Consider the following 144179-nt stretch of genomic DNA (forward strand, 5'->3'; position numbering starts at 1 on the left):
TTCCACACATGCGCTGTGAAGCTCTGCTCTTCGGAGCAGACCTCAAAACGAACACATACAGTAATTTACGTCGGCCTGAGCTGGCATACAATACTGTGAACAAGTTTATGTGCGCCCATGCACTGGTAATACATTTCAATGATTCTTACATTTGCATCTGTTCGTTTTCGCTGAATTTTCATGAATAAAAGGATCCATACATAGGCCCCATAGGCTTAAAACATTTTCATAAATAGACCCCCCTTGTACATACTGCTGCAGGGTCTGACTGGCCCAGCGGACTACCAGTAAAACACCCGGTAGGCCGCGCTACCTTACGACCACACCCCCTTTTAGTAGTGGGTGGAGCTTACCTGGAGGCCTGTTGACGTCATCCAGGGTGACCGCAGTCCTCTCCGCAGTCCCCGCTGCTGCAGATGACTGGCTGTCAGTGACAGCCAGTCATCTTTCAAATACGATCGTAGCTGCGATCATGTGACCCGCCCCCTCCTCCTGTGATGATGTTCCTGCCGCCGCTGAAGGGAGAAGAAGCAGAGAGGCTGCAGCATTCAACATATGGGTAAGTAGACTTTAAACCACTTGTTTATATTGTTTGTGCTACCACTATGTATATATACATACACACACCATATATGTATATATACATGTGTGTGTGTATATATATATGTATATATACATTTATATATATACACACATGTATATATACATATATGGTGTATGTGTGTGTGTGTGTGTATATATATATATATATATATATATATCTCTAATATATAAATGTCTAGTGGCGTGTGTTAGTCTGTCTGTCTGTGGAAAAAATAAAACCGAGCTGCAGCGCCACCTGCTGGGCAGAGTTATACACTGACCTACTAAATTCTTAGTGTGTGTGTAAAAAAAAAATTCAGAAAGGGCTGGTATTTGGTATACTAAGATGTTTTTAATTTGTTAATTGTTAAAAGTGTTTATAAAGATTTAAAAAAAATATATATATATTTCTTGAAGGAGAAGTGACAGTTGGGAGTGGTTGGTGGTTGCCGGGGGTGACAGTTGGGAGTGGTTGGTGGTTGCCGGGGGTGACAGTTGGGAGTGGTTGGTGGTTGCCAGGGGTGACAGAGCGAGAGGAATGTGATACTCAGGACCGCTGAGAGAGATCCCTGTGTCTGGATAGACATCTGGATAGATGTGGCGATGAAAATGAAGGATGAGGTGATGACATGTGGACAAAACCACGTTAAAAAAGGGCGCTTGCATCGGGAAGTAACGCTCTTCCCCTGAGGAGGCCTGGGCTAGGCCCAAATGCATGACAAGAACCTTTTTAACACCTTAAGTAGCTTGATTTGACTAGAATGCATGAGTATCATGCACAGGTTAACTTGTGTGTGTGTGTGTGTGTATATATATATATATATATATATATAAGTGTGTGTGGGATTTGAGAGCACTATTGCATGGCATACGTGAATTGGGGCACTATTGCATATGGAATATGTGATTTGGGGGGCACTACTGTGGGCATAATATCAATTGGGGACACAATAGCATGGCATATGTGAATTTTGGTTATTACTGTGTGGCATAACATTGGGGCACAACATTGTTTGGGGACACTACTGTGTGGTATAACGTTGTTTGGGGGCACTACTGTGTGGCATAACGTTGCTTGGGGGCACTACTGTGTGGCATAATGTTGTAAGGGGGCACTACTATGTGGCATAGGGGGACTGCTTATCTATACAAAACTATAGGGGGGCTAACTATGCTAAACTATAGTGAGGGAGGGGCTGCACAGAGAACATTAATGTTGGGGTTGGTTGGAGGGAAATAGATCTATTTATCAAATGTGAGCACTATTACTTTAATGTTGAGGCTGGAGAGAGGCCTAATTATTAAATGTGGGTGCAGTTGATTTAATGGCAGGGATGGTTGGCGTTTCTAAATGTACCCATTATTTTTTTCAAATAGGGCCCTCAACATTCCAGGATCCAGACATGCCACAACTAAAGAAACGAGCAGCTACAGGTGGTAAAAGTAACAAGAACAGGTAGGACAGTCAGTCAAATGTTCTGAGTCTAATGCAGGCTTAGCTAACCTGTGGTACTCCAGGTGTTGTGAAACTACAAGTCCCAGCATACCCTTACAGCAATAAGCTGCTATATATTGGCAAAGCATGCTGGGGCTTGTAGTTTCACAACACCAGGAGTGCCACAGGTTAGCCAAGCCTGGTCTAGTGGGACAATCCGGATTTTTGGTGACTGTTCTGCCCAATCTAAGGGACAGGTCAACACTGTGTACTCATTATACACACACTGCATTCTGTACATACTACACTATGGTGCTAGCTGTCCTTCATGGGCTGACCACTCCCCCTCTAGTGTTTGGTCACGCCTCTATGATGGCTGGCCACACCCCCCTCTGGTGGGCCCCTAGCATTGCAGTCCCCCGGTGGGCCCTTCATGCCCCAGTCCGACACTGTACTGCTGTCACACTTGTCAACATCAGGATATTGTACATTATTGAACATTACAAGATGTCTACGCTCCATGTGTGGTGGTCGAAACGGATGGGAAATCCTTCCCTTACCTTGTCCTCCAGACACGAGTCAGGTTCTTTTCTGTTCAGATATCCGGTGGTCAGGAGATAGGTACTTCAATGAAAGGGACAAGGATTGGTCAAACAACTTGGGTTTATTATATATGCGGTAAGGATAGTTTTGGTAAGCCACCGTGCCACTGACCCCTTCAGCTCAATGGTAATGACAAAATAATCGTTTGATCAGCATAGAGTACAATAGCATTTAACATATAACATTTTCAATATCAACAAATCAATTCTGTGCACAGGAATTTTGTAGTGTTTAAATGTCCTGTAGAGGTTTCCAGAAGGGTTAACAATCCCGATTAAGTCCCTGTACTTTCTCTCTAAAGGGTAGATGTTAAACTGTAGGCAGTGTTAAAGATTATAACAAAACACAGGACTGTTGCTCAATTCAGTCACAAGATGGCGCTGTTCTCTCATCACTCTTCCCTCTGACGCTGGGCTGTGTGTAGTACACTGCAGGCTAGGATTTTACCTTGAAAAGGTTCTGCAGTTTGTGGAGACTCTCTTGGACGCCCCACTGTGTGTCCCCAGCCGTTCTCCAGCCGTGTCTGCTGGCAATGTCACCAGTTCCAGCAGCAGATCAGACTCTCATGTCAGCTTCCCCTTTCTTGTTGCTATATCACACACTCCTCCTTCCTGCACATCCTCCTGGGTACGTACTTTTCAGTTCAACTGTCAACTGTCATTCCCACTGTGTCTTTCTCAGCCTCTAGTAACACCTTGTAGCCCTGCATTTTAAAAGCGTTTATGCACTTCCTCTGTGCTGTTCAACAGAGCTTTGGGGCACCACACATGCAAATTATAAAGGGTTCTTACTCAGTTCAGCTTTTCTTTTCTAAACAAAACAAATGATATTAACAGCTCAATAGGAATTAATGTAATGTGATAACAAGCAACAAGTGCATTGGCAGGGCTGTCAGTAGCAGATTGCTTACCTTCAAGTCGCATCCAGCTCTACCTGTACAGAAACTGATGTCCTATGCGCGGTCCTTGCAGTAATTAGGACTACAGGTCCCTGATGCTGTTGTAGGTCAGCTGCAGTGTAAGAGAAGATTTGGAACAGGCAATATATGAATTTCACGCACATCTTTACGCAGAGTGGTGAATTCCTAATGGGAGCCCATAGCTGTAATTTGGCCCCATGGTTTCCCATTTAAACTTAGGCGCTGATTTATCAATGGGTGAAAAGCCTTATCGCCAGCTAAAATTGGAGTTTCTCCCAATACATGACGGGGTTTCTGTCAACGTTAATCCCTGCTTCCAGCGTGGTCACTGGAGATGGCTTCCCCATGTGGCAGCCTATTTATCAAGTATCCTGGCGTGCCTATGTCTGCAGAGATCGGGCCGGCGAAGTGGTATTAACCCTTAGCTCTCGGAGCTGCTATCGCCAACATTGCCGTTTGCTACAAGATACATTGAGCTCTATGTATTAAGGTAAATCTGGAGCATTTCCTCCTCCCTGTGCCAAAATCCTCCGTCACCCCTGTGGTCAGCTCTGCTGTGTTGTTTGAGCAGCATAGCTTTATGTGTAAGAACTCTATTACATGTGGCGGAGTGCTGGGGCCCTATTGATGCATATTAGGAGTTCCCTGGGGTTCTATTAATGCATAATGTGTATCGGATTTACACAGTCTGTGTCTTCTCCAGCTATGGTAGAACTCCAGTACCCCAGCATAAGAGGCCCATTCAGTTGTCGGCCTTGAATAATGTTCCCAGGTATCGTAGTGCCTGAAACAACATCCCTGTGATGTCCGGCGGTACATTGACACATGTGGTCCCAGCACTGGTCTAAACTGTACTACAGTCGTTAAGAATCTGATTGGTTGCTATGGGCAACACGTATTCTACACAGTCACCTGTGCATATAGGATCAAGTAAACCCTAGTTTAAATCAAGGACATTAGATATCATCCAGAAATGTTGCTGCAGCCACATTAAGCCACAAAGCCACAGACTAAGGAGTATATTTACAAAAGTGCGGGTTTGAAAAAGTGGAGATGTTGCCTATAGCAATTAATCAGATTCTAGCTATCATTTATTTAGTGCACTCTACAAAATGATAGCTAGAATCTGATTGGTTGCTATAGGCAACACCTCCACTTTTTCAAACCCGCACTTTAGTAAATATACCCCCTAACTGTTTTTCTACAGGACACCAATACTTATATACTTATAGTCTACTTAAAATAAAGGTGTTCATAAAAAAAAAATTATATATACATATATATAATTATTTTTTTACTGTATATATAGTAAGACAGATATATAATGTCCCACAATATAATATGGTGGGATACTAAATATGAATATATAATAAATACAGTGACTTATTCCTGCTGTTAATGTAATATGTGGTAAGCCACTGTGTATTCAGTTACACCTGATATAAGACTGAGGTGAAGATGTGCTTTTCTAATGTGAGATTAGTAAGAATAATGTCTCTCTCGTATCCCTTCTTTGTCTTCTAATATAATCAGTAGGTTCTGAGTAAGTGAATTATCCCTGGACACACAAAGTGATTTACTGCCAGGAAATACCGGGAATATTACTTATAGTTTCAACCACTTCTCTGAGCTAGGAATTATGGGCAGGGGCTGTCTGTGGTAAACCCTAACCGATGGGCTGGATATTTACATTATATCTGCCACGTTAACTCCATAAACAACCTGAGGTGGGATCCGTACTATATCTTCAGAGGCCTAACATTTCTTCATAACTGTTCATCGTCAGTGACCGGTTAATTTGCGTTTATGATGCTTTGGAAAAGCGCACGAGACACGAGAATCAATGCAAATCCACTGAGAGGTAATAAAAGATTAGATTAAATAACCATATGAGTTAGGAAGTATAGATCGGATGCGGAGCGCGATGCAGGGAAAGTGGAATCCTATCTGGAGAGCTGTGTTTAATAAATAGAACAATTTGTCTCAGAAATTATAATAGCCAGTGGCAGGCTGGGGGCAGGGGGGAATCTGCCCTCCTCCCCATCTGGCCAGTCCTATAGTGTTTGGGCTGGGTCACTTGGCGATCTAAGTCATTGTTTTTCCATTAAAATGTTCCTAATAGGCTGCAGAGACGAGTTTTGCCCCAAACCCCTAGACCCCTCCCCCCCCACCTGGCGAAAATTAGCCAGCCAGCCCCTGATAATGGTGGTTAAGAATTGTCTTGAGAAGGGTGAGATTGTGTGATATCAGAGTACTGTATACAGTCGCTATAATAACCCATTGTTTGCCGGAAATCTGTTGCCGATCTCAGTCAGGGACTCCCACAGTTTTTAGGGAGATTAACCCCCAGCAGAACAGAAACGTCTTCTTTGTTCCATTGTTGACAACCAGAAATTGTTGCTTCTATTACAAGCGCTGATTGGACGGAGCAGAGGCTGTGTTTAGTTAGCATCAGTGTTAGTTACTGAAGACCCTCTTCTTCTCCGAGGTTGTCAACGAGGGGATTGTAAGCTTGCAAGCAGGGTTCTCTTACCTCTCTGTCTGTATGTATTACCCAGTATTGTTTTATTATTGTTTGTTCCCAATTGTAAAGCGCTACGGAATTTGCTGGCGCTATATGACTAAATGTTGATGATGATGATGATGAAGAAACATTGGATAGTTGGTGGTAGTGAGTCTTAAAGTGCTCCTGCTCTACCACAGTTGACTGAAGGGGGGATATGCGCTAAAAAATATTAAAATAGAATGGAGTTATCCTTTAAAAACTAAACTTAAGTCACAAAAATATATAGATTTTTTTTTTTTTTAGAGAGAGAAAGGTGAAATATACTGCCGTGGCTTTCCTTCAAGTTCGTAACATCACCATTTATGCCAAAAATCATTTGGAATTTGTCCAGTACATGCTACCATATCATACCTACCTCCCAACTTCTAAACTGATAAGTTGATCAGGTGTACATGTGCCACATCCCCCAGGGGGCTTTCAATAGTGCTGGGTTACTCCCCCCCCAAAGCCCTTTCCCTCCCCTTACATGACTCTTTCAATGCATGAAAGTCTTACTGTGCGAGAGAGGGAATTCCACAAAGTGGGTGCAGCCCGAAAAAAATCCTGTAACCGAGAATGGGAGGATGTGATGAGAGTGGAGGAGAGACGCAGATCTTGTGCAGAACGGAGGTGTCGAGTCGGGAGATATTTTGAGACAAGGGAGGAGATGTATGTCGGTGCAATTTTGTTGATGGCCTTGTATATTAGTAGAAGAATTTTATATTGGATTCGTTGAAATACAGGCAGCCAATGTAGAGACTGACAGAGTGACTCAGCAGACAGGGCTGGTGCTAGGGTCCTTGGCGCCCTAGGCACACTTTCAAAATCCCCCCCAGGCTCCCTTTCAAAATCCCTGCCCCCCCCGGCACTTTTTCAAAATCCGCGCCCCTCCCCTGTCTTTCCTTACCTTAACTTGCCTCCATAAAGCTGCTCCTCTGTGCTCCGTCTCCTCCCCTCCACTCACTGACACTGTCGGGCCGTGATGATGATGTCACGCCCGACAGTCAGTGAGTGGAGGGGAGGAGACGCAGCGCCCCATCAGCTGTTGGAGGGGAGGATGGCGGTGGTAATCCATAGCCCCTCTCCGTGGATTTATCTGAAGCTGTGCGGCGCCCGTGGAAGGTATGGTCAGCGATCGCTGCACAGTTTTAAAGTAATTTTAATTCTGTGGCGCCCTCCAGAGCCCGACGCCCTAGGCAACTGCCTAACCTCCTAACTTTCTGAACACTCCCTCCTTGATCCTCTCCAGTCTGGTTTCCGCCCCCTTCACTCCACTGAAACTGCCCTGGCTAAAGTCACCAATGACCTCCTCTCTGCTAAAGCCAGGGGCCACTTTTCCCTTCTCATCCTCCTTGATCTCTCTGCAGCCTTCGACACCGTTGACCACCCCCTCCTCCTCCACACCCTCCAGTCTCTCGGCCTCTCTGGCCCTGTCCTGTCCTGGTTCACCTCTTACCTCGCTTACCGATCCTTCTCTGTCACCACCACTGAGTCTCTCTCCCCCCGTCCACCCTTCCAGTCGGGGTCCCCCAGGGCTCTGTTCTGGGCCCCTTACTCTTCTCTCTATACACCTCCTCCCTGGGTGAACTCATCAGCTCCTTCGGCTTCAACTACCACCTTTACGCTGACGACACTCAACTATACCTCTCCTCTCCTTATCTCTCTCCCTCCCTCCTCTCTAGGGTGTCCGCCTGCCTCTCTGCCATCTCCTCCTGGATGTCCTCTCGATTCCTCAAACTCAACCTCGCCAAAACCGAGCTGATAGTTTTTCCTCCCCCCCATACCTCATCCCCTGTCGACCTCTTCATCACTGTCGACAACACCTCTATCTCCTCTGTCCCCCAACTTCGCTGCCTTGGTGTCACCCTCAACTTCTCTCTCTCCTTTGGCCCCCATATCCTCTCTCTTGCTAAATCCTGCCGCTTCCAGCTGCGTAACATCGTTCGCATCCGCCCCTTCCTCTCCCAAGATGCCACTAAATGCCTTATTCACTCTCTGATCATCTCCCGCTTGGACTACTGCAACCTCCTCCTTACTGGCCTCCCCCTCTCTCATCTCGCTCCCCTTTGATCTGTACTTAACGCAGCCGCTAGGCTTATCTTCCTTTCTCGCTGCTCCTCTTCTGTCTCCCCTCTCTACCAATCCCTCCACTGGCTCCCCTTCCCCTACAGAACTCTGTTCAAGCTCCTCACTTTTACAAGGCCCTCGCCAACTCCACTGCACCCTACATCTCCTCCCTCCTCTCTACTCATGCTCCATCCCGTCCTCTCCGATCTGCCAATGACCGTTGCCTATCTTCCTCCCTCATCACCTCCTCCCACGCGCGTATCCAAGACTTTGCCCGCGCTACCCCCCTCCACTGGAACAAGCTCCCTCCCTCCATCAGGACTTCCCCTAACCTGTCCAATTTCAAACGGGCTTTAAAAACCCACCTTTTTCTTAAAGCCTTCCAGTCTCCCACTTAACTACCTACCGTATCCTCTGCCTCTCCCCCTTCTTTCCCCTTCCCTGCCGCCGTCCCTCTACTCTCCCTCTCTCCCCTGTGTTTCTCCGTCTGTCCACACCTCCCCTTAGATTGTACGCTCCTCTGAGCAGGGCCATCTCTCCTCCTGTTTCCACCACTTCTAACTCTGCTCTCCAGCTACTTTGCCCTCCTCCTCGAGGGCCCTCCTCCCCCCTCTGGGGGTCTCCCTGTCTTCCACGCCCTCCTTTTGGGCCCCGTCATATGCGGATACTCCCCCCGCCCTCACTAGCTGTGCATTGAGCTTACTGAGTTACTGTGCTTTATGTTTACTGTACTGTGCTGTTCTACCTTGTATTGTAATTTGTTTTTGTCCCTGTACGGCGCCACGGACACCTTGTGGCGCCCTATAAATAAAAATTAATAATAATAATAATAATAACTTTGCCTAATGGGAGCGCCGGGCCTGGCCGCAGAGGAAGAGCGGTTTGCAAGGAAAATCAATCTAGCCGTTGCTTGCAAAATAGATTATAGAGGTTCAAGTCTGACTTTGGGAAGACCAGTAAGGAGGGAATTGCAATAGTCAATGCGGGAGATGATGAGTGCATGAATTAAGGTTTTTGCAGTGTCTTGTGTGAGATATGTGTGTATTCTGGAAATGTTCTTTAGATGTATATAACATAATTTAGATATAGAGTCGATGTGGGGAATAAACAACAGTTGTGAGTCAAGGATTACACCGAGGCAACGAGCTTGTGGGGTGGGATTTATGGTCATGTTATCAAAAGAAATATAAATGTCACATGTCACTCCCAGAAGACTGAGTGGTCAGGGGCATCATGGCGTGACTCATGCCATCATAGGTATGGACCCGCACACTTGATGACACTAAGGGGTCTATTTATGACCCTTCGTTTTTTTCACTTGATACTTTTCAATCCTTATCTCCTTGATAAGGATTGAAAAGTAACGGCTATGTATTAAAAAACTTCTCAGGGACAGCAGTGCCGACAGACTGCTGTCCCTGAGAAGTGACTCACCTGATCATCGCAGTCTTTTCTCAAGTTTAAAGGCTGCGGTGATCTTCTCTTTTTCTCTTTTTTTTTTCCTTTTTTGTTAGTGCGCATGTACCGACTGAAAAGTTGGTGCATGCGAAGTAACATCCTGGCCGGCAAACTGCAGGATGATTGACAGGGAGGGATCACATGATCCCTCCACACATGCGCTGTCCAGCTCTGCTCTTCAGAGCAGAGCTGGACAGCGCGAAAGTTTTCAAATATGTTAATGTACGCCAGCTTCAGATGGCGCCAGCTTCAGATGGCGTACATTAACATGTAAAGAAAGAAAAAAGTTTCTCTAAATAGACTGTCATACATAGCGGTTCTGAGCACTTCCCATACACTGTTATGGGGAGTGCTCAGAAAAACGATAGCAAATGCAAAGCAGCAGATATCTGAGATATCTGCTGCGATGCTTCAATAATACATAGCAATTTCACGGTAAACACCCGAAAACTGTTGTTTTCGGGTGTTTAACACAGGAAAAATCCTTCATAAATAGACCATTATAAGCGTTGTTAAGCCCCTCGCACCTCTTCTTTTGGTGCCTCCCCCCACGTCTCCCGCAAGCATTAGAAGTAGCCCAGCATAGCTATGACACTGGCCCAATCCAACCCAACCATGATTTCCTTACATGAGCTTTTACTGTGGGCAGAAGTTCCTCTGACTCTGATCTCATATCATCATTCAGAGCCTACTGTACTCTAATATCCTAAATAAAACCCATTCTTCAAAGATTACTGGGATCTGGCATCCATGCTCCCTGGCGCTCCCTGCTGGCTGGGACTTTTATTCCACAAACAGCTTGGCCTGGGGTTAGAGCCATCACAAACAGCCCAGTAGATAGCTTATCTCGTGCAGACATGTAAAAAGTGGATACAGGAGAAGCTACATGGCTATAACACACAGTAAATGTTTAAATGTATGTGTATATATATATATATATATATATATATAAAGAAGTTCATTTGTTTCATAAAGCATAAAGTGTTCCTTATAATTCCACTTTCCTACAATGTATAAATGATTGCACACAAACCTTTAATTATTTGGGGTGCATCAATTTGCTAAGTTCTCACATTACTAGGGATGTCAGTGTTTGTTTCCCAAAATAATATACCCCTGCTTAATTGTTTGTGTCTTGCACTGTGTTCATTGCTATGACAGATAACATTCTACAGTTTATTTCTTTTTTTTTTAAACTTGTGTTCTGTATTTCTACAGCTCTGTGCTCTTTGCTGGTACCTTCTAAATTACCCAAATGACATAAAAGTATTCAGGTGGATGGCCCAATATAAAGACTTCTGAAGACTTAGGGATGATTTTGATTAAACAGGAGAGGTTGGAGTTTTGGGGGGATGTAATGCGGACTGGCAGTGAAGGAGTTAGTGGAAGGGAGGGAGGGCTCCCCCTCTGGGTGTGCTGGATGAATTGCAGGCTGTGTGAGATTCTCTGGGATACACAGCCAGATAGCGAGCAGGCTGCTCCGCACAGATCAGCTCTCTGTGGCCATCACAGCAATTCAGCAGAGGAGACAGAGTATCATTGGAGTCAGCAGGTGAGAACAAATACAAACTGGGGCACTTCTGCAGCCATGTATCTGATATTGTGGGGGCTGGGGGGTGCTTGGAAGATGTTGTGGCATTTGAGGTTTAAAGACCTCACAAGTCTCTTTTTTGCTGAAGACAAGAAGAAGAAACAGGAAATTTAAGCCTTTTAAGATTGAGGAGTAAAAAAACCACCTAAGGCAGAAGAGTCAGTGCCTGAGATAGTTCAGCTTTGCATGAATTTGGGTACAAAGTATCAAATGAACACAGGAGATGTGAGGATGTTCTGGGTGGGGACTCGCAGGATGTTGTGTTGGGGTTACAAAGTATTGTGTAGAGAGGATGTAATTGAGGAGTGGGGTGGAGGAGACATTGTAAGAGATGGGGAGCGTGGTGAAATACTGGAGATATTATATTTCATGGGGGAGGGAAACATTTGGAGTTGACATAGGGGTGTAAAGTGAATCCAAAGGATTTGGGGTGCGGGGGAGTGCAGAGTTGAGGGGTGGTATTGCATATGGTGATTGGTGAGAAGCTTATGAGTGGACACTCAATGGGATGAGAGGTGCAACATAGAAATGTATAATTGAGGATACGCTGAATGAGATTAGGGGTGTGATAGTTGGGGTACAGGATGAGCTGAGGTTAAGGAGATGATAAATTGGGGGCAGCATGAACTAAGGGGGGGATGAGAAGGGTCTAAGGAGATACAGCTTAATATCGGGCGTTCAGTGTGTGGTTGGGGTACAACATGAAGTGAGCACAGTCTGCCGATAAGGGATCAGCGTAGTAAGTATAAGAAAACAGCATGAGAATGAGCAACAAAAAAGAGACAGGTGTGGTATGATAATGAGGTATATAATGTCCTTATTAGAAATGTAACTAATTAAAATGTATTTGGTGGGGGTACAGGGTGAGAATAGAGGGACAATGTATTTGGTGGGGGTACAGGATGAGAATAGAGGGACAATGTATTTGGTGGGAGTACAGGATGAGAATAGAGGGACAATGTATTTGGTGGGGGTACAGGATGAGAATAGAGGGACAATGTATTTGGTGGGGGTACAGGATGAGAATAGAGGGACAATGTATTTGGTGGGGGTACAGGATGAGAATAGAGGGACAATGTATTTGGTGGGGGTACAACATGAGAATAGAGGGACAATGTATTTGGTGGGGGTACAGGATGAGAATAGAGGGACAATGTATTTGGTGGGAGTACAGGATGAGAATAGAGGGACAATGTATTAAGTGGGGCTGCAGGATGAGAATAGAGGGACAATGTATTTGGTGGGAGTACAGGATGAGAATAGAGGGACAATGTATTTGGTGGGGTGCAGGATGAGAATAGAGGGACAATGTATTTGGTGGGGGTGCAGGATGAGAATAGAGGGACAATGTATTTGGTGGGGTACAGGATGAGAATAGAGGGACAATGTATTTGGTGGGGGTACGGGATGAGAATAGAGGGACAATGTATTTAGTGGGGGTACAGGATGAGAATAGAGGGACAATGTATTTGGTGGGAGTACAGGATGAGAATAGAGGGACAATGTATTTGGTGGGGTACAGGATGAGAATAGAGGGACAATGTATTTGGTGGGGTACAGGATGAGAATAGAGGGACAATGTATTTGGTGGGGGTACAACATGAGAATAGAGGGACAATGTATTTGGTGGGGGTACAGGATGAGAATAGAGGGACAATGTATTTGGTGGGGGTACAACATGAGAATAGAGGGACAATGTATTTGGTGGAGTACAGGATGAGAATAGAGGGACAATGTATTTGGTGGGGTACAGGATGAGAATAGAGGGACAATGTATTTGGTGGGGTACAGGATGAGAATAGAGGGACAATGTATTTGGTGGGGGTACAACATGAGAATAGAGGGACAATGTATTTGGTGGGGTACAGGATAAGAATAGAGGGACAATGTATTTGGTGGGGTACAGGATGAGAATAGAGGGACAATGTATTTGGTGGGGGTACGGGATGAGAATAGAGGGACAATGTATTTAGTGGGGGTACAGGATGAGAATAGAGGGACAATGTATTTAGTGGGGGTACAGGATGAGAATAGAGGGACAATGTATTTGGTGGGAGTACGGGATGAGAATAGAGGGACAATGTATTTGGTGGGAGTACGGGATGAGAATAGAGGGACAATGTATTTGGTGGGGTACAGGATGAGAATAGAGGGACAATGTATTTGGTGGGGGTGCAGGATGAGAATAGAGGGACAATGTATTTGGTGGAGTACAGGATGAGAATAGAGGGACAATGTATTTGGTGGGGGTGCAGGATGAGAATAGAGGGACAATGTATTTGGTGGGGGTACGGGATGAGAATAGAGGGACAATGTATTTGGTGGGGTACAGGATGAGAATAGAGGGGCAATGTATTTAGTGGGGGTACAGGATATGAATAGAGGGGCAATGTATTTGGTGGGGTACAGGATGAGAATAGAGGGACAATGTATTTGGTGGGGTACAGGATGAGAATAGAGGGACAATGTATTTTGTGGGGGTGCAGGATGAGAATAGAGCAACAATGTATTTGGTGGGGGTTCAGAATGAGAATAGAGGGACAATGTATTTGATGGGGGTTCAGGATGAGAATAGAGGGACAATGTATTTGGTGGGGGTTCAGGATGAGAATAGAGGGACAATGTATTTGATGGGGGTACAGGATGAGAATAGAGGGACAATGTAGTGGGTTGGAGTATAGTGAGGGAGTGGGGTACATATTAGCATATATGTAGAATGTAATTAATAAGGGTACAGCATGAGAATAGAGGAACAATGTATTTGGTGGGGGTACAGCATGAGAATAGAGGGACAATGTATTTGGTGGGGGAACAGGATGAGAATAGAGGGACAATGTATTTGGTGGGGGGAACAGGATGAGAATAGAGGGACAATGTATTTGGTGAGGTACATGATGAGAATAGAGGGACAATGTATTTGGTGGGGTACATGATGAGAATAGAGGGACAATGTATTTGGTGGGGTACATGATGAGAATAGAGGGACAATGTATTTGGTGGGGTACAGGATGAGAATAGAGGGACAATGTATTTGGTGGGGGTGCAGCATGAGAATAGAGGGACAATGTAGTGGGTTGGAGTATAGTGAGGGAGTGGGGTACATATTAGCATATATGTAGAATGTAATTAATAGGGGTACAGCGTGAGAACAGGGGTAACATTTAATGACTGGTGGCAGAAGATAAGAATGAAAGTACAAGGAGTATGATTGGAGGTAATGAATGAGAATTAGGTGGAGGAACAGCAGGAATTATGGGGTGAAGAAAGGGATGGGGGTACATATAAATTGAGACAAAAGATAATTTGGGTAAAATAGTTGAGTACAGCTGTTACATGATTTGGGAGAGTGCAATGATTTAAATAATATTGGATAGAATGAGAGGATGTTATATAAAGTGTGCATGAGACTATACTATATTATATACTATATTGTATAAATATCACATGTACAGGGTGCATATGCAATGGTCACTGTGTATACAAATACAATTTGTATCATTGTGCTAAAGTGGAATTTATTATGTGTGTTTAGGGTCTGTAGTAGCCTTCTTACATGATACATACGTGGCACATACTCCACTACCGCAGATACACACATTTCTGTTGTAAGTTGTAGATTGAGTAAGGAGGGAATTGTCATATTTTATTTATTCATTACCATTTATATAGCACCACCATCTCATGCAGTGCTGTACAGAGAACTCAGTCACATCAGTCTCTGCCCCAGTTGAGCTTACAATCTAAATTCCCGACCACACACAAACACGGAGAGAGCATACAAATCCCACACAGAAAGGGCAGTGGTTGGAATTGAATCCTTGGCCCCAGCGCTGTGAAGCAACGCTCTCCACTGTGCCACCGTGCTGTCATATGGCAGGGGGGCAGGGGGTAATGACGAAGGAGGGCTCTGCCTGGAGAGAATGTGATCTTAAGTTGAATTTTCCGAGCTGTCAGTGACTCACGGCTACTTTGTTCTAACTGTGCTTATGACTCAGAGTGGATGATAAATGGATGTAGTGTTATACTATAAAGTCAGATTTCTATGTAAAACATGTGTCTGCTTGTACGATCTGTTACACTGCAGAACGCACCTTTCTTACACACTCACTTCGGACTGTATGTTCCACTCTGATCCTCATCCTTCCTTTCATCTGCCCTCGGCTTATATGTCCCTCCTGCCTCCGGTCAGCACGTCACAATCCTTCTCGCTGTGTTTCCCAATGAGCGTAATGTGCCTCAGACGAGGATGAGACTAGGAGGAAGATGGGAGGAATAAGTGACTGATACAGTAAATATGTTATCACCTCTCAAGTGATAATTATATAGGAAGGGCAGGGGCAAGCACTTCTAGCTTTACCTCTCTCCAAAATGTTTATGTTCAATAGACATAACTGTAGGTGTGGGTTACAGCAGTCAAATATTATAGATATATAATATAGTGACATTATGTTCTAGTCTGTTGAAGTCTATAATCACACTGCTCATAACAAGGAGTCTGTGAATATATCTGCGTGAAGCTATAATGGCAGAGCGAGTTATTCTTCATATATTTATCAGTAAATGTGATCTAAATGGGGGACACCGGGCAACTGTAATCCACCTGTGCTTGTCTTTGGAGGGTGTGTATATGTGTGTGTTACACCTCTCAGGTGAGGGTTACAGGTGTGGATATGTGTGTGTTACACCTCTCAGGTGAGGGTTACAGGTGTGGATATGTGTGTGTTACACCTCTCAGGTGAGGGTTACAGATGGGGATATGTGTGTGTTACACCTCTCATGTGAGGGTTACAGATGGGGATATGTGTGTGTTACACCTCTCAGGTGAGGGTTACAGGTGTGGATATGTGTGTGTTACACCTCTCAGGTGAGGGTTACAGATGGGGATATGTGTGTGTTACACCTCTCAGGTGAGGGTTACAGATGGGGATATGTGTGTGTCCCTCACCTCTCAGGTGAGGGTTACAGATGGGGATATGTGTGTGTTACACCTCTCAGGTGAGGGTTACAGATGGGGATATGTGTGTATTACACCTCTCAGGTGAGGGTTACAGATGGGGATATGTGTGTGTCCCTCACCTCTCAGGTGAGGGTTACAGATGGGGATATGTGTGTGTTACACCTCTCAGGTGAGGGTTACAGATGGGGATATGTGTGTGTTACACCTCTCAGGTGAGGGTTACTGATGGGGATATGTGTGTGTTACACCTCTCAGGTGAGGGTTACTGATGGGTATATGTGTGTGTTACACCTCTCAGGTGAGGGTTACAGGTGTGGATATGTGTGTGTTACACCTCTCAGGTGAGGGTTACAGATGGGGATATGTGTGTGTTACACCTCTCAGGTGAGGGTTACAGGTGTGGATATGTGTGTGTTACACCTCTCAGGTGAGGGTTACAGATGGGGATATGTGTGTGTTACACCTCTCAGGTGAGGGTTACAGGTGTGGATATGTGTGTGTTACACCTCTCAGGTGAGGGTTACAGATGGGGATATGTGTGTGTTACACCTCTCAGGTGAGGGTTACAGATGGGGATATGTGTGTGTTACACCTCTCAGGTGAGGGTTACAGGTGTGGATATGTGTGTGTTACACCTCTCATGTGAGGGTTACAGATGGGGATATGTGTGTGTTACACCTCTCATGTGAGGGTTACAGATGGGGATATGTGTGTGTTACACCTCTCAGGTGAGGGTTACAGATGGGGATATGTGTGTGTTACACCTCTCAGGTGAGGGTTACTGATGGGGATATGTGTGTGTTACACCTCTCATGTGAGGGTTACAGATGAGGATATGTGTGTTACACCTCTCAGGTGAGGGTTACTGATGGGGATATGTGTGTGTTACACCTCTCAGGTGAGGGTTACTGATGGGGATATGTGTGTGTTACACCTCTCATGTGAGGGTTACAGATGGGGATATGTGTGTTACACCTCTCAGGTGAGGGTTACAGATGAGGATATGTGTGTTACACCTCTCAGGTGAGGGTTACAGGTGGAGATATGTGTGTTACACCTCTCAGGTGAGGGTTACAGATGAGGATATGTGTGTGTTACACCTCTCAGGTGAGGGTTACAGATGGGGATATGTGTGTGTTACACCTCTCATGTGAGGGTTACAGATGGGGATATGTGTGTGTTACACCTCTCAGGTGAGGGTTACAGATGGGGATATGTGTGTGTTACACCTCTCATGTGAGGGTTACTGATGGGGATATGTGTGTGTTACACCTCTCAGGTGAGGGTTACTGATGGGGATATGTGTGTGTTACACCTCTCAGGTGAGGGTTACTGATGGGGATATGTGTGTGTTACACCTCTCATGTGAGGGTTACAGATGAGGATATGTGTGTGTTACACCTCTCAGGTGAGGGTTACTGATGGGGATATGTGTGTGTTACACCTCTCAGGTGAGGATTCCTGATTATTACTCTGTCCCTGCTTCATTCCTACCATATTCCTTCTCTTTCCTCCCAGAGCTTTGCTATTACATTTTCATCACACTCTTGCTTCTTACTCGGTACATAATCCTTATAACAATCCTGCTTATTTCTTTGTCCCTGATTTATTTTTATCACATATTACTGACCTTGGTTTTCTTATATTCTTTTGTATTACTCGGTCTGTGTTTCATTCACATTACATTATTACATATTACCAGTGCTGCTTGACTAACATATTCCTGACCTTGCGTCACTCCCCTCTGTTACTGTAAGTACTTGTTCTCTTATTCCAATCCTCTCTCCATGTTCTCTGTGTGCCCCCCAATCTATTCATTTTTATTTACTGCTTCTCATCTTGTTCCTCCTGTGCTCTGTCCCTGTTCTGTTTTTTTTATTCCACTCTCTATTCTCTCCTCGGATAACCGTCTGTTCCGTGACTTTAATCCTCTTCTGCTCCTAACCAATCCCTTGCTGCCGTGTGCCTTACCCATCAATGTTTGGGTCTTATTTTGCATCTTAAGCCACGCGTTCACAGTTCCCCGCTAGTTGCTGCTTCCTTAGCATTTCCCCAATTCCTACACCCTGTTAATCACCCACTTCCCACCATCTGTCTTCTATCCTGCCCCCCTACATTGCTCACATCATCTTGCCTTATTCCAGTTGTTACGTAAGATCAGTCTTATTTTTGTTTCTCTATCCACAAGTCTGGATATTTACAGATATCATGTGCATTAAGGCTCATAATATTATCCTGTGTTGGGGATGGCTGTGGGATTCTCCCTGACCTCACTGCAGGAGTGTGCAGTCCCTGCGGGGGGTATTCCTCAGTGCAGCGGGGGACTGTTAGCATCACAGGTATCTTCTGGTATACAGAATTTAATGCATGTTAATTTGGCCGCACAAATGCAGTCGGGCAGTTTGGTAGTTTGTAACCAGATTTGGCCAATCGTTGCACAGTGTGTGTTTTCACCCTGAGCAATTATATTGTGCAGCACGGTGGCTCAGTGGTTAGCACTTCTGCCTCACAGCACTAGGGTCATGAGTTCAATTCCTTACCATGGCCTTATCTGTGTGGAGTTTGTATGTTCTCCCCCTGTTTGCGTGGGTTTCCTCCCACATTCCAGAAACATACTAGTAGGTTAATTAGCTGCTACCAAATTGACCCTAGTCTGTGTGTGTGTGTCTGTGTGTCTGTGTGTGTGTGTGTGTGTGTGTGTGTGTGTGTGTGTGTGTGTGTGTGTGTTAGGGAATTTAGACTGTAAGCTCCAATGGGGCAGGGACTGATGTGAGCGAGTTCTCTGTACAGCGCTGCGGAATTAGTAACACAGGGACGCACACAGGATTTTTAAGGGGGGTTCCCCCCCCCCCCCCCCCAAAAAAAAAACCCGTATAGACAGAGCTGCTGTGCATGCGCAGCTCCATTTCGGCGGCACTGCACTGAACAGTAGTCATGGCGCTGTCAAAGAAGGGATGCTGTACCGCCGCGGACACTTCTTTGACAGCGCCGCGGCTGCTGTATAGTACATTGCCGCTATGTAGGGACACTGTTCTTCGCGGAGGGGAGGGGTTTCTGGAGAACCAGAAACCCCCCCTGTGTGCGCCACTGTAACACTATATAAATAGTGAAATACTGTAATTGCTCCTCTACGAGATACTATACTTAATGATTATTATGTTCATCAAATATGCCAGTGACCTTAAAGGAACATTACATTGAAATATCACTTGCAATATGGTATATGCTCGTACAGTTAGCAATATGTATTGCAATAGGTTTTGTGAGCCAGTACAAAAATGTTTCTATGGGAAAAGAGAATCAGGGCAAGAATATGATAAATACAACAGGATTACATTTAGAGGAAATGTATTATGATTTTCGAGCATGTTGTGAATAAATTTTAATTTGTTTCATTCTAAAATAGTGCATGACTTTTATTATATTAGTTTTTACTCCTGCATAATATGATTTGTTTAATAGAATGTAGTACCAGTTTTGGACTATAGATGTCACTGCTGCAATTGCTGTCTATAGAAGGTACCTGGCTGATGGTTTACTCCAGGCCTGTCCAACCTGCGGCCTCCAGGTGTTGTGAAACTACAAGTCCCAGCATGCCCTTCCAGCTATCAACTGGTTGTCTACTGGCAAAACATGCTGGGGCTTGTAGTTGCACAACACCTGGAGGGCCGCAGGTTGGACAGGCCTGGTTTACTCTGTATTTAGCACTGGTAGTGATGCCTGAAGACGATAAAATGCTTCTGTTATGCTTCTGCCTTATACCAGCTACACTTGTTATTCCCTTATGTATCAAGTGTACCCCACAACACTTAGATTGCAAACTCATTAGGGCAGTGTCATCTTTACCTTCCGTTTCACGTCATTGACTGTCATTTGTTTGTTTCACGATCCCCTCAATGTACGACGCTGCGTAATTTGTTGGCGCTTTATAAATAAAACCTAATAATAATATAATTCCTGCTTACACGCAAAGAGGGAAATGTTGCTCAACATTTTTCAGAGTATACAGAGTATGCATATCCCCACAGAGATAACGTAAAATGGGACCCCCATGGCTATATTTACTAAACTGCGGGTTTGAAAAAGTGGAGATGTTGCCTATAGCAACCAATCAGATTCTAGTTATCATTTATTTAGTACATTCTACAAAATGACAGCTAGAATCTGATTGGTTGCTATAGTCAACATTTCCACTTTTTCAAACCCGCAGTTTAGTAAATATACCCCCCCTCCAAAGTGTTATTACCCGAAAACAGCCCTATATCATTCCCATGGGGCTATCTATACATAAAAAGATTCGGAAACGGATAAAAAGATATACAGTAAACATCTTTTGAACTAAGTTCCCCTACCAATATATAAATGGGCTTGTGTTGTCTACTAGATGGGGGGTGACCATTCATTCATTCTTTCTCTCTTCATTGGGCTGCCTACGACTAGGGTCTGAGCACCTTATTGTATTCAATCCTCATCTCCTGCTTGCTTAGGATATCCTTTGTTTTTAAATGGGCGTGGATAGAACAACCTGTAGCCAATCAAACGCACCTCTATATGACCATACTTACAACTTTATAATCTTCCCCTCCGGGAAGAGAGTTTAATTGTAAGTGTTGAGGGGGGGGCGGGCAGCATTGAATCCCGTCATGTAGCCCCCCCAGTGCATCAAAATTACACAATTGAGTCATTTTCCAATGCAGGAGAGGGCCAAAGTGGCACAATTTGCAGCGTATAGCGCCATTGAGGCCCCCATCCCGCCCACTACGGGAGAGTGGCCTGCTACCAGGAGTCTGGGAGACCAACCCGGAATATGGGTGTGTCCCGGACATCCAGAGAGAGGGTAAGTGTGCTTTATGACACAACGTTCACACGTCCGAATTATTCTTTCTTCTTTATTAGAAAATATATTATTCCTGCTGGTTAATAGACAAGCACTTATGGAAATGTCACTCAACACTTACTGCAAATACAATGCTGCAAAGGTGTATTGTCATTGCGCTAAAAATTAATGAAAATACAAATATCCTTCAGAAAAGAAAAGACTTAATAAATTCATCTAATGGAAACGAGTTACCTAGAAAAGTAAAATATAACAAAGGATAGGGAAAAATGTTGAAATAAAAAGGGGAAGATACTGTATCAGTCATAGGGGGGATTCAATTAGCCGTGAAGTGTCTCCTGAACGTCCGTGAGACACTTTGGGTGAAAAATAAACTGGATCAAACTCTAAATCGGTGCTGCGCTCAGTCAGGGTAGCATGGCAGATAATGGGGAAGATCGTGTGACTGTCACACATGCAGCCTTATGACAGCGCTGTGGTACGATCAGGGCCGGATTAAGGGAATGGAGGCCCCTGGGCTAAGGGGGCCTCCATTCCCCCGTGAGGGCCCCCCCCCCCCCCCCCCGTGATCCGAGCCACCCCTCACCCACCCGGTGATCCGAGCCGCCCCTCCTCCCCCCGATGATCCGAGCCGTCCCTTCCCCCGGCACTTACCTCCTTCCCCAGTGCGCTGTACACTCTTTACTGAGGAGATCTCATGAGAGTGAGACTCACGAGATCTCCTCAGTAAGGAGACTACAGCGCGCCGGGGAAGTACTGCAGTGAAAGTGCTCAATACTGCTGCTGAGCACTTTCAAGGGCCCCCTGGATGCCATAGGCCCCTGGGCTGTAGCCCAGTTAGCCCTATGGTTAATCCGGCCCTGGGTACGATGGGAGCAGCGTTCACTGTTCACTCTTCACGGTACTCTGACTGAGCGTGTCGCTGGTTTAAAACATAGTGGCTCTTGGTTCTGAAACACCCGTCTCAGGGGCAAATGCAGGATTTGTAGAGGGGGGGTTTCCACACTGCGACGCCAGTGGGCGTGACCAGCATGCATGGGGGCTATAATTTTAGACAGCGCTTGGCTGCTCTCCAACTCTTCCTATCCCCATAATATACACGGGCAATGCTGCGTGCACTACTGTTAGGTGCTCTCCCTTTTCAAGCAGAGCCGTGTGAAGCGGGGGCAGGGTCCAGCCAGCTCAATTATACAGTGCCCCAGGCTTGGAGGGGGGTTTCCAGGCACTGGGAAACCCCCCTGGGTTTGCCTATGCATCTAACATTGCCCTCTCTGTCTCACTACAGTTTGTTATCGATGCTTTATTCTAACACTGCCAATCAGTCAGCTGTCACCTGCCGCTGAGTTTAGAACATGCTAAAATTCTGAAAAGGTTTTTTGAATAGTTTATGCCTTTATGTTTTGCTGAACAGTTTTAGAAAAATAACATCAACATAAATTATACTTATTTAAATAGTGTATATATGCTGCATATCATTCAATATTCCCCAGCCAAATAAGAAAAAAAAAATCTCTCTTAAACAAGATAATTCTGTTACAACCTTGTTGTTTAGAGTTGTGATATCATGTATTGTAGAGATACACGATACCTGTTATGAGGTCTTACTCTCAGCAGATGTAGTTCAGTGACTGCGACTATATAGATTGTGATCACAGAAATGTTACAAGACCACTGTGCTTCACTTTTTACTGCAGGGCCTGATTATCCAATAGGCTAACTAGGCAGCAGCCTAGGGAGCAAAGCCTTTGGGGGTGTGGGAAATTTTTAGGGGGTCCAAAATTGTGACAGAGAGGTGTATAAATTGAAACTTATTTTAAAATATTAGACAATAGTTGTGAAAGTAAACACGAAAGGAAAATGTAGTAAGGTTTTAATTTTGACATATTCCCATGGTAAAGGCTGAAGACCATGAGTCATTCTTGATCGGGTGCTTGAGGATAAGAGAGTAGGAGAGTCAAGGATGGAGACCAGTAGAGGGGTGACGGCCCCCCTTCCTCTCCGCATCCTCACCCTCAGTAGCGCTCGTTCATGGCACCGTTCTGCTATACAGTACTGATTATAATAAAAATGAAATCAATGACCAAGATTGCTGTGACCCTGTTAAAAAGCCAAATGGAGCCTAGATTTTAAAAAATAGGAATGCAAATAATGTGGGGGGGCTGATTTGAAAGGACGAGCTTGTTTTTAACTACAGCGTATTAACCTGGTGTGGAAGTTGAGGGAGGCAATACAAATGTATTGGCCCATATTTACCAACTTTGGAAACCTCGCCTCCGGGAGGGGAGATCTCGCTGCCGCGTCTTGGGGGCGTGGCCACGTGAATCATGTCTTTAGATGGCCAGGATGTCACGTATATCCCATACTTACCAACTTTTTTAAGTTGGTTTCCGGGAGACTCTCTGTAGCAGGTGGGCATGCGGGGGCGGGGCGCCGAAATCGCGTCATTTTGCCCCCGCCCCCGCGACGCAATGATGCAAATTGCGTCATTTGACAGCGGGGGTGGGGCTAAACGCCGCGATTCACCGGGAATCGCAGCGCTTGGGATCTAATTCTGCCCACTTCACTAGGAAGTGGGGCACTTCCTAGTGAAGTGGGCAGAATTCGGGAGATTGCCACACTCGCCCGGGAGTCTGGGAGACTCTCGCAAAATGCGGGAGTCTCCCGGACATTCCGGGAGAGTTGGCAAGTATGGTATATCCCTGGCCCCACCCACTTCACCAACTATGTATGCAGAATGCGGGCGATTGCTCTGTTCTCTTGGGAGTCGAGAGAATTCCCCAAAATTCTGGAGTCTCCTGGACATTCCCGGGAGAGTAGGCAGCTATGTATTAGCCTAGGGCAGACTGAACCATTAATCAAGCCCTAGACATCTGATATGTTTAGTACTGTCATACAGACAGCATGTAGTATTCTAGAGCGGGGGCCAGATGAGAAAGAGAGAGAGAGAGAGCGAGGGAGAGAACATGGTGTCACATAGCATTATAGATCAGTATAGTAATGCATAATATGATAGGGCAGTACAGTACATCTTATGACAGAGCTGTACGGTATAGGGTCGTGTGTGGCCCTCCGAGCCTTCATCTGCGGCCCCCAGCTCCTATTTGTTATAACTTGTAACACTTGTTTAAAATGACTGCTGATAAGTTATTACAGATCGGTGTCTTTTTCGTTGATTAAATGTCTTGTTGAAACTTATTACTGAGATTAAAGGTAATGTGTGGCTCTGGCGAAGGATAGAGGGCCGCACTATGTGGCCCCCGAAGTGCCCGTCACTGGTGTACCGGTGTCTCTGGGCACCGATTGGCCCCATCCCTGGCAGTGGCGATATTTCCACTACTACATAGCAGAGCATCATAAATACATCATATAGCCTCACAATACCAATCAGCACATTGAGCCGGGTATCTATTCCTGATTGCAGAACCAGCGTAGTTTCAGGTTAATAAAAGGACAAAGAACTTCTCGGATTTAAAACATAAATAAAAGTGAGATCTATTGAACAAGAGCTGAAGTATGCGGCATAATTATTGTACATTTCTGTCATCTCCATTCTGACATTGAACTTAATAACTCCTGCAGCTTATTGATTGAAATAAGATGACACATTATTACTATGTTACAGACGTGATTGTGAGCAAGGCTGTGTTCTTTCCGCATTTAGAGGCAGTACGCGTTGAAGCGTTATATAATCCAAGCCCTGCAGATACATAACAGATATATGTTTTTTTATGCCTTGCAGGAACAAAACCGTCTCACGTGCCATCTCCCCGTTTCATCTTCTTAGAAAGGTTTGTCTCCTGTCTTGTACTGCTGGGATTCACGTCATCCGAGTCTCAGAAAGGATAGTGATAGTTTTTCCAAGTCACCTGCAAGGACTTCCCCCAAATACCTTCAGTCATTGGGATTGACGCCGAATTTGTGGGGCTACCTGCTAATATTTTGTGGACATAATCTGAGCATCGTTCTGCACATGTGGAACGTTGCGTGGTCTACAGAACAGATCTGGATTGCCCCTCGGAATTGAGTTGACCTTCGAACATTAGACAAGCCTAGGTCATCAGTGATGGAGTGACAGGTGGGTGCAACTGAAGATCTCACCTACAGGACATTCAATTCTTTATATGACCTCACGTGGCATGACACACAAATTTGTACTTGCATTGTGCCTCCTTTAGTAGGTCAGTCAATGTACTTAAGGTGCCACACGGCTTGATATTTTAAGAAGATAAAAGGTCACATAGGGATTAATCGGTGCATTGACCAATGATTCCTCACATACTGGCCACAGTGCCTCCTGGTCCCTGATTTGTAATAGGTGGACATCATTTCAAGTAGAAAACTTGTATCCAACATCCTAAAGATCTTCAGATAACGTCCATCACCCGACTACTCCTTAGACTAGGTATCATATGGAGGAGGACACCTTCTGCTGACTATCACCTGGAGATCTTATCATTATCTCATCACCTTTTACTGGGTTGTCTAATTCCATCCTCTCTCTAAGGAAACTTCTCTTTTTGTGTCAAGATGATGGTGAATGAGATTTCGGATTTGGCATCTCCGTCCTCCTTGGGGGTGGTGACAGCCACTTGTGTGTCTAAGGTGGAGCTCCGAGTGTGCTGCAAGAACCTGTTGGACAGAGATACGCTCAACAAGTCTGATCCTTGTGTCCTGCTGCTCATGCAGTCTCAGGGTCAATGGATGGAGGTAAGAGGATGCTCAAGGTGTCGTTGTGCCAAATGTAGTGATAGGAATCCTCGTTAATGGTTTGTTGTTCATGTTACTGCATACATGTCACTGGGCAGCACGGTGGCTCAGTGGTTAGAACTTCTGCCTCACAGCCCTGCAGTTAAGAGTTTGATTCCCAATCATGGCCTTATCTGTGTGGAGTTTGTATGTTCTCCCTGTGTTTGCATGGGTTTCCTCCGGGTGCTCCGGTTTCCTCCCACATTCCTAAAACATACTAGTAGGTTAATTGGCTGCTATCAAATTGGCCCTAGTCTGTCTCTATCTGTGTGTGTGTGTGTGTGTTAGGGGATTTAGACTGTAAGCTCCAATGGGGCAGGGACTGATGTGAGTGAGTTCTCTGTACAGCGCTGCGGAATTAGTGGCGCTATATAAATAAATGATGATGATACAATGCAGTTATTCACGGCATTTTAGTGCAGGGCATATATTGGCATCTGCTTGTGTGTCTACCTCATTCACTTTTGTTGCATGCCCACTTATGCAGCCACCTAGGGATCAGGTACAGTTAGGGGCAACTATTGCCTGTCTGCAGGATTTGCAGCCGATCTAACCATGTTGCACTGCACATACTGGATGGCTATATTTTTACACCACATTTTAGAGTTGGGTTTGGCCGTGCCAACCACACAACTCGAAATCATGTTTCCCCCAGCAGTACAAAGTTTTTTTTTTGTGGTACAAAATCAGCCCCCTGCTTGTAATCCCGTCAGATAAAGGAGGTCTCGCTAAACATGTTAAAGGTCAGCACTAGTTGGGTGTGTCATTTCCAGTAGATCTCCACACTAGTATAAAATATCAATAGTATATAAAAGCATACATACCGACTTTTATTTCTCACCCAGGAGATCCAGGGGAGAAGTCATGTGACAGGGGGTAGCAGGGGGCGTGGTGACTTCACCATAAACCCACCCCCTCTGTAAAATGCCCAAAATCACGGCATTGAATAGCAGGGGCGGGGCTTAATCACATGATTAAGCCCCGCCCCTGCCATTGAATGCCGTGAATTTCAGCAAAAACGGGAGGTTTGCCTACTCTTCTGGGAGTCCGGGAGGACTCCCCGAATTACGGGAGCCTCCTGGGAATTCCGTGAGAGTAGGCAAGTATGTATAAAAGGAAGAAACAGCATCAAGGCTTGGATGTTTGTATTATTGGTACACAAGTTGTTTCAGGCATGTAGGATGTGAAAATGGATTTGTTTATTCATTAAAAGTCAGTTTATTTTGCTTTATTCTCTTCAGACAGGATCATTTCTACTTTTTTTTATTACGGAGCTCCTATTCAGCTGGAAAAAAATATTTAAAAACAACATTACATGGTATTCTATAAAAGTAACATTTTATCGTGGACTCCTAAAGATACGTTAGGCCAAAATGTCCATTTCCAAAACTTTATAGAATATCTTCCATGGTGACATTGTCCACCTGGAACATTGTAGCAGGGAAATAGTGGCTGTATTTGCACGTAGCACCCATAGACCGGACAGTTTTATTTTTACACTGCAAGTTAGAGTTGAGCTAGGACACGCCCTAAATCTGCCCACACATTTTAAATTTGCTCTCCTGCAGTGTAACATGGTTTTGCCACGGTGCAAATTTGCTCCTTCCCCCCCCATTTTTTGTCCTAATTCTAAAAGAACCAGAGTGATATCGCTGGTTCCTGGTGCTTTAACAAACGACATTCTTAGGAATATTGCTAAAGTCCACTAATTGGGCTGCTTCACCTAATTCACCAAAACCGCAGGTTTTCCTGCGATTCTACGTGCGGTTTGTAAACCTTATGATTTAATAACGGGAAAAAACGCACAGCAAGTCACATGGAACGAAACCACCAGGCCTCAAACCGGTTGCAGTTTAGGACGCTTTATATGCCAGCTGCAACCGGTTTGAAGCCTCAAACCAGTTGCAGCAGTTTGACGCCATAAAGCGCCGCTTAGTAAATTCTCCCCAGGTTATTTAGAACAAAGCTAGCAACCTCCCTGATATGTTCATTGTACAGCGAAATTTGGTTAGTGTATTCAAAAATGCTCCCCATTATAATTGAATCCACAGTGTACTTTGTCTAAACACATTACATTATGCTATATAAGCATGAAGTATTATATTAATATTACCTTTCTTGCCTGGCTGTAATGTTTGCAGGGTAATTGCACATGTCCATGAGCCTAAATAAAAATAAATGAAAGAAAGATGGTAATTAGCACACGGACAGGCTGAGGCTACCTCGCTAATGTTCCAAAGCCGCCGACGAACAGAGAGAAATCTGCTGTTCTCCTGATGCTAATAACACAGACTGTTCCATCCCGTGTTATGGTTATAGCAATAACACACGCATCCTGTAAAGACTTATCACTCTTGTCTCTTCTAATGTTCCAGAACAAATAACATGAATATAAATACTGCGGCCTCTCCTGCTCCGGAGCTGCGACTCAGAAAAATTGCTGTAATTACTGCTATTGTAATACTCAAGCTAATAAGAAACAGACACGGGGGGTTTATTCAGTGTAGAGATGGTCACTGACCCCCGTGTTTTGTTTTTGTTTTTGGATCTGGATTACCTTCGTGTTTTGGTTTTGATTTTGTTTGGTTTTGTTTTGCTATTTTTGAAAAAAATACAATTTTTTTGGTCTAAAATAACCTAATTTAGTGCCCCACCAGTTTCTTAGATAAGTGAGGTAATTCTAAAGCTAATAAATTATGAAAAAAACAGTTTAATCCCTGGTAGGCCATCCTTAATTCGAACACTTGTCTGCAAATTATACAGACAAACCTGGTTGTCTACCTCCTCCATCTTTGATTATTGGCAATGTAGCCATCGTCTTTGGGTGTATATTACACCCTACACTTGTAGTTGAATATAAAAAAAGCAGCCTGCACAGACTGTGGAGCTAGAAAGTAAAATTAAATGGACCACGGTAGTTTGGTGGCTATCTAAGCCCCCCACCCCGCCATCCACTTGTAGTAAAATAGAAAAAAAAGCAGCCTGCATAGACTGAAGAACTAGAAATTCGAATAAACAAAGAAATGGACAAAGGCAGTTTGGTATCTGTCTGCATCAGATCCCCTCTCCACTAGGAGTAAAATAGAAAACTATTCAGCCGTTATATAATCTAGAATAGAAATAGAAATTGAGAAAGGCAATTTGGTATCTGTCTGCATCATAATCATCAACATCCTCATTAGCGTCCTCGTCAACCTCCATAAATCTCCCACTCATTCTCTTCTATTTCCAAAGTGGCATCCTCAATTGGTGTATCACCGGCTACACTCGGGCTGTTCAGGTACACATCAGCAGAACTGCTGAAAGGGCCCTTCTTTATGGGTACACTGTCACTAACAGAATGCTCACGATTAGACATCCCACTGTTGAATGGACTCTCCACAGGGATTGGTGTCATTTGTGAATCAGAGCAAACATTATCCTCTAATGCCTTAATGTTATTTTGCAGCTCGGCTTTGACGCGTAACAGTAGTTGTGCACCAATTGTAGGCTCGGTAACTTTTTGGGATCTGCCACTAATAGCCAAAGGTGAAGGCCTCATTCTCTCTTTGCCACTATGTGTGTAGAATGGCATGTTGGCAATTTTTTTTCTATCGGCACTTAACTTTTGCTCGGGAACACTTCTTTTTCGCTTCAACACAGTAAAAAAAAAAAATTGTTTTTGTTTTTTTGGACTGATTTCGAAACACTGTGTAGTTTGACATCGCCTTGCCCAGATGACGTACTGGGAACACTAACATCAGGACTGGTGACAGAACCTGGTTGCTCATTCTGCTCATATGTGGACTGCTTTGAATCCATTCTTAGCCCAAAGCACTTCTAGTGCTAAAAATTATTTGGTAGATACTGCTGACAGATAGTAATTTTGACAGCCAGAAATATTTATGCACAATTAGGGGGGACACCCCAAAAGCACTGGGGAGTGCCAAATATTGAAAAGAAAAAAACCTCTATCCTCCTTTCTTCTCTAGCGATTTTTGTTACAACAATTGGAATAAGAATATTGGATTCTCTGTCCCTGCTCTAATCAGCCTGTGACTACACCCTGCTCTCTCCCTCTGTCAAATGGCGATGGATTGCTGTGGAGGCGTCTATTTATAATCTTGAAGTATCGCGAGACCCGAGATCCGACGACGTCACAATGACGTTCGGCCTCGATTTAGATTCGGAGCGGGCGGGAGAGTACCGAGCTACTCAGCTCGGTACTCGGATACCCAAAGTTCGGGTGGGTTCGGTTCTCGGGGAACCGGACCCGCCCATCTCCAGAGATAGAAGCAAATCCAGCTTTTGGGGTTGGGGCAAATTTGCACCCGGACCAACCAATTAACAATCCAAGTGGTGCAAATGCACATTTATGTCTGCGATTCAGAGTTAAGCCAGGAGTTACCACCAACCCAACTCTGATTACCGTCAGTAGAGAGTGCACCAGGCGGACAATCTAGGTGCATAACCAAGCCATTTTACAGAACATATATATATATATATATATATATTGGTAGATATCCTCCTGTTCAAATATTCTAGTCTAGAGGTGATTTCACGCATGATAGTAACTTTGGTTACCGGTCTTCTATCCTAGAGCAGAAATATCCCGGTTTATCATCAAAATAATTATGGAGTATATTGGAGGCTGTCAAGGTCTACTCTTAGAACTTTTACACATAGGTGGTCGCAAATTGGGAGTAAATGGTGAATTTCTGCCCATATGCAGAGGTGTACTGATCTTAAGATGTTCCCGCCTCCACATAAGCAGCACATGTACCTGGTTTACGACAAGCAGTCATCAACAGTGAGTACTTGAACCTGGTTTATGACAAGCAGTCATCATCAGCGAGTACTTGAACCTGATATACGACAAGCCGCCATCATCAGCGAGTAGTTGTAATCAAAATCAAAATGGAATGGTATTAAATATGATTCACATTTATTTAATCTAGAAAATAAGCCGTAACTTACATCACAATTTCATAGACAGTCTGTATGCGTGCAGCTGTATCCGTTACTAAGCAGTCCTGAACAGTCCAATCCAAAATAATCTGCGCACGTACCACAATTGTAAATTACAATCACTATATAGCATATATAAATACAATATGCCGGGAACTGCACTGTCCCAATGTGTAATTTAAATAGATCATTATTAAGACCTCGACGCGTTTTGTTCTGTACCCAGTGCTTTATCAAGAGCGATATTTTGTACTTCCTATGTATTCCATAAATAAGCTACTGTTTGGTAAACCTATATGTTAATTAGTCTGACATTAATTAACGCCTTAATTCGGTTCATAATTAATTCATAATTCCGGTAAGTGTAATCCTTCAAGAGACTAAGGGCTAGATTTACTAAGCTGCGGGTTTGAAAAAGTGGGAATGTTGCCTATAGCAACCAATCAGATTCTAGCTTTCATTTATTTAGTACCTTCTACAAAATGATAGCTAGAATATGATTGATTGCTATAGGCAACATCCCCACTTTTTCAAACCCGCAGCTTAGTAAATCTAGCCCTAAGGGGTAAATGTATCAAGCTGAGAGGTTTCCGGCGAGCTTGAAAAACCAATCAGATTCTAGCTTTCATTTATTTAGTACATTCTACAAAATGACAGCTAGAATCTGATTGGTTGCTATAGGCAACATCTCCACTTTTCAAACCCTTCGGAAAACTCTCAGCTTGATATACCCCTAAAGAGCATAAAATAACTTCAATGGCTACTATAGACTATTTCTAAAAGCTATAAACTATTTTTCATACTGGGTTTTATCTTTTTCTTGTGTATGCTCCAATTTATTTAATACCATTTAACCTATTATAAGAAATGAAAAATTAACACTCTGATGTATATTTATAACTGCGTGTTTGAAAAAGTGGAGATGTTGCCTATAGCAACCAATCAGATTCTAGATGTCATTTTGTAGAATGTACTAAATAAATGGTAACTAGAATCTGATTGGTTGCTATAGGCAACATCTCCACTTTTTCAAAACCGCAGTTTAGTAAATATATCTCTATATATCACAATTATAGTTCCTTATGGTTACTTTTTGGTAATGTAATGTGAATATTTAAACATAATATCTTTCACTATATCTGCTTGCAAATATCCCTCTCCTTTATATATATGTTTTCGCGTTTATATTGCATTGAGAGATTGGTATTCTCTCCTTAGAGCCGCACTTAGGAGTTTATATTGTCTAATTGGATTGTTGCGCTGACATTTGTATTTTGTATTGTGTAAGATCATTATTCTTATAGGCAGAAAGTAATAATAATGATAACATACCTCCCAACATGTCTGTCCTCACCAATGGGCCAGGGGCGTGGCCACGACCCCAGAGGGCCGCCTAACACTGTAAAGCACTTGACTCCCCAATACATACCTCCCTTCCCCCAACATTCCCACATACGGGACAGCGTCCTAAAATCGGGACTGTCCCGCTGAAATTGGGACATATGTGAGGCATGTAATAATATCAATATACTATGGGAAAATCTTTTAAACTCAGAACACATAATAAATATAGTATCAGGATGTAATAAGAAGTATTTATTTATTTTTCTAACTACATTAACAACAAAGAACAGGGGAAAGGAAGTGAAATATTTCAACAATGCAAAGGTGTTTTGTTACAAATATATATTCTGATGTTTAACATTTCATTTCTCTGCAACATCCATCCATCTTAAAGCAATTACTTGTACATTAAAGAAGATACAAATATTTCACATTACTAAGGGAACTGGGGAATTAGTTCACATTACTAAGAGAGATCTAGGGGTATATTTACGAAACTGCGGGTTTGAAAAAGTGGCGATGTTGCCTATAGCAACCAATCAGATTCTAGCTGTCATTTATTCAGTACATTCTACAAAATGACAGCTAGAATCCGATTGGTTGCTATAGGCAACATCTCCACTTTTTCAAACTCGCAGCTTAGTAAATATACCCCCAGTCTTATTCCTATTTATAAACACAGGCTAGCTGTCCTCTATATTGCTGCAAGACTGAACGTCTATCACGCCCGCCTCGCTTACATATGGTATTAGTTTAAATTAATAAATCCAATGGCTTGTTGTATCCTTCCATTGTGCAAAGATCACAGTTACAGCATTTATAATGCATTCACACCATTCTTTTTATTTCTCTCTATATATTAAAACCTACACGTCTTCCCTGCTCCCTCTCTCTTACTCCAGAGCATATTACACATACATATAATACACATGTGTAATAAGACCAATATATCACCTGCACTACCCCTGTCATGTACAAGTGCTGGAACGCCCAGACCGGTCCTCATCACTAATGCAGCAGACGTGGGTGTAAAAACTGTGGCAGTGCGGCCCCATGATTGTGAATGAACATACCAAACTACAGGTCACTAGCTGTTTACGTCATAAACAGGGTGACACTGAGATACTTTACACTATGACACTTCCAAAAGCAATATCGTATTTATCTTATAGGGGAACTGCACCGTCAGTCAGATTTATCTTCCAGACCTCTGTATAGCAGATCTGTGGTTATATCTCAGCATTGGCAGCAACTCGCAGCTTGTGTCACCCAAAAATTACCCTAATGCCATATAATAATCCATTTTATAGGGTTGGATCATTATGGGTCATGTTGACGAATGCAGTACGGGAATGACCGCTCTTGACTTGTGTGAGCCATCAAAATCAGTCCCCTAAAGAGCATAACCAGGCCCTTAGATGACAATATCAGGCCCCTGGATGGCACTAATAGGCCCCTAGATGGCACTAACATGCCCTGGATGGCCTACCAGGCTGCTGAATGGCACTAACAGGCCACTGGATGGCACTAACAGGCCCCTGGGTGGCACTAACAGGCCCCTGGGTGGCACTAACAGGCCCCTGGGTGGCATTAACAGGCACCTGGATGGCGTTAACAGGCACCTGGATGGCGTTAACAGGCCCCTGGATGGCACTACTAGGCTCCTAGATGCCACTAACAGGCTCCTAGATGCCACTAACAGGCACCTGGGTGGCATTAACAGGCCCCTAGATGGCACTAACAGGCCCCTAGATGGCACTAACAGGCACCTGGGTGGCATTAACAGGCCCCTAGATAGCACTAACAGGCCCCTAGATGGCACTAACAGGATGGTCTTTATTGTGAGTTTTAAATTTTGCACAATACACCTGAAATGTTTCCGTTGCTGGGCACAACTAGGTCCACTTATAGTATGCAGAGGCGTCTCCTGACAGCGGGATTAGACGTACACCCTGTTTGGACACTTGGCTGAAGGGTTGTATCTTGTCCAATTTAGCCACCTACGTCTATGCCCAAATTGCTCATTTACCACGGTGCTTGCACCAGTTAGGAGGACGCCTCTCTGTCGTCAGCTTGAGGACTATGAAAAAAAAAATCTGCTTGGAAGACAATTTTATTTTCTCGTCATTTAAGATATAGATCAATATTTCACAAAGCTGTTGTCAATTTTTAATATGCTCAAAATACAAAATAATGCAAAGTAAAAATTAAATTTTTTAATCCTCGCTCATTTTACTCCTGAAACAGAATAAAGATTCAATAGAGGGAAAAAAGCAATTGGAAACGTAAGACCAATTGTAAAACAGTTTTTGTCCCACTTTCTCAGCACAATAGTTCTGAACTCATTATTATTAATGTACCCCATAGAGCTTATTTTTTATAATGACTTGTATATCCAAATAAAAACCACAACAGTGTTTTCATTAATGTAACTGGCAGTAGACTCCAGAAATCTAATATCCAACCTGTTTGTTATGAATTGAACCATATTTGTGGCATTTTGTGTCATCTCGTTGTGTAATTGTGTAAGGAGTAAGGAGTATTCATTTGCTTCTGTAATGTGTAAATATGCTGGTTTTAAATAACAAACATTTTATTTTATGTCACTGATATACAAACAGCGGTTATATAAATATATGAATGACAAGATACGGGGTTACATTGAATATTACAGATTGTATAGGAAAGAATATGGCAACCAGACTGGCCAAGACTGTATCAGTATTTACTATGTGTCAGTTAGCGAGTCCATCTGGTGGAGTGTATAGAAATGAAGGATGGATGAAAGAGATGATGAAAGGAGGGATAGAAAAGGGTGATAGAAAAGAGAGGGTGACATGTTTGGAGATGAAAGAGGACAATACTTGCCAACTCTCCCTGAATGTCAGGGAGACTCCCTGAAATAGGGGTGATCTCCCTCACTCCCTGAAGAGTCTGGCATTCTCCCTGATGCTGAGCCAGTACAAGACGTGGTTGGCTTCATCATCTGTGGCATGATGACACAGTTCAGAAATTGTGTCCGATGTCCATATATTGATGCCTATGGAGGTGGTCATTTTCATGGAGACCAAGATTTAATCAAAGACTGACAGGTAAGACAACATGAATTCAGTAATGGAGACAGAAATGTAAAAGACACTTCAGTCTCTAGAGATTCATTAGCTGCTTTTTTTTTAACGCATAGTTGCCCATTCTCCTGGAATGTCTGGAAGACTCCCGCATTTCTGGAAGACCTCCTGGTTCTCGCCCACCGCAATAGATAAGTGACGGGGGACGGGGCTTAATAACGCAAATATTGCTTCATCTTAGCCCCGCCCCCTGCTGTAATTGGCCAAAATTGTGACAATCGTTTAGGGGGCGGGACCAAAAATGATGCAATTCATCAAGCCCCGCCCCCACATACCCTCTTTCCCCGGGACCTCCCTGAAGCCAACGAGGAAAAGTTGACAAGTATGTCATTAAGTCATACGACCGTGGCTGTCTTATTCCTCTGGCAGTATCCAATAGCGCAAATAATGTACAATAAGGTTATTCTTTACGGCACATTTTCTTCTCGGGGCCCCGTGAGCTGCTGATGGTTATAATTACGTCCTTGATTTCAGGGATCGCTCTAAGCCTCACAGTGTTCATGAGGTTTAGATTTCCTGAGTGAACTGTATAGAGGGGAGAAGCTGGCTGAGTGTAAAGTATATATAGTATTGATTTTCAACCAATCAGGGAATATAAATCTTTAATGGTTACTAGTTGTAATGATTGTCTCCCCTTATTCTATAGAAGTTTCTATATTCTGAATGCCAGTTGTCTGAGGCCTTGTTTGGTAGTTACCGCAGACACCTCCGTCTCATCCTTCCGTTTACAGCTCACTGCAACATTATTATTATAATTATCTTTTATTTATAAGGCGCCACAAGGCTTCCACAGTGCCGTACATAGCGGGTTATAATATGCAACAAAATGACATAAGCACTAATATACTAGTAACAAATGCATGGATGCAATTAACAGAACAAATCGCATGATATACAAAAACAATTCAGCAAACGATAAAACAGGGACAGAGAGGAGAATGGAGAGACACGGACTACAGTAATGAGACACAGGGTACAGACATGAGACACAGGGTACAGACATGAGACACAGGGTACAGACATGAGACACAGGCTACAGACATGAGACACAGGCTACAGACATGAGACACAGGGTACAGACATGAGACACAGGGTACAGACACGAGACATAGGGTACAAATATGAGACATAGGGCCTGAATCATTAAGGAGAGCAAAGCATAAAAAAGGAGTAACTATGCACCTGGGCAAAACCATGTTGCATTGGAGGGGGAGGTAAATTTAAAATGTGATGGAAGATTTATAGTTGGGATAGAGCATGTCCTAGATCAACTTTACATTTCAGTGTAAAAATAAAGCTATCTAGTGTTTGTGTGCTAGATGAAAAAAACAGCCAGTATTTAACTTATGTGCAAAATAATAAACTAATTTGCACCCCTTGCATTTTAACATGGTTTGTCCCGTAAAACATATACTCCTTTTTTTTTTGCCTTACTTCCCTTAATGACAAATGAGGCTGAATAGGACAAATGCACTTAAAGGGCGACAGGGTTTGTAGTAAGCTGAACACTTACCTGAAGGGGTTAACATGGGCTGGCCCGACCAATGTGTAATCCAGTGGGAGGGACCTTGATTGATATAGGAGGCTGCACTTCCTGTTCTGCTCCATTCCACAGCACGAGATCCCACCCACCCACTCCTTTGGTAGGGTATGTCCGGTGATGTTGCGGTAGGAAGGCACTGCGTTCAGCGGCTGATTTGTGGGCGCACTGGTAGTTGTCGTAGGTCACTGCCCCCCGTTGAGGCACCAGTAACTCCCTTTTTGGCCCTTCGGTGAGGAGGGTCCCTGTCCGGCTCGGTGAGGGAGGGCAGCGTGAGTTTTAAAAGGGGCAGTCTCTCTGACGCCAACTCAGCGCAAGTTATGTTGGGATTTGTTCCCCGTGGTGGTGGACGTACGGCGGTTTGCGTCAGTCCACTCGTGATAGTGTTTGTCAGCTTGAGAGTTGTTTGGCAGTGCCCTTTCTCCGCCACCATAGGTCTAGTTAAAATTAAAATCATAATAAAAGTTCTGGCAATTTTTAATAACTTATACAAGTCTCCGTGTGTTTATTTGCATGCAAATGTTTAGAATTATAAGGTTGATGTAAGGTCCATAGAGTACAGACATGAGACACAGAGTACAGACATGAGACATAGGCTGCTCGTGAGAACTTACATTCTAAAGGTGCTAATAATAAGAGACAATTTGAGGAAATGGGAGCAATAGGCATAGTGGGAGATAAGATATTCTCACTTAAGTAATTTTGCAGGTATAAGTTCCCCACGATAGAGATGTTAATGGTATTAACACCCATCCTCTCTGTCCTAACTTCCCTCTCTCCCCCAGGTGGATCGGACAGAAGTGATAAAAAGCAATCTGAATCCCGTCTTCTCCAAGGTTTTCACGGTGGATTATTATTTTGAGGAGGTTCAGAAGCTGCGATTTGAGGTGTACGACATCCACGGCCATTGCAGCATCGGATCCAGAGACGATGACTTCCTGGGGGGCGTGGAGATTACACTGGGACAGGTAAACGTTACGTGTGCTCGGTGGGGTTGATGAAGTAGACTGATACGGGGATGGCGTTTGTATGTGGGTTGTTGTATTTCAAGCCACTGAGAAATTCTATGACTATATGAAATGAGTGTATATGAAAAACGTGGCACACCCAGCGTGACTCAGCCACGCCCACTGCTTCTGGCCACTGCTCCCAATGTCCCAATTTGGAGAGTACAAAGGTTGGAAAGTATGTAATTGTTGTCCGGATTGGAACATGTGTGGGGGCAAACGCAGGATTTGTAGAGAGGGGTTTCCATGCCACACCGCCAGTGGGTGTGGTGGTAATAACACAATCTGCAAAGTGGCTGGTCCCGGGGCAGGTTCCAGCTACCTCAAGCTTACAGTACCCTGGACTGGGAGCAGTGGCGGATCCAGTGGGGGGACGATCGGGGCGATCGCCCCCCCTAGCAGGGGCTTGCTGCCGGCGGCTGCACACTGTGCAGGTCCGTTCAGCAGTGACAGTGTGCTGCCCGGCTGCTCTGATTGTGTTTTAAACACAATCAGAGCAGCGGGGCAGCACACTGTCACTGCCGAGCGGACCTGCACATACTGTGCAGCCGCCGGCAGCCTTAGAAATTAGAAAGGGGGCGGGGCCTAAATCGTCCCCCCTAAAATCGACCGGGGTAGGACAAATGTCTGGGTCCGCCCCTGACTGGGAGGGGGTTTCCATGCACTAGGTAACCCCCCTTAGTTTGCCTATATGTGTGGGGGCAAAATTACACCATACACCTCTGATCAACATCTGACTGGGATCGTTCAGATGTCAACTGGGACTGATGGAAACTGCACTCTTATGATGATTACTCTCTCACTGTGTGTTCGGTCGTGGTCCATCTGTACCTAATGGGATGCAGCCAATCAGCGCCTGTTCGTACATTCTGTCTGATTTGGCTTCAAAACAGAAATACAAAATAAAAGCTGGCAAAATTCTAACCTTAAAGGAGAAGTCCCTATTTTTTCTAAATTAATATTGCCCAGTTGATCATAACATTTGCAACCCCTATTTTACATTTTACTGATGCCTAATAGTTGAAAATTATATTTAAACTTATCTCTACAGTTAAACCGTGATACAAAATTGTTGCAGCAAACTAAAAATCTAACAGTAGCTGTGGCTGCCTTTTATAGAAGCAGCGGAGGGAGACGTTGACTGTTGTCTTATCAAATTGAATTAATACATAGCTGAAATGCCCAGCTCACATAGGTTGGGATAAACTTACGTGGTAGGAGATCTGCTATCCGGAAACCCGGTATCTAGACAATTTACTAGAGAGAAAAGTATATTAGTATATTATTGCCGCTGTTGTACTGGTGATTTTGTCATAATCACAGATGTGATCACGAAAGGCCTGATTTAAAGATGAACGCAAAGATAAGTCTGCCCACTTGGGTTTTCACGTCTGTAATTTGAGGTGCATGCACCTTGTTCCTCACACCTCTTAGATTGCGGGCATCACGGTGGCTCTGTGGTTAGCACTTCTGCCTCACAGCACTGTGGTCATGAGTTCGATTCCTGACCATGGTCTTATCAGTGTGGCGTTTGTATGTTCTCCCTGTGTTTGCGTGGGTTTCCTCCGGGTGCTCCGGTTTCCTTCCACACCAAAAACATACTAATAGGTTAATTGACTACTATCAAATTGACCTTAGTCTTTCTGTGTGTATGTTTGGGGATTCAGACTGTAAGCTCCAATGGGGCAGGGACCAATGTGAGTGAGGGTTTACAGGCACTAGGAAACCCCCCTCCCCCCCCCCCCCCCCCCTCCTCGGTTTGCCTATGGATTTGTCTTTTATACGCTGCAGACTTAGTGGCTTTATTTATAAAGTGTCAAGATATTACAATCATTATCAATTTATATAAATTGATAATGATTGTTATATCTTGACACTTTATAAATAGCATAATGATAATCTTAAGACACAGGCAATCGTAAATCTAGTGTATAGATACGAACAGAGCAAAGTAATGAAATTTCACAGCTAAATGTGAAATGAGGAAAATGTTCAGCTGAGCAGTTTTGAAAATCTCGCTCCTCTGTAGTTGCGCTAACCATTATTTTTTGTTTTGTTTTAACTGTGTGGCGTTCACAATTAACAGGCATAAGTCTGATCTTTGCTAGTTTCCTTATTCACACTGCCAACATGACACACATCATTGTTTGCACTGCAGCCTCGCAACATATCCGCTGCCACAGAAATCACAGATTTTTATTTGTGTAAACCTTCTAATAGGACCACGGTAATGTCATTGGAAGCTCCAGAGAGCAACAGTGCTTACATAGACATCTGTATTATCTGAGCCAACCTCGATTCTATTCCCACTCATTCATTTCCTCTCTCCATTTACGTCAGTCTCCTGTTAGCTGCCATCGCAGTAACCTCTTGTCATCTCCACTATCCATACAAACCCATTTATCTCTGACAATGACCGCACTTCATCTGTGCCTCCGCAACACAAATACCTGCACTAATGCATCATTACCTTTTCAGCAGCCTCGTGTATAAGTTCCTTTATAGTGCTGGTCAATTTAACTCCAAACTAACCCTTCAGCGCTCAACTATGTTATCCAAACCTTGGTCACTTCTCCTACCCAGATCTACTCTCAGTATCAGTGTGGTGATGAGTGAAACTGAAATGTGTTTGGTTTTATTCACAGTTGTGTTGCGTTTGTAATCTCTTTATTTATGCATGGGAAATTATAATAAAATACATCAAAAGCTGATATATTTTTGATGGAGATTTAATGACCTTTCCATGCAGATTTCCAACAGATTGAAACATTTTCATGTAGATCTCATGATTCGTTTGGATATAAATAATTCCCACTCTGCATTTAGAATCCGTATTGTTATAGAACAAGACCGTTAGAGCCATGGGTACGGCTCCTGTCTAATCTGCCCTCCCATAACTATGTACCTCCAGCCTGGGGTGATTTGAATTACTTGTTGCAGCCTGACTGCTGTGAATGAAGTTCACTGTTTATGCAATTGAGCCTTTTCAAAATCTCCCTACCCTTACTTACTTTTCCTGTGAGGTTGTCTCTATAACACTTCACATGCTGAGCACTGACCTGCGCTAATGAGCCCAAACAGGGTGAAACAGTGGTCAGTGGAGCTTGTTCCCATTGTGGGTAAAGCATTGACTTAAAGGTGTTCTCAGAATGGATATATAATGATGGTGCTTATTTACATATAGTCACTACAGAGGAGTCTAAAACGACTCCCTAACTAAATATCCTTTCTGAGTGAGGGTCACCCATGTAAGAATCTGTAACCGCCCCCCCCTCAAATCTACTCTTACTGCTCCATGAATTTAAAGGACAATACTCCAAGTTGTAAGCGTACAAGGTATCTCCAGCACTGCTTTTATGATCTTTCAGTTTGTGTACCATTTGTAGGGATTTGTAGGGATTTGTAGAGGGGGGTTTCCACACCATGCCACCAGTGGGCGTGGCTATAATTTTAGACAGTGCTTGGCTGCTCTCCAACTCTTCCTATCCCCCTAATATACATGGGCAATGCTGTGTACACTACTGTTAGGTGCACGCAGTTTTCCCTTTTCAAGCAAAGCTGTGTGAAGCAGGGACAGGGTCCAGCCACCTCAATTATACAGTGTCCCAGCCTTGGAGGGGGGTTTACAGGCACTAGGAAACCCCCCTCCCCCCCCTCGGTTTGCCTATGGATTTGTCTTTTATACGATTTATTGTACCGACTATCTGCTGCTGCTGAGTTTTACGGCATCATATAAATAAATTATGATGGTAAACAACACAGTATGTATTTGTACAGACCTGTTTGCACCTATCCACGAGTGATCCCTGATCTGTCCATGACATCTCCTTGACTGTGCTCATTGATTCACGGACTCCTGACTCTTCCTCAGTGTTCCTCTCCTTTTCTTGCCAGATTGTTGCACAGAAAAGTATCTCCAAAGGCCTGTTCTTGAAATACGGAAAATATGCTGGGAAATCCACCATAACTGTGAGCAGTAAAGTTTACTTGCACAATTTTTGTGCGTGCTTTGTATTTTATATATAGGATTGTGTTCTGTAATGAATGTTGCAAAATAATATCTCAAGTTGGATAGTTTGTCTCTGTTTTATTGGTTTGGAGTCCTTGGGCTAGATTTACTAAGCTGCGGGTTTGAAAAAGTGGGGATGTTGCCTATAGCAACCAATCAGATTCTAGCTGTCATTTATTTAGTGCTTTCTACAAAATGACAGCTAGAATCTGATTGGTTGCTATAGGCAACATCTCCACTTTTCAAACCCGCTGGAAAACTCTCAGCTTGATACGTTTTCCCCCTGATCGGGATCTATGAGATTTTGGTCGAACGTTGCAATGAGTTGGATAATGATCGCAACTGACCATAAATGGGGTCAATATCCAACTGCTGTACGGGGTCCCCGCAGGGTACACATATGTACCTATATGGCTAAATCAAAAATTGAGCAGGACATGGGACGAACGGGCTGAGAAACCGGTTTGAACTACGCATTGCACACCTTTAGTCTATCCTCTCAATTATCCACGCTCGGGTCACCCACGCTGCAGACAAAGCTCTCAGCTCACTAGTCATAACACTATTTAGCAGCACAGTGAAAAGTAACGAGCTACCGAGGCTGAGAGAGTAAAGTTACAGTGATAACCACTGCAGCTTCTGGTAATAAAACAAAAAACATTTTCAACGTGCTAAGTTGTAGCCAGCCAGAATAGATAACAAGTGCCCCTTCTCAATGCTCTTGTCATTTATGAAGCACACTAAATGTAGCCTTGGGTCTTATGTTCTGGCTGGTTTTCATACCTGTTAGCCATCACAACTAAGCTACGAAGTTGTTTTTGTGCCCTTGATTTAGTGCATATAAAATCTACGCAGTCGGCCAATGTGAACTGATCATAAAATCTTTTTCAACTATGCTCAGTGTAACTTCACAGGGTAACAAAAAAAAAAAAAAAAACAGACTCAACAGACTTAGCAGACTCAAAACTTTATATGTTTAACTTTTTATGAACTTTTTTCTTTTTTTTTTTTTTTAGAATTTCCTAAAGAGATATAAAAAAATGTATTATGGGTAAGGGAGCAGCAGTGTGCCAGGGACGGCTAGTGGTGGACGTTTTGTACATTAATAGACTCTTTCCCACAGGTAAATTCCGAAGAGATCTCTGGAAATAATGGATACGTGGAACTGGCGTTCTGCGCTCGGAAACTGGATGACAAGGTGAGAGACACAGGGTAGAGCCTCCTTTTTGGAGACAGACAGACATACAGTCCAAGTCAGAAAGACTATATAATAGAGCAATGGGGGTATACAGTACAATACTTACTTCTCTATACGTGAGCAGACATGTCCTATAGTGAAACTATGCCTGAATGAAATAATATGACACATAGGACAGGGAACTGTATTGACTTGACATCCCTTTAATGTCAGAACAGCCACATTAACTCAGATAATCATTTGCAATGTTGCTCATTGCATACTGCCATATTTCTGCGCTTGTCCTTCCCATGTCCACAGTCACTGACTTGGATTAATAAATACACAGCCTTGTTAACCATGCAGATGATTTTACACTCTTAATACAATCATATTTAATGCTTTAAAAAAAAAAAAAATCACAATCTAATTCATTACTATTGATTGTTATTGGGGAGACATAATCGTGGAATTTCCCATCCAACAAAGGATTTGGTTGTAGAACTGATATGTCAGTGTACGATACTCAGTTATCAATATTGCATTTGTGAATTAATGTCTCTTAACTATTATTGGGTTTAGTTCAGATTAAAGTGTAGCCGTTACCCCTAAATAGTGCAGCCAGGTATTTTAAGGGGCTGAATCAACCGTGATTCCCTAATTATCATTAAAATTCCACCTAACAATTCACTGGGAATTTGAGGCATCACCGAGGCATGGGGCATTTAATGCCTCTGTGATTTCACAGGTCCCTAATGGATGGTTAAGCTGAATATTGTTGCGCAGAATGACTCCTTCACCTATATATAATTAATGGACATCACACACAGAGTTCTGTATATCATGGGCACACCAACGTATAACATGCTATCTTCACCAATTCTTGTGGGCACCCTTCAAATCCACCATTTAATAATAAGATATTTTATAAATAATAAAAATAAGTCTTGTGAGCGCACATTATCCTCTCTCTTTTCTGCATTAGGACCTATTTAGCAAATCAGATCCATTTCTGGAAATCTACAGGGTTAATGATGACCAAAGTGAGCAGCTGGTGTACAGGACAGAGGTAAGATGGGGAACGGATTGGAGGAGGGAGAGGGTCTCTTATTGGGAGCACCAAAGAAATGTGTGAGATATATCTGTATTGGTTTAGAGGTGGTGTGAATGGGATTTTAGTGTATGAAATATGAACAGTACTTTTGTGTGAGTTGAACATGGGAGCAGTGTTTGAGTGTGAGACCGAGTGTAAGATTCTGTACAACTGAATAGCATTTGAGTGTGAGAGATTTAAGCAGTATTTGAGTGTGAGAGACATCTAAGCAGTACTTGAGTGTGAGAGACATGTGAGCACTATTTGAGTGTGTGAGAGAGATGTGAGCAGTATTTGAGTGTGAGAGAGAGAGATGTGAGCAGTATTTGAGTGTGAGAGACATGTTAGCAGTATGTGAGTGTGAGAGAGAGATGTGAGCAGTATTTGAGTGTGAGAGACATGTTAGCAGTATGTGAGTGTGAGAGAGAGATGTGAGCAGTATTTGAGTGTGAGAGACATGTTAGCAGTATGTGAGTGTGATAGACATCTAAGCAGTATTTGAGTGTGAGAAAGAGATGTGAGCAGTATTTGAGTGTGAGAGACATCTAAGCAGTACTTGAGTGTGAGAGACATGTGAGCACTATTTGAGTATGTGAGAGAGAGATGTGAGCAGTATGTGAGTGTGAGAGAGAGAGACGTGAGCAGTATTTGAGTGTGTGAGAGAGATGTGAGCACTATTTGAGTGTGAGAGAGAGAGATGTGAGCAGTATTTGAGTGTGAGAGACATGTGAGCACTATTTGAGTATGAGAGAGACATGTGAGCACTATTTGAGTGTGAGAGAGAGAGATGTGAGCACTATTTGAATGTGAGAGAGACATATGAACAGTATTTAAGTGTGAAAGATGTGTCATAAATACTTTAATGTTAGATGCTATAGTAGTGATCAGTATTTGAGTGAGAGACGTGTGAGCAGTACATGAGAGCATTATATGAATCTAATTTCAATGTGAGGCAAGCTATGAGTAAGATCTCAGTATTGGATGTGAGTGTGCGATGTGAGCATGTGGGTAATGGGAGTCTTGTTAGTTCTGTGCAAAGCTAGTGAGTGTCACAGGATCGTGTACGAGGAATCTGTCATTTGTTTTGTCTCTAAAAATGTAATTTTCGTCCAGGTTGTTAAAAATAACTTGAACCCCGTGTGGGAGCCATTCAAGGTGTCTCTGAGTTCTCTGTGTTGCTGTGAGGAGAAAAGGAAGCTCAGGGTAAGAGGTCTATCGTCTGTCTCTTCTCTCCTCCTGGTCTCTCTACCCCTCTGTCCCCCTCTCTCCTCATCCTCTCCCTAATCTCACTCCCACCCACTCTCTCCCCCTCCAGTGCCTGGTGTGGGATTATGACTCCCGCGGAAAACATGATTTTATTGGAGAGTTTTATGCAACCTTTGAAGAGATGCAGAAAGGAATCGGTGGGAACAAGGTGAGGAAATGAGATAGTACTTGCAGGGAGCGGAGGAGCGTGAAAAATAGGGATGTAGGTTTTGAAATGGAAATGACTGGTGGCATATGTCCTGGTTTAACCCAGGCAGCTCTGAGCGCTCCCTGTCTCTGCGGCATTGTAATAAAAGAGGAACTTTTACTTGAGATGTGGGGCTTAATTTAGACAATATTACGCATCGTAGAAGAACCAAATGGATTGTTCTTTAATCTCTGTAGTAATTATTTTTTTTTATAAAACAAAACTTTATTAACAATGCTTTTAGCAAAACCGCCTGTTGAGAGGGCTGACTTAAAGCAGCACACCGTCACAGGGACAAGCGCCAGTGGGCCTGGCCAGCATGCTTCGGGGTGTGGCTATAATTTTAGACAGTGCTTGGCTGCTCTCCAACTCTTCCTATCCCCATCATATACACGGGCAATGCTGCGTGCACTACTGTTAGGGGCACACAGCTCTCCCTGTTCGAGCAGAGCCGTGTGAAGCGGACATACCTCCCAACTGTCCCTACAATCAGGACAAAGTCCTGACTGAGTGTGTCAGAACAGTTGACAGACTGTCCTGCTCTCTCCGACCTGTTCTTGCTGCTTTCAATACTTGTTGGGCAGAGATGGCTGTGGACAGTTCAGACAGAAACGATCTGCAAACAAGCTGCAAAGTGGCTGATCCCGGAGCAGGGTCCCGCCACCTGAAGCATACAGTACCCCAGGCTAGGAGGGGGGATTTCCAGGCACTAGGAAACCCCCCTCAGTTTGCCTATGCATCATAATGTTTTGATAGGTTATTTTGAGAAGCTGTAGCAGATGAAGGACAAAATAACACATTAAAAAAAGACACTTTACCCTAGCCAAGAGTGATCAGGTGTACTCACCGGATGGATAAGGGATGTCTAAAATGTTTTTTTGTGTCTTATCTTTCCTTGAACCACCACACATATTTTATCATTCAGAAGTTGTAAACAGCACTCTGCCATATTTCTGTGAAACTCCATCCCAGATCCCTAGCCCCTGACTAAATTGCAGTGTTAGGAGCAATGTATGCTACAGCATATTTTGACCTCCTTTACCTGTTCATATATCGTGATTTGAAGAAAAAAAAAATATTGCAAACAATTTTTGCTAACATCAAATTGTATTTCCTCTCAATATATACAAAACAGTGCTGCCTACTTTAAGAGAGATCAAAATGGCAGCTGCCACTTACCAAAAATCTATCTAAGGTTCACTTTTATGTGTATTTTTAAAAACAAACAAACAACTATTGTCATTTCTGGAGTTTAATTCCATATTAGTGCTCTGCATATGCTTTAAATGAAGCCCAGTGGAATTCCATTTCAGCACTCCTGTTTCTGAATAATAGACCCCTGCCCCCTTATCGCACTCTTCTTAGTGGCTAATGCGGGGTTCAGCTTTTAACTGTAAAGTTCCATAACAGAAGTCTTGGGGGTAAATGTATCAAGCTGCGAGTTTCCGGCGGGTTTGAAAATTGGAGCTGTTGCCTATAGCAACCAAACAGATTCTAGCTGTCATTTTGTAGAATGTTCTAAATAAATGACAACTAGAATCTGATTGGCTGCTATAGGCAACAGCTCCACTTTTCAAACCCGTTTGAAACTCGCAGCTTGATACATTTACCCCCAAGACTTCTGTTCTGCTCAGTGCTGACATCTCTTCCTTTGCCTCTCTTCTCGTTAGGTGCAATGGGACTGTGTGAATCCGAAATACAAAATAAAAAAAAGGAATTACAAAAACTCTGGGGTGGTTATCCTGTCTGAACTAAAGGTAAAAAAAAACGACTTTCATTTTGCTAATTGTCAGATCTGATCTATGTACTAGGACACAGGGTCATTTATGTGTTGTGAAGCTAAGCACAATGTTATACACCTCCCTCCTTCTAATGCTTGTTCCTTCCTTCATAACAGATACATAGAGTTTATTCCTTCCTTGACTATATAATGGGCGGCTGTCAAATTCACTTTACAGTAAGTAGTCATTTTGCATTCACTTTAATCTCATTTTATTTTGTTTTTATTTTGCTTCCAGTCTGACAAGTGCTGAGTTGTGGGGTTAAAAACGAGAAATAGAAACAGCCAGAAATCTCTTGCAACCTTCATATATTTACGTAGTGATTTGTCACATCAAGTCCGGTTTTGTGGGTTCTTTATAGTATCCAATGTGAGATTATTGGTGAAATATTTCAGTACGAGTATCTGCTAAGGGGGAGCTGACACAAGACCATTTTATCTAAAGAGCAGAACTGTTCCGCTGAATGTTCAACTCATTCCGCATTCAGAATTTGGCCTTTAGTGTTCTGCGCCAAATTATTTTCGTTCTGTGGGTAATGCCACCTTTGAACCGCATGGATTTCTCCCTTATTCCAACCACACCACTGAGTAGAATGCGGGGGTGCGCAAAGCAGAATTACGTGCGTATAATACTGAACTGGGTTTGCGCTCAGGATGCCTTGATTAATCAGACCCATCGTTGTGACAGCTATATTGACAAATGTAAATTATGCGGAATGTGGTAGTTACAAATACAAGGCGGAATGCCGTTCCGTGGAATGTTGAAGTAACAGCGGAATGTGAACATGTAATCACGGAACTTTGCACTTCTATGAATGGACCTGTTCTGCTGCCAATGTTCCATCCACGCTAAATTTTTCCGCAGCTTAGCTCATAACTGCTAAAGAGGTTAGTAAACTATAGTGGTGATCTGACTTGTTTCTCAAACCGCAGAGGCTAGTAGGGCATGCTGGAACTTGTAGTACCACCACTACCGGAGAGACATGCAGTGCATGATTCTGGGATAATGCAACTCTGTACCTGTAAAAAGATATCTACTGGCACCTCTGCGTCTACTGAAACTGAAATTAATTTCTTAGTAGGCACTTCACCCACCACTCCTGTATAAAGGCACCGCGTCATAACATGTACTGATCCTCCATGTCTGCAACACGCGTGTACTAATCTGCTCGCCTCTCTGTTTCTTCTCTTAAGGTGGCCATAGACTTCACAGCCTCCAACGGAGATCCCCGAAATAGCTGCTCCCTCCATTATATTAACCCCTACCAACCCAACGAGTACCTGAAGGCCTTAGTCGCTGTGGGAGAAATCTGCCAAGACTATGACAGGTGAACAACACCCCCTCCTCCGTCTTTGTCCTGTTTTGTGTTTTGGGGTGTCATTGTGACACAGTGAGGGTCAGTTATAAAATCTTACGCTAGTGATAGGTGCAAGTAAACAAGCGTCAAAAGTGTTCACCGTCAGGTGCCTCAATATATATTTTCATATATGGTTATAAAAGTATATATTGTAGCGTATGGAAAGGAGAATTAAAATACAAAGAGATTACATTATAACCATGTTCAGTAAACTCTTCATAATGGACAAAGTACTGCAGTACAATCCTTCTAGACCATGATGGGGAGAAGGTGCCCACCCTCCACCCCGAGGTTTCACCCACGGCCCCCAGCTCCTTCCTATTTTATTGTCAGGACTGTCTTTTACTTTGATTAAATGTATTGTTTTATGTTATTAAATGCCAATGGGCTAATTCCACCACACTGTTCTAACCCCTAAATACCTTAAAATAATGAATCACGTAATGAACCTGAAATAAACCACACGGACACAGTAATGCATTTTGGCGAACTAAGGTCACAGTTTAATAATTAGTTAGAAATTGAAGAAAATGGTGGCAACGAAAGTGGATGCCGGCAGGCTACCAGTCAAAACTATCTTTATCAGAATACTTTAAAAGGGGGTGGCCAGCCGGCCCAAATACCCTGGAGCAAACCTTACGGCGTCAGAAAGACTCCACCCCCTCTGACCTCACGGGTACGCTTGCTAAAATGATACCCAGGGCACCTGCAAAGGTGACCTCTAAAGAGATAGGATCGAAGGGAGTATGAGTCCCGCAGCCAACCAAACTAACTGCGCCCTGTATTAACCGCTGCCTGAAGCGCTTTCCCGCCTACTGCGCCTCAACTGAATGCAGGAAAAAGAAGTATGGTTAGAACACATAACACGTACTAGATAAACCGCATATAACATAAATAAAGGGGCGGGAGGGCGGGTGTTCTATGAGAAGAGAGGAGGAGCAACACTTCTGTCTCCAGACTCCACCCCAGCCACCTCATTGGCCATGAAAAACTTAACAATTTAACCCTTTAAGGTAAACAAGCTCCTCTATTCAGGTCCTCACTTTTCCTACTGAGATATAGGGTATTGTGTGGCCCTTTTGAAGGCTAGAGGGCCTCTCATGTGAACCTTGAACTGTATCGTGTTGCCTATTACTGTTCTAGATGTGATTCATGTGCTAGTCACACAGCAACGTGTCTCTGCAAATTCCTGTATAATATTAGTAACTGACATGAAGGTCTGTGCATAAATCCTGTGTTATATTCCTGTACTCACTCTGATCTCTCTCTAGTGATAAGAGATTTTCTGCATTGGGATTTGGCGCGCGGATTCCTCCAAAGTATGAGGTAAGATAACGGCTCACTTTATAATGTGTTTGTTATAATGACACAAGTGATCGTAGAGGTGATTATATTGAAATAATACTTGTTTTGAAAGCAGTGTGAATTTGCTGACTGAATAAGATAGTTCTGTGTTTGAGGGATCATTCCTACAACAGCCGGTGTCTGGATATTAAATATGTCTTGAAATGTTTAAGAACTGTTATAAATGAATCAATCGGTAGGTTCCTGCTCTTACACAGGGACATAACGTTTGCCATTGTTATCGTTTCTAATAGGCGACATGTTCAGAACGATTTTTGAAATATTTACCCACTCAGCCTTTATTTCTGTTATTTCCTGTACCCTCTAATTGCACCCACGGCCTCAGCCTCTACTGCATCCTGCCTATATCATCATCATCATCATCATCATTTATTTATATAGCGCCAACATATTCCGCAGCGCTTTACAATTGGGGACAAACGTAATAAACTAATAAACAAACTGGGTAAAACAGACAAAGAGGTGAGAAGGCCCTGCTCGCAAGCTTACAATCTATGGGACAATGGGAGATTGACACATGAGGTTAAGTATACATTTTGCATCTTGGCCCAGCCAGACTGCAAAGGTAGGGTGACTCATAAGCTAAATGATCCTGTCACACAACAATGTTATTCCGGGGGTAGTTGTCTTGTGTGAAATTGTGTAACAGGCTAAAGGTAGTGAGGTTAAGATGGTGGTTGAGGAATATTATAAGCTTGTCTGAATAGGTAGGTTTTCAGAGAACGCTTGAAAGTTTGTAAAACAGAGGAGAGTCTTATTGTGCGAGGGAGAGAGTTCCATAGAGTGGGTGCAGCCCGAAAAAAGTCCTGTAACCGGGAATGGGAGGATGTAATGAGGGTGGATGAGAGACGCAGATCTTTTGCAGAACGGAGTTGCCGAGTTGGGAGATATTTTGAGACAAGAGAGGAGATGTATGTTGGTGCAGCTTTGTTGATGGCCTTGTAGGTTAGTAAAAGTATTTTATATTGGATTCGGTAGAAGACAGGCAGCCAGTGTAGAGACATACAGAGTGATTCAACAGAGGAATAGCTATTTGCAAGGAAAATCAGTCTTGCCGAAGCATGTAAAATAGATTTTAGGGGTTTGAGTCTGTTTTTGGGAAGACCAGTAAGGAGGGAATTGCAATAGTCAATGCGGGAGATGATTAGTGCATGAATTAAGGTTTTAGCAGTGTCTTGTGTGAGATATGTGCGGATTCTGGAAATGTTCTTTAGATGTATGTAACATGATTTAGATATAGAGTCAATGTGGGGAACAAAGGATAGGCGTGAATCAAGGATTACACCTAGGCAGCGAGCTTGTGGGGTGGGATTTATGGTCATGTTATCAACAGAGATAGAAATGTCAGGTATGCTCTTGTTGGCGGGTGGGAATATTATTAACTCTGTTTTAGAAAGATTAAGTTTGAGTTGACGAGAGGCCATCCAAGATGAAATGGCAGAAAGACAGTCAGTTACACGGGACAACACAGATGTCGAGATATCAGGAGAGGATAGATAGATTTGGGTATCATCCGCATAGAGATGATACTGAAAGCCAAAGGAACTTATTAGATTTCCAAGAGAAGCGGTATAGATAGAGAACAGCAGAGGACCTAGCACCGAGCCTTGTGGTACTCCAACTGATAGGGGAAGCGGAGCAGAGGTGGCTCCAGAGAAATTAACAGTGAAAGAGCGATTAGAGAGGTAAGATGAGAACCAGGATAGAACTGTGTCTTGAAGACCTAGGGATTGCAGTGTTTGTATGAGAAGAGAGTGGTCAACGGTGTCAAATGCAGCCGAGAGATCAAGGAGAATTAGGAGAGAGTAATGGCGTTCAGTCTTAGCAGTGATCAGATCATTAACAACCTTGGTCAGCGCAGTCTCTGTGGAGTGTTGAGAACGAAAGCCAGACTGAAGAGGATCCAACAGGTTGTTTGCGGAAAGAAAGCGTGTGAGGCGAGTGTAGGCAAGTCTCTCTAGAAGCTTGGAGGGGCAAGGGAGCTGAGAGATGGGACGGTAATTTGAGAGAGAGTTTGGGTCGGAGTTTTGTTTTTTTAGAATAGGAGTAATCACTGCATGCTTGTATAGTGATGGAAAGATGCCAGTAGAGAGTGAGAGATTACAGATTTGAGTTAGAGGTGAAATGAGCACAGAAGACAGGGATCTACCAATTTGCGAGGGAATAGGATCAAGAGGACAGGAGGTAGAGTAGGAAGATAAGAAGAGCGTAGAAATTTCCTCTTCATTTGTGGGGTCAAATGAAGAAAGGGTGTCAGAGGGTAGTGGGAAGGAAATGAGCTGATGGCTTGTTGAGGAAGAGGATACCATTTCTAGTCTGATCTTGTCAATCTTGTCCTTGAAGTAGGAAGCAAGATCCTGAGCACTGATAGTAGATGGAGGGTTCGGGGTGGGAGGATTGAGAAGATGATTAAATGTATTGAAAAGGCGTTTGGGGTTAGAAGCCTGAGCATAGATAAGAGATTGAAAGTATGTTTGTTTTGCAGTGTCCAGAGCATTTCGATAGGAGTGGTAGACAGAAGTATATGTGAAGAAGTCATTAGAGCTTCGAGATTTACGCCAGTGACGTTCTGCTTTACGGGACAGTTTTTGAAGATTTCGTGTTGCTTTGGTCAAAGAATTGAAAATAATTCAGCCCTATTTGAGCATGATTATAAAAATAAATTGTACATAATGAATTGTTAATATAATTATGCAACATAAAGCAAATAAAAACAATGGTTGAGCACACGGCTTACCCTTACACTCCCGCCCTCACAATCCCACTCTTACACCCTAACCCTTAACTCCCGTTCTTACACACCCACCCTGTCACCCCTGTCCTTACACTCCAGCACTTACACCCCCACGGCTACACCCTCGCCCTTACACTCCTGCCCTTACATCCCCGTTCTTACACCTCCCAGCCTTAAACTCCCACCCTTACACCCCTACCATTACACTCTACCCCTACAACCTTGCCCTTACACTCCAGCCCTCACACTCCCACCCTTACACTCCAGCCCTTACACTCCAGCACTTATACACATGTCCGTAAACACCCACCCTTACACTCCAGCACTTACACCCCCACCGCTACATCCCCACCCTTACACTCCACCCCTACAACCTTGCCCTTACACTCCAGCCCTCACACTCCCGCCTTTACACTTCCACCCTTACACCCCCGCCATTATACCCCACCCCTACAACCTCTGCCCTTACACTCCAGCATTTACACTCCCACCCCTACATCCCTGCCCTTACACTCCCACCCTTACACCCCTGCTCATACACTCCTGTCTACTTAGGCCCAGGCTCTATGAGGCCTTTAGACAAATCTAGCCTGGGCACTTTATATACTATATGCATTATCGCACCATACATCTCTCCCTAATGTTATATAATCCTGCTGCTACTTCAGTTTTATGCAACTACAGCAGTCAGGAGAAAAACAATACGATGCTGAAGAACTTCCACTTTATTGATCTACAAACCTTTTATTGGTTTCAAAATGACTGTAATCATTCTGCTTAATTCTACCAATTCTATCTCCCTTGCAGGGGCAGGCTGGGCTGGGAGCAGTGGGGTATCTACCTTGGTCCTAATAGGCTGCTGAGTTGAGTCTTGTTCCCCGGGCTGAATTTTGCCAGCCCTCCCCTGCTCCCTTGTCATCTTAACTGTCTCATCCTCTGTTGCCTCTGTATAGAAATGATAGTGTTAAAAAGTGAATTCATTCTGAAAACTCCTTTGTGTGCGTTACACTGAACAGCGGATTCTCTAATGGTCATTGATGAAAGTGCAAAACGTGCACCTTCCACAGTGATTATCCCATTTGCACATGGGTTTGCAAGTGGGGGTGCAACATTTTGCATCTTCTGATGGGAGTAGCTTTGTAATATTCCTGAGTCAATGCGGGCTAAGTGACCGAACGCGCTTACCTATGCACCCTCATGCAAAAAGAATATTTTTGCGTGATAAGATTATTTATTTGAGCACTAAGGGGAGGACAATCAACATGTAGGGGAACATTCCTTGTTTAATGGGGATTACACAGCATCCCCTGCATAACGACTTGAAGTACTCAGGAGGTAATTGTCCTGATCTCCACTTACAGTCCTGGTTAATGTAAGATATGTGTATATGAGGATGAACTGAGCAGTATTTTAGGAGAAAAGCAAAGAACTTAGAATAAATGAAGGTTGGGGGTCTATAAATGTTACTAGGATGGAATTTAACGTAACGCTTTCATTCTTTACAATATGTTCGTTTCAGTCAGACTAGGTGCAGAATGATTTATTTCCATTGTTTCCCATGGTGTCTGCCAGTTGTTTTTCAAAATGCAGCATAGTACCTCCCTCACGCGTTTCTCCATTCATTCAAACTTCAACCTGGTTGAATGCAAGAAAGCACAGGTATAAAACACCTGGGGGTTGTGGGGTTTTGGAGTGTGCATTAAAATGCACGTAAATGTGCAGGTGTGAATGTACCATTACAGCATTTGTAATAGCTTATTGGGAAGGAAGACCTGTTGACCTGTGAACCTTTTTTCACTCTAGGTTCTGTACCCATGAATTGTTTAAATCCACGCATTGCGCATCTTCAGTGCACAGTGATCTGATCTGTTGTAGCAACCACAGGAACTATACATATGGCAATTTGGATCACATACACAGTTTGTTTTATCCATAATTTGTCCAATATTGTAAAATAAAATAGCTAAAAGCTGTGAATACAGTTCCTTATTATAGCGCTTTATAGATCACTATTCTGATGGCCTCGTTATATATTCAGGTTTGTGTAAATTTAGCGTAGGATGCTAAAGCACCCTCGTGTGTGTACGATAAAAACCAAACTGATGCTTCATGTGATTGTTTTGCATTGTGTCAATGGCCTCTTGTCCGTTATTTAACATTTACTCTGCATTACTCCTCATTGCTCTTTTACAGTATTCTGTCCATGACCTAATTCTCTCTTCCCTCTCGTACTCATCCTCTCCTCCGACTTCTCCCCATATCTGAACAGATTTCATTAATGACCCTCAGTAATTAGTAACACGAGGAAGGGTCTACGTGCTGTCCCCCCCCCCCCCCCCCACACACTCATCTCTCAAGCACTTCCACCAAATTATCAAACTCTCAATAATGCACAAGGACGTTTCTTTTAATGAATGTTTGACGGTAACGAGCCTCTTCTCTCGATGGCTGATGCTGCAAATCAAATAGGAACCACTTCTTTTGAAAAGCATCTTTGAAGGTTCTTGTAATTTGCCTTGATGTGTATATCATTGGCAGAATAGGACAGGCACACAGATCTACACATACAGTGTAATGATATACAAGAAAAAAGAAAATACTATTAAAGGCAATTTACTTTTCTTCATTACTTTTATTTTTTGCTCTAGTGCTCTGTATTTCTTGTTATGGGAGTCCATGCACTGATGACATCTAATAAGATTGAAACAGCTGTCTACGAATTGAATATAGGCATCTATGCTGTGTCTAAATTATTAACGTGTCGTTCTGGAAAAAGAGGGTTTTTTTGTGAGTCACAGATTCATATTCAGCTCCCTCCCCCCAAATATAAAATAAGAATTCATGAGCATTGGTCAATTAGTTCAACCACCTGTAGCAGCTATTACAACATACTTGCCAACTCTCCCTGAATGTCAGGGAGACTCCCTGAAATAGGGGTGATCTCCCTCACTCCCTGAAGAGTCTGACATTCTCCCTGATGCTGAGCCAGTACAAGATGTGGTTGGCTTCGCCATCTGTGGCATGATGACACAGTTCACTAATTGTGTCCTATGTACATGCATTGATGCCTATGGAGGTGGCGATTTTCATGGAGACCAAGATTTAATCAAAGACTGACAGGTAAGACAACATGACTTCAGTAATGGAAACAGAAATGTAAAAGACACTTCAGTCTCTAGAGTCTTCCGGCGCTGCGGAAACCTTATAAATGCGCCTTATAAATAAATAATAATAATAATAATAATAATAGAGATTCATTAGCTGCTTTTTTTTTTAACATATAGTTGCCTACTCTCCCGGAATGCCTGGGGAACTCACACATTTCTGGCAGACCTCCCGGGCTCCCGGGAGAGCAGAGCAACCTCCCGGTTCTCACCCCCGCAAGAGATAAGTGGCGGGGGCGGGTCTTAATTACGGAAATATTGCATCATCTTAGCCCCCACAATCATTTAGGGGGTGGGGCCAAATGGCGCAATTCGTCAAGCCACACCCCCGCACGCCCACCTCCCCAGGATCTCCCTGAAGCCAACTAGGAAAAGTTGGCAAGTATGTGTTAGAACCGGTAGTCTTCTTGGAAATGTCTCTATTAACTATGAACACCGAGGTTGATAAATATTTGCCATTTCTTCTTGTAATGTTGCTTAAGCTCGGTCAGATTATTTGGGTGGGGGGATGATAACAGGTTTGAGGTCCTGACATAGATTCCAATGGAATTATCCGCACACTAACTGGCCCATGGGTGGACATATAGATTTTTTAATTGTAAGCCACGCCAATCCAGTGTTGCTATTGCCGTGTGCTTCGGATTATTGTCATGTTCAAAGACAAGCATCCTCCCCACATGGTACATGGTAGCAAGGTTTGGTTCACAATTTACCTGTAATGTGTCCCGTTCATCTTCAAATTGATCCTGATAAGATTGCGGGAGACCGTATCTGGGCGGTGTGGCTCTCGTTCCATCCATTTCTGTGCAATGGACTGCATTGAGCACGGAGGTTGTTTATTCCCTATGCAATGGTCTTGTAACCTTCCCCAGATTCATGTCTTGCTATACTCACATCTCAGACTTGCTTAGTATGCTCTTTCATCTTCATTTTGTTTTTTGTTGTTGAAATTCTGAATTCCATAAGGATTCATTTGTGGTTTATTTTTTTTATTATTGTGGAACCGTTTTGGATGTTTCTTTATATTTGACATAACACTATAAAACAATGTCGGTCAGAGCCAAAACATCCTACTTCATTCTATTTCAATTTGTGGCAAGAAACTGTAAAAAATGCGTTGGGCCCTGAATAGTTTTTCAGGGCAGTCTATATTCATGGTTTCGGTACTCTAGAATCTGGGAGTCTTAATTGAATGCCTTCCTTATTGCATTAATCAATATAAAAATGAATGTTGTTTTGCATTCTCAGTGTCTTGGGGGCATATTTAAGAAAGCACGATAGTGCTCTTACCGGCAAATTAAGCTCCCTGGATGTCCTCCGGATATTTATAAAAGGTGCATCGCAGCAGATATCATGGATATCTGCTGCTTTGCACTCCTCTTCGTTTTTGGGAGCAGTCACCATTCAATAGTATGGTGACTGCTCCCAGCTCAAATCTAACAAGTTCCGAAAAAACATTTTTTTTCGGAAACTTGTGATGTTAATGTACGCCAGCTGAAGCTGGTGTACATTATCATAATTGAAAAAATCCAATGCTGTCAGAGCAGAGCTGGACAGCGCATGTGTGGAGGGATCACATGATCCCTCCCTGTCAATCACCGCTCGCTCTCTACAACAATAGTTGCAGAGACAGAGAGGGGAACTTTGTGCGCATGTGCAGCTCTTTGAAATGCACATGCGCAGTTGAAGGATGAAGAACACCTGGAGGAGATCCCGAGACAGCGCTTCCGAAGAGGGGGGTAAGTGTGATTTTTTTTTTTATCACAGAAACAGCAGTTTTTCGGAACTGCTGTTTCTGTGATCTGTTGTTCATAAATTTGAGAAATAGTTCAATCCTTATCCATGCGATAAGGATTGATAACTATTTCTTACATTTGCCGATGACTGATAAATGTGCCCCTTGGTGACATAAGATTCCTCTTTATTTTTCCAACATTCCAACCACAATTCCCTCTCATTCCGTACTCCTCCATTACACCACTAACATGCATCCATTTCAATGTGATTCTGCTGTTAAAAAACTGATTACTGTTATTCTGTTTTGTTTACTGATGTAACTGTCTTCCATCCTGGTGGTTCCTACACACGACCCCCACTCCGCAGTCTAAGCAGAATGCTGGAACACAAATTAAAACTCTCTCTCCTTGTGTTGTATGTCTAAGAGTTTCCTTCTCCAATCTGTCTGTTGGCAGCCTATTACATTTCCTGCACAATACAAGATCCTTTCTATATTATTATTAAATACATTTTATTTTCTCGCACAAAGGCATGTAATAGGTTCCCAGTGTGATAATCACTCATTTGTGGCTTACACCACTGACGGAGCAAACAGGTCTTATAATGGAGAGACGGAGCCCTGCTCAGTCTCACTCTTGGACAACCGGTGTGAGGGGGAGTGAATAACTTTTTTATGATCTATCAGGATTTAGTAAATTTAGAAACAAATATCCCCCAGTGGCAGGTTCTCTTTAAGGCCTGTGTGTACCATGAGACACAATGAGAGGCTTACCTACGCTGGCAGTCTTGTAGGTTAATGCCGGTACCTAAAATGCTAGAACCAGGCTTCCATCGAAGACCAAGGGGAGAGGAAGTTTCAATTTTGGCTCTGTTTTAAGTATTCGTTCTAAATCATGTTACATACATGTAAAGAACATTTCCAGAATACGCACATATCTGACACAAGACACCGCAAAAACATTAATTCATGCACTCCTCATCTCCCGCATCGACTATTGCAATTCCCTCCTTACTGGTCTTCCCAAAGTCAGACTTAACCCCTACAATCTATTTTGCACACAGCGGCTAGATTGATTTTCCTTGCAAACTGTTCTTCCTCTGCTGATCCACTCTGTCAGTCTCTACATTGGCTGCCTGTATTTCAACGAATCCAATATAAAATTCTTCTACTAACATACAAGGCCGTAAACAAAATTGCACCGACATACATCTCCTCTCTTGTCTCAAAATATCTCCCAACTCGACACCTCTGTTCTGCACAAGATCTATGTCTCTCTTCCACTCTCATCACATCCTCCCATTCTTGGTTACAGGACTTTATTCGGGCTGCACCCACTTTGTGGAATTCCCTCCCTAGCACAGTAAGACTTTCCTCTAGCCTTCAAACCTTCAAGTATTCTCTGAAAACCCACTTCTTCAGGCAAGCTTATGATATTCCTCAACCACCATCTTAATCTCCCTAGTTTACCCTATTGCCACCCTCTACACCAGTGTTTCTCAACTCCAGTTCTCAGGACCCCTAACAGTGTATGTTTTCCATATCTCCTTGCTTAAGCACAGGTGTATTCATTACTGACTGACACATTCTAACAGATCCACAGGTGGTATAATTATTTCCCTTGTCACCTGGAAAGCATGAATGCCTTAGGGCTGGAGTTAGGAAACACTGCTCTACACAGCTAACACAAGACAACAACCCTCTGACCAACATTGCTGTGTGACTGATCACACAGCCCACTCAATACTTTTACCTTTGCATTCTAGCTGGTCCATTGTGCAATATGATGTAGCACGTGTCCTTGTGTTTCAAACTCCCATTGTCCCATAGATTGTAAGCTTGTGAGCAGGGTTCTCTTACCTCTCTGTCTGTCTGTGTTACCCAGTATTATTTTATTAATGTTTGTTCCCAATTGTAAACCGCCACAGAATTTGCTGGTTCTATATAAATAAATGTTGATGATGATGTTTAAATATAATTCTATCATTTGAACATTTTTTTTATTCTCAGTTATGGGATTTTTATTGTCATTTTAGCACCTTATCCAAACTGAATATTGAATCAAACTGTCATAAAAACAGATTAACGTTGTAGGAGCAACTTTGATAAAATCAATTATTATGATAAACATTAGAATGAGTTATAGTTAGACCTAAATTGTGCTTTCATCATGTGTCCTACAGAGTTTGGGTTAATTAATTGCATCAATTAGGTTGGGATAATTACTGCAGCAGCAATTACCCATCAGATGATTGCAAAAAAAATAAAATATCCTACAGTATTATATATAGCGCTTATACACACTGGCGTAGAAAAACAACACTGGTTAAAAGCATAGAATAAACCTAGTCACAGTGTTCTATATATTTAATCAGCATTTCCATAGAACTCCATTGTATTATACAGAATGTTCACGCTTATGAATACTACAGACAACATTATCAGTGTGTGTGTATTGGTTAAAATTATTTTTCGGCTTCCCCCGGTTTTGAAGTAGGCAGAGATAAATCAGCAATGAATCAGATGTGCCTAATTTGCTTAATGAATACTTTCTCTTAAGCGCTCCTAACTGTGAGCTGCCTAGAGATTCCCAGGACCCCATCACAATTCCAAAAAGAAACAGTTTAAAATATACAAATGGAATAACTACTGGAGCTTCTATTTAACAATCCTCAAATGAAATAGTGAATTCACAAATACGTTGCAGGAAGCCCAAAATAAAAAAGGCCAAAAGTCCTGAAAATCATTTGGGAATGTTCCCACTTGATTAACTCCCAAGCTTGAAGATTTATGTGCAAAATAGAAAACTAATTTTCACCCCTTGCATTGTAACATGGTTTTGTTCAGGAAACGTAAATAAGAAACGTCTTAATTTAAGTTCCTTAATGAATCAGGCCCATCATGCATGACCCTTTACATTCAGTGGGTGCCATGTGCGTCAATCAGTTACACTGTATATGGGAAAGCTCACTATTTTGAACATAAATATAAATGTAGTCTAGTTAAATCTGCAAATGGGCTAAACATTGAGATTACGTTGAGATCCAATTACAGATTGAGGACTTGTTTCTAGGATGAGTTCAAACACAGTAGCGTTTTTGATGTCTTATTGTAGACTCAGCGTTATAAATTTGTTCTGGTATAAAAAATTAATCAAGCAAACTGGAGAAAGACCCATGAAATAGAATAGAACTAGCATTAATTGAAATGTATTTGATTTATTATTTTATATAGTGTTTATATTTTTTGCAACAATATACATATATTATTGCAGACTTTCTTTCTTTAATTTATGTGCTTCAAAGTTAATCTTATAATCCAGTAATATTTAATCAGCAGTGTGCAAGGTGACATACGTTAGATAGAAGAAAAACACTGTGGGGATTAAACCAAATCGCCCAACATTTATTGAAAGATTTGGCATCTAAGTCTGCGGGATGGGCATGGCATTGGTACGATGGGGGTGTAGTCACTTCACCATCGGGACTGTCCTGCCTAAATCAGGACAGTTGGGAGGTATGATTAAGTAATCATACCTCCCAACATGGACATGTTGTTATGGTGGCTCAGTGGTTAGCTTTGCTGCCTCACTAAGCTGGGATCTATGGCTCGACTCTGACTAGAAGCTTGTGTGAAGATTGTATGTTCTCCCCGTGTTTGCGTGGGTTTCCTCTGGGTGCTCCAATTTCCTCCCACACTCCAAAGACATACTGATGGGTTAATTGGCTTCTGACAAAAATAATCCTATTGTGTGTGTCTGTGGTATAGAATATGGATGGTAAACTCTACTGGGACAGGGACTGGTGTAAATGAGTAAATATTATCTGTAAAGCGCTGTGTAAAATGTAAGCGTTATATAAATAATGGTTAATAAAACTATATCTAATCCTTATAGTGCACCTGTCACCTACAGTGGAGGCAGCCATTTTATGGGTTGAACCAATAATCAAGAGAATGACTGCCTCATGCTTCAGTGATGTCACTAGATTCCAGTGAATTGATTGGTTGAATTCTAATGAATTCTTGTTCAACTCACAAAATGGCTCACTCCAATGTGCTTCAAGCCTTAAAGGTGTACTTTAAGGCTTGAAATGCTAGATTTTTTTTTATGTATTTATAGAGTATTGGTCTATCTATCTGGACAAAAGTATTTGACCACACCTGTTAATTATTGAATTAAGGTGTTTCATTCAGACCCGTTGCCAGAGGTGTATAAAATCAAGCACTTAGCCATGCAGTCTCCATTGGCAAACATTTGTGATACTAAATGGTTTGTTCTGAAGAGCTCAGAGACTTTAAAGCGTGGTACTGTGATAGGATGACACCTTTGCAATAAGACGATTTGTGAAATTTCATCCCTGTTGGATATTCCATGGTCAACTGTAAGTGATATTATTAGAAAGTGGAAGCATTTAGGAACAACAGCAACTCAGTCATTAAGCGGAAGACCACATAAAACCACAGAGTGGAGTTTAATGACTGATAAGGCGCATGGAGCTCTGCTGATTCCATAGCTGAAGAGTTCTGAACTTCCACTGGCGTTAATATAAGCACAAAAACTGTGTGGCAGAAGCTTAATGAAATGGGTTTCCATGGCCGCGCAGCTGCATGCATGCCCCACATCACCAAGACCAGTGCCAAGCGTGGGATGGAGTGGTGTAAAGCACACTGACACTGGACTGTGGAGCAGTGGAAACATGTTCTGTGGAGTGACAGACAGTCAGATGGGCGAGTCTGGGTTTGGCGAATGCCAGGAGAACATTACCTGCCGAAGTAGCAACTGTGAAGTTTGGTGGAGGAGGGATAATGGTATGGGGCTGTTTTTCAGGGTTTGGGCTAGGCCCCTTATCTCCAGTGAAGTACAATCTTAATGCTTCTGCATACCAAGTCATTTCGAACAATGCTATGCTTCCAACTTTGTGCAACAGTTTGGGGAAGGCCCTTTTCTATTCCAACATAACTGTGCCCCAGTGCACAAAGCAAGGACTAGAAAGACATGGTTTGATGAGTTTGGTGTAGAAGAACTTGACTGGTCCTGACCTCAACCCCATCAAACACCTTTGGGATGGAGCGGAGATTGCGAGCCAGGCCTACTCGTCCAACATCAGTGCCTGACCTCAAAAATTACAAATGAATGGGCACAAATTCCCACAGAAACCCTTCAACATCCTGTGGAAAGCCTTCCAAGAACAGTGGAAGCTGTTAGTGCTGCAAATGGGGGACCAACTCCACATTAAAGTATATGTATTTCAATACAATGTCATTACAGTCCCTGTTGGTGTAATGGTCAAGCGTCTGAATACTTTTGTCCATTTAGTGTATATATTATAATAAGTTTATTATAATTATTATTATTATTATGTTTTTTTTTTTTTTTTTTTTTACATGGTATATTTTGATATTTTCATATGCTGCATATGTTAGCATAATATTATAGTAGCAATTTTTAAAATATATACCAAAATTAAATAAAATAATTATTTTAGTTTGACACTTTCTGGGATTATGGTTTGAACATAATATTAGACTCTACTTCATCTTGTTCCTATATGTATTCCGTACATCCATTTCTATGTAAACTATGTAGAGAGCTGCCCGCCAGATATCCTCCGTATAATGTCACTTCTGATCCAGCCGTCATTGCCAATGTCCATTATTATTTCATTTAATTTAAAGAAAAGATTTATATGCCTTAGGGTGGAAAACCATGATACGTTCCCCTTGTAGAAACCTCATATTATTTACATTCAAGTCTCCTTACGGGCACGGAGCTTGTATGTGAGATTATCCTACATGGCTGTTTAAGTAGATCAGTCCGTGGGATTTAATTTGTTGTATGCCCCGGGCATTCTGCAATATGTTTTCAAACTTCTGGCACCAATACAGCTACTGGTGAAGATGCCCACCATTGATGTTCAACTTGTGCTACCAGTAATCTCTCCATTTAAAATTAATAATTGACCTTATTATACAATAGTTAATTACCTTTTTATTTTATATTTCGTTTGGATTTGCTATTATGTACGAGAAATTCTGGGCATTGAATAAAGCAGTACTGTGCTCTTAGCCACATATACAGAACCATAATACATACTGAGAATTACATACAGTACAGGAGAAGTAGTACTGTGCACTTGACCAAACATACAGACATTGTTTGTGGTATCAGGACACATGGCTGAGCCGTCCTAACACATGGGCAGGCTGGGCAGTTGCCCGTGGGCCCCATAAGCTTGCCAAAATTGTCAGTATATTATTCTGGGAGATTCATTCAGAACCTTCAGACCCTCTTTATTAAACATTTAGGTGGACTATTCACCTCAGTATCAGCTGTCATCTGTACACGCCATCTTGCTGTTGCTAATACATACAACGTACACGTACTAATTGTATTGTCTGTTAGAGCAGAGCTGACCTTGACCTGTATTTATCAACAGAGGCAGGGCCAGATTAAGGGCCACATGGGCCTGGGACTGATATTTCTAAAGGGCCTATTGTGAGAAGTGCCGTCCCACCGGAGGTGTGGCCAGTGATGTGTGGGTGTGGCCAGCTGGGTGTGGGTGTGGCCAGCACCATGGAAGGCATTGCTTGCACTTCCCTCCAACCACCTACATCTCCCTCCCATCTTCCCTTATATAAATAGTGCACCACTAACTGGTTCACACAGCATGATTGTAAAGTGAAGAGTGGAAATACCCAGCTGTCCCTCATGCCGGGACAAGCTCCTGGCTGATCAGGATAGTCCCCTAAAATCAGGACTATCCTGATGGAATCGTGACAATTGAGAGGTAAAGATGTTATTTTATTGACTATTGAAGACAAAATTACAAACAATGGTTGATTATTTTTATTTATAAAGTGCTTTAACAGAAACATACATGAAAAATGCCAATTTTCAGGTTTTTAACATCGAACAAAGTACAGGGTGCTGAAAACTTAAGAAAAATAAAATATCTATTCAGCCAATCATGTCGCAGAAACTCAATGCATAAAAACATGCAGACATCAGGGTCTGGGAAGCAGGGGGGCACCTGCTCCCCAGGCCAGTCCTATAGTGGGATACTTTGGGACGGGTCACTGGGCCAACCTGCATTTTTTGTCCTTTTAAAATGTTCCTAATAGACTGCTGAGTTGAGTCTATATCCCCCCCCCCCTAGCTTAAATTTTCCAGCCCTCCCCTGACAGACATGGTCAAAAATGACAATTGTAGTTCAGACCAAACACCAGGGGGTAAATGTATCATACCCCGGTTTTTGCAACTCGCGGGAGATCGGCGTTTTCGCAGCTTAAATTTAAAGCGGCGCTGCCTTGTAAAGGTTTCCCTTTACAAGGCAGCGCCGCTTTAAATTTAAGCTGCGAACACGCCAATCTCCCGCGAGTTGCAAAAACCGGGGTATGATACATTTACCCCCAGAATGTAGAAGAAATGTGATCTAAGTGACTTTTACTGTGGAATGATTGTTGGTGCCATACGGGTTGTTTCAGTACCTCATATACCGATAATCCTACCCCTAGCGCCACATCTTACACTTAAGAAGTTCCAATAGTAGTGTGCAGTAAATATATTTAATCTCAATGATGATATCTAATCAATTCAATAAAAACAATAGCATAATTGTGCTTATTCTAATCAGTCCTCAGTCCTTTAACACTTGTCAGTGTTTTAATCAAGGTCCTTTAGCAGATTAGTATATCCATATTAGGTTGTGTGAGTACTCACGTTTGTCCTGATTATGATTAAAACCTCCGTGGTGTTGAGATGATAGGTCTGTAGTGCAGTACTTCTTCCTAGAGAGAGAATGTTCTTACCAGCATTCTCGCAAACCCAGGCTCAGGAGACCGCTAACTTCACGCAGTGCTTAAATTCCCCCACCCCACTCAGCAACAGGCAGCCTCGCGATTGGCTGCCCTTTTCACTCCAATTACAGGACCGCCCCCTAGGAACCAGGTAAGCCGCCAGTGGTCCACATCACCACCCCGCACTTGCAGGTAACTTGTTTTGTGGAATGATTTAGTTTACTATTACGTCTTGATTAACTTTGTCTGATTTTGCTAAACCTTTTTATTGATGAATGGCGTAAGTGTTTTAGAACACACTGTTAATTAGGATTGCTTGAGATAAATGGGCTGGTTCTGATGTGTTCCGTATTCATAGGATGATTGCCAGTTTGACCTATTGAGCCAATGGTTAATTTTGAATAGACCAATCATAATAAAGATAAGCAAAATGTTTCAACAAATCTAGAGTCTTGTGTAGAGTCAGGTGAAAGTCTAATTGTGTAGAGTAAAATATGAATTTCACTACTACGCGTGTGCACAAAAAATACCCTATACGCCGTGTCAATCACATTCTGTGTATACAACTCCTTACACTTAGAGGTTAATTGAGTGAGGAAAAGAGTGTGCAAGCGTAGGCCAGCTACAGTAAGGGCACGTTCAAGTAAATACTCATGTTTTAAGTGTTATAAACTGGAAGGGTTAATACATTAATAGATAATTATCGTCATTGCTTATCTTGTTGCCAGCCCTAACGCAAAATATACTGCTCTTGATAGACGTATCTATGTATGTGTCCACGTCTAACTGAGTCATATTTATGTAAACACACCCTTACTGTATGCTCCCCTTGGTGTAGGGCAGTGTTGGCTAACTTGTGACACTCCAGGTGTTGTGAAACTACAAGCCCCAGCATGCTTTGCCAATATATAGCAGCTTATTGCTGGAAGGGTATGCTGGGACTTGTAGTTTCACAACACCTGGAGTGTCACAGGTTAGCCAACACTGGTGTAGGGAAACGAATGTCAATGATACCCAAAAATCTGCATATGGGCATAAGCATACTAATTTTTGACGTTGGTTAATAATATTTAGCGTAGTATCAAGTTTGCATTTCAGCCGATCATGGCATCTAATTGTGGGATGAACTCTTCAACCAGGTAGGTCACACTGTTACCGAATCCCGTGGCCAATCTCAGTGCAGCTGGGGTTTCCTGACTTTTTAAAAATAAAAAACTGCTTTACAATATTTATAAAGATATAACCCTTACAAAATACAGCGTACTATGAAGACAGCTTTATACATCTTGTTTCCCTCGGCTGTAAAGAGATTTTCTTTAAAGTCTTTCCAATGCGAGTGATTGTACTGGTATTTTTCAATTCTCCGCAATTCTTTACAATGTCCCTGACACCTTATATGTCCAGAGCTCTGGTTTTCCTGGTAATAAAACTAATCTCTGAATCTTCTGCATGTAAGTCAGAAAAGGTAGCAGACAAATCTACAAATATACAGAAAATAATGCTGCTTTGTGATGTCTGCCTTCCTTCTTTACAGGAAGCAAACAAATTAGCCCCTCAAGGTGGCTACATGTGCAGAATGGCAAAAGTTTGCATCTTCTGATGGGAGAATCTATCAGACAGTGGGCAGATTGGGGCTTTCCTGCTTCTCATATTGCACCTACATACAGAACAAAAATAAGTCAGGGAGGAGAGGTAGCATTGGGTGTCTTCTGCATCGAGGTGGTATTAGAGGCTGAAGGAACATATTAGTTCACCAAGAGATAATCTATAGGGGGAGAAAATCACAGGACCAAGAACAGAGCCTAGAGGAGTCTTGAACTGCGACAAATAGTGGAAATGGAAGAGAAGATGTGCCAGCAGTAGAGACTCTGAAAGAGCATTCAGAAAGGTAGGAGGTGAACCAGAAGAGTACAATGTCACAACAGTCAAAGCAGTGAAAGTGTGCAGGAGAAGAGGGTGGTCAACTGGATCAAAATCAACAGAGAGGTCACGGAGGATGAGTATGGAGAAGTGATCCTTCGACTTAGCTGTGAACAGATCATTGGTCACATTAGTGAGGACAGTCTCAGTGGAGAGTAGATGGTGAAAGCCAAATTACAGAGGGCTGAGTATCCAACGAGAGGACAGAAGCCGTCAGGTCTTGTGCTTATTCAGTCCCTGACTTACCCTGCTGATGGTCCACAGGTTTCATATGCTCTGACATCTTCACTGTCTGCACGATGGGATTTCCATTTGGGTTTGCACCTCTTTTCCAACATGGCGGTGCCGATCCACAGCTACAGCCACAGCCACAGGGTTTCTCATATTACCTGACAACTCTGCTGGACTAATGACCTGCTGCTAATAATTAGTTGCCAGCACTTGAGGCTTCAGCCACATGTTCATGCCTATATAAGCAGCTTCCTGGGAACAACATAGCTACCAGTTTATTGAACTTCTCTTCTTAAACCAGCACTCTGTATCCTGTTGTCACCTGTCTGACTTACTCTGTCTGTCCCTTGGCTCTTGGATGTCTGCCCTCTCTATCTTTGATGTCTGGCTCTTGGATTACTACCCTTTTGAGCTTTCACCTCTGGTTATTGGGTGACTTCTTCACTGATTTTGACCCCTGGCTCTCGGACAACTACCTTCTATGGCTTTCACTCCTGGCTCTTGGACATCTACCTTCTCTGGCTCTCTGGCTAATCCTTGGACTTGTTACATTAGACTCACTCTCTGTATTTAAAGGTAGAGTATCTCTTCTTACTAAAGTCTCTTCCTGTGTTTTCCTGCTACTGGAATCTAACAACCCAATATTTACAAACATAAATCCTAGAGACCTCTCAAGTTTGGAAGCAAAGGGCAGGAGAGTAAAAGAGCACTAGTGGGAGACACAGGTAGGGGTTGCGAGATAGTTTATTGAGGGCAGGTGGAACATTTTAGCAGGATGCGCCTCACAGGAGTTATATGGAACTTACAACTTGGCACCTAAGACTGGAAGAATACATCTGAGTAGCATTGTTGATTTGGAACCCTACCGACATACAATAAAGATTTTAATTGGACATCGGTCTTATTCCTTCATGATAACTTAATGTTTTTAATCCACATTTTATATATGAGCTGTTTCAACTGTTATATAAATTGAGAGATACATTTACTCATACATGTGACTGATATCTTATAGTGAGTATATACCTTGTGCTCTGTAGACTGCGTATTATTGGATTGTCTATTGTTCCTATTAGCAGCAGAGGCACTTACATCTCTCTTATTCTGTGCAGCACAGACCTTCAGATGTGTTTACTTTAAAGGAAAATTCTATTTGACCAAATGAACTGAGGTCACACTCACACCTACTCCTAGCCACACTGTGGCTATTATTAGTAGTGAGCACTCACCCTTACATGACTGTGCGACATCAATTGTCCTCCACTCACACAGTGACATAACCGTAACTCATCAGAGTTATTTATAAATGAGTATATGTCTTGCTAATATGTCTTTGACCATGCTTGGTCCCGCTATCGGGTGCTCCTCATGACCGTATAAGACAGGATCCTTCATGACATATAAGCTATTTCATATTACTTAGATGTTTTACAGCTATTTCAGGCCATGCCATTAAATACTTACAATATTTTTTGTTAGAATAGCTTTTGAAATTTTGTCTCATACTTTATCTTTATTTTATCTCTATTCTTCCCTCCTCCATTTTTAAACAAAAACAAACAAACAAAGTGTACACACTATGTAACTTAGTGCTGTAAAAGTTAATGCCGGCTATGATAGAAAGGTGTCAGAACACACAGTGATCACAGCTCGCTGTGTATGGGCTGCATAGCAGCAGACCGGTCAGAGTGCCCATGCTGACCTCTGTCTACTGCTGAAAGTGCCTACAACTGACATGTGAGCCCCAGAACTGGACCATGGAGCAATAGAAGAAGGTGTCCTGCTCTGATGAATCACATTTTCTTTTACATCATGTGGACGGCCAGGTGCTTGAGCGCCGTTTACCTGGGGAAGAGACGGCACCAGGATGCACTATGGGAAGAAGACAAGCTGGCGGAGGCAGTGTGATGCTCTGGGAAATGTCTTACTGGGAAACCTTGGGTCATGACATTCATGTGGATGTTACATTTACATGTACCACCTACCTAAACATTGTTGCAGACCAAGCACACTGCTTCACGGCAGCGGTATCCCCTGATGGCAGTGGCCTCATTCAGCAGGATCATGCGCTCTGCCACACTGCAAAAATTGTTCTTTAATTGTTTGAGGAACATGACAAAGAGTTCAAGATGTTCAACTTGTCTCTCGCTGTCCTGGCTGGTCCCGTATAACTGGGGCACCCTTGTTCTCCAGATTTAACTCAGTGAACTGTGCCTGAGACAGCTGTATCTCTGCTGGGAAGCAAAATAAACAAAACAATACTGTTTTTTTCTAGATTGACCTACACTTCGGGCACATACAGCAATATTCAACTCTGGTTATCATCCAGAAAAATCACAATTCATATAAAAATACAGCATAAAGTGTGTGACACGTATAACCCAAGGAATCAAATTCTCATAAATGACTTGAAATGGGATTGAACTCCTAACCCTAGATACTATAAACAGAAGGTTATTCTCTGTGCCACAGGAACCTACAGTTGTGTCTTTTAACTTTGATTGTACTAATGCAATTCACTAATATTACTGGATAAATGAAAATCTTTCTAGTAAAAAACCTTCCTCGTGAGGAAGTTTTTTTTACTAGAAAGATTTTCATTTATCCAGTAATATTAGTTCATTGCATTAGTGCAATTGATTTTGCAGGTAAACTTCCTTTTAGTACCTTGGATATTGCACTAATCTCTGATGACAATGTGAAGCTAGGCTCACTGATGACATTGAGAAAAGTCTCTCAAGCTAACATACCAAACAAGCTGGTTTAGTGGATTAATAGCTTGGTGCTCTACTGACAGCCATGAAAGGGTTCTTGGTTTGAGTCCTAAGACAGGTTTTATTTTTAAGCATTTGAATATTGCACCAGGCTGGTTGATAACATTGAGAAAAATATCCAGAAACTCTGATGGCAAAAGCTAGCTTAGTTGTGTAGAAGCCGAGTACTCACCTGTCTAGAAGCCAGGTACTCATGTGGCTGTGATGGTGGAGCTTGTTACTTGAAACCCTAGGTGTGTCCTCTCTTACTACCATGAATGTTGCACCAGGTTGGTTTGTGATATTGAGAAAAGTACATGAGCTGGACCAACAAGTCACTACCAGTGATGGTAGAGTTCCAGGTTTGAATTTGGAGACAGGTATCATTTTAGTACTTAGGATATTGCACATGCTTGGTGACATTTAGAAAAGTCTTACCTCCTAAAGATACTGTGCTGGGTCACTGGACTAGTGCCCATGTGCTCTACTAACAAACAGAGATGTGAAGTCCTGGATTATCTTCCCCCAGACAGCATTCTGTTAGTACTTTGGATGTTGTTCCAGGCTGGTTGATGACACTGAGCACAATTTTCCTCCATTGTTATGCAACAAGGTGGCTCTGTAGACTTGTGTCCAGATTCTCTGTTCACATTTAATGGTGGAGTCTCTGGTTTGAATCCCAAGACAGGCTTCTATTAACTACATTGCCTAATGCGTCAGAATGAATTTTAACACTGAGAAAGCTCATTTACCTAAGCCTAAGCTGGCTCTGAGGACTAGTAACCTTCATCTTTGCTTGTAGAGATGATTGAGGTCTAAGTTCAAATCCACAAAGTGCTTTGTGAATTTACACCTGGCTTGTTAAATATAGTGAGAAAAGCCTCCCCCACTTAGTTGCACCATGTGTTGGCTCAGATGACTAGTAGCCAGGTGCTTTACTGACATTAGATGGTTCAAATCCCCATTTGTACATGGGTTGGTGCACCTGGCTGGTTCATGACTTTGAGAAAAGTCTTCCTGAAGGGCAGTCTGTCTATATTCACATTGAGGGCATAAGTTACTGGGCAATCAGTAAAGTGCTCAACTGAGAGCAGAGTTCCTATTGATAAAAGAGTAGTCTAGTGGCAAACTAATAATGTAAGAAGAGCTTTTCATAAGTTGGCTGTTAATGCTTTTAGAAACCCCCACAACCATTTTTAAATAATGCTAGACAAGTAATTTAACACATCATCACAAGGAGAGAACCCACTGAGCAGGTTGATGACAGAGAAAGACCATCAATCCTGTCTGGGGATGCAAACCAGGACCTCCCACATCACAGTCAGCAATCTGGCTATTAGTCAGCTAAGCCAGCCAAGCCAGTACATAATATGAACAGCAGTGAGCCCTTTATCAATGGCATCAAGAGGTCTGGAGCCAAATCAAAAATCCATGTAAACTATAAACAGGTCACCTATCTTCTGCACCACCAAGCTGGTACATCTGTTGTCGATATGGAGAGACTTTTCTCATGGACTTCATCAAACCTGTTGCAATATGAAATGTGCTAATAAGGAAGCAACTCGGAATTCAAAGCAGGGCCTCTACTATGACTGTCCATGGGCACCTCACTACTGTCTACTGAAAATTCTTACCTCCTAAATATACTGTGCTGGATCAACATCTCTACTAGCAGAGATGTTGAAGTCCTGGTTTATGTTCCCCCAGACAACATTCTGTTAGTAGCTTGGATGTTGCTCCAGGCTGGTTGATGACATTGAGCATAATCTCCCTTCATCTCTAGCAAACAAGCTGGCTCTGTTGACTTGTGTCCAGGTTCTCTGTTTGCAGCTAATGGTGGTGTCTCAGGTTTGACCCCCAAGACAGGTTTCTTTCAGCTATCTTTCCTGATGCACCAGGATGAATTATGACACTGAGGAAACCTTGGCTCAGAGGACTAGTAACCAACTTGTTTGCTGGTAGAGATGTTTGAGGTCTTAGTTCAACTCCACAAACAGCTGTAGCTTTTGTACCTTGGATTTTACACCTGACTTGTTGAAGACATTGAGATAAGTTTCCGTCTTTTCTTACACCATATGTGGGCAGCGTGGTGGCTAAGTGGTTAGCACATCTGTCTCATGGTGTTGGGGCCATGAGTTCAGTTCCTGAACAGGGCTTTATCTGTGTAGATTGTGTGCTCACTGATGTGAGTGTGTTGTCTGTGCAGTGCTGTGGAAATAGTGGTGCTATATAAATGATGATGTTGGCTCAGATGAGTAAGATCTAGGTGCTGTCAAAATGTCAATGTCTCTATATGTCAATGTCTCTATATGTCAATGTCTCTATATGTCAATGTCTCTGTTTGTCTTTGCTGGGTGGACTTGTCTGACTCATGACATTTAGGAGTCTTTGTAAAAGATGGTCTTTAGTCATATAAGTTAGTAAAGTGCTCGATAGACAGAAGAGTGCCCATCAATATTGAGAAAAGTGTAGTCTAGTGAGAGAAGAGTAGTGGCAAGTTAATAATGTAAGAAAAGTGTAGTATTTTCATAAATTAGCTGTTAATTCTTTTAGAACCCCAGAGCCATGTTTATTTAATGCTGGACAAACAATTTAACCCATCACTTACAAGGAGAGAACCCACTGAGCAGGATGATGACAGAGAAACCATCAAGCCTGTCTGGGGATTCAAACCAGGACCTCCAACTTCACAGTCAGCAATCTGGCTACTAGTCAACTGAGCCATCTGAGCCAGTACATGGTAATGAGCAGCAGTGAGACCTTTATCAATACCATCAAGGGGCCTGTAGAAAAATCAAAGGAGCTGTAAATGCTGCCTGGCTGGGAATTCAAACCAGCACCTCCACCATCACAGTCAGCAATCTGGCTATTAGTCAGCTGAGCCATCCAAGCCAGTACATAATAATGAGCAGCAGTGAGACCTTTATCAATGGCATCAAGGAGCCTGGAGCCAAATGAAAAGAATTGTAACTGTTACCTGTGTGGGGATTCAAACCAGGACCTCCTCCATCACAGTCAGCAAGCTGGTCACTAACCAACTGAGCCAGTACATGATGTGAGCAGCAGAGAGACTTTTATTAATGCCATCAAGGGGCCTGTAGCAAAATGAAAGGAGCTGTAAATGTTAGCTGGCTGGGGATTCAAACCAGGGACTCCATATAAGCTGTAAACAGATCTCCAGTCTGCTGCACCACCAAGCTGGAACATTTGTTGCAGCTATGGTGGGACTTTTTTTGTCATGGACTTCATCAAGCCTGTTGTAACATGAAATGTGCCAAAAATGAAGCCACTCAGCGTTCAAAGCAGGACCTCTACTATGACTGTCCATGGGCACCTCACTACTAGTCAACTGAGCTAACTTATAGTTTTCTCAATGTCTTCAATCAGCTGCTGCAACATTCAATTTGCGGAAAATGAAAACAGAGACTCCTCTATCATTGTAAGTAAAGAACGTGGATACTAGTCTGCTGAGCCATTTCTTTCTTTAAGCAAGATAAGAGACTTTTCACACTGTCTTCATTCAGTAACTTTGTATCAGGAATGGGCCATGTTTCTGAACTACAAGTCCCAGCAAACTCAGTAAACCTCAGTTTGACCATCATTGGAGAGAGTCCAGCCACAACTGGAGTCCTCTATTTCTCTGACTGTAAAAGCCTTTGGTATCTGATTATCTTATATTTCTACATAGGTACCTTCAGGGATTTGAAACAATGGTGTCAAATCATTCTGCTCTGTGGTGGGGTTTGTACATGTCAAGGACTATAGCAAGGGGAAGGTGACAAGTGATATGTGGAGTGATGATGATGATGATTTTGGTGTGGTCACCTCTCCAACAGACAAATCGTGGCTGGGGGCAGTTTGAGGTAGTGGTTAAAGAGAGACCTTTGAGGCCTCCTCACATTTGGGGCAGTTAGAGAGACAAATATATAAGTAAGTTACAATGAAGTTATAGCTAAGTAAGATACAAACCTGAAAGTAGCTTACCGTGTGATGAACTTCAGTTATTACTCATCTGAACGTAAATGCCAATATGTGCCGTGTTTTGTATAATCTCGTTCTGCGCTTGCCTAGAAACAAACCATACGTTAGAGAGTGCAGCAATGTCTAACTCATCTTAAAGCGCAAAGGACCCTACTACAGACTATAGTTTCAGGAGCGGATCGGGGAGGGGAAGGGGCGTATGCAGGTAGTCATTGTACAGTAAGGGCGTGCCAGGCCTGAGTGCAGTCAGCAACGTCTGATTCAAGCTTTGGGCATCTCTAAAGTATGTGTTTTTCTGTCATATCACTTGCACTAGCTACAGGTCTTGTGTAAGTGCCGATTACTAGCGATGATGGTCGCATATGCTAGAACATGTGTTTGCAATCAGGAGCAACTGTAAAAATGTATTTTATGTACAGTAGACATTAATAACATCCTAATAAATGTGTTTTATGGAGAGAATGTAAATTTTTTCAATTTTATTTTATTAACATTATTAACTATAACAAGTGATATTAATTGAATTTTTTTGACTTTATATTCCACATACGTATTGGACATCTCCTACACTGTATTGTCTGCTAGAGCAGAGCTGACCTAGACCCGTATTCATCAACAGAGGTAGGGCCAGAATAAGGGCCACATGGGCCTGGGGCTGAAAATTCTAAAGGGCCTATTGTGAGAAGTGCCGTCCCACCGGAGGTGTGGCCAGTGATGTGTGGGTGTGGCCAGCTGTGTGTGGTTGTGGCCAGCTCCATGGAGGACATAGCTTGCACTTCCCTCCAACCTCCTACATCTCCCTCCCATCCTCCCTTATATAAAGACTGCACCACTAACTGGTTCACACAGCATGTATGTAAAGTGAAGGTTGGAAATACGTCCCAGCTGTCCCTCATGCCGGGGACAAGCTCCTGGCTGATCAGGATAGTCCTTTTAAAATCAGGACTATCCTGATGGAATCGGGACAGCTGAGAGGTAAAGATGTTATTTTATTGACCATTGAAGACAAAAATAGAAACAATGGCTGATTATTTTTATTTATAAAGTGCTTTAACAGAAACATACATGAAAAATGCCAGTTTTCAGGTTTTTAACATTGAACATAGTACAGGGTGCTGAAAACTTAACAAAAATAATTTTAAAAAATAAAACTTGAATATATGTATAAATATATATAAATACACTGTCTATTGTATGTATCTATATTGATTCTAATATATAAACATTCACTGTCCACTTTATTAGGTATACCTGAACACCTGATAGTTAATGCAAATTTTATTCAGCCAATCATGTGGCAGAAACTCAATTCATAGAATCATGCAGACATCAGGGGCTGGGGAGCTGGGGGCATCTGCTCCCTGGTCCGGTCCCATAGTGAGCTACCTTGGGCTGGGTTACTTGGCCACCTGCATTTTCCCCGGGCTAAAATTTGCCAGCACTCCCCTGGCAGACACAATCCACAATTGTAATTCAGACCAAACATTAGAATGCAGAAGAAATGGGATCTAAGCGACTTTTACTTTGGAATGATTGTTGGTGCCGTACGGGTTGTCTCAGTACCTCAGAAACTGCTGATCTATCGGGATTTTGACACACAACAGTCTCTAGAGTTTAGAGAATGGTGCTGAAAATCAGAGCGACAGTTCTGTGGGTGGAAACACCTTGTTAATGAGAGACGTCAGAAGAGTATGGCCGGCCTGGTTCAAGCTGAAAGGAAGGCGACAGTAACTCAATTAACCATGGGTGGTATTCAGAAGAGCATCTCTGAATGCACAGCACATCCTACCTTGAAGTGGATGGGCTACAGCAGCAGAAGACCACACATTACCCTTGTGACCGCCTCACAAGACATAACACCCTTGTGACTGCCACACATTACATAGTAACCTTGTGACCTCCACACTATACATAGCACCCTTGTCACCACCACACAATACAGAGGGAAACCTTGTGACCACCACACAACACAGAGGGGAAATTTTATCACCACCACACAATACAGAGGGCAACTCTCCGACCTCCACCCAATGCAGAGAGCAAAATATGATTTTTATTGACACAAACAAACTGTTCAGTTAATGTGTGAGAACGTGGTCATCACCTGTTGTAACTATTCTTTCCTCAAGTGTTCATAAGCTGAGTAGACTTCAAAATACAAATAGTCAAACACAGTTATCTATCAGTGGCACCAGGGTATACTCTCCATTGCCAAAAGTTGGTAATGTTATTGTAAGAAAAGGAACGGATCCTTATGCTAATATACACGGGTCATTCACACATGCATATTATATTTTCACATATTCCTAGTTGGGCCTGTTGTCACATATTCCCTGTTGTCACATATCCGCTGTTAAAAATAAATTGTTCCTACCTGTTGTGTTGAGCGCCGCTGACCTCCGTCTGGGACTGGGTGGAAGCTTTTTAACCAATTTTTATTAACTTATCGGCGATGAACATTTCAATAATATTGTACTTCATATTTTAAAATTGTAATGTACCACTGTCACGTACTTCTGTCTCTATATAGTCGAGGCCAAGGTTCAGATGCCCATGAGATGTGAAACATTCATAGGGACAGTTCCTTTTAGAAGTGTCAGCTTTGTCAGTCATTCAGTTCTGCCCCTGAAGCCACCACACACGTTTCAATCAAACCTTCGCTTAATACCCCCTGCAGTCAAACTGCCCTTGATCCAGTTTCTGTATGAAACATCTTCTGTTGTTCTAGCTTTTTTCTATTAATCAGAAACTGCACCATTTTTTGTTCAGCACAGGGTTATTCTACAAAAAATTGATTTGTATTCTTAAAATTCAGTGTGCGCAGAGGTATGACAAATCATGGAAGAGAATGATGTAACAATACACACTTGAATGGATAATTATAACGCATATAAAAGTTATCATGAAACTGTGAATACTATGTGGGAATGATTGTATTGTTGAGACTTAATTAATATTATTATATGAGTGTACGGAACATTTCTTGGTATCTGTATGTTCATCTCTGTTCAAATATTTTATTTTAATATGCGTTCATTGTCATCTGCATCTGAACTTGGAAGTTCAATGACAGAGATATATATATATATATGTATATATATATATATTTATATATATATATATATATATATAAGTTAACCCGTGCATGATACTCATGCATTCTAGTCAAATCAAGCTTCCCGACGTAAGCGCCCTTTTTTAATGTGGTTTTGTCCACGTCACCACCTCATTATCATTCTTCTCCATCACCTCATCCTTCATTTTCATCGCCACATCTATCCAGATGTCTATCCAGACACAGGGATCTCTCTCAGCGGTCCTGAGTATCACACTCCTCTCACTCTGTCACCCCCGGCAACCACCAACCACTCCCCACTGTCACCCCCGGCAACCACAAACCACTCCCCACTCTCACCCCCGGCAACCACCAACCACTCCCCACTGTCACCCCCGGCAACCACCAACCACTCCCAACTGTCACCCCCGGCAACCACCAACCACTCCCAACTGTCACCCCCGGCAACCACCAACCACTCCCAACTGTCACTTCTCCTTCAAGAAATATATATATATATATTTTAAATCTTTATAAACACTTTTAACAATTAACAAATTAAATTAACAAATTAAAAAATTCTTAGTATACCAAATTTCAGCACTTTCTGAATTTTTTTTCCCACACACACTAAGAATTTAGTAGGTCAGTGTATAACTCCGCCCAGCAGGTGGCGCTGCAGCTTGGTTTTATTTATTCCACACACAGACAGACTAACACACACCACTAGACATTTATATTATAGATATATATATATATATATATATATCATACTTGCCTACTTTGGAAGGCAGCTGTCCAGGAAGGGGCCAGCCGTGGGGGCGTGTCCACGCATGTTGCACCGTTAGGCCCGCCCCTGTCAATCTTAGACAATTTCAGCCAATCGCAGCAGGGGGCGGGGCCATGATGCAGCATTTAGCCCGCCTCCACCCTCTTCAACAATGGAGATGGCTGTATCCGGGATGTTTGCCTGCTTTCTCGGTAGACCGGGAGAACTCCCCAAAATTTGTGAGTCTCTCAGACATTCCAGAGTAGGCAACTATGATATATATATATGTGTGTGTGTGTGTGTGCGTACAGTTCAAACAATTGTCAAATGGCTCTTCTTTGGTATTAATAAGCCTTTTTCTTTCTGAGATTTGAAACCATAGAGAGTCACCAGTCTACTTACTGTCTGGTGTTATCATATTTAAAATATTTCTAGTCCATTGCCTTTGTTACTGATATTTGCAATATATAAGAGAAAGTACTATAGACAGTATATCATAGAGTTGTAGCCCCAATGCAACTAAAGTCTCTATATATACACAGTATATCTGCCAACATGACCAGCTAAGAAATAATCTGAACACACTTGGCAATCCCTTGTATCTGGCCATAGTGGTGATCTACCCAGTCTGCTCCCAATCCATTTAGCAATGAACGCAAAGAAACATAAGTGAGCAATTACTTCTTTTACAAAGGGCCACAAGTGACCCACTTTAAGGGCCACCAACAATGCTTGAGGCAACTTTAGAGAACTATCTACCCGGGCACAATATTGTTAAGTTTGGAAATGGCAGCAACTCCATAGACTGTACATTGCTTTACGTACAGTTATGGCTTGAAATACAATTTTAATGTGTGATTTATTATGTGATTTGAAGTGAATATTTGGGTCACATGCATAAAAACATTTTAATGCATATTTTATAGCCTAATGTAGGTTTTAAGCTACACATATAGGGTATGACCTACATAAAGCATGAAGACTGCAACTAAAGCAGAATAGAGCACATCTAATTTACCCAATACGAAGAAGAACATGACCTGACCACTGGACATAATCATAATACAATTCTATTACACTGTATACAGATATAGGACACTACACCCCCAACATGACCTGACCACTGGACATAACCATAATACAATTCTATTACACTGTATACAGACATAGGACACTACACCTCCAACATGACCTGACCACTGGACATGATCATAATACAATTCTATTACACTGTATACAGACATAGGACACTACACCTCCAACATGACCTGACCACTGGACATAACCATAATACAATTCTATTACACTCTATACAGACATAGGACACTACACCTCCAACATGACCTGACCACTGGACATGATCATAATACAATTCTATTACACTGTATACAGACATAGGACACTACACCTCCAACATGACCTGACCACTGGACATGATCATAATACAATTCTATTACACTGTATACAGACATAGGACACTACACCTCCAACATGACCTGACCACTGGACATGATCATAATACAATTCTATTACACTCTATACAGACATAGGACACTACACCTCCAACATGACCTGACCGCTGGACATGATCATAATACAATTCTATTACACTGTATACAGACATAGGACACTACACCCCCAACATGACCTGACCACTGGACATGATCATAATACAATTCTATTACACTCTATACAGACATAGGACACTACACCCCCAACATGACCTGACCACTGGACATAATCATAATACAATTCTATTACACTCTATACAGATATAGGACACTACACCTCCAACATGACCTGACCACTGGACATAATCATAATACAATTCTATTACACTCTATACAGATATAGGACACTACACCTCCAACATGACCTGACCACTGGACATGATCATAATTCAATTCTATTACACTCTATACAGACATAGGACACTACACCTCCAACATGACCTGACCACTGGACATGATCATAATACAATTCTATTACACTGTATACAGACATAGGACACTACACCTCCAACATGACCTGACCACTGGACATGATCATAATACAATTCTATTACACTCTATACAGACATAGGACACTACACCTCCAACATGACCTGACCGCTGGACATGATCATAATACAATTCTATTACACTGTATACAGACATAGGACACTACACCCCCAACATGACCTGACCACTGGACATGATCATAATACAATTCTATTACACTCTATACAGACATAGGACACTACACCCCCAACATGACCTGACCACTGGACATAATCATAATACAATTCTATTACACTCTATACAGATATAGGACACTACACCTCCAACATGACCTGACCACTGGACATAATCATAATACAATTCTATTACACTCTATACAGATATAGGACACTACACCTCCAACATGACCTGACCACTGGACATGATCATAATTCAATTCTATTACACTCTATACAGACATAGGACACTACACCTCCAACATGACCTGACCACTGGACATGATCATAATACAATTCTATTACACTCTATACAGACATAGGACACTACACCCCCAACATGACCTGACCACTGGACATGATCATAATACAATTCTATTACACTGTATACAGACATAGGACACTACACCCCCAACATGACCTGACCACTGGACATGATCATAATACAATTCTATTACACTCTATACAGACATAGGACACTACACCTCCAAAATGACCTGACCACTGGACATAACCATAATACAATTCTATTACACTGTATACAGACATAGCACACTACACCTCCAACAGGACTTGACCACTGGACATGATCATAATACAATTCTATTACACTGTATACAGACATAGGACACTACACCTCCAACATGACCTGACCACTGGACATGATCATAATACAATTCTATTACACTGTATACAGACATAGGACACTACACCTCCAACATGACCTGACCACTGGACATGATCATAATACAATTCTATTACACTCTATACAGACATAGGACACTACACCTCCAACAGGACTTGACCACTGGACATGATCATAATACAATTCTATTAATCTCTCTGTTCAACTCCTTTCATCATGCAAACATCTGTTTCTCTGCAAACGTCACCATTTTGCTCCATAATCTGGTCAACTTTGTTGGACATGTAGGTGAACGACACCTGAAAAGAAGGTTTTGTACTGCTACATGGGGCCTTCGTGTGCAGGTCCAATTGATCTCTACAAGAGCCTTGCACAGCAGTTAGATCCCACTTGGTAATATCTCTCTTCTCTCAATTACCCTTGCTCATACTACCTAGGATATAGACAACAAACACACACTTACTAAAGTTATGTTTAAATCTAAATTGAAATATTCTTTTGGATTATAGTTTCCCTTTAAACACTACAGGGGTATATTTACTAAGCTGCGGGTTTGAAAAAGTGGAGATGTTGCCTATGGCAACCAATCAGATTCTAGCTATCATTTTGTAGAATGCGCTAAATAAATGACAGCTAGAATCTGATTGGTTGCTATAGGCAACATCACCACTTTTTCAAACCCGCAGTTTAGTAAATCTAGCCCTACAGTCTCTCTATAAACCCCATAGACATTATTGGACACCTATGCTCTATTACTGTGTCAACCTGACTACCTAAATAATATTGCAAAGTATAAAAATCTTCAAAGAGTCCTGCTCATCCTGTGACTTGAATGCCTCATTGATGTCTCTTGTTTCTAGTGTATTTATAGGCTGAACACTGGTTAAACCCACCACATACCTGCCTCCAGCGTGAGTAGGTGGCAGGTGGAGTTTACTGTCAGAAAAACAGACTATATTTCACTTTTTTAAGAACCAATTATGTAGAACGAAAACATTAGTTATTTGTAGTTTTTCAGCTGTATTCTGTACTTAAGCAGCCAACAAGACAGAGCAAGGGGTGTATTTGCTAAACTGTGGGTTTGAAAAAGTGGAGATGTTGCTTATAGCAACCAATCAGATTCCAGTTATCATGTATTTAGTACATTGTACAAAATGACAGCTAGAATCTGATTGGTTGCTATAGGCAACATCTCCACTTTTTCAAACTCTCAGTTTAGTAAATATACCCCCTGGAATTTCTTCAGACATTAACCCTTGTAGTACAATGCAGTATCATTTTTACCAGTATTCGGTATAATTAGTAGAGCTAGTTTAGTGCCTGGGTTCATGGCTGTGTAGTATTATCAGTTTTGTGAACAATTGCTATTGTCCTTTGATTGACAGTCCAGACACTGGATTCTATATGAAGCCGGTGATTTGCTGAAGACTGTAAATTATTTATATATTATCTCTGTATATAGGACAATCAGGTAACAATTGATAATTGCTACAAGCAAGTATTATACTGCCACTGTCAATGGCAACCAACCTTGGATATCATTCACCAGACAAGAATGCTTCTCTAAATGAGATGTAAATCACAGGTAATTACTGCTACTTAGGGCCTTGAGATACTCAGATTGACAACACCGAAGATTCAATTGAAGTCTTCTGAACAATGGATCTGAAGCCGTGTCAGGAAGAATTTTGAATTTGAAAGTGCAGAATAGAATAGAGAAAACTGCAGAACATCTATAGAGATAGACACAAGTTCATTTGTCCTTTTACTGCCAGATGGTAACTACAGAAAATTGCTTTCGTCCACATTTACCTGTGACTGATCTCTCTGAAAGCCCCTCAGTTAGCAGCTTGTACTGTAAAATATACAATTTAGAAATGGAATTTATTTTGACTTTGCGAGACAGACCAACCTCAGCTGTAGAGAAAATATGGTAAAATAACTATATATTATAAAATTTTCTTGAAAAAAGAAACATCACAAGATTCAATCTACCCAACATGACATGTGGCTAATGAAAGTGGGCATTACTACTGGTGGATGTATTAGTGAGCTTTATTACTTACTGTGTAAGTGTTAGCGAGAATTACTATTGATGGGCACATATGGGGCATTACTGCTGATGGGCACATATGGGGCATTACTACTGATGGGCACATATGGGGCATTACTACTGATGGGCACATATGGGGCATTACTACTGATGGGCACATATGGGGCATTACTACTGATGGGCACATATGGGGCATAACTACTGATGGGCACATATGGGGCATTACTACTGATGGGCACATATGGGGCATTACTACTGATGGGCACATATGGGGCATTACTACTGATGGGCACATATGGGGCATTACTATTGATGGGCACATATGGGGCATTACTACTGATGGGCACATATGGGGCATTACTACTGATGGGCACATATGGGGCATTACTACTGATGGGCACATATGGGGCATAACTACTGATGGGCACATATGGGGCATTACTACTGATGGGCACATATGGGGCATTACTGCTGATGGGCACATACGGGGCATTACTACTGATGGGCACATACGGGGCATTACTACTGATGGGCACATATGGGGCATTACTACTGATGGGCACATACGGGGCATTACTACTGATGGGCACATATGGGGCATTACTACTGATGGGCACATATGGGGCATTACTACTGATGGGCACATATGGGGCATTACTACTGATGGGCACATATGGGGCATTACTATTGAGTGCAGCGTAACAGGCCATTGTTACTACTGAACATATTTGTGGTAATTTTTCTACTGCTGGATATTTTACAGGGCAATATTACTAATGGGAATATTAATGTACATTGCTAGTGATGGTTACCTTAATGATCATTATTACTGAGAGGCATATTAGTAGCATTTTACTTGTGATAGGTGTATTACTACTGATGAGCTTGTTAGTTTCATCTTGCTACTGCTGGACACATTACTGGACATAGTGCTACTGCTGGACATAGCGCTACTGCTCAGGGCCGGATTTACCACTAGGCAACCTAGGCACCTGCCTAGGGCCAAGAGGCCCCCAGGGGGCCGCCCAGGTCGGCAGTGACTGGGGTAAGTCAGACCGGGGGACACCAAGCCTGAGAGGCACTAACTTTCTCCTGCCATCCCCCGCTGCCGCTTGTCCACAGGTCCATGAAAAATTGAGGCTAAACCCCCCCAAAAAAACACCTGATTGCGCCAGCGCCTGGTAGCCTCCTCCCTCCTCTCTGCTCTGTTTCACTGAATGTCAGATGTGATGTCATCATGCTCAATGACATGTTGTTTGAGGACTCACTGAGGAGCAGATAGGAGCCGTGCAAGTTGCAAAGAAGGAAGACAGACAGAACAGAAGACAGAACAGAAGACAAAAAAACAGAAAAGAAAAAGGCAATAGAAAGGTAAGTAAACTAATGGAGGCATAATGTGAGGGAGACAAGAAGGGGAGCGAAATTATGGCTGGCACAGTGTGTGTGTGTGAAGGAAACAAGAGAGGGGAGCAAAATTATGGAGGGCACAGCAAATTGATAAAGGAGGGCACAGTGTGATGAGAGGGATAGTAATGAGGGGCAGCAGTGGTAAAGGGGGAGCAGTGTTATATACATGTTATTTTAAACATATGATCTGGGTAGGAACTTCTTTAGGGGGCAGTGGAGTTCTCCTTTAATTAATTTATGCAAGTTCCAAGACAGTAGTATTGTAATTTCACTTGGAAATATGATTTACTTACAAATACAGATAATTAATAAAACAGCAGGTGTTCTTCGAGATCCAGGTACAGCACACAACAGATAATTGAAAAACATAAAATAATTAAAATGACATATCTTTCACTAAAAATGCTGCTTTTAAGTCACTGTCCTGTTGTCCTGAAAGTCAGGACAGCTGGGATATATGTCACACTCCAGCAAGTGGGTGTTGCACACTTCTGCCAATGGTGTACGCAGCAATGCAGGTTTATTTTCCTGTAGGAGGGTAGCCTAACTCTTTTCAACTGCTAGACACGCCATCAACAATGCAAGCCACACCCCCTTTGACGGCATGGCGGCACAGAGCTCAACCTACTGCTCAACTATAGGGGTATGTGCTATGCTTAAAAAAATATAATGTTATGGATTATTTGAGGAAGAAGGGCCCCAAACCAGTATCTTGCCTAGGGCCCCATGAGGTCTAAATTTGTCTCTGCTACTGCTGGACACATTACTGGACATAGTGCAACTGCTGGACACATTACTGGACATAGTGCTACTGCTGGACACATTACTGGACATAGTGCTACTGCTGGACACATTACCAGACATAGCGCTACTGCTGGACATATTACCGGACATAGTGCTACTGCTGGACACATTACTGGACATAGCGCTACTGCTGGACACATTACCGGACATAACGCTACTGCTGGACACATTACCGGACATAGCGCTACTGCTGGACACATTACTGGACATAGCGCTACTGCTGGACACATTACCGGACATAGTGCTACTGCTGGACACATTCCTGGACATAGTGCTACTGCTGGACACATTACTGGACATAGTGCTACTGCTGGACACATTACAGGACATAGTGCTACTGCTGGACACATTACCGGACATAGTGCTACTGCTGGACACATTACTGGACATAGTGCTACTGCTGGACACATTACTGGACATAGTGCTACTGCTGGACACATTACCGGACATAGTGCTACTGCTGGACACATTGCCGGACATAGTACTACTGCTGGATACATTACCGGACATAGTGCTACTGCTGGACACATTACTGGACATAGTGCTACTGCTGGACACATTACTGGACATAGTGCTACTGCTGGACACATTACTGGACATAGTGCTACTGCTGGATACATTACCGGAGATAGTGCTACTGCTGGACACATTACTGGACATAGCGCTACTGCTGGACACATTACCAGACATAGTGCTACTGCTGGACACATTGCCGGACATAGTACTACTGCTGGATACATTACCGGACATAGGGCTACTGCTGGACACATTACTGGACATAGTGCTACTGCTGGACGCTTTACTGGACATAGCGCTACTGCTGGACACATTACCGGACATAGTGCTACTGCTGGACACATTACTGGACATAGTGCTACTGCTGGATACATTACCGGACATAGTGCTACTGCTGGACACATTACTGGACATAGCGCTACTGCTGGACACATGACCAGACATAGTGCTACTGCTGGACACATTGCCGGACATAGTGCTACTGCTGGATACATTACTGGACATAGTGCTACTGCTGGACACATTACCGGACATAGTGCTACTGCTGGACACATTGCCGGACATAGTGCTACTGCTGGATACATTACCAGACATAGCGCTACTGCTGGACACATTACCGGACATAGCGCTACTGCTGGACACATTACTGGATATAGCGCTACTGCTGGATACATTACTGGACATAGTGCTACTGCTGGACACATTACTGGACATAGTGCTACTGCTGGACACATTACTGGACATAGTGCTGTGGAGCTATTAATACTTTGAATTTTAGTTTTACATTTCACTTCAAAACTGTACGCTAGCAGAAGAAGGAGCAGTTACAGGAATTAAACTCCTGCTCCAAACTCTGTTCAATTCTGAGTCCAGCTGCAGCACCCGTAGGCCGGCACTGATCCGGGAGCAAGTCTTGGAGTTCACTCCTAGCTCCGTCAGAAGCCTTGGCCTCATGGCCGGATTAAGGGGGGGGGGGCACAGGGGGCACGTGCCCCGGGCCCCCCTCTCTCTGAGGGCCCCCCGCCGCCGGCTGAGAGGAGAGAAGCCGCCGCGCAGCACCTACAAGCCGGTGATCTAAAATGTACAGCAGCCGCGGTGCTGCTGTACATCTGGACTCCTGCCAATGACTTGGTCCGTCTGAAGGGGGGAGGGTTTGTATTAATGAGAAGTGCGCGGATGCGTCAGGGGGGGGTATGCGAAGAGAGGGAGAGAGAATGAGGGAGTGAATCTTAGGTGAGTAAAAAAAAGTGATAACAGCTTTGTCTTGGACCTCTTCTGCTTGAATAGCGATCATAACTGTTCTGTGTATGACTTGGAGAAAGCTTAGTGTACAAAATGTCAATGTAATGTTCTTGAAATATAACTGAATAATAAATTATCTGAGTGTGAGAAACCGAGAGTAAGAGAAGACAGGGGGGCAGAGAGTATGAGGCTGAGACAGTGTGGCAGAGAAAGGAACAGTGAGAGAGAAAGGACAACGGGAGAGAGAGGTGGAAAGGGAGAGAGGTGAGAGATTGAGACAGAGAAAAGATAATAATAATATGTGGGCTATTAATTTAATGGTGCAGTTTCCATGAGGACTAATTATTTAATTGATAGGTGCTATCATATATATTTATTTTACTGGTGTTGGTGGAATATTTAATTAAATGCTGTGCTGGTTTCGGGACTATTTATTATTTAATTCGGGTCTAAGTTTGGGGAGAAGGAGGGCTAATTTATTAAACGTGAATATGAAATATTAATTGTCACCAATGGTTGTGTGAAATTGGTTTATTTGTTACATGTGAATGCTATTAATTTATTGCTGGGCCGTTTTTTGGGGAGGGAAATAGTTTTTATTAAATGTGTATGCTATTAATTCAATGTCAGGGCTAGTTGGGAGAAACAGTTCTATTATTAAATTTGTATACTATTAATTTTATTTAATTTTATATTCAGGCCTATTTGCAGGGAGGGAGGCCTACATATTAAATGTGGGTGCATTGATTTAATGCCAGGACTGTTTTAGGTTTCACGAACATTCCAGGATCTACACAAGCAACAACTGAGTTTAAGACACCAGCAGCCATAGGTGATGAAAGTTACAAGAACAGGTAGGAGAGAGCAAGACAGTCTGCCATCTGTTCTGGATCTGGTGGGATAGTCCCGAATTTGGGCAACTATCTCGCTTAGTCAGGATTTGGTCCAACTACAAGGACAGTTGGGAGGTATGTCCCACATCACACTGTACTACTGGTGAAGGCAGAGCTGTGTGCTCCTAACAGTAGTGCACACAGTATTGTCTGTGTATATGTCTAAAATTATAGCCATAGTACACCATAGGGGCCCCCCTGTCTAAAGTGCCCCGGGCCCCCCAGAGCCTTAATCCAGCTCTGCTTGGCCTTCCCTAGTTGGGACTGTAAGAGATGTGGCTATTATGGCTGCATTATACAGACACTATCCCGGCAGTTTAATGTATTGCTTTTTGTGGGCAGAATAATATGTGTTTGCTGAAATACTTTGTGCTCTTGTGAACATTACAATGATCTGATTGGCCTTAATGATCCAACATTTCTAATACCCCATATTACGCAATTTTTTGGCGAAAATTTTATTTTTCAGGGTGTATCAAAGCCACCCACCAACAACATATTATTGCTCGTAGAGTAGATTTATTTATTTATATTACCAAATTAACTCCCGTTCCGAACCACCACCCCAACTCATCCTTTTTGTCAATCATCACCCAAAGGTCGGATTAAGAACCAATTAGTTGACTCAAACATTAGCATTATATCGTTTCTTAGACCCTCCCCCCAAGCTTTCTATATAAGAGCCTAATTAGCATAACATTAAGAGACTCCTCTCTCAATATCTGGGAGGGTCACTTCTCTGTCAACATATAGCATTTCCATAAGCTACATTTTGACATCAGTTAACAGCGGGGGAAGTGGGTAGAGTCCAATTTTGGAGAATTGCTTTTCTGGCTATTGTGAAGATAACCGTTAAAAATGGTTTGATATCCTTAATACTTCTTGGAGAAGGTAGTTGAACCAATTGGTCTTAATCGCAGAGGAAAAAGGACGATAGGATCCCTGGTCAGTGAGACTCTAAGGGAAGAGTGGATAAAGAATAAAATCTTGTTCCAAAATGTAACTATTTTCCTACATGTCCAAAAGTTGTAGAAAAGGGAGGCAGGGATTTTTTTATTTGAACATATGTATAAATGGTAAATGTTTCTGTACTCGCTGCATTGGACTGTTACTGCCTAGCATTTGGTTATGGACAGGAAAACTCCAAGGGGTAAATGTATCAAGCTGCGAGTTTCAGGCAGGTTTGAGAAGTGGAGATGTTGCCTATAGCAACCAATCAGATTCTAGCTGTCATTTTGTAGAATGGACTAAATAAATGATAACTAGAATCTGGTTGCTATAGGCAACATCTCCACTTTTCAAACCCGCTGGAAACTCTCAACTTGATATATTTATTAATACCATAGTTCCTTCTGTGCATCAGAAGGTTAATATGAGAAACAACAATTACAGTATTTTGCATAGCTGAATAAAGCAGATTATATTTGTTTTATTCCTTTTTTTATTTTATTTTTCACATTACTTACTATATCAAATGACCACCTTTTTTTTATTAGGCTACGGCATGCAATACTGTCACTCTTCCTAAAAAGAATTATCCATATGTACGATTTCACCAATATTCATTTATAACATCATACAAATTAGGATGCGGCCGTTATGTTTTCCTAGAAGGCCTCTTCTGAGCTAACAATGGCTGTTATTTCTTGCACCTGAGCAGGCAGTATTCCCTGTAAAATATTTTATAAATGGAATTAAAGGTGTTTGGCACCTTCAGATAACTCAAAAGTATTATTTGTTTGCATCTTTTTGCTTTTACTTAAACTATTGCTCTATCTTTATATGTACAGTGTTGTTTCTGTTGCCCTTTGTTATGTCACAGAATTATCTCTGGATGCAGCTGCATTTAATGCATAGAACAAAGCAGTCATGGCAGCCAAACTAAACATCTCAGCCTGATAATACAAAGACATCGCTGATAGGCGCAGAAATAAGTGCAGTCAGATTGATGGATGTTGCAGCTAAAGCTGCTGCATAATCTCAGTATTATCTTGCCTGGGGGCTGTACTGCATGTCAGTTAGTGGAGGGTATAGTGACTGACAGTTCTGCTTGTGAAGAGGTTATGGAGCAGCTTCAGGCTGTGTAGCCTTTGAGGCATAGAACTGACCTCTCTTTTGGTGCCTAAGTTATTACCATCATACCAGCCCAGGAGACATTGCCCTGCTGCCAGTAAAGTATGTTGGATAGTCCTCTTGGGACTCCAGTGCAACTGGATGTATTCTCTCTCAGCTGCCCGGTCTCCCTTCGCGCAGATCCCCACGTCTTCTGGTGCTCCCATTCTGTCGCTTCTCTCATGCATCCGATATATCAGTGTCACATCCTGACCTGGTAAGCCTGGCCACTGCGCCTGCACATTGTTTGACATTAGCTCCTAGCGGCTCACAAGCTGTTTGTCATTCTCTCTAGTCTTTAACCCTCTGCAGCTTTCCCAGGGAATCAGCGTCTGAACATGAAAAGAATACAACGGACGGGGCTCTTTTCGGCTCTCATGAGAAGTTTGTGTGATCTGTGAATTCTGTGTGTTTATTTATGAAGGTTAAGGGGAAGGCATAGCCTGTACAATGCTGCCTCGTGTAGGACACTGTATCCTTCTCATTGCATGTAATCTGATGAGACTGGACGTGAGAGGCAGCGATAGGCTCCCAGGCAAACTTATGTCAGGTCTAGGGGCAATGTACTGCGTCCATTTTCCTTTTGCAATCACTGACCTTTCTTTTCTTTCTCCCATTCTGTCCAGGTTTCACATGATTTTGCAATCAACTTCAACCCTGATGATGATGAATGTGAAGGTAAGGTAATAGGAGAAATCTGCGAAAGGGTTAGGCGCATGATTGTGCAAGATTGTTGAGTGGGTAGGGGCAAGCTGGGGGGCAGCAGAGCAAATGCCCTCCGGGCTGTTCCCATAGTGAGCTGCTACCTTGTTTTAGGACACTGGGCTACCTGCATTGTTTTCATTTAAAATGTTCCTAATAGGCTGTTGAACCAAGTCTCAACCCCTGGCCTAAAATTTGCCAAACGGCCCCTTAGAGTGGATGTGTAGTGGCTTCAGAATGTCACACGCCGTCCCTGTGTCGCGTCCTCCGCACTGGGACGGACGCCTGCTTCTGTTCCTAGACGGCCGTTTGCTAGGCAACCGGTTGTCACTTCCGGGTCCTGGCAACGGGACGAGATCCACAGTATCCGGCGGTGATGTTCAGCGTCACCACCACCGTAGGTAGTCCTGCCCCCAGCCTCCCCTATAAAAGGTTGACTCTGGCACCTAATGAGTGCCAGAGTATTAGGTCTCATCCTAGCTCCAGCGTTCCTGTAGTATTCTTTCTGTGACTCCAGTGTATTACCCGGCTTGTTCCTGCTACCCCTCTTCTGTGCTACCTGTGGATTGACCTCGGCTTGTTATTGACCATTTTTTTTCTGCGCTCCTGATAAGGTGACCCGGCTAGCCCCTGACTACGGACTTGGATTCTCCCTGTGGCATCTCCTGATCTCTCGGTTCTGACCCGGCCTGCCTGACACCGCTTTCATCCTTTCGCTTCACTGGTTGCTCCCTCTGAGGACCGCGACCTGCGTGTTCCCGCAGCTAAGACCATACTTCCTTGCGGATGTTCCTGGTGAAGACCTGGAACATGTTAGACTCCGCGCCTCTTTGGTGAGTAGTGCCAAAACCAGTAAGCAATACTCCAAATACGTGACAGTATACTCTGGCCATGACGTCAGATGGAACAGGTGAGCCCTCAGCTCGGGATCTCCTTATCCATCTGGGCCGCCGAGTGGAACAGCAGGAGGCGGACCAAGCTCGTTTACTCCAGTGTGTCCAAGGAATTATGTCGCGGCTAGACAATTTACAGGCGGTCCAACCTCCCCCGGTAGAACCTTCCGTTGCTCCCTCTCTCCCCGCTGTGGCCGCAGTGGCTCCATCTCCCTCTCTGACTTCGTCTACCCGGCTTAGGATTCCTTCTCTGGAGAAGTACGACGGAGATCCGAAGAGGTGCAGAGGGTTCCTCAACCAGTGCGCCATCCACTTTGAGTGCAACTCTTCAGCCTTCTCCTCTGAACGTACCAAGGTGGCCTTTATAATATCTCTTCTCAGTGGGCAAGCCTTGGCCTGGGCTTCACCGCTATGGGAGCGCAATGATCATTTGCTGGAGAGTTCGGCTACTTTTATTGACATGTTCCGGAGAGTCTTCAATGAACCAGGTCGGGTCTCCTCTGCCGCTTTCAGTCTCCTGAATCTGCGACAAGGTTCCATGTCTGTCGGCCAGTATGCGGTACAATTCCGCACTCTCTCTTCTTAGCTTCGATGGAATAATGAGGCCCTCATTGCTACCTTCTGGCAGGGTCTTACTGACCGAATCAAGGAAGAACTTGTCACCAGAGAACTCCCCTCGGAACTGGACTCCCTTATTTCTCTGTGTATCAGGGTCGATCTCCGCTTCAGGGAGAGAAATTCAGAAAGATCCTCTACAAGACGTACCCCTCGACTGGCTCCCCAATTTCAAAATCCCCTATCTTCCACGGAAGAGCCTGTGCAGCTTGGCTGTTCAAGATTGACGCTCGAAGAACGCAAGAGACGGTTCAAGCAGAAATTATGTTTATACTGCGGAGAGGCTGGTCATGTATTAAGTCTCTGCCCTAAGAGACCGGGAAATGCCTCCTCCTAGATGGTAAGAGGGAGGCCGCCCTAGGGGTCGCCGTTTCCACTCCCTATTCTACCTCTAATCCTGAGTTCCTGATGCCCGTCCAGCTTATGACCACTATAGGACCCCAGCGAACCTTTGCCTTTGTGGATTCCGGTGCCGCAGGAAATTTCATCTCGGCCTCTCTTGCTTCACAGCTCCAATTGTCCATTCAAGATCTGCCTCAACCGCTTACACTCACAGCCGTGGATGGTAACCGCGTCAGCAACGGTATCATCTCCAGCATCACGAGTGCGGTTCAGCTATTGGTAGGAGCCTTACATCAAGAGTGGATCCATTTCCTTGTGTTACCACAATCTGTGAATAATCTAATTCTGGGCCTTCCTTGGCTTCGAGCCCATTCTCCTCAATTCAACTGGGTCCGAGCCGAAGTTATCTCCTGGGGTCCGCATTGTCATAGCAAGTGCATCACCTCCTCTCGCCCACGAGTCTGTATTACTCGCACCGTTCCTGAAGAGACTACTCTTCCGTCGCCCTATCAGGCCTTTAAAGATGTCTTTTCCAAGAAGAGATCGGAGATCCTGCCGCCTCATCGCCCTTGAGATTGCCAGATTGAACTGATTCCGGGTAAACAGATTCCCCGTGGCAGGACTTATCTCTTGTCCTTACCTGAGAGTCAAGCCATGTCACAATACATTTCCGAGAATTTATGCCGGGGATTCATCAGAAAGTCCTCGTCTCCAGCTAGCGCAGGATTCTTCTTCGTTAAAAAGAAGGATGGGGGCCTTCGCCCCTGTATCGACTACCGACAACTGAACAAAATCACCATCAAGAATCGCTATCCATTACCCCTCATCACCGATTTTTTTGATAAAATCAGCGGAGCACAAGTCTTTTCCAAACTGGACTTACGAGGGGCCTATAATCTTGTGCGTATTCGTCAAGGAGACAAATGGAAGACTGTGTTCAATACGCGAGACAGACACTTCGAATACCTTGTGATGCCCTTTGGGCTTTGTAACGCCCCCGCAGTCTTCCAGTTCTTTGTCAACGAGGTCTTCCAAGACATCCTATATCGTTTTGTCGTTGTCTATTTGGACGATATCCTGATATTCTCAAAAGATATCATTTCCCATCGGTGTCATGTGAAGGAGGTCTTATCACGTTTACGTACCCACCAACTGTACTGCAAACTAGAAAAATGTATCTTTGAGGTCAAGCAGATTCCTTTTCTTGGATACATCGTTTCAGGTTCTGGATTGCGCATGGATCCGCAGAAGGTATATAGCCGTTACTATTTAGCCTCGTCCCCAAGGTACCAAAGCCATCCAAAGATTCATTGGCTTCACCAACTACTACAGGCAATTCATCAAGAACTTTTCCTCTGTAATTGCTCCAATAACTGCCTTGACTCGAAAATCGGCCAATCCCAAGAGTTGGCCTCCTGACGCTCTAGAGGCTTTCGACCGTCTAAAACAAGCCTTCACGTCTGCCCCGTTCTCTCCCAGCCGGACCAATTAAAACCCTTTTTCCTTGAAGTTGATGCATCCGCTGTTGGTATAAGGGCAGTCCTGTTCCAGAAATCCGGACTTAGCCCACATCTCCCCTGTGGGTTCTTTTCTAAAAGGTTTCTTAGTCATGAAAAGAATTACGGCATCGGTGACAAGAAACTCCTTGCGATCAAATCTGCCCTGGAGGAGTGGTGCCATCTCCTGGAAGGCTCCCGTCATCCTGTGACGGTCTTAACGGACCATAAAAATCTGCTCTACATTAGTGAAGCACGGTGTCTCAACCCAGGTCAGGCACGATGGGATCTTTCTTTTCTCGTTTTAACCTAATCCTGACCTACTGTCCTGGTTCCAAAAATGTGCGGGCAGATGCTCTTTCCCGTTCATTCGATAATTCTGACCTATGTTCTCCCTCGGAGCCTCTACCCATCATCACACCCACCAGTATCATTGCCCTTACCGGAGCCTCTGCTAAAACACCCCCCATAGGTTGCTCCTACTTGGAAACGAATTTGCGACCCAAATCTCTACGGTGGGCACACTCCTCTAAACTATCTGGACATGCTGGAGTCAAGAAGACATATTAGTCCCTACGTCGACGATTCTGGTGGCCAACCTTACATTCCGATGTTCGAGAATTCGTGGCTTCCTGTGCAACTTGTGACCGTTGTAAGAATCCGAGATCAGCACCTTCTGGTCTTCTGCAACCACTTCCCATTCCTGACCTTCCATGGCAAAGCATATCTATGGATTTCATCACCGATCTTCCTGTTAGTAACGGGTTTACTACTATTTGGGTTGTGGTTGACAGATTCTCTAAGATGGCCCACTTCGTACCCTTGGTTGCTCTTCCATCTGCATCTCAACTGGCTACTATTTTCATCAAAGAGATCTTTAGACTTCATGGCTGTCCTCGTGAAATCATCTCGAATCGTGGAGTCCAATTTGTGTCACAGTTCTGGAAGGCCTTTTGTAAGACACTCGGTTCTGAACTCAAATATTCTTCTGGCTATCATCCTCAAACCAATGGCCAGACAGAGCTCGTTAACCAAGACCTGGAGGTCTTTCTACAATGTTTTTCATCAGAGAACCAATCCAAATGGTCTAGTCTCCTACCCTGGGCAGAATTCGCGCATAATTTTCACCATCATGAATCCTCAGGTTCCTCTCCCTTCTCTGTCGTTTATGGAACCCAACCCACCCTCCCTAACTTCTCCAGTCATGTTCCATCTCCGGTTCCCGCTGCTGATACCCTAATTCGGGACTTCTCTCGGATTTGGGCAAAGACCACAAACAAACTCCAGGAGACTTCCCAACGTTACAAGCAAGCCGCTGATCGTCATAGAAGAAATATTACCTTGCTTCAGGTCCATGAAAAGGTTTGGTTGTCCACTCGCAACCTCAAACTTCGAGTACCCTCTCAGAAATTGGCTCCACGTTATATTGGCCCTTTCCCTATTACTCATGTTATCAACCCGGTAACCTATAGACTCCGGCTGCCTCCCTCTCTAAGGATTCACAATGTGTTTCATGTTTCCCTCCTCAAACCATTAATCCTTAATAAGTTTCATCGCTTGCCCCGTCATCCTGCTCCTATTCGAACTGCTGTGGGTGAAGAATTTGAAGTCAGTCGCATCATAGATTTCCGTATTCTTCACGGACGACATCAATTCTTGGTTCACTGGAAAGGTTTCGGGCCAGAGGAGAGATCCTGGGTGAATAAAGAAGATCTCCACGCCCCACGTCTATTGAAACAATTCCTCAAAGGGAGATCTATCCGACAAATAGAGAGAGGAGGTACTGTCACGCGCCGTCCCTGTGTCCCGTCCTCTGCACAGGGACGGACGCCTGCTTCTGTTCCTAGGCGGCCGCTTGCTAGGCAACCGGTCGTCACTTCCGGGTCCCGGCAGCCACGGGACGCGATCCACAGTATCCGGCGGTGGTGTTCAGCGTCACCACCGCCGTAGGTAGTCCTGCCCCCAGCCTCCCCTATAAAAGGTTGACTCTGGCACCTAATGAGTGCCAGAGAATTAGGTCTCATCCTAGCTCCAGCGTTCCTGTAGTATTCTTTTCTGCGCTCCTGATACCTGACCCGGCTAGCCCCTGACTACGGACTTGGATTCTCCCTGTGGCATCTCCTGATCTCTTGGTTCTGACCCGGCCTGCCTGACACCGCTTCCATCCTTTCGCTTCACTGGTTGCTCCATCTGAGGACCACAACCTGCGTGTTCCCGCAGCTAAGACCATACTTCCTTGCGGGGGTTCCTGGTGAAGACCTGGAACATGTTAGACTCCGCGTGAGACTTTGGTGAGTAGTGCCAAAACCAATAAGCAATACTCCAAATACGTGAAACAGAAATCCCAGACACCCCTTTGTTCATTTTATAACAGACATTCCGTATTATTGTTTGGATATAAGACACAGTAACACAATAAGGGGAATCTGTTTTTAATTAACTCTCCTGATCCAGATGTATGAAAACTTTAGGAAATTAATGCAGTAAAAGCATCATGCTAAAGAACGTCACCCAGAACCTACATTAGACAGTAACACAAGACCTCCACCCAATGAGCAGAATGGTGGTGGTCGGTAGTTCGCTTGCAAGATGCTCATTGCCCAAGATGTAGGAGAAGAATCAGTCCTGCTGACACTTGTGCTATCTTTTGTTGAATGCAATGATTGGATGGCTGTAACAACCATCCAATCAATGTTCTTGGCACAATACACGTCAGCAGTAGTGGCGCACACTACTTGCCACCTAGAATGTATATGATTTTGCCATGATAATCCTATGGCACTAAAACGTGGGCAGTGCTAAGAGTAGGAAGGAAGTTATATCTTCAGTCCCTGTGATTTTATAGAAGGGGTAGTGGAGTCGATGTGCGTATGGATGATGTCTGATGAGGGCATAACTGAATGGGGCCTAGAGTGGGAGTTCCCATACATAGGCAAACCAAAGGGGGGTTTGCTAGTGCCTGGAAACTCCCCTTAAAGCCTGGGGCACTGTATAATTGAGGTGGCTGGACCCTGCCCCTGCTTCACACGGCTCTGCATGAAAAGGGAGAGCTGTGTGCACCTAACAGTAGTGCACGCAACATTGCCCATGTATATTATAGGGATAGGAAGAGTTGGGGAGCAGCCAAGCACTGTCTAAAATTATAGCCACGCCCCCATGCATGCTGGTCACGCCCACTGGCAGCGTGGTGTGGAAACCACCCTCTACAAATCCTGCGTTTGCCCCTGCCATAAATAACGTCTTTTGGACATCATGAGAAGGGGCGGACTTGCATTTGTGAGTCTGCGATTGCAAACACGGTACAATTATTGTGAGTTTCACACTTGTCATGATGAGACCACGATTTAATCCTAAATAGTGTGATCATTTCACCAATTGTATGATATTTGAATTGAGTGCAGAAATTAATTGGTATTATGCACTGGACAGATAAAATAATGAATACTATTTATTCACTTACTACTGTAATGTCCAACTGCAGGTAATATAAGGCGTAGTTACTAGCTCAAAAACACCTCTAAATATGACAAATATATATATATATATATATATATATATATATATATATGTGTGTGTGTGTGCGTGCGTGTGTGTGTGTGATTGTCTCAATTCTAGCAAGTTCCTAAACTGTTACATATACATTTGTGAATGTGACTAGCAAATTGTTTATATGCAGCAGGACCTTACATTTTCCTTCCTTATGATAAAATACTATCCTGGATATATCATCATTGATCTGTTATATCTTCAGCTTTATAAGATGTTGAATGCACTATTTTTTTTCCCATCATCTGCATCTAGGGATTCAGGGCATAGTGGAATCTTACCAGAATTGCCTCCCCAAAATTCAACTGTATGGACCCACAAACGTGGCACCTATCATATCCAGGGTGGCACGACTGGCAGCTGAGGAAGAGAGGACTAAGGAGGCTTCGGTAGGGCATGCCACAGTCTTATAGCACAGCAGTGTACCATCGAAAAAAAAACAATTATTACTGTTATTGCCCATCTTACCCCACTGTCTTGTTACAGAAATACTACATTCTACTCATCCTCACGGACGGAGTGGTGACAGATATGGCAGACACCAGGGAGGCTATTGTGCGGGCATCCTATCTCCCCATGTCCATCATCATCGTGGGTGTGGGTAACGCAGACTTCACCGACATGCAGATTCTGGATGGAGACGATGGGATTCTGCGAGCTCCCAAGGGCGAGCCGGTTCTCCGTGACATTGTTCAGTTCGTACCATTCCGAGAATTCAAAAATGTAAGTTTAAACGTTATCCTATATAATATTCTATAACGCAATATGGCGCACGTTACTTTGCATTTACTTAGACCAATGAATGAAGAGCAATGGCAAAAGAGATTTTATTTATTGTTGTATGAACTGATGGCGGTACAGTTGTTGGTGATTTAGCATTCCACCAATGCAATGTTAACAGAATTAAAACCATGCAATGGTAGGGAGGGAGTGAGGCTGGGGTAATAGAGCGATTATAGTGCTCATCGTTTGTTGCCTCCCTACTCCATCGCCCCAGTGGCGCATAGCAAGGAATGGCCTCTTATACCCACTAATCAAAACCAAAAATCAAGTTTGCAAAAAGGCACTTCAAATAAAAATAAAGATCATACACTAGAATGGCCCTGAATCATCAAAGCGACGGCTGATTGTCCTGAATTACTTCTAAGTACTGTTCCACAGTGATGTCAAAGAAACGGATGGGGGCTTCCATGTTCTATAGTGATATGTAGCCCAAAGAGTGACTTCCTGTTCCCATTGTAGAGTGGAGTTATGCACGGAAGGCTTAATTACCAGCAAAATGTAGTTTAGTTAAGGAACGACATGTCATAGTACAAGGCAGAGTACAGGTAACAGCAGTGTTTGATCAACAACATGAAAACTTGATATACATGTATATCATACTAAGACTGGGTACATATTAAAGGGTTTTCAGCGGATTATCGGACCAATCACACGATAAATGACTGTTCGTACAGATATCGCATTAGTGTGTACGCTCTGATGATGAACGATTATTGTTCCAAAGCACATCGTATTGTTTCATTTGCTTTTTAAACCGTACTAAAAATGTCGTTCAATGATGGAACAATCTCGTTCCAATTCTACAGTGTGTATGCACTCAAGCCCAGTGTCCATAGATCTCTTTGGGGTGTGCGGAGTCACAATCTTTTCAGCCGAGGGTTATGACAGATGAAGAGCACAGATCTGAAGGTCAATCATGTAGATGTGTCCTCGTGAATCAGCATGCTGATCGGAACTTTTTTATTCAGTCGTTGGTAAAATCGTTATCGATATTGCATCTGGAGAAATTTTCTATAGTGTGTACCCAGCCTAGGGATCAGGAGCTAAGTCCTGAAAAGAGATAGGACCCTTTCACAGTGGCAGAAAACAGATAAGCTTAGATCTATAAACTTGATATAGTTGGATCAGCACAACAGATCTGCTGTCGTATTGAAGGGTAATACAAATAAACCTGTCTGGAAGACAATGTTACCTGAAGGTGGATGTTTTTTTAAAGGATATAGAGAACATTTTAGTACACAGTGTGGGCTACGTTTACAGAGTGTTTTTCAGGTTCCTTCAACCGAGATCTATGGTTTAGAAAAATTATTCCTCTATTCAACGTTATTGTAATGAGTTTGCTTATATAAGAAGGTTGAACATTCACAAGGGAATAGAGGCAGGCACTGCCGTAACTATGGCTGGATGTAAGGAGCAACCACCCGGGGGGGAACAGGATAATGATATATTTTAAACTAATTTAGTTACAGTTGAGGGCCAGTGGTCTTAGTTATCTTTCTTGCCCCGGGCACTAAGTTCTTAGTTACGGCTCTGTTGGCAAAAGACACACTCTGTTAACCATTCATTTTCTGGTTGTCTTTTTCAGGCTTCTCCAGCTGCCCTGGCAAAGTGCGTCCTGGCCGAAGTGCCAAAACAAGTGGTAGAGTATTACAGCTACAAAGTCTTCCCCCCTCGTTGCCCAAGTGAAGAATCCCCGGACTCTGCTCTCAACTCCCCTTAATGAGCCCAGTGCTCTGCTGAACTCCTCAATGTCTCTTCAACTCCCCCCCACCCATCCTTGGAAAGACCAGAAAGCTTGTAACTCACCACGTTCCAACCCTCGTCCAATGCCTTCACATGTGTCGGATAAAGCCCATTCAGCCACTCAGACTTGAAAGAAAGCACCCTACATTTGAACTGCTGCTGCATTCACTACTGTCATCCCCATTACTTCTATCAGTGCTGGACAACTAACATTATGGACTGCCAGTGCACTGATTGACCTCATGACACCAATGCATCACAGTAGCACGAGGTCTGCAGCGGTATCTGTGGTCAGCGGTCAAACTGGTCACAAGTTGTTCAGATTGTGTGTTTCATGGTGTTCTAATGATACTTGGTCATTACTCTGGTACTTCTGCCCTTCACAGCATACTTGGGGAGGCACTGAATGTAAAATTACTTAAAATATAGACAAAAAAGAATGACTGGTGGGAAAAGAGGGATAGACATATTACTGGAACAATAACATTTCAATTTTCATTTTTAAAAGTGCTGACATGGGGTTATGAAGAAGGGGGGGGGGGGTTTGTTTGTTTGTGATGCTTAGTTGTGTGATTGGAGCTTACTTTATCCACAGTCATTGTCTTATTTATAGTTTCAAAACATCACTGGGTTTGAGGTCAAGCAATGATCTAGCCACATCTTTTTCTGTTGTGAGCCGAAGCCACAGTGGGTTTCTGATCACCCTGCCAAATTTCTGTCTTTTTGTCTTATTATTATTATTATTATTATAAGGAAGGATCTGATCTAGTACAGCATATTTCTTTTGAAAAGCAAGCCTTTTATAATTTCGACATAACACTTCATTAGTGCTTGTATTAGATTTTTTTTTTTGTGGAGTCCTATGTTGAAGGGCCCGCAGATATCTGAGTTATCAAGCACATGTTGGCTCATTAAAAGTATCTACAAAGGAATCTCTTGGGGTCTCTGCAGGCTTGCATTAAAACACAAGTCTGTGTGACTTTACTTTTGATATCTATCAGATTAACACATCTGATAGCAAGTCAAGACGGGAGTGGAGGGAGGCGCATGGGAAAAGCTACGCGGGTCTCTAGAAACCATCTGCGGAAGATGCAAATGGAACTTGATGTCAGGTCTGTGAATGAATAGTGAGACACTACATCTATGCGTTTCGCCCACCTTGTAGCCCTGACATTTCCAAAGGTTGCTGTTAACGGCAACTGGCTGTTCTTTAGCTTTTTCAAACAAGACGTGTTCTGTTAATCCGACATTAATCAGCGGATCTTGTAAAACCATTTCTTGACGTAGATACAGTGATCTATAATAGGAAAATTCTTACTGTATGAGTCTGTCACATAGAACAACACTACATGCTTTCTATATTAGAGACGATTGAAGCTTTGCTGTATTTGAACCTAGCATAAATAATCCTGTTTTCTAATTAGGCTAATAGCTTTTGACACTGGTAACAGACTGCAGAAGATTTATGTCACTTTGCTTGTTATAAAATCCAAAATGTACCTAAAATGAAGATAAAACTGGAGAGAGAGCGATAATAGGCTGATTTATTATAGCCAAGTGATGTTTTACACAATAACCAGCAAATGAACATTCACCAGATGATGCCTCTCCTACATGTACATGCAGAACACAGACACCATACAAAAGATGGATTTACAGGACACCAAATGGTTAATCCTTCATGTACGGAGGTAGCAGCGACTGTGTGAGGCTGAGAGTCGCATTCATGTCTCTATCAGTGGATGATACAGCGTCTTCTCTGGTAATGTTTTCAGTGCATGTACAGGTGGCAAATTTCCAGATTACCCCCGCTTGTTTTGTAGCGAGTAGAAAGGCCCAGTTGTGCACCTCTATAGTATATGTTGGCGCTTCTGTGAGGTCTGCATGCTTCTCGTACTTGTGTCCAGGGAGAAAATATCCCTAATAAAGTGATCTTTCTCTCTCTACAAGTCTGTTTTATTTTTCCTGTGACTTATTCTGCATTCAGTTTCATTTATAGAATGTTTGGGAAAATGATTGAGCTAGAAAGTGTTTGGTCATTATAGCCTATTGAGCAATTTCTGTAATACAGGATTTACCACCATGATGTCAAGCTAGAACTATGTAGTTGCGTCATACTGAACAATGTCATGGCACCATATGGAATATGTAGGTACAGCATGCAGAACAATGCAGCATACCCAACTATGTAGTTACACGGTGTAACTACATAGTCGGGTGTGTTGTACCTACATAGTTGGGTATGATGTAACTACATAGTCGGGTGTGTTGTACCTACATAGTTGGGTATGGTGTAACTACATAGTTGGGTATGGTGTATCTACATAGTTGGGTATGGTGTAACTACATAGTTGGGTATGCTGTAACTACATAGTCGGGTGTGTTGTACCTACATAGTTGGGTATGGTGTAACTACATAGTTGGGTATGGTGTATCTACATAGTTGGGTATGGTGTAACTACATAGTTGGGTATGGTGTAACTACATAGTTGGGTATGCTGTAACTACATAGTCGGGTGTGTTGTACCTACATAGTTGGGTATGGTGTAACTACATAGTTGGGTATGGTGTATCTACATAGTTGGGTATGGTGTATCTACATAGTTGGGTATGGTGTAACTACATAGTTGGGTATGGTGTAACTACATAGTTGGGTATGCTGTAACTACATAGTCGGGTGTGTTGTACCTACATAGTTGGGTATGGTGTAACTACATAGTTGGGTATGGTGTAACTACATAGTTGGGTATGCTGTAACTACATAGTTGGGTATGGTGTAACTACATAGTTGGGTATGGTGTAACTACATAGTTGGGTGTGTTGTACCTACATAGTTGGGTATGGTGTAACTACATAGTTGGGTATGGTGTAACTACATAGTTGGGTATGCTGTAACTACATAGTTGGGTATGGTGTAACTACATAGTTGGGTATGGTGTAACTACATAGTCGGGTGTGTTGTACCTACATAGTTGGGTATGGTGTAACTACATAGTTGGGTATGGTGTATCTACATAGTTGGGTATGGTGTAACTACATAGTTGGGTATGCTGTAACTACATAGTCGGGTGTGTTGTACCTACATAGTTGGGTATGGTGTAACTACATAGTTGGGTATGGTGTATCTACATAGTTGGGTATGGTGTAACTACATAGTTGGGTATGGTGTATCTACATAGTTGGGTATGCTGTAACTACATAGTTGGGTATGGTGTAACTACATAGTTGGGTATGCTGTAACTACATAGTCGGGTGTGTTGTACCTACATAGTTGGGTATGGTGTAACTACATAGTTGGGTATGGTGTAACTACATAGTTGGGTATGCTGTAACTACATAGTTGGGTATGGTGTAACTACATAGTTGGGTGTGTTGTACCTACATAGTTGGGTATGGTGTAACTACATAGTTGGGTATGGTGTAACTACATAGTTGGGTGTGTTGTACCTACATAGTTGGGTATGGTGTAACTACATAGTTGGGTATGGTGTAACTACATAGTTGGGTGTGTTGTACCTACATAGTTGGGTATGGTGTAACTACATAGTTGGGTATGGTGTAACTACATAGTTGGGTGTGTGGTACCTACATATTTGGGTATGCTGTACCTACAAAGTTGGGTATGGTGTAACTACATAGTCGGGTGTGTTGTACCTACATAGTTGGGTATGATGTACCTACATAGTTGGGTATGGTGTAACTACATAGTCGGGTGTGTTGTACCTACATAGTTGGGTATGGTGTACCTACATAGTTGGGTATGGTGTAACTACATAGTCGGGTGTGTTGTACCTACATAGTTGGGTATGGTGTAACTACATAGTTGGGTATGTTGTAACTACATAGTTGGGTATAGTTGGGTATGGTGTACCTATATACTTGGGTATGTTGTAACTACATAGTTGGGTATTGTGTATCTACATAGTTTAGTATGCTGTACCAATATCGTTCAGTATGGTGTAACTACATAGGTGGGTATGGTGTACCAATATTGTTCAGTATGTTGTACCTACATACTTGGGTATGGTGTAACTACATAGTTGGGTATGGTGTAAGTTACACCATACCCAACTATGTAGTTACACCATACTGAACAATATTGGTACAGCAAACCCAACTATGTGGGTACACCATACTGAATGATATTGGTACAGTATACCCAACTATGTAGATACACCATACCCAACTATATAGTTACAGCATACTCAACTATGTAGTTACATCATACCCAACTATGTAGGTACAACACACCCGACTATGTAGTTACACCATACCCAACTATGTAGGTACAACACACCCGACTACGTAGGTACAGCATACACAACTATGTAGACTTCGACACCATACTGAACAATATTGGTACAGCATACCCAAGTATGTAGGTACACCATACCCAACTAGTTACAGCATACCCAACTATACATTTACAGCATACCCATCTATGTAGGTACTGCATACCTGATCTCCATGTTGTACTCCGTACACTGTCGACACTAACAGCAATGAAATATGCAGCAAGGACAGGTAGGTATGAAAATGATGTCATCTCTGTCCTGGTCCGGATTTGTTGAACGAGTCCCTGTTCTTCACCCTCTAATGACTGTGCTATAGCATCTCCACTGACTGATGTCTCCCAGACACTGCCCCCTAGAGGTGAGCAGCGTGCCATGGAGCAGGTAGGAAGGAGGAGACTGATGGTATTACAGACCCAACTGTCAGGTTAGGTCCTGCATGATTTAAAACCTATTTATTATAAATTATTTTCAAAATATATTTTGTTTTAAATAATATGCATTTTGATGGCTCTTCTTTTAAGTAACCTTTACTTACTTTTTTTACTTACTTTAAACAGTGGGTTGTCCAGCTATGCCCCAGTAGAGTCAGGTGGTGCATACACAGAACCAGGGGACAGATCTTAGGGGACACAAATGTTAATCTGTGCCTGTCTATGTGGCGCTTGTATCACTGCCATCTGGGTATACATCACATGGGACATGATACTAGGAGATTAATAGAACTCTATCTTGTCCAATTCCCTCGTGGATTTCTCTAAGTGGAGAATCCATGCTGTTCTGAGACAGATCTATAATTACTTTGTCTGTGAATTGAAGTTAATTGGAAACCGTTCCCCTCTGAGCTCTTGTGCGCCAATCACTGCAATAAATGCTGCTCCATTGGTATGGTGATCACTATGACTTTAACTGTCTCCGGACTTGTACAAAGTCTAGGGGGTATATTTACTAAACTGCGGGTTTCAAAAAGTGAAGATGTTGCCTATAGCTACCAATCAGATTCTAGCTGTCATTTTGTAGAATGTACTAACTAAATGACAGCTAGAATCTGATTGGTTGCTATAGGCAACATCTCCACATTTTCAAACCAGCGGTTTAGTAAATATACCCCCTAGATCTACCGTACTTAAAAATACAGCTGGATTCTTGAGCCTTTTTCTTTATCGTCACAATTTCCAGCCAAAATCACAAGAAAGGGAGTGAGAGAAAAACAGTCCCCAATAAATTGATAGGCTGCATTCTCAATGATGTTGGATGAACCCACAAAATTCCATAGGAGAACCTTAAAGAGACAGAGGGCTAGATTTACTAAGCTGCGGGTTTGAAAAAGTGGGGATGTTGCCTATAGCAACCAATCAAATTCTAGCTTCGATTTATTTAGTACTTTCTACAAAATGACAGCTAGAATCTGATTGGTTGCTATAGGCAACATCCCCACTTTTTCAAACCGCAGCTTAGTAAATCTAGCCCCCAGTATTCATCCAATACTTCTAAGCAGTATTTCATTCCAAATGGACTTTTCTCAGTTCATTAGGCGTGTTTATTTGCCATGACTGTAAGACATATGGCTGTAATAAACGTTCTGTGTGTGATCCCTATACATTAGGCTGTTTAAATGGAGAAGCAATTCCCTGAAGCCCCGCTGATCTGGATTATTTCCAGCGTTCTAGAATTTACCCTTTGGGGATAGAAGTATCTGACACAAGACAATATCCTCAGTTTGCACCCGGCCATATGTTTTCCATGTGCTATCTGCAGTTCTTTACAAACTGTCTTACTGTGCAAGGGTGTCTGCAAATCGCAGGCTTCAGCACACATCTTTCACTCCCTCACAAACACGTTGGCATGTGGTGATGTGGGCATCTGCGCCCCAGCTAGACGAGCCTAGGAGAGATGAATCAGTTTTGCAATTTCAGCTGGTTTGTTTTTCATCCCATGCTGTTGTCAGCAAGTCTCCCAAGGCTCCGTTTTCCCAGTCAGAGACATCCTGTTATTATAAGCTGTGAACAGACATTAGACTCCCTCCCTCCTACCACAGCCTTTCAAAGATGTGAGAAGGGATCTCCTCTTTGGGAGTGTTAAACATCATGTATGCTGTGTTTAGACATCTTATACACATGTTTATTTTATCTTGTCAGAGAATGACCAAATCTAAAACTACAAGTTTCCCTGCAAATATCTTGGTTATGTTGCAGGTGCATTCTGATATGAAAGGTTGGGACCAAGTGCTCCGGGTGACTGTACTAAAAGCCACCCGGAACAGTGGGTCCTTTTGTATCCATTTCAAATTTGTATCTGTAATTGCCAAATAAATGAAATAAAAAGAGCAATAATTATAAAATCATGACATTAAATATGTACATATGTTATGTAAATAAATATTAACGGCAAACATTTAACAAGAAAATTCCATATTTCTGAATATATTTATGTTTTACTAAAGGTACCGATCTATTTCCATAGATTGGGAAGTATTGCTGCAGTGGTGTTATTAGGAGCCTATGGGAGACTTTTCTCTTTAAATTTATCAATATTGTAAACACTCTTCAATAAGGGCAGAATGTGAAGACTGTAGTGAGTGTTTCCTATGGATAGTACTAATACATACCTCACACGGATAGGCTATGACCATGAGCTGCCAAACTTTGCCACAATTCATCCATGTTGTTAGGAACCCCTCCAGCCGACACAACACAACCCGGAATCTACTCTGCCAATCAGGTGTTCACTGGAGCCCCTGATGGTGGGGACAGACTGGGCTGCAGACTGACAGAGGGTCGTGAAGTGTGTACATGCTGGGGAGAACCCAGGCAAGCGGAGTGAGGTCCACGCAGAGGTCAAGGGCCGGTAGCAGGTAGCAATTCCAGTTAACAAGCCGGGGTCAGGGGTCACAAGCAGATAGCAGAAACGGTAAACAGGTCAGAGGTCAGGGTCACAGGATACACAAGCGAAGTCCAATTCCAAGCCAAGGGTCATACACGGGAAATCAGCAGAAGTTCAGTAGACAGGAACGGGAACAAGCAGGTCAGCAGACTGGAGAGCAGAAGCTATAACCGGCAATGACCTTTACCTTCTGATCTCCTGTCTTGTATTAAGAGAAAACAGCCCAGTGCTAAATTATTTTAATAGAAAAATCAACCTAACCTTGAATAATGGTTAATGGAATTATGAACATCAAAGTTTCACCCTAGAATCATTGGAATTGTATGTACTGTGCTTGGTTCATGATTCTAAGCCTGTAGGTCATCCAGGGATCCATAGGACTCAGAAATTAGTATCATGATCCTTTCCGGTGGCTTAAATTCTATCAGGATGTCCTCAACTATGGGACTTCCTGTAATGTTTAGGAGAAGACTTTTGGATTTTATTGTTGAACGTATGACTACCAAAGAAAGTTGATCGTCTTCCTCGCATCGATCATTTCATCTCTACCGACAGACTCCCAACTGCTGAACAAGCAGCTGATTTGGTGATCCAGGAAGCGTTTGTTCTCCATAGTGTCCCAGATTAAGCAGTTTCTGATTGAGGAATTAAATTTACTTCAGAGTTCTGGAGAAGTTTCTAGTTTTTGCACAAGATTGGCTTAAATTTAGCTTCATCCTTTCATCTACAATCTAAGGGGGAAACTGAATTCCCCAACCAAACTTTGGAACAACAGTGCCAATGCTTTATTAGCTATCTACAATATAACTGGATGGTCAGAATCCAAATGGCATGGTTCTTGGTGCAAACTCTTTCTATGGTACCTGTATCTGGTGTTGAGTGTAGATAAAGGAACTTGAGTGAGATTGGAGACATTGTGGAGGGGTCAGACTTCAGTAGTTTCACCCCCTCACAGAGAGGTTATGCCAACTACTAAATATTTATAGTGTACAGGGACGGAACAGTGCATCGTTAAGCCGCATCGCAAACTTAGGGTAGGGTCTTGGCGATGCCATTCACATCTCTTAGAAAAGGTGCCAGAAGAGTCCTCCACTATGCTCTGCTATGGGCAGTGTGTTGGCACAGGGATGGCGGCCACAGAGCAAATGCTAGTAGGTCCATACCCATTGCTCTTCACATGCTTTTATTAGCATTAAAACTACTAGAAAATCATGTATTTTAAAGTCAGTGACATAAATTCATCTAAAAGAAACTCTGTTTGCCTCTAGCTCTGGCTTCCTGGAACTCCTTGCATATAATCTACATCTTGCTTTTTTTTTTTTTTTTTTGCAAGATCCCTGACATTAACCAGCAAATACCGAGTAAGTGGAAGATTTGAGAGAATTATTAGATGTCCCTGCTGCTGAGCAAATCCTTGCTGACACAGATCAGATGTTGCATTGCTACACGCCCCAATATTTGCAAATAAAAAGCATCGTTCAGCCGCACCAATAGGCTTTGCCTAGCCTAAGTCATCAGCGCTCTCAGTTAGAGATATCAGTAAACTATTGTGAGACGGATAAGTTGGTCGTCTGGTGAAAGCAGGGGATGGTGTTGATATTGGCAGATTAGATTTTTATTACTGTGCCGTGCGCTCCTTGCTGCAGTGCTCAATAGATTGAGAATGTTAGATTTAATTTAGATCTCTGCGTTCAAACAATGGCTGGTTCTACTGTTCAACGCTGCGTGGAGCACAACAGGATTAGTTGACAGGGCTACTATATATTTTATAATGCAGGTAGCTAGCTACAGGCAAGAGCACACAAAGTCTGTCCATCATGGCTCCAAATAGCAAATTGAAACTAAGGAGATGACAAAGGAGGGGTACAGGGGAGAGGGGAAGAGTGACGGGTGCAGAGACTGAAAAACAGACCAGTATTTAAGGGGATGTCGAGGGATATATTATTGAAAGATAAGTTGAAATAATGAGAAGTCTTAAACACTAGAAGAGGTAAGTGAGGGAGAAAGGAAACTGCTGGTCTTATTATTATTATTATTTAATTATTTATAAGCAAGTAACAAATAGATGAGGTAATACATGTCAGCAGCAAAGATGAGTGTAAGTAATGCTATGGGGACTCACACAGAGTGCAGCAAAAGACGTGACGGGACGTACGAGGGACAGGAGACAGACGTGGGACAATAGGTAGAGAGGACCCTGCTCACGTGAGCTTACATTCTAGAGGGTGGGGTGATGAGAGACAGTAGGACCAACTGGGAGAATTTTTTTTAGATGTCAGACGAGGAAGAAGAGGTGATGGATATAATGGTTGAGAGGTGGTAGGATAGGCGAGCTTGAAAAGGTGAGTTTTGAGTGAGCGTTTGAAGGACTGAAAGTTGGGGAAGCTCTTACTCACTAACATTTATTTTAGAGGATTCCAGGTTCGGACTGACTATTAAAGAGAATCCATCGCAAGTATACAAATATTTAGAAGAATTTAGCCTATCAGTTGACTAGGAACTCATGATTTCACCAAGCCACGAAGTCCATCATGTCATATTCATATCACAGGCTCCAAGTGATTTCATCGGCTGCCCACTTTCACGACTGTTGGTTAGGCCCATATAATGGTGTAGACGAGGGGTACACCCAAGTTACCGGAAGATCCCCTGGTGGGCCCCAAGTTTAGATGGATCTTTATAGCATCTTTATATTATGAAAGCATTATGCAAGTGACTCTGATATTACAAGATCATCAGCCAAATAATTCCATATTATAGTAAAGGTGTATTTATGCTATATATTATGTGGTTCTGAGAAAATGTATTTTCTACTGGGTAGGGTTAAGCCAGACACCTCACTAGCAGAACCCTGCATACGTCATGAATTTTGGGTTGACCAAGCTTTAAGAATTCTGTTGTAAGTGGAGCCTGCCTTAGACCATTGCTGCCAAATCCTATATCCCAGGCAGGCTGCCCCCTACAGGATTCCCACCACATATACATGAAGAACTACAATTTTCCAGGCACTACTTGCCATAAATGATGAGATCTCATTGATAGCTATATAAAATGTACACACTGCATAAAACAAGGGAGCCTACCTTGGCACTGAAGTGCAGAAATGAGATTTTATTTTGCGGAACAGGATTATTTAAGTGTGTACTAGGAGAACATGTAAGCACACTTGCGCACACCTAACAAGGCATTGAATGTCTACAGATTTTGCAATGCATAAGTGATCCATAGGCCGGGTACTCACTAGCGTTTGAGTTATGTTTAAAAATGTTCAAGTGTCAGTGAAACCGCATGTTGTCTACGGGAGGTCATTCTTCTGCATCAAATGGAGAAGGCAGCCTTCTGGCAACACACCTGAGTGTGAGTAACATCTCAAGTGGGTATAGGGTCATTGGAAACAATGGACTCTATTATCAGAGCCATTGTGTGCATTGCACTAGTGTTATAAGCTCTAGCCCCATAAATGAAATTGACATCAGTAGGAAGGATGACTGATTGTTTTTTGTCTGCTACTATGTATTCCTACTATCTTTACTGTCAATACAACATAGTCACCCAACTGGAGAGCTATCATTGTGTCTACTCCTGGTTGGGAAAACAACTGTAGAATTGTATATCTGTGCATGTTACACATTTATCACTTTCAAATGCATGAGCAATAGGCTTTCATTTTTGTTTCATGTTTGGCAAGAGGCTAAAACCTCTTGGATCTGCTCATGAAGAACCAAAGCAGAACTACCAAGCTTGTGTTCACTTCTGAAGATTGCTACTAATAATTATATCATAACTCATAAATGTCATTGGAAGTAATGATCAAATATATACATTCATAAAAGGTTTAATGATCATAAATACTTCACTCAAGGGTAAAAGGAAACTCCGGCCAAGATGAATGAAAGTACAACGTTATTAATGTTCTGCTTCATTTACATTAACTGTTGTAAACACATCTTTTGCCTGCAGGCAAATCCAGACGACCTTTATTCAGTGAATTTGAAAAGATACTAGATGGGTTTTCACAGCAATCCACCCATGACTTGTGTATTACCTTAAGCCTGTTGGGTGCTCCGGTTTCCTCCCACACTCTAAAAACATACTAGTAGGTTAATTGGCTGCTATAGAAATTGACCCTAGTCTCTCTCTCTCTGTCTGTGTGTGTATGTTAGGGAATTTAGACTGTAAGCTCCAAAGGGGCAGGGACTGATGTGAATGAGTTCTCTGTACAGCGCTGCGGAATTAGTGGCGCTATATAAATAAATGGTGATGATGATGATGACCAGCAGCCCGTATAGCAAAAGTTTCAGGCTACTGGTCACAAAAAGACCCCCATGCCCGATTATAACACAATCAAAATCTATCAGATCATCATTGGACATGTTGATAAATGAGGTCAGTAATAGCCACAGTGATCCCAGAAAACATCAGGGGGTAAATGTATCAAGCTGAGAGTTTTCCGGCAGGTTTGAAAAACCAATCAGATTCCAGCTATCATTTATTTAGTACATTCTACAAAATGATAACTAGAATCTGATTGGTTGCTATAGGCAACATCTCCACTTTTCAAGCCCGCCGGAAAACTCTCAGCTTGATACATTTACCCCCAGGTTTCTATGTCTGAGTGGTCGGATATTGTCCAATTTTACTACCAAATTGTACTTATTATCAGGATTTTGCTGTGTGTTATCGGCTTAAGACAATAGTCATGCTCCCAAACCCTTAAACGCTGCAGATAAGTAGGGATACAGGTAACTAAAATAACACCAACATAAAGTGTCTTAGTAGGTTGCACCATCAGATTAGTTTGAAAACACCTTGACATAGATTCTACAAACTTGTGGAACCCTAATAGAGGAATGGGATCTGCCCAATGGAAAACACCGTCTCAGGTAACGCTTCAGAATCTCTGACATTCACAGTTCCCACTAGTTCCTGATGTCTTTACTCAAACATCACCTTAGCCATTCTTCCTTGTGAAACATTAGCCAATGAACAGTCTTCATCACTGTATCTCCAGCCAACCATGCACCAATAATAACCACTTTCTCAAACTCACTAATCCCCTTCATAAAACCAAAATATCAGTCAGATAGGCATGTCCAACATTCATCCATAAGCATGATGAGAAATGGTTTTGTAAACTTAGAAAACACATCTCCATAAATCACCTGCTTACAATATCTTTCACAGGGGCAAATGCAGGATTTTGTAGAGGGGGGTTTCCACACCACGCCGCCAGTGGGCGTGACCAGCATGCATGGGGGCGTGGCTATAATATTAGACAGTTCTTGGCTGCTCTCCAACTCTTCCTATCCCCATAATATACATGGGCAATGCTGCCTGCACTTCTGTTAGGTGCACACAGCTCTCCCTTTTCAAGCAGAGCTGTGTGAAGCGGGGGCAGGGTCCAGCCACCTCAATTATACAGTACCCCAAGCTTGGAAGGGGGGTTTCCAGGCACTAGGAAACCCCCCTCTGTTTGCCTATGCTTCATTTATTCAAGTGTTTTCGTAAATTTTGTAGTTAATAGTAAGTTGGAATGTTGTAAATTAGCCGTAAATTTGTAGAAAAATTACAACCACGGTTTGCAATTCTTCTTATTTTTAATTAGGGATATGAATTAAAAGGATCCAGGATCTGATTGATCACTTTTGTTTAATGGGTTCCTATGTTTTTCTTTCTCTTTCCCGGTCTTCCACTGAGAAGCAGATAGTTACAAAAAAGGTTTTAGCGTTATAGCCATGTAAAATGAGGCTGCAGAGTTTCCTCTTCCATCCGTTCTTCCAAGAAGAGCAGTTGTCGGACTTTATGGCAATGCCGAGGAAACATCTTCAACGCTTGAGGTTCACAGAGAGACGCGTCTTCCATCTCCAGCTTGTGTGGATCCTGCTGGACATAGACTTGTTTCAAGTAATTGTAAATCTCCCAGAATCCATCTTCTCCCAGAAGCCGCACACAGTCTCTATGCACACAGAGAGATTTCATCATTCACTACATTTATTTATAAAATATACAATATGGCATAACATTTTATATTATTTAGTAAACTGTATGTATGTGCTACGATACATGAGAGAACCAAAGACATTTTATTCCATGTTGTGTGGGAGGTGGAGGTGACTTGTCTCTGCTTCTCTCTCACTTCCTGGGCATGATATTAGTTGACTCTGACAAGAATGAGCGGCTTTTGTACCAATTACACCTGCTCTGGTTGGTGGCCTGATCTGGAGGAGTGAAGATGTGCCATATGGGGAACGAGATAAGTGTTGAGATCGCTAAAATTACACTTTGTCAACAACATATTAAAACAGGCGACAAGGAGCTGTTATAGCCTATTTTTGATGGTGTCACCAATTTTGCTAGTTAGTGCAATGCAAACCCAGGTTTTAGCATCCTCATTAACACCTTCTATTACGGTAATTTGTATCACTACTTCGCTCCATAGCATAAAGCAATGGTATAATTCTGCAAAATGAAATACACTGGAGGTAGTTTATGGAACGCACCTGAGGCGCAATGCAAAATATCTTGGATTCGCAACATGGCACTACGGAAGCGCTACGGAATATGTTGGCGCTATATAAATAAACGATGATGATGATGGTACCTTGATGGTTTACCCAGCACATATGCAGGTACAACGCATCCTCAAACTAACAGTGTTCCTCAATGTGGGAGGTGCCCTGTGCAAAAGGGTGAACATTAAATCAATATCCAGACTCCTTCCCTTTAGTACCACAACAATCACATTTTACTTTTTACACATTATTTTAATACATGCGTCACTTTTATGTGCACCTAAGTGAAGTGAAGTTTTAGTTGCAGTCCCTATGTACAATGTACATAATTAAAAAAGAAGCACCCCCCCCCCCCCAAAAAAAAAGAATACATCTTCTACCAGTTTAGACAGCCTGGTTGGCTCCCATTATAACAGGCTGTCCCCCAGTCATATTGACAACCATTCAGGCTGTTCAGTGCACGGCTGGTGTCTCCACTAGAGAGGGGATGCAAAAAAACAGTGTGCCCCCTACTCACAGAGGTTACCCTCGCTCTGAAACCGACCAGTGTGCTCTACCCAATCCCCCTAGACCAGGGGTGGGCAAACCTGTCCTCAAGGGCCAGATCCAGTTCATGTTTTTAGGATTTCTTTAATCATGTACAGCTGAGTTAATCTATTTGGCTGGGTCAGTAATTATCCCACCTGTTTCTACAGACAGAAATCCTAAAAACATGAACTGGATATGGCCCTTGAGGACAGGTTTGCCCACCCCTGCCCTAGACTGTGAGGAACAGGGTAAATAATAAGATTGGGATTGTTGGAGTGATAACTTTGTCAATCTAGTGGTCAGTACTGTAGGTTCCTCTGAAATGTTGGCGGTTTAAGTGACCGCCTAATGGTAGCACCAACCCTGCCAGTGGTCTCAGTAGATTGGACAGAGGTCCTTTAGACACCTGCCCAGTTAACCAAAAGAGTAAAAATTAAATAAAGACACATACACAGTCATTTACTTCACTTTAAAAGGAAAAAGAATAACATTCAAAGTGAAGGCAGCTCCAGTATCTCCGTACTTTCTGATTCACACATCAGCTAAACGAGGGTCAAAAGAGCAGTGTATGGGGAGAAAAATCGAAGGAAAAGTTCAAATTATTTGAGATATCAGCTAATGTTTATTAAGTAATATTCCCCTAGTTGATAATAATTTTCTTATTCGTTTCTAAGGCGGCAAAAGATTATCGCAGCGCTGTACAGATTACAAACACAAATTAGACCATAAAAGGTATAACTGCACAGAACAATAAAATACAAAGACTTCAAAAGCTCCAAGCAAAGCCACTACCCGTATAACTGGAGCAGAAGAATAGGTCTAGTGACAGGAGGGAAGAGTGCACTGCTCGTAAGATCTAAAGGGAGGGAAAACAGACACAAGGGGGAGTCAGTGGAGGGGATCAAGGGCAGGAGGAACGCAAAGGAGGGACGGGGGATGGGAAAGGATGAGGTGAGAAAGCATAGAGAGATGGTTAGGCAGATGGTTGTTAGGCTTTTAAGAACAGGTGAGTTTTCAGTGCCCGTTTGAAGATGTACAGACTAGTGGAGAGTTGGATATGACGAGGGAGGTGGTTCCAGTGGTGGTGGGCAGTCCGGGAGAAGTCTTTGATTTGGGAGTGGGATGTGGTGATCAGAGTGGAGGAGAGGCGACGGTCATTGGCCTACTGCAGGGGACAGGAAGGAGTGTGTATGGAGTTGAGGTTTGGGATGTAAGGAGCGGTGGAGTGAGAGAGGACCTTGTAGGTGAGGGAGAGAAGTTTGAAGAGGATTCTGTAGGGGAAGGGGAGCCAGTGTAAGGCAAGGCAGAAAGGGGAGGCAGAATAAGAGCAGCATGAGAGGAAGGCAGGTCTGGCAGCAATAAGTCTGGCAGCCGCATTAAATATAAAAGGAAGTGAAGTGATGGAGGCCAGTGAGGAGAAGGTTACAATAGTCATGGCGGGAAATGATAGGAGCATGGATAATAGTTTTGGTGGTATTCTGGGATAGGAAGGGCTGGATGCGAGCAAAGTTGTGTAGTTGGAAGTGACAGGATTGGGCAAGAGACTGAATGTTGGGGGCAAAGGAGAGGGAGGAGTCGAGGGTGACGCCCTGGTACCGGAGTTGGAGAACAGATGAGATGGTGGTATTGTTAACAGTCATAGAGAGGTCAAGGTGGGATGAAGATCTGGAAGGGGGGGGGGGATAGTTTTAGTTTTGGCAATGTTAATTTTAAGAAACTGTGAGAACATCCAGGATGAGATGGTGGAGAGTCAGTCGGATACATGAGAGAGGAAGGGAGAGGAAAGATCAGGGGAAGTGAGATAGAGTTGAATGTCATCGACATATAGGTGATATTGGAGACAGAAGGAAGTGATGAGTTTGCCCAGGGAAGTAGTGTATAGAGAAAAGAGCAGATGGCCAAGTACAGAGCCCTGAGGTGGTCAAAATTGACTGCAAATTACTTGAAATTAGTGTTATTGAGGTTAATAATAATGTAAAAAATCCAAAATCCAAACCAAGGCCTGATTCATTAAGGATCTTAAATGAAGAGGTTTCTTATTTCAGTCTCCTGGACAAAACCATGTTACAATGCAAGGGGTGCAAACTAGTGTTCTCTTTTGCACATAAGTTAAATACTGACTGTTTTTTCATGTAGCACACAAATACTTGATAGCTTATTTGTACACTGAAATTTAAAGTTGATATTTGTGTGCATATATCCAAAACCAAAACCAGTTCACGGGGGTCAGTGAGCATCTCTAGTTCAAAATTACATTGAGACCTAGGTGACACTAAGAGTGCAGACAACATATCAGAGTTATAGTGTTGAACTCTCTCTACCTCCGCTTACTGTAAACTGTATATTTCATTGTTTATCCCAGGTTTTTATTACCCTCCTGGGCTCGCTCATATTTTTAAGTGTTTGGAAATGTCTGCATCTAAAAGCAGCCCGGTCCCTGCGCGCTGGTGGTGATAACTCGTTATCAGATTTATCCTATAACACAATGCTATTTTGATGGCACCATATGTCTTGTGTGATCACAGTATGTTGATGCTTTCTGCTCCAGCTGTGAGGAAATGCAGTCACCCCCGCTGCTCGGATGATTCACACGTCCACTGTCTGGTAAATGAAGAAGTGTTTCCCTGGTTCCTTCTTCCCCAGGTCCTGGAGATATTTATAACTGCAGACCAGTACTCTCCGAGGGTGAGAGTGGGCTTACTCAGGAAGCTGTATTTAAATTCTATGCTGACCTCAAAACTGAAGCATATGTGAGATGGTTTTAGACATAAATTATATATATATATATATATATATATATATATATATATATATATATATGCACATCTGATACTGTAAAGGCTTACAGGTCAAAATATATATCAAGTAAGAAACTCCAGATATTAGACCAATGATATACTGCATACAGTCTACACTGTATTGCGTTTTTCTTGCTCTAAATGAGGTTACCAAGAGACAAGTGGAAGTGAGAGCCCAATGGGAGACCCCAGATTCACTGAGGGATGACAAATGTATTGTTTCATGCACTTAAGGCATCTTATGAGATGAGCAGGACTTTATTAGACTGATCTATTTTATTTTTTAAAGGACAATTCACACTACTATTATCTTCCGTTCAGCTGACAAAATGGCTGCCACAGGAAGTGCTTCTTTAGAGCCAATACTTCCTAGTGAAATGACTGGCTACATTCTCATAAATATTGGTTCTGCTCAAGAAATGGCTGACTCCAAAAGGGTTTTTAGCAGTGTCAGCATTTCCTAGTGAAATCAAAGGTTATTTCCGTTGGAGTTGGTTCAGCTCACAATAAGACGTCAGCCATTTAGTGCCTCAGTGTACCATCCGGGTTTTGCTACTGAGTGCATGGTCACATAACATTGGGGCGTGACCAGCGATACAGAAGCACAGGTCTACCCTTTTCATCCTCTCCTAAAAACAACCTGTACGCACCAGTGGCAGGTGCACACAACTCCCAGATATCCTAGGATTGGGGAAACAAGTCCTGTTCTGTGGGATGGCAGGATAGTCCCATGACATCACTGGGAAGTATGATATCACTAATTCACAATGAACTAATTGGCTACATTCCTATGACTATCTGCTGTGTAGGATCCTGAGAAACTTTAGCTCAAAGTACAACCATTAAGTACCAATGGTTTGTACCAAAGATGCTTTATTATGATAGATCATTATCCGTTTCAAAACAGATGATATTGTGCTAGCCAATTATTTGAGAATTTGCAAAAATTAAAGCCCAGAAATAAACAAACCGAGAGGAGAGATGAAGGCACTTGTGACAGAACAGAAGCCAGTGATTGTTCTGGGAAGGATTATAGGAAGGAGAGAACGAATCTATTTACTGTCACAGATGCTTCCCTGTCTGGATGTGAAGGCAGCCACTGCTCAGCGCTGCACTTTATTAAACACAGCAACAAATATAGTCTGAGACGGGCAAGTAATCGGAGAGCAGGTGTCCCTGCGCGCCAGCGTGGCACGAAGGGTCAGCACACCACATGAGATGGAGAGGTTCGGAAAGCACAAGAGACAGAGTTAGAGTTCCTACGGGAAAGACAATAGGAGATGGAAAGAGTAAGGGGTATATTTAAGAAAGCACGGTATTGCACTATCGTGCACTTACTGTGTAAATTAGGCCACGATGTGCTCTCCGCAAATTTATTAAAGGTGCATCGCAGCAGATATCATGGATATCTGCTGCTTTGCACTCCTGATCGTTTTTGCGAGCAGTCACCATTCAACAGAATGGTGACTGCTCCTGGCCGCAATCTAACAAGTCCCGAAATTATTTTTTTTTCGGGAACTTGTTGTGTTGTGAAGCTGGCGTACATCATCCGAAATGCTGGTAAAACTTCTGTTCTTCGTTATGTCCAGCTCTGCTCCAGAGAGCAGAGCTGGACAGCGCATGCGCAGGGAGTGATCTTGTGATCCCTCCCTGTCACAGCCTCAAGCTCTCTGGACCGGCATATGCGCAGTAGCATGAAGAAGAGAAAGTACACTGAAGAGGAGGCAATAGCAGGCAATACAAAGACAGGTTATGAGACAAAGAGAGATGCTGAAAAAGCTAATATAGTAAAAACCAACAGGAGAGACTCCATCATTTTTTATGACCGCGCAAATCTACAGCGCAGCCGCACTTTTGTGACATCACATCCCTATCTTTCTGCAGTAGCGCCGGGTGTTGCAAAAACTTTCTGGCGGGAATGGTGCATACTTTGCAAAATATGTTTTTTGGAGATCATGTGCACCCAGTTTTGCACAAAAAAAGTCTTGTTTTGGGACAATAAGTTTCTTTTTTGAGACAGGATTATTTAATTAGGAGATGGTACATTATGGAGATGTTCCATGTTGATGCTCCCATACAAAGCACTTACACTGCCACTGTCCTTCAGTGGCAGTATAACTGCTCTGCACTGTCCTTCAGTGGCAGTATAAGTGCTCTGCACTGTCCTTCAGTGGCAGTATAAGTGCTCTGCACTGTCCTTCAGTGGCAGTATAAGTGCTCTGCACTGTCCTTCAGTGGCAGTATAAGTGCTCTGCATGGTCCTTCAGTGGCAGTATAAGTGCTCTGCACTGTCCTTCAGTGGCAGTATAAGTGCTCTGCACTGTCCTTCAGTGGCAGTATAAGTGCTTTGCATGGGCGGTGCTCCCAGATTCAGTGCACGTGTGCGAGCCAGCCATGCATAGCTTTCTGTGCTATAGAGAGAAGGTCTGGAACTAAAATAGCACTTGGTAGGGATATAGTCCATGTCTATTTAGGTGCTATATTGGTGACATATTCTAGGTAGAGATGCTCGGGCTCAGTTTTCTGAAAACCGAGCCCACCTGAACTTAGGTGATCCGAGTAGGCCCGCGAGCCACCTCGGTACTTTTGCGCGTCCTCGGATCTGAATCGAGGCAAAACATCATTGTTGCATTGTCGGATCTCGCGGGTTTTGGATTCCATAAGTACCTCCCTCCCCAGGAGACCCAGCTCCATTGCTCACACAGAAACAGGGGTAGCAGTGTTCTTGTCATTCTCCAGTCACCAGTGACATTGCTCAGTCCCATTGCTCATACAGAAACAGGGGTAGCAGTGTTCTTGTCACTCTCCAGTCACCAGTGACATTGCTCAGTGCCATTGCTCATACAGAAACAGGAGGGGTAGCAGTGTTCTTGTCACTCTCCAGTCACCAGTGACATTGCTCAGTGCCATTGCTCATACAGAAACAGGAGGGGTAGCAGTGTTCTTTTCACTTACAAAAATGGACTGGAAATTAATGTTATGGAGGTTAATAATACCGTAGGAACAAAAAAAGAGCCACATTCTGTGATCTTAAGAAAAAAATAGGGATTTTAGAAAAAAATGGGAATCCAAAATCAAAACCAAAACCAAAGCACACAAGGGCAGTTTTTCCAAAACCAAAAGCAAACACGAAGTTAATCCAGATCCAAAACCAAAACACGGGGGTCATAGAACATCTCTAATCCTAGGCAGTGTTGCTCCTCCTCCCAAGACTGACAGCTGGATACAGGTAATGGGTTTCCCTAATGAATCATTAGTTTATGTTGGGGGTGGGGAGGAGGCACTATTGTTTGTGAAGGGCTTCTCCAAATGTGGATAACTCCTTTAACCGAGGAATCACACTTGCATGAAAGCGCTTGCTTTCAGTATACTTTGTATGTGTTATATACTCATGTTTCCTTTGTTTTGTGAGTTAAGTGGTATTCTAGATATTTAAACACATCATGACATGATAAACCATTGCATTTGGAAAGGAATAAAAAGTTAAATAGGAAGAATTAGGTACACAGATACGTACATCAATCTTTAATGTTTTACAGGACATACAAATGGCTTTGCTTAAGTATGAAAGGTGAACGTTAATCACTTAAAAGATGTTGCAAACATATAAGACAACTTAGAAATAGAGAGAATATTAAAGTTATTAAGGATAAAATAGAGAACCTGGTGCTGAGGACACAAGAAAGAGAGGATAAAGGAGAGAGAACATGAACGAGAGCATGACAGACACACATGAGAGAATATGAACGAGAGCATGACAGACACACATAAGAGAACATGAACGAGAACATGACAGACACACATAAGAGAACATGAACGAGAGCATGACAGACACACATAAGAGAACATGAACGAGAGCATGACAGACTATAAGAGAACATGAATGAGAGCATGACAGACACACATAAGAGAACATGAACGAGAGCATGACAGACCATAAGAGAACATGAACGACACACATAAGAGAACAGGAACGAGAACATGACAGACCATAAGAGAACATGAACGAGAGCATGACAGACACACATAAGAGAACATGAACGAGAGCATGACAGACACACATAAGAGAACATGAACGAGAGCATGACAGACACACATAAGAGAACATGAACGAGAGCATGACAGACACACATAAGAGAACATGAACGAGAGCATGACAGACACACATGAGAGAACATGAACGAGAGCATGACAGACCATAAGAGAACATGAACGACACACATAAGAGAACAGGAACGAGAACATGACAGACCATAAGAGAACATGAACGAGAGCATGACAGACACACATAAGAGAACATGAACGAGAGCATGACAGACACACATAAGAGAACAGGAACGAGAGCATGACAGACACACATAAGAGAACATGAACGAGAGCATGACAGACACACATAAGAGAAGACAAACGGTAGCATGACAGACACACATAAGAGAAGACAAACGATAGCATGACAGACACACATAAGAGAACATGAACGAGAGCATGACAGACACACATAAGAGAACATGAACGAGAGCATGACAGACACACATAAGAGAACATGAACGAGAGCATGACAGACACACATAAGAGAACAGGAACGAGAGCATGACAGACACACATAAGAGAACAGGAACGAGAGCATGACAGACACACATAAGAGAACATGGACGAGAGCATGACAGACACACATAAGAGAAGACAAACGAGGGCATGAGAGACACACATAAGAGAACAGGAACGAGAGCATGACAGACACACATAAGAGAACATGAACGAGAGCATGACAGACACACATAAGAGAACATGAACGAGAGCATGACAGACACACATAAGAGAACATGAACGAGAGCATGACAGACACACATAAGAGAACATGAACGAGAACATGACAGACACACATGAGAGAACATGAACGAGAGCATGACAGACACACATAAGAGAACATGACCGAGAACATGACAGACACACATAAGAGAACTAGAACGAGAACATGACAGACACACATGAGAGAACATGAACACGAGCATGACAGACACACATAAGAGAACATGAACGAGAGCATGACAGACACACATAAGAGAACATGAACGAGAGCATGACAGACACACATAAGAGAACAGGAACGAGAGCATGACAGACACACATAAGAGAACATGAATGAGAGCATGACAGACACACATAAGAGAACAGGAACGAGAGCATGACAATAAGAGAACATGAACGAGAGCATGACAGACACACATAAGAGAACATGAACGAGAACATGACAGACACACATAAGAGAACATGAACAAGAGCATGACAGACACACATAAGAAAACATGAACGAGAGCATGACAGACACACATAAGAGAACATGAACGAGAGCATGACAGACACACATAAGAGAACAGGAACGAGAGCATGACAGACACACATAAGAGAACATGAACGAGAGCATGACAGACACACATAAGAGAACAGGAACGAGAGTATGACAGACACACATAAGAGAACATGAACGAGAGCATGACAGACACACATAAGAGAACATGAACGAGAGCATGACAGACACACATAAGAGAACAGGAACGAGAGCATGACAGACACACATAAGAGAACAGGAACGAGAGCATGACAGACACACATAAGAGAACAGGAACGAGAGCATGACAGACACACATAAGAGAACATGAACGAGAGCATGACAGACACACATAAGAGAACATGAACGAGAGCATGACAGACACACATAAGAGAACATGAACAAGAGCATGACAGACACACATAAGAGAACATGAACGAGAGCATGACAGACACACATAAGAGAACATGAACGAGAGCATGACAGACCATAAGAGAACATGAACAAGAGCATGACAGACACACATAAGAGAACATGAACAAGAGCATGACAGACACACATAAGAGAACATGAACGAGAGCATGACAGACACACATAAGAGAACATGAACGAGAACATGACAGACACACATGAGAGAACATGAACGAGAGCATGACAGACACACATAAGAGAACATGACCGAGAACATGACAGACACACATAAGAGAACTAGAACGAGAACATGACAGACACACATGAGAGAACATGAACACGAGCATGACAGACACACATAAGAGAACATGAACGAGAGCATGACAGACACACATAAGAGAACATGAACGAGAGCATGACAGACACACATAAGAGAACAGGAACGAGAGCATGACAGACACACATAAGAGAACATGAATGAGAGCATGACAGACACACATAAGAGAACAGGAACGAGAGCATGACAATAAGAGAACATGAACGAGAGCATGACAGACACACATAAGAGAACATGAACGAGAACATGACAGACACACATAAGAGAACATGAACAAGAGCATGACAGACACACATAAGAAAACATGAACGAGAGCATGACAGACACACATAAGAGAACATGAACGAGAGCATGACAGACACACATAAGAGAACAGGAACGAGAGCATGACAGACACACATAAGAGAACATGAACGAGAGCATGACAGACACACATAAGAGAACAGGAACGAGAGTATGACAGACACACATAAGAGAACATGAACGAGAGCATGACAGACACACATAAGAGAACATGAACGAGAGCATGACAGACACACATAAGAGAACAGGAACGAGAGCATGACAGACACACATAAGAGAACAGGAACGAGAGCATGACAGACACACATAAGAGAACAGGAACGAGAGCATGACAGACACACATAAGAGAACATGAACGAGAGCATGACAGACACACATAAGAGAACATGAACGAGAGCATGACAGACACACATAAGAGAACATGAACAAGAGCATGACAGACACACATAAGAGAACATGAACGAGAGCATGACAGACACACATAAGAGAACATGAACGAGAGCATGACAGACCATAAGAGAACATGAACAAGAGCATGACAGACACACATAAGAGAACATGAACAAGAGCATGACAGACACACATAAGAGAACAGGAACGAGAGCATGACAGACACACATAAGAGAACATGAACGAGAGCATGACAGACACACATAAGAGAACATGAACGAGAGCATGACAGACACACATAAGAGAACAGGAACGAGAGCATGACAGACCATAAGAGAACATGAACAAGAGCATGACAGACACACATAAGAGAACATGAACGAGAGCATGACACACACACATAAGAGAACAGGAACGAGAGCATGACAGACACACATAAGAGAACATGAACGAGAGCATGACAGACACACATAAGAGAACATGAACGAGAGCATGACAGACACACATAAGAGAACATGAACGAGAGCATGACAGACACACATAAGAGAACAGGAACGAGAGCATGACAGACACACATAAGAGAACATGAACGAGAGCATGACAGACACACATAAGAGAACATGAACGAGAGCATGACAGACACACATAAGAGAACATGAACGAGAGCATGACAGACACACATAAGAGAACAGGAACGAGAGCATGACAGACACACATAAGAGAACATGAACGAGAGCATGACAGACACACATAAGAGAACATGAACGAGAGCATGACAGACACACATAAGAGAACAGGAACGAGAGCATGACAGACCATAAGAGAACATGAACAAGAGCATGACAGACACACATAAGAGAACATGAACGAGAGCATGACACACACACATAAGGGAACAGGAACGAGAGCATGACAGACACACATAAGAGAACATGAACGAGAGCATGACAGACACACATAAGAGAACATGAACGAGAACATGACAGACACACATAAGAGAACATGAACGAGAGCATGACAGACACACATAAGAGAACAGGAACGAGAGCATGACAGACACACATAAGAGAACATGAACGAGAGCATGACAGACACACATAAGAGAACATGAACGAGAGCATGACAGACACACATAAGAGAACATGAACGAGAGCATGACAGACACACATAAGAGAACATGAACGAGAGCATGACAGACACACATGAGAGAAATGGAAGAGATCAATACAGACACACATGAGAGAACATGAACGAGAACATGACAGACAAAGACCAGGGAACAGGAGAACGAGTAAGAGATAAAAGGAGCCATGGCCAGTGAATACAAGATGAGACGTAGGAAGGACATAGGGAGTTATGATTATAATGAAGACACAGCTATGACAAGAAGAGGAAACGCGTTGTGTGAAAACAACAGACGGCACACTATCTGGACGGGCTCAGATATCCTGGGTAACATACAGAATTGGTTAGGATGGCAGATTTAAGCTGACTCATTACAGAAGCCACTAATCTCATGAGAAATATTGTGTTATGAAATGTGTTAGATGAGCTCTGAACATTCTGTGTTGCTTGTGATGCATTTCACAATGTGTACTGAAATCATTACATGAGTAAACAGCTTATATTACTCCCTACTAGCCTGATATCTACAGATCTCTCCACCTCCAGCCCCAGGACCTGCATCTAATAATAACATTGCTAAAATGTAAGAATGCAATGTAATAAAATAGGTGATTTATACGCAAAATCCACCTTCAGCATGGTACAAATCTGAACTTACACTTGTCAGACAATACTACAAGAAGAGAGAAGAGTGGAGTGAAACCGTTATAACCAACAGGGACCCCTTCAGAATGGTGAATGGTGCCTGAAAAATAAATATGTTTTTAATTCTTTTTTCTTTTATCTCCATCTCCGCTACTCCACTATTGTGTTAGGTGCAGTAGTAGTCGGTCAGTGAGTAAAATTGGTAATGGCGTTTTGGTAAACGGGTGTACTGGCTATCACCATTAAAAGGCTTATGTCTGATATCTTGACCTCCTTTACCTTCTTACTCTTATTTAACTATCACCTTAAATAACAGCACAAGACCTGAGTGTGGAAAATTTAAATGACTTATTTAACTATGGTAGTGGAGAATAAAGCAGTCAGTCCGACGTCTATCAGGCAAAACCCAACTGTCCCAGCATAAACATTGGGACCTCATCAACTGGGGAACAACCAAACCCCTGGGTTCAAGTGGGGGACAACCAATCACACCCCGGGCGCACATATCTACCTGGACGGTGCACCGCGTCCCGATTTTACAGAACCCGCCCAACCTCTGGGCTATACGGAAAGCAACCACAGGGCAACCCAGAGGGGCGATACCTGAACCGAGACTAATAGCCGATTCACTCGAAGAGAGGCGAGTTCATCGTGCCCAATACCATAAATGTGCGCCCAAAACCACTGGCCGTCAACTGCACTGCATTTTCCGACCACTCTCCATCCAGGCTCATGGACAGCCATGCCAACCGCCAGTAGCTGAGTCCCATCCCGAACAGCATCCAGTCGTTTTCTCATGCTACCAAGAACCAACAACCAGGGAGGGTGGGTGGGCAACGTCCAGAACTGCAGAGACTGAATAAATCTCCGCCCATCCCACTTACAGCCTCTGTTCCCCTTCCCTATGACACCAGAAGGGCGGACTCCCAATAGTTAACTTTTAAACTCAAGAGAATAATTCCAGTTAAAGATACAGCAAAGCATTTAATTCCCTTCGGTCTTATCCAGCCCTCAGTTCTTAATCTCTCATAACTGCGCTATTCCAAACTCCCAATTGTCTGTATATTGGCATTAACCTTACTTAAAGGTTAATGGTTAACCTGACGCTAAAGGTTAATGCAAAATAATCATACTAATGGTCATGTATCAACCACAAAATCTGCAGACCCACAATACTGGTTTATGTGCCCCATCCAACACATTTCAAGCTGCTCGCTAAAGTCCCACGGCCTCAGGAAACACCCCTGTAAAATCAATTTGCAGCTATTTTTTGAGGGTTGGCAGATTTTTCACCAGACGCTGCCATCTGGCCATCTTGGCCTGCAAATAAATGCCCTTCCCCATAAAACCGGATGTAATTGCACAAAAGCAGATTCATGAGGACATAAATAAAATAGTTTGGACTATGGCTTTACACTTTTGCAGCTTCGATATGATCCCTACTGTGTGATAAAACCAAGCAGCAGTGGGTCCTCCCTGTAGACTCTAAAGCTGAAACATTTTCCTGGGAAGCCATACAAGGGAATAGTAATTCAATTCCACTGACCATCCGTGCACATGGGAAGCATATAAAAATAGAAAAACATTAATGATCGTTTACTGAGTGCTGTCACACTATACTCCATTTCCTGCAAGCAGTAATCAAATATCTTTATTCAAACCACCTTCAATAATATATTTTATTTGGCTATTTATTTTAGAATCAGGCATCTCCTCGACTCCTTATTTACTGCCCCCTCTAGAAGCTTATTGCTCCGTTTATTGCTGATATCACTGAATAAACAGCTTGAAATAATAAATATGCAAAACATGAAAGTGGTCAGACCCACATAAAACATTGGTAGCATATTTAAAGCATCAATTACAGAATTATCTAGCTGTGAATATGATAGAGAAAACAGAAACTGTTGCAGTTCAATTTTCATTGCTACTTCTAAGCCTACCATGGCAGCAGCCATGTTTATTATCTTAATTAGGGAGGTATTGTCTTCTGCTCTGCAAGGCCACAGGGGTGTGCCCACGCCCCTATCATGATTTGACCATGTACCCTGTCCCGGTGTCACTTTCTCAAATGTTGGGAGGTATGCTTCCCAAAAATTAGGAAATGAGGTATGAGATTCTAATGAAGCAAAATGGGGAGGGGTTGCAAAATAATATTATTTGAATTCAAAGTTGCCAAATTTACACTGACCTTCTTAGATTTCATGGGTTTGTCCATTTGTAATGCAAACTAAAAACACAATTCCCCTTATCTATATCTGTGTTCTTGATGTAAATCTTTGAACTGTTCATCTTATTATTATATGCAAAAGCAAAAAAACAGTGTCATATGTTCGTTCTGCAATTCTTAGGGGGTATATTTACTAAACTGCGCCTTTGAAATAGTGAAGCTGTTGCCTATAGCAACTAATCAGATTCTAGCTGTCATTTTGTTGAACGCACTAAATAAATGATAACTAGAATCTGATTGGTTGCTATAGGCAACACCTATAGAACATTACCACTTGTTCCATATGCGGGATACAAACATCAGTATACTGTACTGTTATATAATTGTACTTGTCTGTCTAAGTTAGGGAATCTTTGTATATGTGTAAATAATTGCATGCAATCGATCACAGCAGCACAGAATATTTTAGGAGATAAGTAGAAGGTTAGGGCTGACTATGACAGTGGCAGTGTTACAATATGAGGAGGGGAATAGAGGCAAGCAGAGGGGAAGTTATACAGTGAAAGCAACAGAATCCTCCAACAGCACCAAGTAATGATGTGAGTCCTTTGCACAATGATGTAGAAAGAATAGGGTGTCAAAAATACCTCCAATTGATTTGCTTGACACATATATAGGAGTTATGGTGGCGCCCCAACCCAAAAATAATTGCTACCCTTAATTTATGTAATTTGTTCAGTGTAAATACAGATATTGCTCAAATGCAGCTAATCCAAAGGTTTATTTTCTTCACATAAGAGCCCAGGGAATGTTTATAACCACAAAAGATCTCCCCTTGTAAGAACAGCATGTGTTACGGATTAGAAAATGGAAAGAAGCCGCTGACATACATTTTATTTTATTCTGCTGGCTTTTACAAAGCAATCAATGGCGGCTGCATTAGGCAGCTCCACCTTCTAATTAGCCCAAATCAAATCACCATGAACTAGTATTTGATTCTGTTTTTCTGGTCTATTTTTGTATGGTACCAGGGACTATGAGAACAATTGTGGAAATGTACTTTATTGTTGTCTTGTTAAATTTATTGGATCATAATCCATTGCTTCATGCTTTCATTTATTTAATTAGAAGAAAACGTCTTGTGTTATATTCACAGTTCTTGTTAGGATTCGAACCCAGGGCTCCTGCGTCTGTGGACTGCTGCTCTACTGATAGAGCTATTTTGGCTGCTGGACAGTTCCTTGCCTTTATCCTGTGTTCTAGATCAGTTCTAGTGATCTCCCAATGTTCCAACATGCCTTAGCTCCACCCCTTGACTTCTTATAAAAGCCTGGCCAGTTCCTGTCTCCAGTGCCTGATTATTGTGCTCCTTGTCTGTGATCTAGCTCCTGTTGCTTCTCTTACCTGCAGACATCTACTACTCGTGTACCGACCTCGGCTTGCCCGTGACTTCGCTTCTTCCCTAATCATTGGACCTTATTGCCTCTCTGTGTACCGTACCCGGCTGCGTTTGACTACTCTTATATTATAATCATCTGTTGGCCAGCCTTCCTCCCTGCCACTTGGCTCCTATCCAGTCTCTGGACCGTGACAGTTTTCTTGCTATAGCCGCTATGGTGCTATGTTCGGTAGAACTTTTTTTTATAGTCTGCTGGATCCACTGTTGCTATTGCTGGCTACAAAAATTAATCAATGTCTATAATTAAAAGATAATGGTAGGTAGTTTTGTGCGTATCGTTTGCAAAAATCACGCTGCATATGCTCAGAACCGTACAATACACAACAGAACGCAGCCGCGGACAAGTTAGCTTCTAGCGCAAACGACTCTTACTACAGCCTACGATTTAGGGGAGTGAACGGGGTGGGGAATAGGCGGATTCATGTAGGCAACGTTCAGTAAGGGCGTTCCCTTGCAGCAACGTCCAAGTCAAGACAGGCCCACACAGAAGTACGCTGGTTTTCTTCCGCATCTCCTGCTCCAACTAAGGGGGGTAGTTTAAGTTACGAATACTAGTGCTGACGGCTGAGTATGCATGCTGTAACATGTGTTTGCAATCAGGAGCAACCGTAAAAATGTATTTTAAGTACAGTAGACCTTAAGGACAGGCTAACAAATGTATATCCCAGGGGGAAAAAACTATTTAGAAAAAATAATAATAATTTATTTAAATGTCCCTTTATAATCATAAATGACTACTCTATTGACAGGTAACATTAATTGCTTAATATTTTTTTCTCTGTGCATTCGTTTGAGATTTTATATTCCACATCAGTATTGTACGTAACCTGCAGTGTCTGGTCTAGTACAGCAGAGTGAACCTAGACCCATAGTCATCATCACATGTGTCTTTAGATCTGTTCCTTGTTGACTTTGGGAGTACGCCGAGCCGAGTTAAAACAAATGCATGATGCGCTCAGTATACGCCCCTTAATGACTCACTGGTTCTCCCTTTATTTTTGTTAGTATTAAAAAACAGCAAAAAAATAACGGTCATTCCTGTTACTGTCAAATTTAGTGAATCACAGAGCTGTGCATTCCGATAGTGTGACTGACCAGATTCATCACCTACGACAGAGCCACAGTAAAAAATAAAATATATGTTTCAGACCAGTGACAAGAGCCATTATGCTTTTGTGTATATCAGCACATTGGCTAACGCTATCATGATTTATTGCTTGCTCCATAGACAGCGCATCTATGTTTCATGCCCTTTCAGCACCATGGACAGTTCTGCTATTATTTTCCTGCTTCAGCACCATAGACAGCGCCTCTATCTTTCTTGTGCTTTCAGTACTATGGACAGTGCTATTATTTTCCTACTTCAGCACCATAGACAGCGCCTCTATCTTCCTTGTGCTTTTAGCACCATGGACAGTGCTGCTATTATTCTTATACTTCAGCACCATAGACAGCGCCTCTATCTTCCTTGTGCTTTCAGCACCACGGACAGTTCTGCTATTATTCTCCTGCTTCAGCACCATAGACAGCGCCTCTATCTTCCTTGTGCTTTCAGCACCACGGACAGTTCTGCTATTATTCTCCTACTTCAGCACCATAGACAGCGCCTCTATCTTCCTTGTGCTTTTAGCACCATGGACAGTGCTGCTATTATTCTTATACTTCAGCACCATAGACAGCGCCTCTATCTTCCTTGTGCTTTCAGCACCACGGACAGTTCTGCTATTATTCTCCTGCTTCAGCACCATAGACAGCGCCTCTATCTTCCTTGTGCTTTCAGCACTACGGACAGTTCTGCTATTATTCTCCTGCTTCAGCACCATAGACAGCGCCTCTATCTTCCTTGTGCTTTCAGTACTATGGACAGAGTTAAACATTTTTTTATAGCCGCCCTTTAGATCACTGCAATTCCCACCACAATTCAGGATCTTACACAGATAAACTTTTATTAACTTCTACTAATCCTTTCTCTGATATTCAATCCATGTTTTTTTTTAATTTCCTCTGTTTAATTTAAACAATATGTTTTTCCTTTGCTACACAATGACTGAGAGAAAATCGTTGATGGAGGAAGCCCGTGTGTCTTGGATTACACCGAATATAGAAAGTATATATTTAGGAAGCTTAATAGGTTTCCTGCACATACAGCAGGAAACCTGAGCGGAGAGGTCACAGATTATCTGTACGTTCTGGTAACAAACAAACACATGCATTATATATGTTAAATAATAATAAGTCGCGTGGGTGGCAACTATCAATATGAAAATAATATATTATTATTTCACAACACTATGAGTAAAAGCAAAGAAGACAGCCATGTATTTAGAGAGAATTGATGTGTTGTTAAAATTTGCACACGTACAGAAATGCCAAGAACTAGGAGGGCAACTTCTGTGTGTGCACGGGGGCATGCGGCCAATCAACAAGGTCAATTTTCATCCTGCAGAGATAGAGCAGGATACAAGTACAAGGGCTATAAACACAAAGAGCATAAACAACCTGAGCTAGAATCACTGCGGTATACTGCTAAACACTACCAGAGCCTATACCAGAGCTACAATCACTTTAACCCCACAGCGGTTTAGCAATATACCAAAGAGGTAAAGAGCTATAACGCAGAAGAGCTTTAACTGGCAAAACCGCAAAGCAACTATAAACATTAGCTACTCAAACAGTAGCAACAAGGTATACTGCTTAATTATCCGCTTAACCTGCAAGAATCTCCCAAGCATCTTCCATCCCACCCCTTCCCCCTTAACTTTCCGGAGACACCGAGATTGACAGACAAGAAAAAATAGGAAAGAACTAAAAACAAACAACAACAACAACATGGCCTGAAGACCTCACAGAAAACGACCAAGGCAAGAAAAACTGAAATTTATCTGTGAAGAGTTTGTATGTTATCCCCGTGTTTGCGTGGGTTTCCTCCGGGTGCTCCGGTTTCCTCCCACACTCCAAAAACATACTAGTAGTTTAATTGGCTGCAATTTAAATTTACCCTAGTCTGTCTGTGTTTGTGTGTGTATATATATATATATATATATATATATATATATATATATATATATATGCAATGAAATTTAGACTGTAAGTTCCAATGAGCTTACAGGGACTGATGTGAGTAAGTTCTCTGTACAGCGCTGTGGAATTAGTGGCGCTATATAAATAAGTAGATGACGATCATCTCTATCTTGATAGCTTATTCTGTTTTTTTCATTATATATTCCATATTTGTTTTTAATGACATCATTTCTAACCGAGCAAAGTTTAAAGTCAATTGAATTAACTAGATCAGGTGCATTTTTATATATGAGATGCACTTCTATTCTGTTGTATTTGTTGGCTTTGCTATAGATTATAAATATTACAATTTACACACTTCTCTTAACATGTATATGCTTTTGTTTTGCTGTCTTGCACTAAATCTTTCTCTTGTCAAATGACTATGTAAATTTTCACTCACCCTGATAAACAGTCGGACCTCTGAAACGAGTCTATCCTGGTTGCCTGAACTCTATGGTGGCAGGAAACAGCCTATAAATGTTACACTCGTCTTTTGTCTTCATCTAGATGTAAGTGCAATTTAACTGTTGCTACATCGTCTAATAAACCGCTTGCTCTATGAACAATTTCCTGGTCATTGACAGCACCTTCCATACTGAAATTACTTCTTTTATCGCAGTGTGTACTGAAGCGGACCAGTGTTTGACTACTCCTTCTCTGGCGGGGCAGCTGTATATATCTGGACCACTGTTCTCCTGATTGACAGCTAAAGGTAACGCAGGACTTTTAGGGGTATATTTACTAAGCTGCAGGTTTGAAAAAGTGGGGATGTTGCCTATAGCAACCAATAAGATTCTAGCTTTCATTTTAGTACTTTCTACAAAATGACAGCTAGAATCTGATTGGTTGCTATAGGCAACATCCCCACTTTTTCAAACTCGCAGCTTAGTAAATCTAGCCCTTAGCATTTTAGTTAAAAATATTTTGCCATGTTAAATTCTGCCCCTTTACTGCAGGATAACTGCCTCAAATGATCCATGTTTAAATTTTTCAGCCAAAACTGCAATGAAAGGCAAGTTAGAAACTCCAGGCTTTTAGCATATTTTTTAATATTTTTGATATCGAAGTGATGAAACGAGCAAAACTGGACCCTGCTTTTTTATTCCTTTTGAAACTCCTACAGCTTAGTCTGAAGTCTTCAACCTGTTGCGTCACAGTGAGAGGCCAAATAGAACCTTTATTCACCTATTCTGTCTCTGGAAAAAAGCCCAAATGTCACCATAGTAACCTCAACTACTTTCAGATCCACTCACTGTAATTGTTCCTTAAGATAAAGGGACTTGGCGCTGTCTACAGTGATATTGTACATTGATTAGCTCTGTGTCACCATCACATTTAATCCTGAGACGAGAAATATGGATTTTTTTGCAAGGTCCTAAAATCTGCTTATCTCCAATTAGTCCTTTTTCCCAGTCTTACTGGTTATTAGCTCTAAATCTAAACCTTACAATTGGCCGGTAATCAATTAGGAAGACCTGTTAACATTTTTGTTAAGGATTCAATAAAGTTAGCGTTGTTTTGATTTCTTTCTTATTGTTACAATATGATTTTGGCAATATTACCAGGTTATGTCTCCTTATGGTAACCAAGACCTCACCTTTTCCCTGGTGAAATATAGAAAGTGAACAAACTTGGCAATTACGTTGTTAATTAGGATGCAGTGCTAAAGTTTATAGTAGAGATGATCAGGCTCGGAAACCAAAACACACCCGAATTTAGGGGATCCGAGTCGGCTCGGTACTGTTGCCCGCTCTCGGAATTGAAAAAGAGGCAAAACGTCATTGTGACGTAGTCGGATCTCTGGAGTTTTGGATTCCTTTTTAAACTCCAACATCATGGGGGGTGGGAGGTTGGGCGGACCCCCATTTTTCTTTTCTGCCACAGCTGTGTGCCAATTTCTCCTACATGTGCTAGGAACTGTCGTGTGTATGTGCCACTGCTCTGTCGCTTACCATACAGCCAGGTCGCTGCAGTATTTGTCCTAAAGTGTATGAAAATAATATTGTAACCTGTGAGGTGGTAAAAATTGACTGCCAATGACTTGAAACTAGTGTTATTGAGGTTAATAAAAATGTAGGAACAAAAAAAAAAGAGCCAAATTATGTGATTTTAGCATATTTTAGTTTTTTTTTTTTCTAAAAAATCCAAAACCAAAACCCACGAGGGTGGTTTTGCCAAAACCAAAACCAAAATACGAAGCTAATCCAGATCCAAAACCAAAACCACTTCACTGGGGTCAGTGAGCATCTCTAGTTTATAGAAATAGAAAACGTGTAATAAAACAGGTCTAGTCAAGCCTGGATTGACAATCTGGCATTTGCCACTAGGGCCACTGTGTCTGAGTATTAATGAGCTATGCCGGGCTACAAAACTTTTGTTAAACTAGCCCCGGTCAGCTTCTCACTCATGCTTTAAAGAGTCAGGATCCACAAAACTGATAAACAACACAGAGGTTTTAACCTGGTCATTTTTTCCTCCAACTATTGACCGACCCAATATATGAGCAAGTTGACCACACAAGTGGTCAACTTGTGGTTCAAACCAGGTTACCCAGATCCTGTCAATCAGACACGAGGCAGACTAGCCAGATTGAAAAGCTAAGGACCATTTCCTGTTTTTTGATTTTGAAAGTATCTTCATACACACATTAATGTGGATTAACCAACCAGATTTTCCATTCTGAGTGATCAGATCCAAACAAATATTTGTTTGATTTCAGGGGCACAAAGGCACCTTTATAGGAATTAAATGTGTTTAAAATATGCTTTAGTCATCATCTATTAGCCATTTCTCCATTGCCACCATTGTGGTTGGCTATCTCATTCAATTTGATCAAATGGAAATCCAGTTGGCTTTGATTGTTCAACCCAGTCTTTCATATAACCAATCATCCCCACTGCGGAATGTTCTGAATGTTTGGCTGTCACTCCAAATAAATGAATTACATCGTGTGTGGGGATCATAAGACATTCAGGATAACTGTATATATTTAATTTCTTTGCTTTTTTAAGTTTATTGTTTATATGAAATTGATATGCATGCTATGTATACATAAATAATATACATATAGGTCGCATTACTGTCAAAAGCAACAGGGCCAGCGCACAATTACCGTTAATACGGTAATTTTATCCTGAAAATCAGCGGTAAACATTACCGTACCAACGCTAATACTGCGCACTATTACCGTAGTAACATGAATGGTGCACCAGTTGCGTTATTTTTGACAATAAAGCAGCCAATTAGAATAGTAATGATGATAATGATAATGTAGTGTCTGACATATTCTACATTAATAGCCCTATGTGATACCCAGGGTAGGAACCTATCTATATCCTGTCATTCAAAGTGTCAATATTTTTAGCCATGTACTGTGTCACCTGTGGTTTTCAACAATGCCCAGTGTGTTTCTTAGTTTTTTCATATTAAGTTGTTTTTTTAAAGAAACAATAAAAACACTAAACAGACAATAAGGGTAAAGCACAGTTCAATCTCTCCGATTCTTTCCTCACAAATTCCCTAATTATTATGTACTCCGGATACACGCGGCATACTGTGAAGAAGGCTGCTGGCTTACAGACAGAGAACGAGGTATCGTGCTGGTATCTGCTGAAATCTCCATACACCTGTGCACTTTGTCAGCTCATTTTAACAATCAACGTTAAAAGAGAGAGATCTTCTAAAAAAAAAAAAAAAAAAGTTCTGTTGTGCTTCATCGAGAAGCAGAACAGGTTTTTTTTTTAACTTTTGGCAATTCAAGTGGCCCTGCAGTCATTCCTTTCATCTCACAAGTACAATTGTCTCGAGTATACTGTAGTGGTTTCCGGTTCTATTAATGGCCTAGTATCTGCCGTCAATGCCAGTTGTGTTGGCTGACAGAGCATATTGACAACTCTTCAACAGCCAGAGAGTTGCAGGTTATTATATATGTATAGAAATGTACTGTACACATGTTATCATAGTCAATGATATTCAATTACACATTAATACCTAATACAGAACTTATCCAAACCAGCATGAGCGATGTTTCCCATATATATTTAATGGCCACGAATTTCCCACTGATTTCAACAATTTCATCTTTATATTTATTACTATTACTATTTTGACTAATGTTTTTTTTCGTTTCCCTCTACAGACTGGGACCATTTAGCCCATAATAAATGCTGCTTTCAGGCTCATTAACCTGACCACCCCACCTCCTCTGCGGCTACACTCTGCCAGTCCTTGCACTGGTTCCTTCCGTCAGTCTGGATAAAATGCAACATTTAGCCTAAAAACATCCACAAACCTACTACACCCTACATATATAACATCATCTATAATTATTGTAATAGTCACACACTAATTTATACCAAGACCTGTTACTAAACATCAACCTTATTACCTGAGCATCTGCAGGACTTCTCTAGAGCTGCACCTCTTCTCTAGAATCAGCTGCACCGGATTCTCCTTAAGTTTCTCAATCATTAAGAAGGTGCTGGAAGCTCACTTTTTCAGAAAAGCACATCTAGGGGTAAATGTATCAATCTGCGGGTTCTTCAACACCCGCGTGTTCAGCCTCTTCCGCGATTAAATTTCAAGCGGCGCTGCATTGTAAAGGGTTAACTTCCCTTTACAATGCAGCGCCGCTTGAAATTTAATCGCGGAAGAGGCTGTACACGCGGGTGTTGAAGAACCCGCAGATTGATACATTTACCCCCTACTAGACTTACTTTAGCTTTCAGCCGTCTATGTCTTCAGTATGGTGCCAAACTAACGCACTGATCAGCCTGCTACACCCAATCCATACAGTCTAAGGACCATTCTATGAAAGTGTGAAAGTTAATTAGGATCTGTGACACCTATGGTTAGATGAAAGTATATTCTGCAAAGCAAAAGTTAGATTTATTTTTTATCTCAAATGAACTTCAAGTGGTGGAGAGGGAGATTAACAGGGAGCTCCCTTGTTTGCAGGCAACTGTAGAGCATATTATCCCGGTATATCATCATCATCAACTTATATAGCGCCACTAATTCCGCAGCACTGTACAGAGAACTCACTCATATCAGTCCCTGCCCCATTGGAGCTTACAGTCTAAATTCCTTAACACACACACACACAGACAGACATACAGACAGAGAGACTAGGGTCAATTTGATAGCAGCCAATTAACCTACCAGTATGTTTTTGGAGTGTGGAAGGAAACCGGAGCACCCGGAGGAAACCCACGCAAACACAGGGAGAACATACAAACTCCTCACAGATAAGGCCATGGTCAGGAATGGAACTCATGACCCCAGTGCTGTGAGACAGAAGTGCTTACAATGGAAAACATTTTGCATTTTCCAGATTTTTTTCCCCCAGAATACAGGGTCAGCATGCCTGTCCTGTCCATTTCGGAAACTTTTCATTTTTTGTTCTGTCCCTTCGCTACCTTCACTCGCACAGACCTCAAATACTGACACAGTCACATCCAGGGGTTGACAATACTCAGCATCACTATTTAATGGTCAGTTTTCCCCTAAGCTGCATCCTCTGGAAATGACAGAGTTGATAGTGCGATTTAATGCGAACGGCACCTTCAATGTTTGCTGTTCGGTGCAACCCTGCACCCTGCATTATTACGAACACTTTTAGTTTTTAACACCATCATTTCCAGAACACACAATTTACAAGGAGCTGTGATTGTGGGTGCAACTTCAGAGGATGCAAGTGTTTCCTGATGCTCCGATAACTGTTACAGTGTTGTCAATTCCAGAATGTAGTGGTATAGACAAATAATAGAATAGAATGTTGCGGCTTTGGTAAACTAGCAGCTGAAGATTGTTTTCCGAAGGCGGAATACTCAGTATTCTACTACTTTCCGAGTGACACTTTTCCCTCATAGACTCTGCTTCCTGCTGACTCCACAACTCTGTCTTTCTGCTGTTACATCTCCTGTACAAGGGCAGCTTATCCGCTCCTCATATAGGCCCCGTGGGGTAAAGATGTCACTCTCGTCTTTCTTTGATGCCCCCCTCCCCCACATTGATACTTACTGTCTGAGATGTGTGATTTCCTGCTCACTGCAGACAGACATAATGGTATCCTCTGAATCCTGGAGAACTGTGCCCTGTATTCCTGCTGCTGAGAGATATAGAGACAGGGATGATCAGCGTAAATAATAGATGTAGAGGTATACAGAGGGATGGATAAAAACAGAGACAGGCGAAAAATAATGATAAAGTATAAATGATACAAATAGCAAAACTATTGAGGAATCTTTACTGGACTTTAAATCCACAGTTTCTTTGCTGTAATGCAAGTTGCTCAAATTTAGAAGCTTATAGCCCTAATTGGGAAACATGAAAGCTTTGTGACCCGCTTTCATGTTTCTCAAAATTTTAGTGTTCATGCTGCAAAGCTGCCCACACACAGTGCAATCTGCTTGTTGATCTGATCACCAAATGACTATCATAAATTAAAGGGAGCATCTACCCCACGAAGAGATGGGGGTCATTTGTCATTACCTCTCTGATCAATCAAATCAAATTTGTTCAGGTTTTGATTGTTCAGGGTGATCAGGTCTGCAGGCCCGGCGCTCCCATTAGGCAAGGTTAGGCAGTTGGGCCGGGCTCTGGAGGGCACCACAGAAGTAGGGGACTTAATTAATTACTTCATTACCGCCGCACAGCTTCTGGTGAATCCACAGGGAGGGGCGAGGGGCCATGGATCGCAACCGCCCTCCTCCCCTCCAACAGCTGATTGGGCGGACCTTCCCTCCGACGACTCTCCTCCACTGCCCCCTCCCCTCCCCTCACTGACTGTCGGGCGTGACATCATCATCACGGCCCGATAGTGTCAGTGAGGGACGGGACTCAGCAGCAGCAGCAGCGAGGAGCGCCTTTAAGGTAAGAAAAAAGAGGGGAGGGGAACTTTTAGACACAGGGGGGCGCATTAAGACTCAGGGGGCGGGATTTTGAAATTGTGTCTAGGGCGCCGAGGACCCTAGCACCGGCCCTGCAGGTCTGGCCAAACGACAACTAAACCAGCTGCCCAGATCTGTCCATGTGTGGCAAGTTTCAAACTGCCAGAAATTTAGACGAAAATTAGATTTCAGGAAGTCACAGAGGGGGGGGAAGTGTTTCCATATTTATAATGTGAAAAAGTGGACACACCAAGCTGAAAATTTGTTGGCCTTTCCCTTTAAGATTTGGTCCTACAGCCCACCAATGCCCCTCTAATTTTTATTAATTGAACAGACAAAATTAACTATCCAGAGAGGTGAATAGAGTGTGGCGTTACAAAAAATGTCTAATTTAAATTACACAAAGTCCACCATATTCCACCCACATATGCCACTAGTGGGATGCAGGGTCAGTAACTACAGTCCAGAGCAGTTTCTGGTGACAAATGGATGACAATTAGAGCAACACTAATTTCCCAGGAGGACGCATTCATAACAAAGAGAAACAAGAGCATGATCAGGAAAAAAAGGACATTTACAATATTGACGACCTTGCTATAGTTTACAAAAACACCCAAAAGAGATCGAAGATCTTTCAAATAAAAAACAAAACTGGCCCATGTGCATTTCTAGATTTTCTGATCTAGAGAAGTATAAAAAAAACACACATGAAGTCACTCCAAGCACACTCTAAACCCCAAACGCCTCGGTTCTGCACCTCTGTGTCTGGATGGTCCATGCAGAGCATATAAGGGTGCACCCCTACCCTTGGATTTTGGGAGATGTCACCTAGGTGTGCAGAGAGACGGAAAATCTCCAGAAAAGCGTTGTGTAAATGTCGTAACCAAAGTCCAATACCCTACCATCTGGGGCTCTCTCTATCTCAGTCTTGCATGGGTTAGAACAGAAAGCTCTTGAGTGTGTGATAAGCTTCTTATTACATTGCACCTTAAAATGTTCTTCTCTGTGTAAGTTCGAGGTGCAAAACTAAGTACGGGACAAGCCCTGAGGAACTCCGAGCTGGTGCAAAATTCACGTCCTTTTGCAAAGTGGATAAGGTGGATAAGCCCTCCACACAACGGAGTGCCCCAAAGTGCGCTCTTCACTCCTATAGCTCATTTAAAAAATCTCAACCTCAAAGGGAAACATCTCTTTACTTTACAAGGAACAACCTCCCTCTGCCTGTGCAAAATTCTGCTCCTCTGCCAATGCCACCATCTAGCTCCGAAAAACATCTGTTGGATGCACAATTTGTGGCGCACACTGGGGCCAACGCTGCTTTTGGACTTCATATTTGTCCTCCAGATTTGGCAACCAAAGTCTAAGACATAACTTACTGTCAGTGCTGGAATCCAGGAATCTCTGCAGACAGCTCTGGTACGCGCTCAGTGTGCTACTCTGTATAGGGGATAGAAGCCAATGCATGAAATACACAATATGATCTGACATCATTTATAGGACCACTGTGGTCGCAAAAACACCCCCATGATATCATTGCAGAGTGCTGGGATAAAAACAGGTGTTCACAAGCACACATTGCAATGTAACACAGGCGAAGAGTTTCTAGTGATGAATGGTACAATATTGCTGTATTTTTATTGCACTTCTGCTAATAAACAAATGTTTGGAATTTGTTGATATAATAAGTTTCCAAACTTGCAATGTCCTGTATCTCACTGGTGGCCAAAATTTAATTAGCTGGGTCCCCAAGAGACTATAGGCCTTATGATCTGGAACCACAGAGGTCAGTGGGCCATATGCTCTGGGAACCCAAGAAGTTGGTGGGCCATATGTTCTAGAACCCAAAGAGGTCAGGAGCCATATGTTCTGGGACCCCAAGAGGTCAGGGGCCATATGTTCTGGGACCCCAACATAGGCAAACCGAGGGGGTTTCCTAGTGCCTGGAAACCCCCCTCCAAGCCTGGTGCACTGTATAATTGAGGTGGCTGGACCCTGCTCCCGCTTCACACAGCTCTGCTTGAAAAAGGAGAGCTGTGTGCACCTAACAGTAGTGCACGCAGCATTGCCCATGTATATTATGGGGATAGGAAGCGTTGTAGAGCAGCCAAGCACTGTCTATTATTATAGCCACGCCCCCATGCATGCTGGTCACACCCACTGGCGGCGTGGTGTGGAAACCCCCCTCTACAAATCCTGCTTTTGTCCCTGCCCAAAAGGTTGGTGGGTCATATGTTCATGACCCCAAGAGACTGTAGGCTGCATGTTCTGAGACCACAAGAGATGGTGGGCCATATTCCCTGGGACACTAAGTACAAATGACTGGCCAAACAACAACAAAATCAGCCGACCAGCTCTATGGAAGGAGAGGTAATAGGTGATACATCTCAACAGTGATTTCAGGGAGTCACAGAGGGGAAAGGTTTCCATATTTTTAATGTGAAAAAGAGGGCACACCAAGCTGTAAAATTATTAGCCTTTACCTTTAAGCCTTGGTCCTACAGCCCAACAATGCCCCCCTGATGATCACAGTAATAGACAAAATTAACTACACAGAAATGTGAAAAGAGTGTCGTTAGAAAACATTTAAATCTCAATGTTGAATTGCGCAAAGGTCCATCATGTTTATCCTACATATACCAGTAGTGGGATGCGCTGTCAGTAATTACAGTCAATAACAGTTTCTGCTGACAAAAGGATGACAATTAGAGCAACATTGATTTCCCAGGAGAAAGCATTAATAACAAAGAAAAACAAGAGCATGATCTGGAAAGAAGGACATTTACAATATTGACAACCTTGCTATAGCTTACAAAAACACCCAAAAGACCACTAAAATCAGGATTTATTTACAGCAATATATTAACTTTCAAATATAAAATACTGACCCTTGTGCGTTTGCAGATTTCGTGATCTGGTGAAGTATAAAAAACACAGAGGAAGTAACTTATAAAGTGCATCCCAAACACCAAACGGTTCTGCACCTCTGTTACTGGATGATCCATAAAGAGCATACAAAAACACAAGGTATGGTCGCACACAATTAGGGACTATTCATCTATACTTGGTACTCAAATTAACCTCACAAGGAAGATGGGGTGCACTCTAATGTATACTTTGATCATAGTCAAAAGAAGGGGAGAGAAAAAGAGTAAATAGAGGCACTCCAGTCCCCAAGAAAATAATATCAATTAAAACTAAATTTTATTAGGTTCATATTAAAACATCAAATAAAGCGGCGAAATATAGATAAAAATGTACATTTTTATCTATATTTCGCCGCTTTATTTACTCTTTACTCTTTTTCTCTCCCCTTCTTTTGACTATGATCCATAAAGAGCACATGAAGGTACAAAGTTCAATCTCTTACAAGAGATGGAGGGCTTTATGGTCTGGGACCTCGAGAGATGGTGGGCCGTATGTTCTGGGACCTCAAGAGATGGTGGGCTATATGTTCTGGGACCTCAAGAGATGGTGGGCCGTATGTTCTGGGACCTCAAGAGATGGTGGGCCGTATGTTCTGGGACCTCAAGAGATGGTGGGTCGTATGTTCTTGGACCTCAAGAGATGGTGGGCCGTATGTTCTGGGACCTCAAGAGATGGTGGGCCGCATGTTCTGGGACCTCGAAGGACAGTGGGCCGTATGTTCTGGGACCTCGAAGGATGGCGGGCCCTATGTTCTGGGCCCCAAGAGATGGTGGGCTGTATTTTATGGGACCCCAAGAGATGGTGGGTCGTATCTTATGAGTCCCCAAGTGATGATGGGCTGTGTGTTCTGGGCCCCAAGAAACAGTGGGCCTCATGTTATGAAACCCTAAGAGACAGAGCACTATATGTTCTGGGACCCCAAGAGACAGAGCACTATATGTTATAGGACCCTGAGCATCAGTGTGTCATTGTTTGGGCTACCTGTGCAGGTTTGTGCATGTTTTGTGATGTGCAGTATGGCAACCCCCAGGGCTCCTCTATACCCTGGAATTCCCAAGATGCTCCACAAACTGGCTATAGAACTCAGTCTTGATCAAAAGTGCAGATTTTAATGATTTCTGTACTATCCCAGTTTTCCACAGGACAGATTTCTAGTTTTTAGCCACAAAAACAGGGTGTGGCCTCACTTAAAGTAGGCGTGGTTTGAGGCATTGACTAATGCACATAGATTTCAATCAGGAATACTCTCCGTAAAAGAAAAGGTGATTCTGTCAGTTTCATTGATTTTCTCTCTAGAGATCTTGAAAACCTGCCCTGCTGGGTAAACTTGTGATTTTGGAAATCAAGGCTTAGAAAAAGCTAACAGAACAGTCGACTTACTGCTAATGTCTCCTGTCACCATGGCAACCACATACGAGTTTGCAGCTCAACATTGTCCGCGGATATTTCAACTTCTGAGGTCTGACAATTGCTGTCTTCTCAGTGTTATTTTTAAATATACATTCAACATTTTACATGTAAATTAGGACCAGTAACAAAATACTTTATCATCATTATAACTACATACAGCTTAGGAAAAGTCTGGATAGAAGTTTGTGCAATGGCTTCAGGGGCAAACGCAGGATTTGCAGAGGAAGGTTTCCACACCACGCCGCCAGTGGACGTGACCAGCATGCATGGGGGTCTCCAACTCTCCCTATCCCCATAATATACATGGACAATGCTGCGTGCACTGCTGTTCGGTGCATGCAGCTCTCTCTTTTCGAGCAGAGCCATGTGAAGCGGGGGCAGGGTCCAGCCACCTCAATTATTCAGTGCCCCAGGCTTGGAGGGGGGTTTCCAGGCACTAGGAACACCCCCTCCCCAGTTTGCCTATGGGCTTGCTCAATGCTAAATATCGCAGTGGTTTCTACTGTCTTAAACAGTATATCTGATCTTCTGTAAGCCCCCAACATTATACACTTGCCTGTAGGTCCAGAGTCTATTCTGCTACTACTTACCTGCTGTTGTGACAAAGGGAGAGAGATAGTG

The 144179-nt window shown here is 42.7% G+C and overlaps 2 protein-coding genes across 2 annotated transcripts in view; one reads left to right on the plus strand and one right to left on the minus strand.

Annotated features, from left to right (window-relative positions):
• Positions 1-11026: 11026 nt before the first annotated feature.
• CPNE7 (copine 7) lies at positions 11027-102037 on the plus strand. Its single transcript, XM_075189057.1, has 16 exons — positions 11027-11161; positions 24734-25701; positions 37485-37667; positions 41601-41673; positions 42837-42913; positions 43878-43961; positions 45099-45188; positions 45301-45399; positions 47109-47195; positions 47336-47395; positions 48413-48546; positions 49848-49902; positions 90595-90646; positions 97818-97951; positions 98049-98285; positions 99931-102037. The coding sequence occupies exons 2-16, from the start codon at positions 25522-25524 to the stop codon at positions 100063-100065; spliced, it is 1680 nt and encodes a 559-aa protein (XP_075045158.1). The 5' UTR covers positions 11027-11161; positions 24734-25521; the 3' UTR covers positions 100066-102037.
• A 10541-nt stretch (positions 102038-112578) lies between these two features.
• LOC142103386 (serine/threonine-protein kinase Nek11-like) overlaps positions 112579-144179 on the minus strand; it is a 146822-nt gene continuing 115221 nt past the window's right edge. Inside the window, exons 13-16 of the mRNA XM_075187450.1 lie at positions 144149-144179; positions 140600-140660; positions 138355-138442; positions 112579-113219 (exon numbers count right to left, since the gene is read on the minus strand). The exon at positions 144149-144179 is cut by the window's right edge and continues 58 nt beyond it. Coding sequence (XP_075043551.1) covers positions 112991-113219; positions 138355-138442; positions 140600-140660; positions 144149-144179 — 409 coding nt within the window. The 3' untranslated portion in view covers positions 112579-112990. The remainder of the gene's footprint in view (positions 113220-138354; positions 138443-140599; positions 140661-144148) is intronic.

This window comes from Mixophyes fleayi, chromosome 10 (assembly GCF_038048845.1).
Source record: "Mixophyes fleayi isolate aMixFle1 chromosome 10, aMixFle1.hap1, whole genome shotgun sequence".
In the NCBI taxonomy this organism is placed as follows: Eukaryota; Metazoa; Chordata; class Amphibia; order Anura; family Limnodynastidae; genus Mixophyes; species Mixophyes fleayi.

Bases quoted from the DNA above. Each gene is read 5' to 3' on its own strand.
- CPNE7 (XM_075189057.1), top strand. From the start codon at position 25,522: ATGATGGTGAATGAGATTTCGGATTTGGCATCTCCGTCCTCCTTGGGG. The intron at 37,668-41,600 runs GTAAACGTTACG...TTTTCTTGCCAG, and splicing joins TGGAGATTACACTGGGACAG to ATTGTTGCACAGAAAAGTAT. The intron at 43,962-45,098 runs GTAAGATGGGGA...ATTTTCGTCCAG, and splicing joins AGCTGGTGTACAGGACAGAG to GTTGTTAAAAATAACTTGAA.